General features: G+C 34.4%; 1 protein-coding gene across 1 annotated transcript; it reads right to left on the bottom strand.

Moving 5' to 3' along the window:
- Positions 1 to 10,011: 10,011 nt before the first annotated feature.
- Positions 10,012 to 73,473, bottom strand: LOC145294096 (tribbles homolog 2-like). Its single transcript, XM_080141163.1, has 3 exons — positions 71,387 to 73,473; positions 17,224 to 17,516; positions 10,012 to 11,246 (listed from the first exon to the last, which is right to left on the bottom strand). Exons 1-3 carry the CDS (start codon positions 71,660 to 71,662, stop codon positions 10,763 to 10,765), a joined length of 1,053 nt encoding a protein of 350 aa, XP_079997289.1. The 5' UTR covers positions 71,663 to 73,473; the 3' UTR covers positions 10,012 to 10,762.
- Positions 73,474 to 128,836: the final 55,363 nt, after the last annotated feature.

Raw genomic sequence — 128,836 nt, 5'->3', positions numbered from 1 at the left:
ACAAAGTGTTTCAGTTGATCCACGAGACGCAACTGAGTCGCACACACTTCAGATGTCACCATTCGCTGCGACAAACGTGCTTGACATGCAGGTTCAGGAAGGCATCTTATGGCATGTTGCCGGTACACAATTACTGGAGTACTGCCTTGTTGCCTTACTCGCCAGGTGAATTTATCCCGAGGGGTGGGGGGTGGGATGCATCTCCTCCAGTGAATTAACTCCCCCTACCCATACCAACCTGGAAATTTGTACGATTTGATGATATGAGACAAAATATATATTTGATCATGAAAGGGAATAAAAATCTGATGATATAGTTTTAAAAATAAAGGTGGAAAGACCTAGATCAATTTTTTGCCCATCTTATGCAGACTAAGAGTAAAAGTGGTCGATTGACCACTTGAAAAAGCCTGCATAAGACAGCCGAAACACAGAGCTTCTAGGTCTTTCCACCTCTATTTTTAAAACCATACACACATTATTTATATATATATATATATACACACACACACCTCATATACCACATAAAATGTTATAAGGAGATATAGATTTTCAGCAGTACTCAATATGTGAGTAGAGCTACGTAGTAAGTTATGAAAATGTATGGCAATTAAGCTATTCAGAATTTTCCAAATTTCATTCTTGTAAAGATTTGTTAGGCTAAGACATATTTTAGCTTGATGAGTCCTTATGGCGATGAAATGCAAAAATTCTTTTTAATAATGATTATACATGAGTGCAAATTCAAATCGAGCTGCTTTTTGTTTCATATATATCACACATGCACATATATGCATATATATATATATATATATATATATATATATATATATATGTTAGTTACCCACACTTTGTTTCATGATATATATAACACACGCACATATATTAGTTATCCACTTTTTCACTGTATCACAGCTCCCCAGTGTAGCAAGAGAGGCAAGTACTTCAAGTTGAGATCAAAATGCAAGTTCTTTTTTTGACAGAGCTATTACAACACAAACCACAAAAAAAAACAAAAAAAAAAAAACCCTATCTTTGCCCAGGTCTTCATTCATCCATCTTTCTCTCAAATCCATTCTCATCACTTTCTCCACGTTTTTCCTTGACCTCGTCATGACAATGACATATTCCACATCCAGGTTTGAAGTGGCTTTCAACAAACATTTAGATTGAATGTGGATGTAAATATTTTTTAATTGCATGGCTTGTTGCACTTTGCTAATTTTTGACAAATTTAAAAGATGAAGATTAACGATCCGTATTATTTGGATTACACTTCTCATCCTGAGCATTATTTGCACAACATTTTGCTTGCTATAACCTCCGACATTCTCCAGGTGTACATTATCAAACTCAGAAATCTTTCTGCTGAACTCTTGAATCTGCATGGAATTTTGAACAGGACCCTTTATATATTTAATCCATACCAAAATTCAGTTGTAAAGTTATACTCTTCTGGAGGTTGAAGGTTCGATTCTCAGTGCGGATGACACTCAAAATACAATTGCAAATTACTCGGGACTCCTACCCAGTTATGGCTGACAGATCAAGAACATACCATCCTTGATTATAAAAAGGCTCCATTTGAAATTTTGTGCTGATTGCCGTGTTCACCAAGGTACACTAAAGAAGGTCAAAGGTTACATGGAGTGAAATGGGATGCAAATAACATTCAAGATTTGTCTGAATAATCCAAATAATACAAAATTTGATTTTTTTCGATGCTTGTATTTTTCTTAAATATTATTTTAAGGAACCAATTTTCAGGGAAAACAAGCCAAGAATGCAAGGTTTCCCGCCACAAGTGAAAAATTTACTTTCACCACGACTAATGTTTGTGCAAAATTTTTTTTTAGAAATCCAAGGCGTGGTTATTAAGAAAGGTGTGTACAAATGAACAGATGAATGATTTGGGAGCAATTTTACCCTTATAATGGCCCCTGGAGGGTGGGGGCACCCAGAGTTATCCCGGAAAATCTGCTTTGATCGTGGGAAGTTTCCTTTTCAAGACTACTTTCCTTCAGCCTCAATCTCAAAAACCTGCATTGTTTTATTTACCAGTTTATTTATCACTTAAATTGTGATTTTTCTAGATTTTGTGATGATATTAGATTAATTTTTTTTTTTAATTCTGAACCAAAGGCTAGTAATTGTAGACGAGGAGGAGGGCTTAAGCTCTTTTTTTCTTTTTTTATCTCATAGCTGCTTAGAAGTATTTCTGCTTAAATAAAGACTACCCTGAAATTTGCGGAAATGGGTGGGCAGTAAGAATGTGAAGGAGAGGCAGTGGTCAGATTCAATGGTAAGAAGGAAGTTCAACAGGCAAAATAATAAAAAGAAAAATGAAAAAACAGGGAGACAAAGAGTAAAATGGAGTAGGGATGGGATAGAACAGACATTTTAAGAGGGAGATGGCAGAGAGAGAGAGAGAGAGAGAGAGGGAGATGAGCTTGAGGTGGAGAGAGGATTGTTTTAGAGAATGTAAAAACAGAGATACAAACAGAAAGGAGAGAGTTAAAAAAAAAAAAAAAAAAAAAAAAAAAATCAACAACAATAAAAAGCCTAGAAATATAACTAGGCTTTTTCAGATCATTATTTGATTAAAAATCTTTAAATTTGAAAAAGTAAAAAAAAAAAAATCAGTGATAAAGAGAAAAAAAAATGAGGACATCAAGAAAAGAAATGTAAAAAATTGTCAAATGAAAAGTAAAAAAAAAAAATGTATTTTTAGCTATTGTGATAATATGTCAGTATAAATCGTCTATCATTATTACAACAGTTAAAGAAAGCAGTTGACTTTATGTGGCAGTAACAATGCATGTTAACACAATAGTAAAAGTCTAATAAGTATTATCTTTAGTGTTGGGACGATTAATAAGAATTGGAAAAATCAGAACTTTTTGTGGTATTGGTGTCGAAAAAATGTGTGCCTATTTTCCAATGCCAAAAACGATTCCCTTCATTTTTGTTTTTAACACAATCTTCCACTGCTGGTAGTTATAATAAAATAAATATTATTTTAAACTACCAATAAAGCCAAAAGCTATAGATAACCCCCCCCACACACACACACAAGTGTGCTTTTGCATCTGAAGAAAAAATATGCACAATTAACGTGTTTACAGTAATCCAGAAAAAAAAAAAATAAATAAAAAATTAGAGTTAAATATTTAGAGATTTATAAAGAATCAGAATCGGTAATTGTATCGGAATCAAGAAAAATATTGGAATCGTCCCATCACTAATTGTTATACATTACAGCTGAATTGTTATTGAAAAATTATAACACCTTATATTTCGGTGCATTTTTACTAATATATATCTTTTAAAATTCTAATATGCTCTAAGTGGATAATTAATATTTATCTATGTAAATTTGAATAAATACGATGCCGACCCCCCCCCCCTCATTTTAATGTAAAATAAAAGGTTCTTATTGTTGTAGCGAAAATTGAAATTAAACTGAAATCAATTGTAACTACTGAATTGTCATGTCACAGTAACGAACATATCCAAAAAATTACAAAAAAAAACAAAAAGCGATAAGGTAGATAATTAATTATTAATAAAGTAGTTTTCATACACAATTAGTGAGAATTGATTTTTCCAAAGAAACTAGAGAGTTCCAATCGTAATAAAAGGGAGGTAAATATTTTCTGAAAACTTAAAATCTTTGGCAAGTTTAGCAAAACTTAATTTTCGCTAATGTCTTTGAAAACTGATTTCATTAATAATTAATTTTCTACCTGATTATTTTTGTAATTTTTGGATATGTTCATTACTGTGACATAACAATTCAGTAGATAACATTAGTTTCAATTGAAAGTCAATATTTCAGTTTTTTTTAATATGTACAAAAACAAAGAACCAAATAAAAAATTCTTTGTTATATGAAGCTCGACATTTCAGATTATAATTACTGAAAAAAGAAAACCAAAAGAAAATAAAAAGCCTCATTAATTTAACGTAAATGTGATTTTTTCAAATCTTTTAATCATATGGAAAGTAATTAAGTTAAGGTATAGTATTAGTATAGTATTATGTTTTTTTTTTGTGCTCCTATACAAAAAAGAATGCATTCATCTTTTCACACCATACAATTAGATATCGCAAACCAGCCTAGTTCAGAATGTGTGTATATAAAGGGGGGGGGGGAGAGGTAGAGATAATAAAATTACTTTCAACTTGCGATATCTTGCTTATTTTTGAGGATTATTTTGATGAACAAATTCAAATCTTTTCTCTAAAAAACAATGTAAAATTCTTTCTTTTTTTGGTATTAATAACTTTGTTTTCCAGGAGAATTACTTTAAATTTTTATGACAGTCGAGTTAGTTTTTAATTTTGATGGTTTTCAAATCTGCTGTGCATAAAAACAATTAATCCCATCTTCAAGAAACAGATCATTCATCAATATGGTGAGCTTTATAGAGTTTTTAGTTGTCTTTCACAATTTTTTTTTTTTTTTAAATTCAACTTAAAAAAACTTTAGTGAATTAAATTGTTGCCCAATGGTTAGTTTATTGATTTTCTGTTAACCCTTTATGACCTGGTTGAATTAATTCGTTCAATTGTAAATAAATGAATATAATGGCATAAATAAAGTGGGAATTGATTCAAGCACGCCTTGTATGTATTAGTTCCGTATTTGGGTAAATGCCAGATACCTCCAGATTGCAACTGTCAATTGCTTACATTCAGTATGCCACCATCTGTCTCTTAGAGTGGAGGATTTTGTTTGTCATAAACACACCATTTTCAAACACTATGGATAATAATCAAGGTTAGTTTATGAGATACAAACATTCTCCGTGGTAGTTTAACTATTGAACTTCATAATTTTTCCAGTTTGAAGACAATCATAGTATCATTACTTTTTAAACTAACTAAAACTAACAAATATTTTTTTAATCATCTACATCATAATTCAGGTCATAAAATTAACAATAAATATTTTTTTAATCATCTACATCATAATTCATGTCATAAAGCGTTAAAAGAATCATCTGACTTGATCTCTAATGTACTAGCAATCATTAAAAACATTGAAGCTGTTGAAATGGATTATATATGAAGTCTTGAGCGTTATTTTTGCATGTTTTTCAAGAGGTAATGAGATTTTGCTCAATATTTAGATAAGTTTGATCTAATAATTATTGCTTCCATTAAGATTAATTTTCATTTCCAACAAGATGACTTTACATTTGTAAGGATTTTTTTTTTCACTTGTTCAAAGCCAGCATTTTTAGTTATACACTTTTACCTTCTGAACCAATAAACACACAAAACTGAAAATTTTCTGATTTCTAACAGACTTTGAATGATCATAATTTGACGATTAATAGAACTACCAAAACAAAATTGGTACCATTGTTCTTTTTATGCACCAACATTTAACATTTTTTTTTTAGATTTAATGAAAGTAAAATTTTGGTTTGAGATACCAAATACAATGTTTTACCCAACATGTACCCCCATTTTGTGATTGGTTCATAATTTAGGGCTCGTTTTAAAAATAACTTTGTAGATTGCAAAGAAGGAGTGAGGAGTTATATTCATGTTAAATTAATGTGAAAACTTTCCCCGTCTACAAATAAAACAAATGCTAAAAACTTTTTATGATCAGCAAATTTGACAAACTAAATTTATCTTTTTAACTGGAGAGAGTAGGGAGGGTCGGTATTGTACACATCTGTCTTTAAATCCTATATTTTTATATTAAAATATATATAAAACAAGACACAAGAGAAACATTTGCACAAACTGCTGCACCATTACTGATATCAAACTTGCACAATTACAGACATGGCAGTGAAGTATTGAGAATCGCATATATGTATAAAGTACAGAAGTTAATGAATTTTTTAAATGTTCAAATGAAGAGCAAAATTTGAATAAAAACTTGGTTAACTAAATTTTTTTAAATGTCAACAGCACAAGATTGAACTCATAGAAACATGTATAATTATAGGTCATTTATAAGGACTAAAAATAAATTTAAAAAGTGGAAATAATAAAATAATTCTATCTCATTCATTTTTTTTTTTTTTTTTAAATACATAAATTTCATAGAAATATTACTGTTACAGCTTGAAAAAAAAAAAAAAAAAAAAAAAAAAAAACCTCTTAGTAATTCTTTACACCACCATGAAAAAACAGCCTTATAATTTCTTAGTTGAACCAGGCCAACATTGTCCAGGAGTCTTTACTTTCATTTTTGTTTTGCTGTATTTTTAACTATACATTTTTTGGATTTTGAAAGTTTGTTTATCAAATTATCAATTCAAAAAGAAAACTATTAATAATTTTGTAAAGATAATATTGTTTTAATCTCTATTTACTTTATAAATTATAGAAATAATAAGGAAATTTAAGTTTATAGGAGGCAATACCTATAAGCTTAAATTTCTTTTATATACACAGTACACAATGCTTCAAGCAAACTACATTAACCTTTTAGAAATAATATTGTTACATTTTTTAAATTACAAGAAATAAAAAACTGTTATAGTGATTCTTCACTCAACCATTAAAAAACAACCTGGTATTGCCTAGGATTTTTTTTTACATTTTTGTTTTACCGATTTATTTTTAGTTTCTTGAAATATGATTTTGAAAGGTAAAAATTAATAATTATGTTATTGTTTGATCATTAAATTATTAATTGAACCAAATTGTTAGAAAATTAAAACCAAATTTTTTAAGGTAATATTATTATAATTGATTTATAAAATTACTGGCTGTAAATAGTTTCTAACCTTTAATACATCAAAGTTTCGTGAGAATTATAAAGACAGTCTAACAACAATTCAACAGTTTAAATACTTCACATTTTCAAATTTCAAATGATCACAAAAAAAATTGTTTTATTAACAAAAGGTCAATATTACTTTACAAATGGTTAAGAAGGAACTAAAAGTGGTAGATTTTATTTCATAAAGTACTTTTTAATAGGATTTTTTAAAGATTTTTTTTAATAGGATTAAAAAAAAAATTTTTTAATAGGATTAAAAAAAAAAAAAATCTTTTTTAATAGGATTAAAAAAAAAAATCTTAATAGGATTAAAAAAAAATCTTTTTTAATAGGATTAAAAAAAAAAAATCTTTTTTAATAGGATTAAAAAAAAAAATCTTTTTTAATAGGATTAAAAAAAAAATCTTTTTTAATAGGATTAAAAAAAAAAATCGTTTTTAATAGGATTTAACAAAAAATCTTTTTTAATAGGATTTAAAAAATCTTTTTTAATAGGATTTAAAAAATCTTTTTTAATAGGATTAAAAAAAATCTTTTTTAATAAGATTAAAAAAATTTTTTTTACACTACTGATTTCAATAAATATTTAAATAAGAGTAAAAGAAAAAATTAAAAAATAAAATAAATTAATAAAGGGTACTTTTGCACTTCGTGCATCCAATTTTGTAAATGTTGGTCCAGGCTCGACCGGCAGTTGCCGTAAACCACCAGAAAATGCTGTGCGCTGATCAACCAATGAAAAAGCGATAACAAATGTGCTTAGCCAATAAATTTTGAAGAAGACGACTTAATAAATTTTTTCATTATAATTAATATCGGATAAATGTTATTATTTTCTACCACTATTAAATTTGATTGACGCTCTACATGTTCCAGCAGTGGCTGATCGAGCCCAAGCCAACATCATGGAAATTTGGTGTGAAAAGTGTAAAAAGCATCTAATAAAGTAATTATGAAGTTACACTGCTCCAAGAAAAGTCACCACAGTTTAATTGGTATAGAGGTTGAATTGCCCCATTTTTGACTCTGCTATTCTTAGAATCTTTGTGTGCCTTAATCAGAATCAATTACAAAATCTTTTTAAAAATAACTATTAACTTGCTGCCCAGTGTTAGACACAAGGTTGATTTTTAATGTGGGGAAAACAAAAAAGGGCATTCTGGATTGGTACAAAAAATTAAAATTGCCTTGATCTAGAAGGATTTTTAACTCACTGACCAAGTACAAAAAATATAAAGTGTTGTAGGAGAACAGTAGGCACCGCCAAAAATGGCCGAAAAATCAAGTTGTTGTTTTTTAAAACAAAATTACATTTATTAAAATCCATTATTTCTGAGTAACTTTTTTTTTTCCAGAAAGATAAAACCCTTAATTTTATCATAAAGAAAGCAGAATAATGTAAAACATTTTCTACTATTTTTAATTAAATTTGAAATGTTAAATTTTCCCCAAAAGTTAACAATTGGCGTTTTTTGTTTTGCACAAAAAACGTATATAAATAGTTAAAAAAAAGGTTTTTTGAAAGAATTAATTTTTTTATTTCTTGTCTAACTAAGATTTAGGGTGATTTTCTATGAGAATATGCAAAAATATTATAATATAAGTACCTAGATTTCAAATAATTCCACTTATTCATATAGGCAACCAGTTACTTCAAGTCGATTTGATTACTCTGTTTACAAACTTTACATTTGTTCTTGATAAAAAGCAAACTACGGAAGACCAAAAAAAAAAAAAAAAAGTGACGAAAATTTCAATGTATTATTAATGCTGAGGCTGGCCAGTACCAGATGGGTGACTATTTGTATGAGTTTGGTTTTTAATGTGTATGTGTGTGGGGGTCAGGATCTCCAAAATGGGGAGGGGGGGGGACAATTTAAAGCAGAATAAAAAAAATTTATTTCAGCGCGTTTGATCCACCGTAGTTGAAAGGCGGCAAACGTTTCCAAACTGGATCTAAAAAATGATATTTTTAACACAAAGGGCACAATATTTATTGAATTTTTTTTTGTATCGATTCTTCAAAGCATGCCCTGTTTAATAATGGTCATGCATTATTCGGTTCACTAAAAAGAAATTGTTAATTTATTTATCAAAGATTTTAAAATGGCTTTTTTCGTATAAATATTAAAAAAAATCTTTTTTTGTTTTGCTTAACTTAAATTAATTATTTTACTTAACATATTCACCGAATTTCACACTTCAAAACTCAAAAGCGGGATAATTAAACACAATCGAAGTTCTGATATTCAGACATCAAAATAAGGTATGCAAACAAGTTTTTTTTTTTTAATCTATAATCCCGTCCCTTACAACAACACAATATGTTTTGTTTAGTTTCAGATGATTATTTTAAGCATATTTGGAACCCCCTCAAAACAAGGAGGGGGGGGGGTTGTAAGCAAATATATATATATATATATAAATATTGTTTATGAAAAATAAGTACACTGTTATGAAGTTCATTCTTCTCTTAATAATCGCTGAAAATTTCGTATTGATTGGATAATTACCTGATTTTTAGATTTTTAAAAAGACGGTCCGTCAAAAAGTACTTGCCTGCCCCCCCAGTTTTGGCGGTGCCTAGAGAACAGATTCCTCACTTTGTTCCTAGTTAAAAACTAGGTTTGAAATAAGCATGGTTAAAGGTTTTGGCATTTTCTTAAATCACAGAATTTTGGAAATCAAATTGAATAATTAAATTTTAACAAAAATTGAGAAAAAACAAGTTGAATAAAAATCACGGACACACACAAATTTCATTTTTCTATTATAAAGCATTCTGTTTTAAACTATCAAATTATCCATGTCAAAAAACTTTCTTTCATGGTGGTGTTATTGTATTTAATTAGCCATTTTGTTTTTTTATTTTTACCTTAAGTAAAAAACTTTTGTAGAAAAAATAAATGGCTGCATTATTTTTAAAATCCTATATAAAAACTTACAATTCTAGATATGGAGAGGATCAATTAGGAATTAAAATCTTTAGAAAAAGACACACACTGCATAAAGGGGACTAAAGCAATATATTGTATATACGTATATGCACACAAGAGAAAATAAGCAAAAAAAAAAAAAAAAAAAAAAAATTATAGCTAGAATAAAAAACAAAACATATTCAATATTAAGAATTTAAATAATCTACAAATGTAGTTTGTAGATAGCCTAAGATATTGACTACATTATAGCAAAAAAGTTAGCACATTTATGTATTTAAAAAAAATTGTTTTACTAAATAAATAGCAAGAAAAAGGACATTTTTTTTTAATTTATCAATTTTATTAGAAAAAATAAACTAAACTTTATCTTCATTAAATAATTTTCTATTGTGTAAGCTGTACTCTTGTTTCAGAGTTTAACAACTCCTTGTAAGAAATACAAGGAGTATTTGGTTAAATATAAAAGTCTCTGATATTTCTGGGTTTTATTTTCCTGATTGTATTCCATTTTAGCGCCAGTCTATAATACTGGTGACATCAATAGACCATTACCACAGGATTTTGCAGGATGGCAAGCAGAAAAGGGAACCCCTGTGTTGAAAAAGTTAAGATGCAAGGTGCATGTACGTGTGTGTGTGTGTGTAGGGTGAAGGGCGGGTAGAAAGTAACGCTCCTTTCAAAGCTTAAGGGCTTACAGGATCGATACTTAACTCCGGTTTCATCGCGCTAAGCTGAACGGATTGTGTGATCCACCCTTGTGACAGGGCGCCAACCTGTTGTTGTTGGTTTTACTTCCAGCGAGGCTGGTACCCGACATCTGAGAGGGTGGGCCGTTCTGATTTGCTTACAGCACCTAGTATCCTCAAATGATCTCCCATCTAAGTTCTAACCAGGCTTGATGTTGCTTAACTTTGTTGATCTGACAGGAACCGGCGTGTCAACGTGATTTAGCCATCAACTGGAACGGGTGGGGGTAGGGCTAATGGCCATTCTTGAAAGGGAATAGTTTCTTGATTAATCTGTTTTTCTTTTCTTCTTCATTTTTTTTCAAAGTCTTGTGTGACGACATTTAATCAAAAATGTCGTCATCTAATTCTGTTAATTTTATATCTGGGACGGTCTGGTCTGTGGTTTGCCTCCGATCAACATACGTGGGAGTAGACATGACATCTGGCCAGCAGCCAGTTAACCAAGGATGCAAAAGACAGTCTTCGGCACCGAGCCGCTGTGCTGGATCACGCCGTAACATGTTACGTATAAGACATTTGGCACCTGAAGATAAAGCGTCCGGCAAGGAGTACTGGCCACGACGGATTTTGCCAAACAAAGCGCTGGGCTCCGTATCGTGAAAGGGATAGCGGCCGATTATCATGGTATATAACATTACACCAAGACTCCATACATCAGCTGCCTTTCCCGAATAACTTTCCGTGATAGTGCTCAGAATTTCCGGGCTCACGTAAGCTGGACAGCCATGTTTATCAGTAAGTTTATCGTTTGACTCATCTTCCAATAAGCAAGCATCCTCCAAGCCTTCCAACTGCAGATGAGTTCTGGAAGAAAAAATAAAAATCAGTCAATATCAGGAATAAAATAAGTATTTTTGTTCATTAAACTTTCATGGATTTCAGCAAATCTATTCAAACAAAAGGTCATCCCTATAAAACGCCAAGAGATCAACATTTGACTGGACGCAAAATTTCCAGTCAGTCAACAGATATCTTTTTAGTTGCTAACACTTCACGTTCCCTGGTGTTTCCTATCAGATCAGGTTGTCTGAAGATATTAGTTTCCTAACCTAAAATGCACTACACATTGATATTGTTTTTTTCCTTTCATTTTGCAAAACTATCATGTTCTGCTAAAATAAAAAAAAAACTAAAAAAAAACATTTTTTTCTACAAAACAAGCAAACCAAACACTATGAATAAATATTTGAAGCATAAAATCTTTTATCAACATGACCAGATCTATGTTAAAAATAACCCAGAAATGGTTGATCTGCTGTAAAGCAAAACCAAATGAAACACTAGACTCTTATTGACCGGATCAAATTTAATTCTGAAGGAGGATTATAACCAATCAAATTTATTTCAGGCAAGATTCTATGAGTATACCATAAAAAGTCAAAATAAAATTTTGTTTAAAATTATTATTTTTGTAATTATTAACAAAGAAATTACAACAGTTGTTTATAAATATTTTAATTTCTTAAACCAAATTTCCTAATTTAAGAAGTTTTGTAAAGGTGAGCTAAGGTTTTTTTCATATTGATAGTCTTTAGTTGGCATAATTACCTTGACATACCGGTTCTTGTTAGAGCAAAGTTAAGCAAGGGTGAGCCTGGTCAGTACCAGATGGGTGACCAATTTGGGCACTGTATGTAGGAGGATGTTGACACCTTAATGTCATCATCTCCTCTTATGGGGACATGCATGTGACTTAGGTACTCCGATGGAACTTCCTCCTTTGGAAGAAACCATTTAAACCCGCATAAGTTAGTGCCGTTTCTATTTTCCAAGAAATATGATCATTTACTTTTTGTGCGTTGAAGAAACATGTCATAAATTTAGTTTGTGTTTTGTTTTAGAACAATTTGATGCATTAAGAATAAATTTAAAGCTAAAAAGATATCTGCTGACAAACTGCAATTCTTACCTCTATTAGAAGACCACCAATGCTAGATTTATCTGCCTTCATCATGCAAATCCATCAGTTTTATGTAGAGAAACAATCTTAATGCATCTAAAACCAAGCTCCTATCTTTACATCATAAACCCTCTGATCCCCATCTGGCATCAATAAAAATGGATAGCTCTTGTCTAGGGGAGGCCCCATGTTTTAATAAGCTTCTGGGTTTGACCTTTACTCCCGATCTGAAATGGAACACATACATCAAGTCTATGGCCAAGGTCGCTCGGAAAATGGTGGGATCCTTCTACCGCTCCAGAAGATATCTCACTAATGATGCAATTCTCTATCTATATAAAAGCCAAGTACATCCAAGGATGGAGTACTGCTGCCAAATCTGGGCAGGAGCTGATAAAAACAGCCCATCCTGCCTTGACAGAGTACAAAATAGACTTCTTCCCACAGAAGAGACATTGTGAGCCTATCTTTGTTTTATTGTTATTTCTAGGGCAAGTGCTCATCTGAGCTCCACTCTCTGGTCTCCCCTCGCCAATCTTTCACGAAAAACACCCGTCTAGCTGAAACCACCGTCAATAATTTTCTCCACTCTTTATCTGTGCCCAAATCAAAACGTAGATTCCATGAAAAAAGCTTCTTTCTTAGAACTGCATGCCTGTGGCACTCTCTGCCGCTTGCCTGTTTCCCTTCCGACTTCAACTTGGATGTCTTCAAGTCCAACATAAACAAATTCCTGATGAATCGCCCCATTAAGTAATGACACTTTATCAAATCTCCAATACTATTACTACGATACTATCCCATTGATTACTGTACACACAATAACCTTTATCCCCGAGTGGCTTCTGGGTGGTGACCTCCATGTAAAAAAAAAAAAAAAAAAAAAAAAAAAAATCGAAAAGTGAATGAAAAAATTTTTTATCCCAAAAAACATCTTGCTCCATCAATATTCAAGGTCATGACCAAGAAACTAATAAAACAATTTTAGGGGAGAAAAAAAAAAAAAAAAAAAGACTAACAGATTAGCAGAAACATACTTTTTGATTATCAACAGCGAGCAAATAAATGTTTTATATTTAGTCAACTGAAAAGAGATTTTATTTATTTATTTTTTTTATCATTACTTGGGAGTCATCAGTTATCAAAGCCTGAAGGCCACTCAAGCGTAATGGTTGCGAGACATTTTCACAACGAATCCCAGAACCATTATTGCTATCAATGCTATGGAAAGTTTTTATTGAAGAATATGTTTGTCATCATTGCGTCATAAAAAACACAGAATGATCTTGAAGTTTTCAAATATTGCTTGCACTGACAGTTTTTGTTTTTAAATGAAAAAAGGCTTTGCACAAAAGCAATACAACTCTTTAAACGAGTATGACATGGATCCAAAAAGAGCAAGTCTACATCATTGGAAGCAATAGTCACGATTTCTATGCTTGACTGTTTATGAAGAAAGAAATTTAAAACTTGAATGCGGTGACAATGAATGCATCTCACATTAAAATTTTACCATAACTTGCTCAAGGTCACACTAAGTCAAAAGTGCATCTTTGATAGTTATTTCTTATAATATCCTTCATATAAAAACTAGAATACCCATCCCAGGACGAGTAAAATTAATTTCTCTAAATAGAACAGTTTTACACCACCTTTATGGCTTCTAACGAAAATCAAGGTAAAAATAGTATTATATTTTATGTCTGGAATTTTATTGCGACTATGATGAAAATCTATTACATGATTTTGACCCTAGAAAATGTCAAAAAATGTAAAAATTTAACGGGTCTTCAAATTGAAATTCAGGGAATTTTGCTTAATGACGATGAATAAAATTAAATGCAAATCTGAAATATTTGAATTTTCAACTGGGCGATTGTGTCCATGTTATGTCTCCTAAAAACTTTAAATAGAAACTGAAATTTGAGGAATATGTATTAACTGATGTCTAATAGTTGCTGTTAAAATCCCCCTCCTCCCCAAAAAGTCAGAGGTATCTGAATTTTTATAAAAGGCTGCCACCACTTTTCAACAACCACTACACCCAGTGGTGTGTGGGGTAGCAACAAATCCCCTCCACCTCCGCCTATCCTGAGCCAGCCTAGCCAGTGAGCCCCAAGAATGCTGCATAGCTTTCCTTTCCCACCATTCTTCTTCAAGTTGCTCTCGCTCCTTCCTCTCTTCCTTTATCCTGCTGTTAATGTCCTCTCAGCTTTGGCCACCAGCATTCATACAGTTTCACTGGACTCAGCCCCCCCCCACACGCTGAAGTAGGGGTTCTCTTTGTTGCCATTTCCGTAACATACTTGTTTTACGAGAAAGGGTCGTTAGCCCTATGCTCAACCCCCAACCTAGAGGACCGGGGATCACCCTTTGCCTGGTTTCTATCCGTTGACCTTTCTGGCAAGGGTGGCCCTGCCAAGAGCTTTTGCTCCCGCCAGCATAGCTCTAGGGATCATTGAAATGCTTTAGCTCCTTCACCGCGACAAGGTGGTAATCCAAGAAGGAGTCCATCACTTTTGCATTAAATATAGCTCACATTATTATTTGCTTAGAAGATGTGTTGCAAAATTCATAATAATCGGTTAAACAATCTAGGAGTGAATCCAGTGCATACCAATATATAAACATATAGGTATATCCAACTTTATATATGTACTAGCAGGCCACCCAGCATTGCCCGGTCATAAAATATGCTTAACTATTATATATTGTAATTAATGCAGATTTTATATTATTATACTAGCAGTTTCGCCCGGCTTTGCTTGGGCCCTATGTACCGTTCCTACATGTATATATTAAAAAGTGTGCATATGTACGGTAATGCCTTTCTATATAATAGGCTTCCTTAACTACCATAGAGAAAAGTTGGTAGAGACCACAGACGTCATTTTTTTTTTAATTTTTTTTTTTTTTTTTTTTTTTTTTTTACTTTGACCCCTTAGCATTTATTGTTTTTGGCTCAAATCAAATTATAAAGTTAGATCCCTGTTCAAGTAATCTATATCTAAAATTTCAAGTGTTTAGACCCAAAATTGGCGGAGGAGTTTGGTAGAGTTCTCAAAGGTCAAATCGTTGAATTTTGACCCCTTAATAGCAAAATTTTTGGCCAAAAATTGATTAAAAAGATTTTCCCAAATCTCAATACCCGTTATGCCAAATTTCGAGTATGTAGACCAAAAATTGACAGAGTTATTTGGTAGGAAAATGTACACAGACACTTTCACAGATATGTAGCTTATATTGGACTCAATATATAAGGATTTAAAAAGTTAAAAAAAAAAAGAAGACTCATGCGCCATCACTGGGAATCAAAACCATCACGATTTACTTTTTCCTTTGATATTAATATCCGAGCTATGAAGACATGTTTGATGCAAGGCTAAAAATTAATAATTCTATTTCACTATCTGTATGTTCAACCTTTTCTCAGAAACTACTTGGCTGATCTGTCTTAATTTTCTATGAACCTTTGTCATGATAGGATGCACTGAGATAAGTATTATAATATCCGTTTGATGTACAGTTAGAGATTAATCACTATAATACCACATTCACTCTTTTTCTCAGAAACTACCAAGCTAACCTGGCTGAATTTTTGTATTTCTTTTATAAGATGTGGTGAACTACGTATTATGGCATCTGTTTGATGCACGGTTATGGATTAGTTACCATAATAACACATTTACTTTAAAAGTTTGGCATAAAGTCATCATTCTAAAGCAATGGGCGATAACTTTTTACCCATTTTTAACAGATAAAAGTCTTGTCTTATAAATTTTCTTTCTTTATCTAACTTGATAGAAATAGAGATACACACAGGATTGAAGAGAATGAAGAAGAAATCAGTTTATTTAAATGGATTTTTTTTAAAAAGATGAAACAAACGTTTCACAGCATCTTATGAAAAGAAAAGGTTTTATTCTTTCTTTACTTGCCGGCCTCTACGGATAAATTTATCTTTAGTTGATCTTTGACAACTATTTGCATTTACCAGCCAAATAGAAAAGTTACCAGCCAAACCTATGTGATTTTTCGTTGGTTTGGTTAGTTGTTTTTGTTTTACGGCATATCAACCCGTTTCAGGTTATTTAATGCCGAATTCGGTTATTTTGAAGAAAATTTTTTTAATAGAATATATGTTTTTTTTTTCAAATCGGTTTCTATTCAACCCATAGTTGGGACCCTAACAGGTACTACCACTCCGGGTCAGAGTGATCTGAAAGCAATGGCAATTAAAGGGTGGCTCCACACTCCCCAAAACTCGCAAGCTGGGGCTTCACCAGCAGATATAGTTTAAGGTCATATCCAGGACTATGATTTTTGGAATATGACTTGTTCCATGATAAACATGTACATCATAAAGATTCTCTCTCTCTCTATATATATATATTTAAATAAATGTAATTCTAAATATACACCAAATTTTATGTTGAGATTTGAAGGTATAAACAATCAAATTTCTTCAGAGGTTTTCTTTTTAAATAGCCTTCGATAATAAAATTAAAAAAATGTATATTATTCTATTAAACTTTTGTTTAAATAATTTGATTTTGTTTATTTTATTAAAAAAAATTGAGTGAAAAGACATTTTTAACTCGGGAATGAGCTTTGAAAGATTGTCGGTAAAAAAAAAAAAAAAAAAAAAAAAAAAAAAACACAATTACCAAAAGACAAGCGTTTTATTATTTCTATACGCCACTTAAAAAAAAAAAAACAACTCACATTTGTGATTGTTTCACCCGCAACGTAAAGCCCTGTTATTCCTTGTCAAATAACCATTATAAACTAAGAAATTTCAGTTCTTTCTTTTGTATCTAAAACGTTGTTCCCACCAACAGGTGATATTACAAGCACATTGCATTATTTTCGAATACTTACTTTTCGGGGTCGATAAAGACAAACTTCCTGAGTTTGAGATCACGCAGAACGACACCATTGCAATGGCAATGGGACACTGCTTCCACAACCTGTTTGAATAAGTGGCAAGCTTCGGCTTCTTTCAACCGTTTTCTCTGCCGCACGTAGGAATGCAAATCTCCATAGTTACGCTTGAAGAAGAGGTAAACTTGTTGCGACTTGATGATGACCTCTTCAACCTTGGAAATATTTGGATGAGAGTCTACCTGCCAATAAGTACAGATCACCTCACGATAGCGTTCAACGGGGAAAACCTACAAAAGAAAAACAGAGGAACCATAAACACATTAATCACAATAACGAAAAGTACACACATGCATAATGTTATATACATATGTACATATGTATACACACATAAACTAGCTTTTACACAATATGTAATTTATACAAGGCAAGCCAAAAGTAGGCGGACAGTAAAAAACATTTAGAGATCACATATACATACAACTATATGTAATAAGACAATTATATTAATGAAAATTAAATGTTATTTATCAATGCAAGTGCTCAAACTGTTTTTCTTCTTGATTTATACAGCTGTGAAGTCTGCCTCTTATATGCCAACAAGCATTTTATACTTTGAGCTCACCCTGTGTGTATATATATATATATATATATATATACACACACACACACACACATATATATATACACACACACATACTAGCAGGCAACTCGGCGTTGCCCGGTCATAAAATACACGTAAATATTATATTTTAATTAATACAGAAACTGAGACGTGCATGCAAGTATTTTGTTTTTTTTTCTAAACCATTCACTTCTTGTAAGCAAAATAAAAAAGAAAAGAAAATACTCAAGCTGAGATCAAAACTAGTGAGTCAAGTACGATAACCATTGGACAAGTGTGGCATTTTTTTAAAAAAGTGTTTTAAAACTACTTACTCTTAACATAAATAATCTGTCATGCAAATGATTTACGCATGTGAATTCATGAAACAGTTGAAAAACAGATTAAAATATGATGACGCCCACGAACTAAGTTTTCAATTTTGACCCCCTTAACAGCGCTTTTTTTTCTGGATGAAAACGGATTTAAAAGTTTTCCGCATATCTGAATATCCTACACACCAAATTTCAAGTCTTTAGATCAAAAATTTGTTAAGTATATAGATTGAAATGTCCACACACATTCTCACTTTATATATATACATATATGATGATTGCAACGTCTTGTCAGACGAGTGCCACTCCCTCAGACACTTAAAGTCTATGAGCCCCAAAATGACTTCCATTGCCACAGGACCATTTTAATAGACAAATGCCTGAGAGAGTATCTATACCCCGATGATGTTACAGAGTCTTAGCTTTGTACGACAGCTAAGTCTTTCTCTCGGTTCAAAATGTTGAGATCCAGCAACAAGCAAGAGCAAGATAGCCAGCAACAAGTTAAACTGCAGACCAGCTTAATGCGGGTACTGGTCTCCCGCTTTATGGTTTTTTAAATCAGAGATTTGCTTCTCCTAGAAAGGTTGCCTTCACCACGGCTTAAGGGAGCCCTCTCCACCCCAAACACACACACACACACACACACACACACACACACACACACACACACACACACACACACACACACACACGGTGCAGGTTTCAGAATTTTTGAGATAAGGATTGATGATGTGTATTGTATGGATTGTTTGGACTACAATTCTCATCTTGGTTGTTATTTTCATGTTTCAGCAATATAAAGATGCACCAGAAGGTGGAATGTTACATTGTATGAAATAAAAAAAAAAAAAAAAATGATCTAAACACACTTATAGCATTAGGATAATACTGTCGTTACTAGAAATATGGAAGATAGGAGCGTTTCTATATTCTTAGCACTAAAGACTGTTTTTGTGGAAAGCTTCAAATAAGGGTTTTAAAAAAGTGCAGCATTAAGAATTGATTATAAAAAAATAATTGAATTAAAAAAAAAAAATATATATATTGCAGCATTAAGAATTGATTATAAAAAAAATAATTGAATTAAAAAAAAAATATATATTGCAGCATTAAGAATTGATTATAAAAAAAATAATTGAATTAAAAAAAAATATATATTGCAGCATTAAGAATTGATTATAAAAAAAATAATTGAATTAAAAAAAAATATATATATATTGCAGCATTAAGAATTGATTATAAAAAAAATAATCGAATTAAAAAAAAAAATATATATATTGCAGCATTAAGAATTGATTATAAAAAAAATAATCGAATTAAAAAAAAAAATATATATTGCAGCATTAAGAATTAAGTTATACATTTATTATATTTTTTACTAGAATATTTTGCCCTTTTCTTTTCCAGTTTTAACAACTAGTCCTTTACTTTTCCATGTTTAAGCTTAACCATATTAATTTTCATGCTTACATTTTTCTATTGTAATCTATGATTTTTCCAAGCTTCCAGTAAATTCACTTGTTCTTTGTTTAATTTCAGTCTTATTTCTTTTGCCCCCCCCCTCTAAACATAACATACACATATGTAATAACAATGTACAGCACTCGTCTGCTTTCAAACAAATCCCCCCAATTATCTCTTCATTATTTCTATTTCACTTGTTACTTCTCTTTTCACGAGAGCAGTTAATTGGTAGCAACAGTAGTTGCTGAAGCGACATGGTTGCTATGGAAACAAGTCATAAAAAACGTCGCTCACCTCCTTACGTTATTTTTTTAGGATTTTGAACACTAGAAAATTCATCATAACTTTTGTTTTACTGAACGAAAATTGAAAATTTTTTTCATAATATAGCTGAGAAGTGATCTATAAACTGTAATAATTGTTTGAAATTTGGTCGAAAAATGAGTGAGCGGTGAAGCTTTAAAGCAGTTCTAAATGACTAAAACTGCCACTTAACCATATATTCAAACACGGTAGTGTTTGAAAGGTTATATATATATATATATATATATATACACACACACACACAAACATATATACATATATGTATATCCATATGTATATATATGAGAATGCATATACATATTGTAAAACGTTGTTGTAGGAAACTGTCTCCATTCTATCATCTTCGACAATGAGAACAAAAACACTTGTTTGTTTGCAAGGTAGGTCATTGGAAAATAAAATTTATTTTAACAAAAAACTTTTCCAAATTTTTATATATAATTATTCTTTATACCTACAGACACTAGGGTTTCATGCTTTTGACATCATCAGTGCAGGAAATGCCAATTCCTTCTGATTGGGAGATTTGAACCCAGCCACGAAGTCACCTTTGATTCCACCTGCTAAGACGTTACCTCCAGGTCACTAACAATTGCCACAATTTAGGAAATTTTAACACCATATATAATGACAAATAAGTTACACAGAAGAGTTAGTATTTTGTCCCCATAGGGAATTGTCAGGCTAAGTGCACAGAATTTGTGTTAGGAATTAAGTGTGCTTAGCCTGACAATTCCCTACGGGTATGAAACACCGACGCCTCTATCTAGCTCTACTTATGTGTTGAGCACTGGTGAAGTAAATATTGAAAATTGCTACATAATATATTTTATCTCATGTATGTGAACACATGAAATAAATTATATATATATATATATATATATATATGTTAGTGCGTTAGAAGAAAAGAGTGAGCTCAATTCTATAAGAGGAGACTTATCTGGGCAATATAAAGCTCAACTTGACTTATCCAGATATGTTTAATAAGGAATACATCCCTCTCTCATCTAAGAATATCTCAACCCCATCCCGGAAATCTTACATCTCTGCATATAGAGTCCCTTCTATCCCCCAACTAATTGTTTGTATTCCCTTATTGAATAAATGAACCAATCTATATTTACCAATATATAGTTTTTGTGACTTCATTTCCCATTCTTATTGTTCTCCTAATTATATATATATATATATATATATGGTAGATTCCTTCAGTCTTGACAGACTATGCATACCCACAGTAAGGGTACCCGCACATAGAATTTTTATGGCAAGAGTTGCTCAATCTCCAACCACACCTTCTTTGAGTCAACATTGTTAAATACCAGTGGCAAGTGGAGGTTCAGGATGACTGAAAACAATGCTGAGATAAGCGGAGAACACATACAGCACATAGAATTCCCAAATTGTCACCCATCTGGTACTAGCCTCAATGTTGCTCAATTTTAGTCAGTTGATGAGAACTGGTGTGTCAACATGATCATGCCACACACACACGTCTTTTTATAATAATTAACAAATTAAGCATCAGAAAGTGATGTACATATGTAACACACACACGCACACACAGATGTGTAGTCAGTTCAGGTGAGTATAGACCCAAATTAAAATGGCTAATAATATTCATCCTCCATTCAGTAAGATCGCTTACTTCTCACCCTTCAGTTGGTGGAAAATGCTCAATCTAGTGACAAAAGCAACACATACATTTCCCGAACACACATGCTCCAACCCTTTCGTGAATTCATAATTTTGCTGCAACTTTTTAAGTCCTATGTACTTCGTCTAAACTGACAAAGGCACATCCATCCACACGCACAGGGCACCGTCTTTTTGTTTGGATATGTAAAAGAAGCTGAGTGAATGATGAGTCAACACTCGAATGGTCAGGCAAGCAGAACTGAAGAGGAGAGAGAAAAGAAGAAATCTAAAACAGGTCAATATTCTTTCAATCACGGCAAAGCATTTGAAATGCTAACTCAAACGGCAACAGTTGATTAAAATCACATTCCAATACACATGCATTTGATCTGGATGCATTTGGATAGTTTCTCATATGGCACATCAACTCTTTATATAACATAACGAGTCGTCTTAACGTGGAGAAAAGGTACAAAAATAAAAAATTGTCTCAGTCGTGAAGGACTGCTCCTCCACCAAAAGAGAACAAGAAATGGAAGTGCAGCATCTGAAGAACAGATGCTGCACTTTGAGATATTAAATTCTTTATTCATGTTAAAAATATATTGAAAATTAACAATGAACAAAAAAAAAAAAAATACACTTTGATCTTGTTTATATATTTTATTGCTTTTAAAATTTTGTAAAATACAATTAAGTAAAAAACAAAAGATTTTTAAGCAACAAAATTAGGCACAAGGCCCTACAAGAAATTGGAGAGGGGAAGGGTTCAGGGTCTTTGTAACTAAAGTGATTAAAAGTAATAAATGTAGACTTTGGAGTCTTACTCTTGACTGGCAACATTTACCAAAATACCTCATTCACTCTATGGATCTTAATCTAACTAATAAATCCCCAGCGTTTAAGAATCAAAACCATATTTACAATTAATAAACAGTTGTCTGTGTGTTTGTGTATGCATCTTTTTTTTTTTTTTTTTTTTTTTTTTTTTTTATATTAATTTTGTGTGTGTGTGTGTGCACGTGTGAAAAAATAAAGTTCAATTTCATTAGAAAATAAAAAGTTTTTGAATTAAGAGAAAGATTGTTCGTGGAGAGGGGAAAACTAAAAGTGTTCATATCGAAAGCAAAAAATAAATCCTACTCGGTTGTTAGTGAGACCCCCCTGTACTAATCTAGGTGACTAGACCCCCCCACTGTTTTCCGGGGAACCGAAAACAAGCAGGGCGATCCCTAATGGGGATTGGGGAAAATATCTTAATGGAAGTCGGAGAAAATAAAGCAACGGGTGGAGGGGGGGTTGGAAGGTGACCTCTGAGTAGGGGAGTGACCGGGGATGTTGAAAAAGCAAGGATGTGGCATAAAGGGGATGGGCAGACTCAGAGGTTCTCTAGTACCAAAAAATAAAATCAGGAACAGGATCTCATTTATACCACCAGTCAAGAGTCTTAAGTTTTTCTTAGCTAGAACCTAAGCGGGATGGGTTCCGAAGGCCCCAGCACCGCCCGTGCCATGCTTAAGGAGGGAACACGTATTGAAACTTATGCACAAACTAGTGCTGTGCACCCACCTCTTGTCAAATTCCACTCTAGGCAACCTCCTCCAATCGCATCTGATCTTTACTTTAAGCAAATGTTTAAAGTAAACGATCAGATCCCGATCCGGAACAGATGTCCCTTCGCGGACCAACTTGAGGAGCGTGATCCAAATCACCATGCGCGCTACTGCCAGGATCGCCAGGAAAACCATTCTTTCCTCCCTGGGGAATGGCGGCTCCATGTTGTACACAAAATAACCTTCGTCGAGATCGAACGGACATTCGGCATCGATGCGAGCCGTTACCCCCCCCCATCCCCGACGTACTCCAATAAGGGCTGGATCCGGCTGCAACTATGCGTGCCCGATCGTTTTGGGCTCGCGTTCGTCACAGCGCGGACAGAAGCCCCTCGTATGTTCTTTATACCGACAGAGTTCGTCGAGAAGGGGCAGCGCGTTACGGACCAGTCGCCAGGTGAGGGAAAATTCCGAGTTGTTCAGAATCTTCTGTCCCGGCGCTCAACTCCAAGAATGGACAACCTCCATCGACCATCCCATCCACCTACAAAGTGGATTCTTCGCGGTCCCCTCCACTAGCTCCCGATAAAGTTTCTTTCTTGGCTGATCGAGGACACTGGTCCCCGGCAAAGCTCTAAGAGCGGTCCGGCATTCGGAGAAGAACTTAGACTCCCCCCTCGGTCTACGACGACCTTCTACCGAGGGGTTGGGTTTGAGATTGGGAAACGAGTTCTCAACCACAGGGACCCAAGGAGCGTCTTCTTCAAGCGAACGACCAAGGAAAGCCAATCTCTCGGCATTTCTATGACACAAGAGACTGGGCTGACCCAGGCCTCCCTCGCTCAGACTCTGGACACAGACCTCTCTGCAGACATAATGCTTACCATCGTTCCACAATAGTGAATCGAGGCGCCCTTGCAAGCGGGTTAGTCGTTCTGCAGGGAGAGGAAGTACAGACAATCGGTAAAGGATGAGTGGAAAGACGTATGTAGCACACGCCTCCGCCCGACCCTTCAAGGACAATTTCCTTCCAATCCAAGTCATCACCGACGATTTGACCTTGCCATATACTTCCGACCAATTCTTTTCCAGCTGAAGTCCCGGTCCAAACCAGACACCGAGAATACGGACCGGTCCATCAGTCCAGCTGAAAATACCTGGAAGCGAGTTTACCCCGGTCCAGGCCCCAACCGCAGGCCGACAGACTTGCTGCGGTTGAAGATGGCCCCTGTGACTTCTTCGTATCGAGCGAGTGCCTCGACCACCGCTTGAACATCCGTGTGGCAAGACACGAACACGGTGACATCATCAGCGAACGCAGAAACCCTGGCTCGTGTGCCTCCAGGGAGAGCTATTCCGCGCAGGACTGGTGTAGACGCCTCGTCCCTGAACTTGCGAAGGAGGGGTTCCAATGCCAGTACGTACAACAGAGGCGACAGTGGACAACCCTGACGTACTGACCGAGAGACAGCGAATGACTCCGACAGCTTACCGTTGATCTGCACCGCTACCGTCGGCCTATCATACAGGACAAAGATCCACTTGCGGAAGTCCGGATTAAATCCGGCGGCCTCTAGCACAGCTCCCAGGAACCGATGGTCACCCCTATCGAATGCCTTGGACTGATCTAAACTGATCAGCGTGGCTTCGGCGTCGTCTTCTGTCCCCTCTATGATCGAGCGTATCAAATGCAAATTGTCTTGAATCGATCTCCCCTTCACAACATAAGTCTGGTCCGGTTTGATCAAGTCAGTGATGACAACCTGCAAACGATTCGCAAGAATCTTTGTCAAAATCTTTAACTCTGTGTTTAGCAGAGTCAAGGGCCTAAAATCGTCAAAATTTTCCACCTCACCATGCCGTTGACCTTTCCTCAGCAATGTGATCACTCCCTTGGTCACCTGTCCAGGGATGGAACCCTGAGCAAACCAATGGTTGAACATATCCTTCAGAATAGGGATTAACATGGGCGACAGCCTCAAGTAGAACTCGTAGGGTAAATATCAAGCCCCGGGGATTTGTTGTAGCCGACCTGCTTCAACGCAGTAATGACCTCATGTTCAGTAACAAGACCATCATAGCTAGCCGCCCGAGCCGCCGTGAGGCGGGGCGAGTCAGCCAAATAGCTGCCAAACTCCTCAACCCTGAGTCCGGGTAGTTCGGTGAAGCGCACCGATAGATGCTCCAGAAACCCCTCACAGATCTCCCGAGTCGAAACTAGGGCATGTCCTTCCAGGTTATGTATTTTACGAATGTACCTGTCCGAACCGCGCCTTAAAGCAGCCTTACGCTCAACAGCGTCAACATTCACAGCCTCGTTGGAAACTTTCATTAATCCAGCCCTAACTACTGGACCTTCATACAGCTCGCTAGCCAAGCGGCTGAGGTCTTGTTTAGCTAGTGCTACCTCCCCCCCGACCTTATCTATATTGGGATCAAGGATTGCATTCCAATCACCCATTAAAACTAACCGTCCCGTCGAAAAAAGGATGCCCTCTCTACAGCAGAATTGGGAGCATAAACAGCGACAATCCGAAAAACACTACTATTAACGGCAACATCAACAACAACTAGCCGCCCATCCTCGCCTGTGTGAACAACATTCACCGACGCTGACAGGGTGCAACTCACTAGCAAGGAGATTCCATGACTATAAGTATTGCCATATGCTGAGTAAACGTCGTAATCGTTCACCATCACCTGACAATCCTCGTCACAAATAAAGTGGGTCTCCTGGATAGCAGCAATATCTACCTTGAGGGACACCAAGTCTCTCACAACGCGCGAGGCCTTGCTTCGACACCTGATGCCCCTCACATTCAATGTAGCCAAGTTCAAAGCCATGTTCACTTACCTTATTCAGTGTCACAGATGGGTCTGAAATCCTTGGCAGTGAGGACGTGGCAGGCCTGGCCGAGGCTGCCGGTAAGTAGGTCTGATGAGGGTACTCCGTCCTTGGCCACACCCCCCACGTCCAGGGGAAAGGTTAGTTTAAGTGCCCTGTAGAAAGAGGGGTGGATGTACACAGGGACTCTGTCCTCACATTTGTAGAAAAAATTGTTCAATGAACGATGGTCCCTGTCCACCAGCTGCTGGCCTGGGATCGCATCCTTCGCTGCATCTATCATAGCCCAGAGGGCTTGAGTCCTTGTTGACTCTAACGAAAGTGGTCAACAAGGGAGCGTCTTTAAATTTGGTCAGGTCTGTGACGCTGTCCCCGCCGACATAGGCGAGACTCCTCAGCTTGTTATACCGGACCTTTTGTTGTCCTTTAAGGTCCGGTATTGTTTGGTGTGGGTCTAGTTCGCAGATCCTACCTCCTGGCAGGAATGGGAGTTTTTTCGTTCGCTCATTGCGAACCGCGGTTGTTGGGGGAGAGGGCTCTTTAGGTTGAGAGAGGGAGGAGGGGGTGGGGTAGGGGTAGCTTTCACAGTCTCTTGATGGGGTGATTTATCGCAGGATGGGGGGGGGGCATATAGAATTTTTGGGGGCCTTGGGGAGGGAGGGGGAGAGTTGTTCGGGCTGCTGGGGTGGTGGGATCAGCCTGTGTTTTGTTGGAAGTGTCTTCCTCAGTAGGGGTAGAGGGGTTAGCTCGCATCTTCCGGCTTTTCCTCCTCCTGGCCCTCCTGATCTCTGACGCGCTCAGTGTTGTTGTTGCTGGTGATTCCTCCTCTTCCTCTGATGCGACCTCCTCCTCAGACTCTTGTAACTTCCTCTTGTTTGAGGAGGAGGGTGCCTGCGTGTCCATGTTTTCCGTGCCTTCTTGCTTGTTTTCTGGCTGGTCTCTGGTCACTGTTCGAGGGGGTTGTTTTTTAGCTGTCTTCCCTTTTTTAGTGACCGTCGACCAACCTTCCTGTGCTTCTGGGAGGCTTGTGGCTGGCGCTGGCGTGGAGACTTGTGGTGTAGTTTTGACTGGCCCTGCAACTTTGCTTTGCGTTTTTGTTGAGTTCTTGTTCCCACTCTTTTTCGGGCAGTCTTTGGCCATGTGGCCTTGTAGCTGGCAATGCCAGAAATGGGGCTTCCTCCCCTCCACTATTAGGGAGAGCGTCCACTCCCCGAATTTCAAAGTGGCCGGAATGCCGTAGAATCCCGCTTTGTCCAAGACCATCTGGATTTTATAGTCCCCAGTCATGATGTTTCTTAGATCGCGGACTGGCATGACTTCCTCCACGTCCCCGTATTGACTGAGGATGGCCCCCACCTCTCTGCTAACTGCCGTTGTGGGAGTTGCTGGCTCGGGGGTCTGACCTTTACCAGTCAGAGTTGGCCAATCCGCGTTGGATATTGCGTGCTGGCTTTCTCTGCTTTCCGGGTCATTCCCCTTTCTCTTTCTTAACTGCTGGGTGGCCGTCTCTTGGGGAGTAGGTGGTGACTCCCCTCCTGGGGTTATATTCCCAGCTGCTGGCATTGGCGTAGCAGGTGCTGTGGTCCAGGGAGCCGTTCCCACCAGTGTAGTTTGGTTGCTACTGGTTGGTTTCTTGTCCCCTTCCCGGGCTTCCTTTTTCTCGTTCTTGCCCTCTTGGGGAGTACTGGAAGGCGGAACGCTGGTCTCTTCGTCAAAAAGTGATTGCAGAGAGGCTAGTGTGGCATTAAATAGCTCCTCGGTTTTGTCGTCGGAGCCTTTTTTCCACATCCTCTGCTGCAACTGGAGTGTTGCCCTTTTGGGGAGCAGGGGATTGATTTCCCGCCTTACTTCCCGTGGGATTGGTGTCCAGGAGTGCAGCTGGCGTAGCTCCTTCTGCATTTTCCTCGACTGCAGTTCTTGCGGCTGCATTTTCCGGCAGGTCGCCCTCGTGGGGAATAGTTGCAGGTGGTATGCCGGGGGTCGCCGCGGGCTGCGGCCCTACCCCTCCCTTCTTTCCCAAGGTCACCGCGGGCTGCGGCCCTACCTTGTTTGCAGGTTCCGTGTCGTCGGAAGGTGCACTTGCTCCCTCACATGGGGAGTCCTCTGCAGGGGTGATGTACCCCTCCTGCCTGGCATCGTGGAGGCAGCACTGGCCGCTGACACGGACCAAAGTGTAGCGGGGAGAAAAGAAAACCCAGGGGAATGGAGGGGGTGGAGGGGGCTCAGAAGAGATTAGTGTTTTTGACCTCCCCTCACGGGGAGGTCGGGTTAGCAGCTCGAATCCTCCCGCGAGGAGGGAGAGCAGAGAAGAAAGACGCAGTGGGTGCTAGCGGGTCAGAGTGCCGCGTCGCAATTAAGAGAGAGAGAGGGGATAGACATCTCTGCCCACAGAGGGGAGCAGAAACGAAGCACCCGCCCTACCCCCCCACGTCACCCTACCCACTAACTACCCAACGGAAGCGAGAAAGAGAACCTTGTTTGCTCAATCCAACGGGAGAGCAGCGAAAATAGACTCAGTTTTGGCCTGGCAGGTCAGAGTGCTGCTCAGGCAATTAAGTGGTGAGAAAGTAGACCATTCCTTGTCTCTAGAGGGAAGAGACTGGAACGAAGAAAAACATGCAAAAAACAACAAAGGCAGGTCTCAACTACCAGCTAGTGGTGTTGGTCCCGAGATTCCAGTCTCCCAAAAGAGGGGATCGGTTTTCGGGTCCAAGCTCCCACAAAGGAGGGGGTCAGTCCTTGCTAACAAAAGTTAGTATGAAAAAACACCTTAACCTAGCCCGAAAGCCCGGTGGTGGATCAAGTTTCATTCTATAATTGTCAGGCGGATGAAAAATTAAATATTAAATTAGAATAGAGAAGTGGTTAATTGAAATATTATAACTTCTGGATTGATCGTAAGATTTAGACATTTTAAATTTTAGTTTGCTAAGAATGTTAGTTTATGCACAGGAATGACAGATTTGTAATAATCATAATATTACAAATGTATTTATAGTATCAAGATCCCAAATATTAACCTAAACACCAACTTTATATAAGCCAAATGTGTTAATTGTTAGAATGGGTGTAAAAACAATAAGGTATATCTATTGAACATTAATTAAAGTAAACTATAATTATATATACTAACTATCGATTGAAATGATTTTAATACTAAAATTTTTAAATATGCACTTGATTAATCAAAATAATATTAAGCGAAAGACATTAGAACTGTATAAACATTACTTAATAGTGGAATTAAAGGATGGAAAGTGTTAAGAATGATAAACAAATTGAGTTAATATATCGATGGATTTGGTCAAAGGGCGATAACTATCATACTAAATTAAAATTAAACTAATTATAACTTTTTTCGCTTAAGGCAAACAAGTGACAGTAAAGGATTATTTAGTAAAATTATAAATCTCAACCAAACGTAATTATAGATTTAGAATTAACTAATACTAAGAATTATAATTGAAGTAATAATAAACTTGATTATAACAGTTAAGTGAGCTTAATAGTGCATAGTTTCAAATTAACCATAAACAGTTTTTTTTTGCTTCATATATGAAAACATGTGTAATGGATTATAATTATCGATTGATGTTATTTTCTTAAATATAGATACATTAATTATAATTTAATATTTACTAATTATTAAATAGAACATTTTTCGTAGAATATACATAAATTAGTAGAACTTGTTAGTACGAACAGATGGGTGGAGTGACTTTATTTCTAAATTCAAAATGGCGTAATGGAAACATAAGGTATTTACAGCTTCTCTTCCAATTTTCGGATTTCAATCATGTCAAAACGCACTTTATTTCCTTTTGACGGATTGATTGTTGCTATTTCTTCTGATGAGTTAAAGGCAAACTCTATTCACTAATTGATATAATAATTAAGTGATTGATTTTGTGCTACGAAACAGATACTGTCAAGAATTGTAAATGTCAACTGAATTAAAGGAATAAATAATAAGATGGTCAACATCATGAACTTTGGAATATAGTCTTTTGTCATTTAGTCACCACACACACACACGCATATATATAACCTATCAGAGAAACATTATCTTAAAACTGTTGCTTCGATCTAATTCACCATGAATTATTGACTGATCATACATATTTTCAATAACATGAAAAAGCAACTCAGAATAGAACCGGATCAAGACAGCAAATCTTGCACATATAAAGACTCGGAATCCTTTGAGATATATATATATATATATATATATATATATATATATATAAATAAACCACCAAAAAGGGGACTTAACACTATATTCCAGCTTTATGATAGATCTGATCGTCAAAATCCCAGTACGGTTTCTTAGGTCAGTATATTGAAATGCAAGATTAAACTCGCACTCAAATAAATACAGATGTATGGGGCAAAAATGTGCGCCTTAAGGTCAGGTGTACCGTGAAACTGCAGTAAGTGTTAAAATAATTTTTTTGGGAAAATTTACGTTCTTCCATCCTCATCCTGTCATCCTCGAGTTTATCAAAGACGGTATACCCTCCTTCGCCCCCTCAGCTGTTTGTGTACAAGACATTTAGCTCGATGATTTCTCGTGGAAATGAAACATGAACGTTTCTATGTAGCTTACTTGCTATAGATATATTTTTATGCTGTATGTGTGTGCGTATATATATAAATTATTGATCTATTAGTTGGTTGCAGTTCCTTTCATTCCGCTGAGTATGTTGTGAGTCACTGAAGCGAATGTAACCGTTAGTCATTATAGGTGCCCGTGGCAGTCGAACAAGGCAGGAGCAGTCGTGATGCAGCTGCAGATGAGGGAGGGGGAGGGGAAAAAAATAAAAAGGGCCACAGCTTAGATTATTTTCTTGGTAGCCAAACAGCAGCAGCATCTGCTTTTGCTACTTCGTGTGTGTGTGTGTGTGTGTGTGTGTACGGCTGTATGCGAGTGTGTTCGTGCGTGTTTGTGTGCGTATGTGTTACCATGACGCTATTGAGAGAATATGACTAATCACCTTAGCAACCATAATCATCATATACCCCCCCCCATCTTTGCACTAGCTCGGTACAACAGTTGTTCAGAAACGTATACACAAACAGCTGAGGGGTGGGAGCGAAGGAGAGGGGGTGGTCGTCTTTGATAAACTTGGGAGAAAGGGGAGGGCCGGGGATTGATGGGATGAGGATGGAAGGATCTAAATTGGAGTAGAAATCAATTTCAAAGACCACCTCCTTCTCTGGAGTCATAACAGCCACAATAAAGTTTGCAGTTCCCCTTTTTCTTTGCTTTCATCATCTGTTGAGTCAGTGTATTTTTTTATCAATGGGAATCGATGATGAAGATAAAAAAAAAAAAATAAATAAATAAAAAAATAAAAAATAATAAAAAATCGGGGTCTGGATGAAGGAGACTAATAGATATAGCTCCCCCTTCCCCACTTTACCAAAATGTGTGGGCGGACAGAATGGATAAAAAAAAAAAAAAATTATAGAATTAAAATAAACGGTTTTATGAGCAAATCAAATTATCTAATTTGAAGAAATTGGAAAATAAAACAAACAACTAAAGAAATAAAAAAAACAACTTTCTTTTGATACCCTCCCCCATAAACCTAAACAAAATATATAAAATTTATGAACAAGGAAGATTTCAAAAACTAAGTCAAATTAGTTTTTAATCTATATTAATAAAAAGATGTTGCGTTTCTCACATCTACGTGAACTACACACTATTGAATAAAATATTGAAATAAAAATGCACTAAAAAAAAGTACTAAAATGAACTTTAAAAAATAACAGCTTATATATTTTTAATCCACTGCGATGCATTTCGATTTAAAAAGTAAACCATTTTAATTTTTTGTTAAGTAGAACATCATAATTTACAGGGTAAAAAATTTTAAAAGCAAATGCTCATGTATTACGAGGGAAATTTATAAAGATTGCGGCCTTGGAAAAAATAGAGAAAAAATGTTTAGATATTAAAAATGTTTTTATCGTTAAATATAAATAAGGAATCCAATTACTATTATGCATCTACAATTGAGAAAAGGACGCTTGGAAAGTGTCAACATTGTCGTGAAAGAAACCGAGAAAAAAAAAGATCACCGAATTTTACCCAAGCATATTGGTTCAAACAATCATTTAATGGCCAATAAATGCCATAATGAAATTTAATATTCAAAATCCTTAAAAAAAAAAAAGTAAAAACACTCCTGGACAACGCCGGATGGCTAGGGTTAATATATTGTTTAACAAATTTACGCGAATCAAAACTAAAATTCGTGTAGATGATATAAAAATATAAAATGGTGAAATAATTTAGTGACATTTTTGGGGTCTATTTGATGCAACATTTAATAGAATTTATGTGAGATTATAGGTATTTTTGCTGCTTATTCAAAATCAAAATTTACGATTTTACTACTAAATTGTATTGAATATAAGGCTAGTTTTCACTTCGACACTTTGATTTGAGTTGTCTCCCCTTATTTAGTTCATCGGATTTCATCATGGCCGACGAAAACACTACGACTCGCTAAGTCGTAAAATTTGATTTTCTTGAATAAATAAACAAATTTGATGAAATTACGTAATTTTTGGAATATGACATATTCGTTCTGTAATGAGTACGTGCATCATACAGACTTTGTCTTAATTATCACCATAAGTGCCAATTTGAATAAACGCTGTATTTTTTTTTGTCATGTTTTAAAAGTTACCGACTTCTCCATTTTCGACTTGCAGAGTGACTGAAACATTTGTTCATCCTTTCCCCATTATGCAGTTTTCTTTTTGACCAAATTATTTTTTTAAAGATTTTTAAAGCTGAATTCAATTATATCGTTTGGTTATTAAATTATTAATTCAACCATTTTTCTTTTTATAAAACTATAACTATTTTTAAGGTAATGTTTTAATCTCTACTTATTAAATTATTGGATACAAAAGCTTTTAGAAATTTAAATCCTTTAATCCATGAAAATTTTTGCTAATAATTTTAAAACCTGTTTTAATGACTTTCTATTCGACCGTTTAAATGCTTCAAAAATTCCTTTCAAATTTCGGAGGATCACGGACTCAGGTACTTGTCCAGAATTCCTCGATAAAAATAAATAAAAATCTGTATGACGTGACGGAAAAAAATATACTATTTTAAAAATCACGTAAATAGATCAAGTAGTTTTATTTTTAAGAAAATCATTTTTGAGCGAATTTGAGTTTTCCCATGCCCCCACCCCAGTTAAGAATGGCTTTCTAAAACTTCGATTTGGAGTTATCTCCCACATTTCTTTAGACCCATTTGATGATGGCGTCGCAAGCTTAGTTTAGCCATAAAATTTGATTTTTTTTTTAATTTAAAAACAAAACTACTTCATTAGTTAACACGATTTTTGGTGGATGATATTTTCTTTTCGTCACGTACATCATATATAGATTTTTTTTTCGTGTAAGAATTTCTGGGCAAGCACCAGAATTCGTTATCTCTTCCCTTCCAACAATTAACAAAATATTAAAATGCTTGACCTATTTACAAATAAACAGAAATGCATAATGGTGGACTTAGTTTGATAATTAAGTTTTTTTTGGAAATTCTGTTTTTGATTAAGCAAAAAAAAAAAAAAATAAATAAAAATTAAAAAAAAATAAGACAAGAAAACGAATGGTAAACGCTAGGCAGGCCATTATTCTTAATGAGTTTTGTCTTTGAGTGCTTGATTTTAATGGCTGTATGCAACAAGAAAAAAAAACAAAAAACAAAAACAAAGGACAAAAAAAAATTGAAATGTAAATATTTCAATTGTGAATATGAATGGTTGATTTAGAAGTTAATTTAGAAATGTAACCAGAGGAAATGAGATTTTTAGAATATAAAGTAAAAAAGGACAAAGCAGAATTATTATTGGAATTGTTTTCAGTAAGAATCCACCATATTTAATTGATCTACAATAGGAAATCATCTTAATTATAAATAAAAATGTATATTTAAAAAACGAACAGAAACATCTCGTTATTCAACTATTTTGGAACCGTTCGATATTTTGAAACGCAAAAATCAGGTCAACTTAAAAAAAATGGATCAATTTTTAAAAGAATGTTAATATTTAATGGTAGCGGATATATAAAAAAAAAAATCTAAATTAAGAGAGAAATTGTAAAAAAAAAAAAAAAAAAAAAAAAAAAAAAAAAACCTTAAAAAATAGGATTTTAATTACAAATAATTAAAATCAAGTAAAATAAAAGCGGGAGAGGGGGAGACATTTAATATCTTACAATTGCTAAGAAAATAACATTTAAAAAGAAATTAAATTTAATAAAAATGGAAAATAGCAACAGCTGGCAGCAGTGAGAGAAGATTATATTGTTTTTTTTTTTTCAATACACACACACATACATATATAGTTACCGAAACCAATATAAGTTACTCTTCTACCTATCTAGATATTTTTTGTTTTAACTTATTTTAAAGCGCTTATTTACTTTGAAACAAAAATAGAATCAAATCTGTTAAGTTAGCGCAAAACAATGGGAGTTCTGTTACAGATATTTGGACTCGCGATAATAGCTAGCTACTAGTATTTTGTTTAAATTTGAATGGTTCAAATGTCTACAACAAAACTGCCCTTTTTGTGCTAACTTAACAGACTATTTTTATTTTAAAATAAATAAACGCTTTCAAATAAGTTGAAACAAAAATATCCAGATAGGTAGAAGAATAACTTATGTTTGCTTTGGTGTGTGTGTGATTATATATACCCACACACGCACATATCTGGATATTTTGTGTTTTAACTTATTTTCAAGCGTATATATATATATATATATATATATAAAAAGGTTATTATAAAAAGAAAAATGTCCCAAAACACAGTTTCCACGCAAAAATTGGCGCTTTCAGTTTTTCTTTTAACCGCCTTCTCGAGTGCTAACTATTCTGGATCTTGTTTAGAAGGATTATAGTCAAAAGATTTTACAAATTTAAAATACATTGTGATGTCATAGACTCCTCCTCTTTATTTTTACATCATTCCATTCCTCTCGCCATATCTTATTCTATCTGGTCCTAATTGAATTGTTTATATCTCTCGATTAAATATTCCGATTAATTATACCCCCCTTTTAAACCTGTGCCCTTACCCCTTTGTGACCTTTGTTCTCCGTTTTCCAACCAAAGAAACCTTCTAAATCTAAACTGCTGTAATAAAGTCGATGAGATAAAAATAAATTAACCCCGTTCTTCATTTTTATGTTCACCAAGGGAAATTTCTAATTAAATCTTTAAAAACTGATGCAAATAAAAATGTATATTTTTAACCTTCCGACTTTGAAGAAAGCCGTGTTGCTGTTATACCTGCATACCTGTTCTTACGGCGGCAATGCATGTAGTCCCCACCCTCCATGTATACTCTTTTTTTCCTGCTTTTCCTTCATATAAGTTGACTAATAAATAATTGTATAGATGAATAACGTGAACAGGTAAAATTACAGACTTCCCTTTACACACCTGCTCGCCCCCCCCCCCCATTTTTTTCACCAGCGAGTCTCACCCCCCCCTCTTGCAGCATAGGCAGTTTGAATGGGAGCCGCCATGTTTGATGACTCACTATCACTTGTTGTTCGCATAGTTGCAGGTTTCACCACCACAACCACCACCATCCTCTCATCGCTTTCATTCACACAAACTATTTAACCTCTCTCTCTCTCTCTCTCTCTATATATATATATATGTATATATATGCCATTAATTGTGCAATATTGCAATGCTCTACCAGTATTGTTTAATTTTCGAGTGATTATCGAAGATTCAAATGACTGTAACGAAACAGACATTTTTTCGTCATAATTCACCATGCTTGAGACTACTTTTGTTTCAAAGTAAATAAACGATTTAAAATAAGTTTCAACACAGAAAACTTATCCAGGTAGGTATAAGAGTAACTTATCCTACCTTTGGTAACATTTATTATATAAAAACAGGCCCCTTCAGTCTTTGACAGACTATGGATACTCACGAAGAAGGGGTGCCTGCACGTGAAATTTTTGTGGCAGGAGGTGCGCAATCCCAACCATATCTTTCCTGAGTCGACAATGTTAAATACTAATGGCAAGTGGAGTGTATGTACAAAACGACTGGAAACAAATGCCGAGATAAGCGGAGAGCACATACAGCGCCTAGGATTCCCAAATGGTCACCCATCTGGTACTAACTAACCAGGCTCAACGTTCCTTAACTCCGGTGATCTGACGAGAACCGGTGTGTCAACGCGATTATGCCGTGAGCGCGCGCACACACAAATATATTTTATTACATATTTTTTATCCCCTTTTCGTTTTGTTGACTATTGTTAAAAATTCCCGAGAATTTCATTTTAATGCGCGAGATATATATATGAAATACTGGCCGAACGGGTCAAGGATCTAGTTTGTTTCTGAACTTAGCAAGGTGAATGTCAAAACATGAAACTAAATGTGAATATGAAACAATGTTGTTATCGGTACAGTTTAAAATGACGACCAAAAACTGATATTCTGGAAATTTTCGTTTAGAAGCAAATATTTGACCAAACTTTTAATTCAAGTCAGAAATTATATTCTTATCGACAGCTCCCAAATCAAATTCGAAGGGTCACATAAATAGAACACAAGTCGGCCAATCTTATAGATTACTAGGAGATTAAAATAATCGCAGACACGTCTTTACTTTGTGACTCTTCGAAATTCGAAAGCGATTTTGTAATGTCGAATAAAAAATATTTTCCAGTTCGAATTAAAATTTAAAAAGTTGTGTTAAGCCTTATTTGATATTATGTATTTATTTTTCATTATTTGATTATATTATTTAATTATTTAATTTCATTATTTAATATTTTTCATTATTTGATTATATTATTTAATTATTTAATTTCATTATTTAATATTTTTCATCATTTGATTATATTATTTAATTTCATTATTTAATATTTTTCATTATTTGATTATATTATTTAATTATTTAATTTCATTATTTAATATTTTTCATTATTTGATTATATTATTTAATTATTTAATTTCATTATTTAATATTTTTCATTATTTTTTTATTTATTTATTTTATGTATTAATTTTTCGAATTAAAAATTAAAAGTTGTGTCAAGCCTTATTTGATGATTGAATACTAGCAGGACCCGTATACCGGCTTTGCCTGGTGAAAGTATGCCCCCCCTCCCACTTCACCTGTAAAAAAAAAAAAAAAAAAAAAAAAAACAAGCAAACAAAAAACAAATAAACTACGATTGTTTGTGGGAACCACTGCCGACCAGTAAAAATAGCGGGCGCTGGCGCCCGTGGACAAAATGAATGTACCGTGTCAAAGTAACAACGTTAGTATCTATGGATCCATTCTTAACATGGGGATTTGATTATGTGCTGTGATTAATTTGTGCTTTCACCTAACCCGTCAAATAAAAGTAGGGTAGTGTAGCCTATTAGGTAGCAGTTGTTACCGTCCGCCTGTAATGTGTGATGAAAACAAAAGAATGAACTAAAATGTTTCAACGCGACGCATTTCATATAATTTTAATAATCAAAAGTTTAGTTTTCAAATAATCGCATCTTTTTATTACGATTTTTCCCAAACAATTACAGAATTTTAATCAAATATGTTGCGGAAATGAAATTGTTCGCAAAAAGTAAAATAGTTTTAAGCCATGAAATAAACTTCCGTAATTTTTATTTCGGCATAATTTTTTTTAAAAATAAACGCAAATATTTGGGAGCTAACTTCTTCAAATTAGTGCAGAGTTAATATCTTCAATGGCTGGCTTCTCTATATAGCATTAATAAAGGTAATGGGTCAAACTGAAAAAAAAAAAAAAAAAAAAAAAAAAGAATGATCGTTTCTTACCGCCTTTCACATCAACCTTTATATTCGTTCAATAAACTTCCGTAATTTTTTTTTTTCAGCATAAAAAAAAACAAATATTTGGGAGTTCACCTATTCAAGTTAGTCCGGACGTAACATCTTCAATATAGCCGTAATACCTATATAGCATTACAACGTTCAAGGTTAAAAAGTTAAATTTGGAGTTTCTTACAGCATTTCACATTCACCTTAATCTGACGGCAGTTAAAGTTTTTCGAGTGATCTGTAAACGAATAACACATTTAAAATTGTCGCTGACAAATAGTCTTGCCAAAGGCCAAAAACGTGCGTTGTTTGGCTGGCTGTTGGAAAGCATAACCTTAATACGTACAAACTATTTGTCGGTGACAATTTGACCTGCGAAAGTCATTATCATGATATCAGAAACCCTATGTGTCATAAATATATATATATGTATATATATGTGTCATAAGTATATGTATGTGTCATAAATAAATAAATATATATATATGTCATAAATATGTGTTTCATAAATATATATATGTGTGTCAAATATATATGTGTCATAAAATCGCATTGAAAAGATAAGTAACACAAAGAAACTTCCATAATTTTTTTAATTTTTATTTTTTGGTAAATTGTTTTTATTTTTTGTTTGTTATTTTTGTCAGGAAAAATCTTAATATAAAAGACACAAATATTTGGGAGCTAAACTCTTCAATATATAATAGATACGTAATATGTCGATTTGTAGCATCAGCAATGTACACTTTGTGTGTAATGGTATAAAAATCGATTGAAAGGGCTGTAGTTAGTGTTGACGACGACGACGAGATTCTTATAGTGGAAAGTGTGTTGTAAACTTTGTAAAAGAAAGCAAGTAAACTGGATATTTAACGTTCGTTTGTTACGTCTTGTATTTTTCGATCTTTACACGACTGTAATGACCTATGGATTTAATGGACTTAATGGTGGGTGCATTAATATGTCTCTAAAGTACGCCATATTTTAATGGAAGTAAGCATTCGTTTATAAATCGAAAAATTGGATTCCGAAATATGAGAATTTAAGAACTTAGCCAATCAGAATGGACGGACTTTGACTAGGGAGCCTTTATTATTTGTGAATCGAAAATTGGAAAGATTATATTAGGTATATGTATATTAAGTGTTGATGCATTATGTTGAAAAAAGATGCCGGCAGTAAATCAAATCGGCAAAGAATCGATATAGTCTTTGAGTGTTAAGTAATTCCTAGTAACAAAGATGGCGGTGAATAATCAATGCAGTCCTGATCTTAAGTCGCTTCGAGACAGAGGCAACAGCGCACTGACTGAATCCAAAATTCGACATCTTTTAAAATAACTTTTGAAGCGTCTGATTGGTTGATTGTTATAACTGGTTATAAAAACGATCATCGAAATCATTGAAGTCATACCCACATTATGAGTCAAAAACATTTTAACACAATCCTTTTTTGATATAATGAAAAAGTCCTTTCGGATTCAATTTGGTTTGACTTGAGAACAGAACACAAATAAAATAAAAATAAATAAAATAAAAAAACAAATAAAATAAAACAAATAAAATAAAAAAATAAAAACAAATAAAATAAAAAAATAAAAAACAAATAAAACAAAAAAATAAAAAACAAATAAAATAAACAGATAGAATAACATTTTTTTTTCGTTTTTTTTTTGTTTGTTCATTTTTTTTTTGTTCCTTCATTTTGGGAATTTGTCTTTATTCTCATTGGTCAAAAAATATATATCAATATATTGGTATAATGCATGCAAAAAGAAGCCATTTTTTAATTACATTAAGTTTTTTTTTAATACATATACACACTTTTCAAATATACAGGGTGACCCCCCCCCCAAAAAAAAAACGGACCCAGCTCTAATTACGCCCCCGTTTCTTAATGTTTTGTCCGAATGAAATGAAACTTTGGTCATAACTAGTTTATTATATTCAAAACATCACATCAAAACACTAGGGTCTTTGGCTTTTTTTCTCCATTCTACAGCATATGATCTAGATGGCCTCCATTTAACTTTTTTTTTTTTTTGGGTCACCCTGTATATACAAACAAATACATACAGATATAATACTATAATATATACACACACATTTTTTTTTTTTTTTAAATAAAAACTGGAAGCATTCTATTAGGTCTTAGTTGGTTAATTTGGTTAGTAAGATAAAAACGGTCACAGTTTAACGTCGTGCCCGGGACAATTATTATTATTAATATTATTATTATTTATTCATTCATGTTTTCCCTTTTGTGTTGTTTCGACTTCTCATGCTTCTCTTTTTGGGTTTCTGAAAATAGATGCATTCATGATTAGATTCCAAAAAGTTTGGCTATAAAATGTTTTAATTTTATCCTTTTTATAGGTTTAGTGAACATGTCGACTATATTATTCTCAGATGTTACATAACTAAGAGTAACAGATTTTTTTACTTATTTCATCCCTTATGAAATGATATCTGATATCAATATGTTTCGGCTTTTGATGAATCATAAAATTATTTGCTAATAAGATACTGCTCTGATTGTTATAATGAATTACTATAGTTTTTTTTTTTTTTACTTAGATCTGACTTTAAAATAGATTTTAGAAGGGTGCTTAGAAAAATTTCCTCCTGTGTCGAATGAGTAAGGGCCACAAATTCTGCTTCACATGTAGAAAGGACAATTTGTTTTTTAGTTTTCCAGGAGATCATAGGTTCAGTCTGTTACAGTCTAAAACAGTATCCCATTATACTTTTTCTATCCTCAAATTTACCCCAATCCGAATCTGAAAACCCTTCTAAATTTAGAGGATATGTCAACTTTTAAGTAATAAAGATTGTTCCTTTTAGATAACGAAGGACTTTTTTTTGCACAAGTAAGGTCCTTAATTGTCAGTTTTTTTGATAAGTTTTGAGATAGCTTTGTTACAGTGTAATATATCAGGCCTAGTTCACGGTCATCAAATAGATTAGACTTCCAATGATTTCTCTGTATAATCGATCGGCTATCAATTTAGTTTTGATCTCTATATTCTTATTTATATCAATCTCAACGGGTGTTGTACGCGGTTTGCAATCTCACATTCCAAACTTCAGCAGGATTTATTTCGATGTACCGCGATTCGTTCATTGTTATAGTTTCATTTTCACAGGTCAAGGAACCATGACAACTGTCCAAGATCGGCCATTCTAAATTTTTTATTTAATTTATTTTTAACATCTTTTGAAGTGTTGTCACAATTTGAGACAAGCAATTTTCATTTTAAATCTCTCTGGAGGGTAAATATAGATTTCAGTCAATCGGAGCATTTAAATAAGCATTTTTTACATCCATTTGATGTATTTTTAAATTGTATTGAGCGGCAAATTGTAATAAAATTCTAATTGTTGTTAAATTTGCCGTTTGTGAAAATGTTGCAAAATATTCCACTCCAGAAATTAGTGAAAAACCTTTTACAACAAATCTTGCTTTAACAGTTTCCCTGCCAGAAACTATGATTTTTTTTGAGAAAACCCAGTGAGCAGAAATTATATTCTTATCCTTTGGTTTTGCCACCATTTCATATGTATTATTTTCAGATAAAGCTTTCAATTCGGATTTCATAGCTTGTTTCGATTCTTGGTGATTTTCTGAATTAATCACCTCATTATAACTTTCTGATGCGCTTTTCAACGAATAACAGTAAATACTGTGTAGTCTTGTATCTTTTCAAATTTTAAGAAGTCTAGCCTTTTTCACTCCCTTATCAGGTATCGACATGCAGGGTTAATATTTATGTCAGTAGTTTTACTGCAATTCTCGTCAGTATTATTTCCGTGTGATCGATTAAAATACTAGGTAATATTTCCTCACATTTTTCCTCCATTCGTTCGTCATTTTTTAAATTCAATGTATCATTGAATTTTACACATCTAACCTTTTTTAACGGCATTTTGGTCTGAAAAGTAGATTAAATATGCTGGACTGCTTTTATTGTAAAATATGAAAATACCTTTTTCGCTTTTAATATTCAGTTTACGGGTATTTTCTATAAATGCAAAGCAATTTGGACTAAATATATGCATTCGGTTCAATTTTGGTTTTACAGCGTAAAACGTTTCATACAGGGTTTTGCCCAATCTTCTATTGAATGATCTATTTCTGATGTATGATGCTGCCACTAAAGCGTACGTTCATAAATTATGCGCTAATTTTGATTCGATAAGTAGACATCTTGCCATCTTAAAAAGGGTCCATCACGCTCTTTCAGTAGTGCCATTTTGAAATGAGGAATACGGCGCTGATTTCTCATATTTAATATGATGATTAATAGAAGTTCAAAGTCTTTACTAGTAAATTCAGTCCCATTGTCCGGGTGAATACATTTTACCGAGCCGTACAAGGCGATATCAGCTAAATATTTCTTAGTGGCGAGGATAGTGCAAGATTTTTTTTATAGAAAATAAACTATAATTAAACCTGAATAATCGTCAACAAAGTTCAAAAGATAACTTAAATTGTTTCTCCCATCAGGCTTATCGGGACTGCCAAGTCACAGTTAACAAGTGAGAATTTTCGTGGTCTTTTTGTCTGGTGTTTTGCTTATTTGTCCATTTCCCCTGTGCACTCAATTTGGGTGATCGTCTGAAGGTATTTTCATGCCTTCGACTACATTTGGTAATTTTTTAATATCAGCTCTATTGCAGTGTCCTAGAATTTTATGTCAGGTTTCTAAGTCGTGACAGGCAGTTTTTGAGAGAACAATACTTTTTAAATAATATAGTAGGCCATTTTCTTTAATGTCAAATACAGTTCCATTAGGGTTTATCAATTTTAATTGTTTTGGCCAAACTTTATAATCGTGCTTTGTTTAATGGAAAATATGTCTTTCTTAAATGTATGTATGAAAAGAGCATTTTTTAGAATACAGTTACAAATTTTGTCTTTATTATTTTTTAGTGATATTTTAGCATTGCCTCTTTTCAAGACTATATCATTTATCTGATTTACCGCCGGCAAGTTCGACAAAATGACTGGATTAAAGTTTAAATCAAAATTAATAAAATCAGATTCCTTGGTGATAACGTGTGCTGTAGCACCACAGTCTACAAGGAGATTTTTACCGTTTGTTGTATTGTCAAAGTTGCATATGAATAGAAATGTATATTCTTCCTCAAAGTTCTCAACGTTTTTTACGGAGTCCATTTGGGAGCTTTTATATTGACATTGGAAACTTTTGTGTTTGGGTCGTCCACAATTATAGCAGATAATTTTATTCTTTTTCTTGGGAAAATTACTTTTGGGGAAAACACTGCGGTGAGATGTGCAATTTGATTGTGTCAGTTTTCGAGAAGCATTTTTGAACTCCATGATATTGCTAGAATTTATATTGTCCACGAGCATACGATTCATCTCTTCATAACTGTGCATGCCACTTTAGATGCACTGAAATTTATGGGTTTGTCTTTTTGCGTTATAACAGTTATAAATGGTCTAAAATCGGCTGTAAGTCCCTTGAGCGTCATTGATATTAACAGGTTATCGCTTATTATTTCACCAGAGAGTTTTAAGACATTGGCAGTTGTTTCTGCCTTTATAACGTAGTCTGTAATAGTTTCATCTTCGTTACATTTCAGAGACGTTAGTTCTGTATATAGTGATATAAGTTTCGGTTTCCCTTTTGATAAATAATGTTCTCTTAATATGTTCACTGCTTTCCGTCCATCATCCAAGGCATCTCTTATAATCAGAGATACACTTGTATTGTCTAAGCATTGAATCAGTCCCGCAAAAACAGTCGCGTCCTTTTCGAGAAATTCGGGTTCGTTAGGATTCTCTGTCGGAGATTGTATAACTTTGTGAACATTTTGTATCCTTAAATACCCCAGAAATTTCACCTGCCACAATTTGAATTTAGATTCCAAACCGTCAAAGAAAAGACGATGACTGGGCACATAACCTGTTAAGTGTTGATATGTTGAACAAAGATGGCGGCAGTAAATCAAATCGGGGAAGAATCAATGCAGTCCCAATCTTGAGTGTTAAGTAATTCCTAGTAACAAAGATGGCAGTGAAGAATCAATGCAGTCCCGATCTTGAGTCATTTTGAGACAGAGATGACGGCGAACTGATTGAATCCAAAATTCAACATTTTTTATAATAACTTTTGAAGCTTCTGATCGATTATTATAAGTGTGGTTATAATAAAGATCCTCGAAATCATTGGAAGTCTATCCACATTATGAGTCAAAAACATTTTAATCTATTAAGCCAGATACGGTCGGCATAATTGCAGATTCTGTGGAACATGTACGATTCATGCTGGTGACGACTGGTAGTAGAGGTAGGACTAAATAATTAGAAAGAAAAATAGGTACACCTTCTTCTAAAGATGTTGTGAATGTGATGGTGTTGCTCAAAGGATGCAATGTAGCATTTTAACATCACGGCTTAATGTGTATAACAGTGTTCGAAAGCTACATAAGATAGTGGCTATCAGGCTAGATGTATTGAATTTGTATGTGACAACCTACAATACTTTGGTGCAGAGGGGAATTTCTGCGGTCATTTTATGACAAAATCTTTTTCGTTTGTAAAATTTATCCAAACCAAAATTTTTAATGGAGTAAAATTCAAGTTTGTTTCCACTCCAACTAAAAGATAATGTTTTAAGATTTTAAGCGCCATTCGGTTCATTGTATCAAAGTTTATTTCAAGTAGCGGACGTTGTCCCTTTGTGATGTCATCCAATGTGCATGGAGACAAACAAAAATTATCCAAGATCCATACAGCATTGAAGTTGAGCCATGTCAGTATCTGATGGGTGTCCATTTGACAATACCAGGCGCTGTATACATATATAGGTGTGGCAATTCATACACATATCCAGACATTAGAAAAATCAAAAAACAAAGAGAAACATGGCACCAGCAGAGCTCAGAATTAGTCAACGTTTCACCTATGCCTACTACTGGCATAAAGTAGTTGAGCCAAGATTAGATATTAGTAATTGGATGATTCTGATTCTTTTTAAATCTCTCTCACACACACATATATGGACTCTCCCGTCAATTTGAATGTATGAGCTTTGCCACACCAACTAAGTTGTTCGGAATCCACACAAATGATTTGTTTTATAGAGGTGAAGGCTTTGTGTAGAACCAACCACACATTTTTGGTATTACTGATAATCTTTGTTGGTGCAAATGACTACCACAAGACAGACCATGTAGTAAACCACAGGTTTTTACATCAGAGTTTTCCTTCTCTTAAATGCACGTCTTAACGAAGACTGGAAGCGCATCTCTCTCAGTGAATTAATGCATCCCCAGATATCAACCTGGAAATTTCTAGTGCCGTACAGACAGCACCTAACCTTCCCAAATAGTCACCTATCTGATACTGGCCAGGTTCATCGTTGCTTAACTTTGGTGATCTTGCAAGAACCAAGAACCGGTGTATCACCATGATTGTGCCATATATATATATATATATATATATATATATATATAAGAAAGAGAGATAATGTATTTCCGCAAATACAAAGATACACTTTGTGTGTGAGGAGAAGAGGAGGGGGAATATATAGATTTAATTTTTACTGGTAGTTAAAATTCATAAATATTCATTATTTTATTAGTAGTACGAGCACAGGGAAATTTTTCTTTAATTGGAAAAATAAAATAAAAAAAAAAAAAAAATAAAAGACTCGTTTATTTTTTTGTTGGCATCAGGAAATATGCCACACACATTTCTGACTTGTCTATGCTAAAAGGTGTGGAGGAGGTGACGTCGAGATAATCGATTACAATTTTATTATTAAAAGTAATAAAGATTGGTGCATGACTGATCTAATGGATACTATTGTGGACTATGGAATCATCTATTAACAATTGAAATTAAATTAGCTTCATCAGGTGTTCAATCTACGTACTAAAACTGTCGAAAACCCTTAGCCCCAGGCAAACATAGTCGACCAATTGCATAAACAGACATAGAAGTAAAGAGACATCTTTATTGTCAATAACGAAAATGCCAGTCAGAGGATCCTGGTCGACCAAGACGAGATATTACTTTCTTTCTGATGAATTGGACAATCAGTCGGTTAACAGCGGAAAGTGGAACCCCGAGGTTTACATCGATTTGACACTGATTACCTACATTTTCAAACCGACTTAAATATAACTTCTTAGAAACTGACAATTTCAACCAAACTGATATATTGACATCTGGAAGAAAAAAAGAAAAAAAAAAAAGAAAAAAAAAAGAAAAAAAAAAGAAAAAAAAAAGAAAAGAAAAAGTCAAATACAAAATATCGTTTCAAACTTTTAACACTGCTTTGTATGGCTCCGAATATTTGCCATTAACAAAGGAAGCAAAAAAGACCATCAGTCACGAAGATGAATTATGTATGTGTGGGTGTGTTATTTACTTATTTTAATTCAGTTTATGATGAATAGGTAGTATTTTGGCATTAAATAACACAAAGAAGGTTGATATGCCCTAAAAGAGTAAAGTGCAAGTGATAGAAAATATTAAAATTTTAAGTGTAAAAAAAAAAACAAAAAAACTTGAAAAGGATATTGAGTTGATAAAAATTTTAAAGTAATAAATATAAAATATTACAGACATCTGTTTCACTGGGTTGGTTTACAAATTGCATTGTGAGAGGATGACCCACCGTCATTGTCCAATGTCAGACGTTGACTCCCCTACCCCCCCCTCTTCCCACCCTCACTTTTTGGGAGTGGTGATGGCTATGGGTTAAAGGTTACAGAAGAGGGGAGGAGTGATTGTTAGGTGTCCACAAATGCAATTGCAGGGAGACGAGTGGATGGGAGGGGGAGGGGATGTAGTGATGCGGCACATGAGCAGCAGCAGGAGGAGCACATGGTGCTAGCTGCATGGCGATATGACAACAATGGTCTTTGTCCCGGCCTACATCCATCTGCTATACACGATTAACAATGAGGTCATAATAACGTAGTCATCACTAGCGGCCAAGAATTATCGTCATTTCATTCCAACCTGAACCATAAACCACGATCGGCCATTCACAAAAGACGGCTTTAAAAAGACGCTCACAACTTAGAGCTAAAGTCGAAGATGAATGGTTAACTTTGGTTTCAAGGTTGATTATCTAACCGTTAAGATTTAGAGACAGGATTATATCGATGCATTAACTTCGTTACGTAAATCTTATTGGCTCGTTTCTGGAAGACATTTTGATGATGTGAAAATCAAGTAAAAAGGAAGCAAGGCGATGACCACAAAGAGTCTTTCTGAAAAACAAATGAACCAAAGTTTGATTGGAATTCTTGGTTAAGGAGAACAATGGCTTCTAAACTCCAAAGAAAATAAAGACAATCTCTGCTGAATTGGTTAACGGATCAAATATAGAATTAGTTCTAGAAAAAAAACTAATTGACAGGGAGATTTAAGTTTTAAATTTTCAAAAGAATGATTATGAGTAGCTTAATGGATACCGTGAGAGACTTTGGAAAATTAAAATCCTATTTGATCTTATGTTTCTGAATTTTTGAGGCATCCAAGTGTAGTATCTGTTCTGATGCTGCACTTGAGTTAATTTGTCCTTGGTCAGTGTAGGGGAAACCCTTCTATAATAAGACAGGTTATATTTTTGCTACTGCCAGAGTCCCCTTTTTACGGGAGCCCCCCCCCCCATATTAAAAACGACTGTGTCCTATTTTGCTTTTGTGGGAAGCAAATATATACATCATTTGTCTTACAGTAGAAACCCAGTAGTTTATGATGTGAAATACAATGTTTTTCCCGACCCCTGGTTACGGTATTTGCCCTGCCTTACGGTGTTCTTTATAATGTTATTTGATCATATACAGGTGCATTATATATAATGCATTATATATTATATACAATGCATCTGTATCTTGTTGCTAATTTTTTAATGCCATGGATTCTTCGGACTACTGACTATTCATCTTGGGCATTATTTTTACAATGTTTCGGTCAATGTAACTTCCGAACTTTTCAGGTGTATCTTGTTAAACTAAAATCTGCACGGAATTTTGAATGGAAACATTTAATCTATGGAATAGCATGCTCTCGTTCCATCAACCATGACCTGTGGCATAGTGGATATAGTATTTGGTAAAATTCATTATTAAAAGTTACACTCCTTGCAGGTTCAATCTTTAGTGCAGGTGACCTCAAAATACAATTGCAAATTACTTAGGACTTCTATCCAGTCATGCCTGATGGAATGAGAGCATTCTACACGTGTCGATTAAATCTACATATCTAGAAAAGTGAGAATCTGTGCGTGTGTGAGGACACTTCTTAACCTATATACTCATCGAACTTTTGATCTAAAGATTTGAAAGTTGGTACATAGGATCATCAAGCATGTAGAAAACTTTAATCGGTTTTCATCTATTAAAATTATTAAAAGTTGGTCAAAATTGAAAAATTGGTACTTGGGAGTCATCGGATTTTTATTTTTGTCAACTGTTTAACGAATGTGCATGCGCGATCATGAAACATGATCGCTTCTTTATGTTAAGAATAAGTAGGCTTGAAAACAATTTGTAAAGATCGTGTCAAGCTGGTCTAATGGTTATTGTACTTGTTTCACTATCTTTAGGTTTTGGTTTCGATCTCAGCTGAAGTATTGTTTTTTATTACAAGACATGAACTGTTTAGAAAAATAAAATTTGCATGCACGTCTTTTTTTTTTTTTTTTTTTTTTTTTTTAAAAAAAAAAAGGAATTTAACGTTATGTTTAATACATACGGTATTTCTGTTTATAATAAATAAGAATTTTACATTAATCAAAATATAATATTTATGAGTATTTTATAACCGGGCAACGTCAAGCGGCCTTTTAATAATTAGATAAAGACTTCCTTCTGTCTGGAATTCCAGAGTTTGACAAGATATACCTGAAGCTCTCAGGTATATCTTGTAGAAGGCTACATCAATTGAAACGTTGTGAAAATAACATTAAAAAAAAAGAGAACAATAATCCAAAGAATTCTAATACCTATTTGATTTATTGAGATTTATACCAACTATGGATAAAATCGCAACTTATGTTCAATCAATCGTATATAATTGTTTACAACGTTGTGCTTCAATATTTCAAGAAGAACACTCAGAAGTATTAAAATTTTCTATTTAAGCAATATTGTAAAAGTTCTCACTTTCGGAAGAACAATACTCCAAGAAATATCGGGTTTGTCTCTTCTCTTTAACTATAACTCTCGCAATGGCCGAATGGATAAGAATGCTGGCTTGGGTGGCGGTAAAGTTCGCCATACTGAGGATTGTTAGTGATTACATATTTATTAGAAATAAAGAAAATAAACTAATTTTTTCTTTCTATTCTAATTTTATTTTATTTCATTAACTATTTTTCTTTGAAACAACCACCTTTTGCTTCAAACTATGATCAAAATGCAGTATCTTCTCCCTCTTCTCTCTTAGTGGAGATAATTTTTAATATCCCTATTTATTAAATGTCAACTATATAGAGAGGAGTTTGATAGAAACTTTTCGCAGACACCGATGAAGTCACACACACGTGTGTGTGAGAGACCTCATCGGTGTGTGTGTATATATATATATATATATATATGTATATATATATATATATATATATATATACACACACCGATGATATATGTATATACACACACCGATGAGGTCTCTCACACACACGTGTGTGTGACTTCATCGGTGTCTGCGAAAAGTTTCTATCAAACTCCTCTCTATATAGTTGACATTTAATAAATAGGGATATTAAAAATTATCTCCACTAAGAGAGAAGAGGGAGAAGATACTGCATTTTGATCATAGTTTGAAGCAAAAGGTGGTTGTTTCAAAGAAAAATAGTTAATGAAATAAAATAAAATTAGAATAGAAAGAAAAAATTAGTTTATTTTCTTTATTTCTAATAAATATGTAATCACTAACAATCCTCAGTATGGCGAACTTTATATATATATATATATATATATATATATATATGTGTGTGTGTGTGACCTCATCGGTGTCTAATATTTTGGTGTGCTAAAAAGTTTTCATCTTACGCAATTACGCAAAATGTAGAAACTATGCATAAAATTCAGTGTAATAGTGAAATAGAACCAATTATCAAATATGAAACCATAAAATTGAATAAATAATTAACGCTCGTTTTTCAAAGGAATATGCAAATTAGTTAACCTTCATGTAGTCATTCTCATATTCATAACTGAGTATATTAAGAACTTTGTTCTAATAATTTTTAAATAAAAAAATAAGCTTTTAATATTAATATCAGAGCGACCCCCTCCTACCGCCCCCCCAAAAAAAACTCAACTTTAAACGAACATAATAGTTTTATTCTACTGCAGCGCTTGAAATGGTGAAACAGTGATTTTTGTTTTGTTGTAACTGACAGCTCTAAAGATTATTTGTGCAATCTAAATAGCATACATTAAATTGAAAGCAGACGGTAACTTTATACGCCAACACTTTCGATGTACTTTTAAAATCTTTAAATATTTATTATTTTTTGGGGTGGGTGGGTGGGTGTACAGAATTTAACTATGGCTACATAAAGACCAAATTTATTTTTCAACATGATGAAATTAAAAACAAGAAGCATGAAAAGAGCTAACTACCTCGCTGAACACACCTAAATCTTTTTATGATCACGTGATCAGTTAAGTGCACAAAATAGAAACATGAATTTAAGATGTACCAATGTTTACCTAACAACTCATTCGACATTAAAAAAATATTCAATTTTTTTTTTTACACAGGTATCACCACATTATAAAGGCCAAGAGGCCACTCAAGGATAAGGGTTAAAGAGTCTACAGTAGAAATTGGACAATATAGTAATCATTAATAATGAAAATTCGGTAAATTTGTTAACTTATATGGAACAGCTCATCAAGAACTTATTTACGTTGTAGATATTGAAAGATTCTCTACCTAAGTAAGGATGCTTAGAACCAGATATTTCGGAAGCTAAAACCAACAGTGTGGGCCATTTTTGAAATGATCTTTTCTCTATTGGCCGAAGTGGCAAAACATCCTGTCCAGTTCTAGGAGGTCCACCTTCCCAGGCTACTGCTCCCGTTTTTCAGGTGGAATAAGTTTATTACTTACTGTACGAGGTGTCCGCTACCAAGAAATGCAGACAGCGCTGCCCAAGCAATTTTTAAATGGCTAGAGTGGGCTTCCTTTTTGGGGACTGTGGGAGGGACTGGCTTGCCTTCTCCACCTTCCTAACCTTGTCACATCTCCCTGGGAAGAAAGTAAACATTTGACCCTCTTTAGGTCGCACTAGGAAACCTGTTCCTAAGTTAGAAAAGATTCAAAGATTAAATCAGCAGAAACGTGACTACACGAAAATAGAGGTACGATTAATCCAAATACAGAAACTGCCCACCTGTGAATAAGTCATTTCTACCACTAACTATTATTACGCTGTTGTCTCAGTGACTACCGTACTCTCATTAACTCTTATCGCAGAGTGGTCTTGTAAAAAAATAAAAAAAATAAAGAAAAAAGAAAAAAAAAAAGAAAAGAGAAAAAAAAAGAAAAGAGAAAAAAAAGAAAAGAGAAAAAAAAAGAAAAGAGAAAAAAAAGAAAAGAGAAAAAAAAAGAAAAGAGAAAAAAAAAGAAAAGAGAAAAAAAAAGAAAAGAGAAAAAAAAAGAAAAGAGAAAAAAAAAGAAAAGAGAAAAAAAAAGAAAAGAGAAAAAAAAGAAAAGAGAAAAAAAAGAAAAGAGAAAAAAAGAAAAGAGAAAAAAAGAAAAGAGAAAAAAGAAAAGAGAAAAAAAGAAAAGAGAAAAAAAGAAAAGAGAAAAAAAGAAGAGAAAAAAAAGAAAAGAGAAAAAAGAAAAAGAAAAAGAAAAAAAAGAAAAAAAATAATAATAAAAAAAATAAGAGTAAGGGGGATAATTTCTAATTTCTACACCTAGCTGTGAATAAGGATAAGTTAATTCCAACATATCAATTTCAGTTGTTAAACTAGGATTTTTTTAAAATCGTTCATCATTGGAGAGTTCTTTGAAATATTTTTTTTATGTCTGTAGATAAAAAAAAAATGCGTGATTAGAATTTGACAAGTTAAATAAAATGTTGAACACTATTTCAGCCTTGAATATTTTCAGCAACTTCGTACTGATTATATATAAAGACAGTTTGATTAAAGCCTAAAAAGGTGAAGATGTAGGATTTGCTTTTATAAAAAACTAGCATTTCAGCCCGGCGTTGCCTGAGTTTTGGAGGTGTATTTAAAACAAGCAAGGTCAATTTTTTAAAAACTTTGACCCCTATTATGAACCCTTAACATTTGTTTTGGGATCAAATCAAGTTATTAAGTTAGATCCATGTCCAAGGAACCTATATCTAAAATTTCAAGTGCATAGACCAAACATTGTTGGAGAATCGTTAAACTTTGACCCAATAACAGCTAAATTTCTGGTCAAAAACCGATCAAAGATTTTCCCAGATCTCAGTACCCTGTATATCAAATTTTGAGTATGTAGACTTAAAATTGACAGAGTTATTGCGTAGGAAAATGTACACACACGTTCACTTATATAGATAATTTATATATTAGGACACACCTGCATTGGTGTTTGAGACTGAATAATTTTTTTTTTTAATATTCATATTTAAAATAGAAATTGAAAATAAAAAAATTATACAATTTTATATAAAAATCATTTTTTATTATAATGAGCAGAAATGTATACGGCATAATCACGTTAACACACTGGTCCTCATTGGATCATTAGAGTTAAGCAACTTTGAGCCTGGTCAGTACCAGATGGGTCACCAATTTTGGAATACCAGGCGCTGTATGTAGGGGACATCGACACCTCCCTGCAAGAGTTGCAAAAACCTACTGTCATCATTTTCCCAAGAGGGATATACATGCGACTGGGGTCAGTTTGTGAATTGCATACTCCCATGAAACTTTCTCTGGAGAAAGCCGGTTCAACCCGCCTAGGGTAAGTGGTGCATTGGTGCAATTTCAGTTTAGCAGAGACTTAAAATTTTTAAATTTCTTCTGAGCAAGACCTTTTTGTATCTGACTTTGTAATCCGTGCAAAACATGAAAGTAAAAAATATTTAATAAGTGATCGTGTAGATTGACTTTCAAACCAACGCATTTCAGGTGTAAACATTACCTACTTATGCGGCATGTCGAAATTAGTACAATTTCTCAAAATTACAAAAAATGATCCAGTAGAAAACAATTGCAAGTAAAATTAAAATTCATCAAATTGAGTTTTATTGTGTGGAAGAGTTGTGCGACCAATTCAGTATGACAAAATAATCTATCTCCCTTGACTTAAATTAACGATTTCCTATTTTTTAAGCACAAAATCTCAGAACGTAATTGCGGATGATTTTTTTTTTTTTTTTTTTTTTTTTTAAATAAATCTAGCACATCTACTGGATTATCTTTTAGAATTTATACTAATTTTAACATGTCACAAGTCTGTAATAATGTTTTCACCTGAAATGCGTTGGTTTAAAAGACCACCGATCTACTCAAACACCATTTAATAATTTAGAACAAATACGGGTTCAACGGGCCACAATTTATTTAGTTCAAGTTGTCTTCGATAATAACGAGATTATTACCATCCGGCCAACCATAAACTACACAGAACTCTGTATGCAGTGTAAGATTCACTTTCATTTTGATGCGATTATATTTTAACTTAACGTTCGGCCATTTTTTCCATAAGGTTACCATGACACCATTTTCAATTGTGCTGTCGCTGGAAAAGCAAAAAATCCAAAGAAGGACATTAAGGAAATGGCCTTTTTTTTTTTTTTTTTTTTTTTTTTTAAATGTCTTCTCACAGAAGGAAAGGTTAAGCAAATTTAACGGTTTAAGTAACCTAACTAAAAGAAATAGGGCAACCAAATCAAGAGAAATCGTTAAATAAGCTAAACGGGTTGATTCTAATATATGTAACAGGGCATAACGCTCGAGACTCCACTTCCGCTGAAGATTAATAAAGAAAACGGTTAAAAGGCAAAAATCAGTTTCCTATGTATTTTAGGTAAACAAATATGAAAATCAAATTTTGTTTTTAATTGGAAATTTAGAAATTTTATTTTTATTAGAAATATTTCTCTCATAATTATGAGTATTTTCTTAATTATATTCACATTTGTTGCTTATGGTGAAGAAATTGTTGAACCAAGAACAAAACTATTTTTTTTATTAAAAAGATTCATCTGTTTAAACAAAATACAGATATTTTTTAAATATGTATTTTTAAAAAATTATTTAAGTAAAAAAGGAAAACATTTCATGACGTTTATTTTATATATAAAAAATAATTTTCACTTTTCAGATTTTCTTGTATTGATTTATTTTCGTATGTTTAAAATACAAAATACACAAAAGCCTGAATCACATTACACATCGCCGATTACACAACACTAAGCGGAGGGGGGAGGTAAATGTACATTTCAGGTGCGTAAATTATTTGACCTATATAAAACCACAGAGAGCTCTTTTTGGAGGAGGGTTGGTTGGTTGTTTTTGTTTTACGGCATATCAACCCTTTTCAGGTTATTTAATGCCGAATCCGGTGATTTTGAAGAAAATTTTTTTAATAGAATATATTTGTTTTTTGCAAGTCAGTTTCTTTTTAACCCATAGTTGGGACCTAACAGGTACTACCACTCCGAGTCAGAGTGGACCTGGAAGCAATGGCAATTAAAGGGTGGCTTCACTCCGCAGAGCCCGGAAGCTGGGGCCTCACCATCGGATATAGTTTAAGGTCATATCCAGGACTTGGAGGACGGAGGTACACATTTCACCCAACGACTTAAATAAAACCATAAAAAGCTTCATCATTATTAAATAAATAAATAAATAAATAAAAACACTATTAAAAATAGCATTTTAAAATCTAATAATTTACACACCTGCATATTTACCCAATTTTAAATATAGCCCACCCCCACCCCTCTTTTTAAAGAGTAATTTAACCAGGAGACGGGAGTGATTCTACCCTAACGCTGAATACTATTATTTAGTTTCGAAAATAAAATTCTTTAAATCCTCTTACCTTTTAAGAAAGGCCTTGTAATGATTATTTTTAAATTCTAAGAAATTACGAGCCTAGACTTAACTAAGTCGATAAGATGTTCATAGATCAGAAACAAGATTCACATTATACACTTCTAATCTGAGTTATTATATTCACAACGTTCTGGCCGATGAAACCTTCAACCTTCCTCAAATGCATCTTGGCATTTACAATTCTTTCCACAAAGAAGCACACATGTGAGTGGGGGCATTGTGAAAGATTACAAATCGATTGACTGTCTGCTCTAGCCGGGGGAGCCATCGTGGTGTATCTGAATAAACCGTCACATGCCTCCTCGCAGTGACATATTTACATTGCACTGTTGATTTTATAAAATCATTTTATATATAACAGCCGGAATTAAAGTTAAAATGCAAAAGTCAAGAATCATGGTTCAATTGTGCTTTACATCAAGTATATTTGTGAAATTTATACAGAAAAAAAAAAAATCGGCCAACCGTTTCGCAGTTCATAGGAAATGAATTCACACACTTGAGAGTATCGTGTACCTGTACAAGGTCACCATTCGCCCATGCATCGAATAATGTTGTCACATCTGGGCTGGTGCATCTACAACTAGCCTCTCCCTCTTGGACAGGGTTCAAAATAGTTTTCAATCTAATAGGCCCCACTTTGTCAACTAAGCTCCACCCTCTGCCCCATCGCCACAAATATTGCATCTCTATGTCTGTTTTACAAATATTTTAACAGAATCTGCTCTGATGAACTCGTTGCACTTGTGCCCTCTCGGACATATCCCCGACAAACCCATTTAGCAACAAAATCTAACCCCTTCACTGTTGAGATTCCTAAATGCCAGAAAGCTTTCTACTCTAAATAGTTTCTTCCCTCGAACAGCTAGACATTGGAACTCCCTTTCAGTTACCTGTTTCCCTGACTGTGCTGATATGCAGAAGTTTAAATGTAATGTAAACCAACATCTTGTTAATCTTTCCTAGGTATGGACCCAAATAGTAGTCGCTTACGTTCAAGTAGTGAATGCCCTGTTAGGGGTGAACGTGCGTAAAAAAATAAATAAAAATAAAATAAAAAGAAATAAAAAATATATAAACATTTTAGCTATAAGCTGGAATGACCGTGGGAGTGGTTGCAGATGGGCGTGAACGTTTTTGAGTTTTTCTCACAAGAGATGTTAGCAGTTAGCTTGACTAAAATGCAGAAAAATATATATCTACTAGCAGGCCATTCGGCATTACCAGGTCGTAAGATACGCGTTTAATATGATAAATATATATTTCGTATTTATTATATTGGACCCAATATATAGTAATGATTTAAAAAGTGAAGACTTGTGCGCCACTACCGAGAATCGTTTAGCTTACGATTTACTTTTTCCTTTGACGTTAATGCCTGAACTATGAAGACATGTTTGCTCAAGGGTAAAAATTAAAAAAAATGAATCAACAACTATTATGTTACGCATGCATATTCGTAATGCCGTCGTTCAACCTTTTTAATATGAATATCAATACACAAAAACCCATATATATATATATATATATATATATATATATATATATATATATATATATCTCAATCAACTTCAAAATGCATGATCAGGTCCAGGATGTTTTCCATTCTGTGTTGCTTTGCATTGGGCTCAATATATATAACACTCACTTTTATGTATCGATGTACTCCAACAGTGCTCAATACCGGAGTAAAGCTAGATAGCCTGACGAATCCTTACAAGAATAAAACGCAGAAAATTCTGTAGCTTAATTGCCATATAGATTTTCATAACTAATATATATATATATATATATATATATATCGTCCAAGGATGGAATACTGCTGCCATATCTTGGCAGGAGCTGCTAAAAACAGCCTATCCTGCCTTGACAGAGTACAAAATAGACTTCGTGGCTTAGTGGGGGATGCCCTTTTCTCTACCCTGCAACCTCTCTCCCACAGAAGAGACGTTGCGAGAATATCCTTGTTTTATCGTTATTTCCATGGCAGGTGCTCGTCTGAACTCCAATCTCCGCCCCCCCCCCGCCAATCTTTCACGATAAACACCAGTCTAGCTGAATCCACTGTGAAAAATTTCCTCCACTCTTTATATGTGCCTAAATCAAAACGTGGATTCCATGAACAAAGCTTCTTTCTTAGAACTGCACCCTGTGGAACTGTTCCGTCTGCCTGCTTCCTACCTGACTACAACTTGGATGTCTTCAAGTCCAATGTTAACAAATTCCTAATGAACCGCCCCCTTAAGTAAACACTTCATCAAATCTCCACACTAACGTAATGTACGTACTTGCAATGACCCTTATCAAGGCCCGGAAGCCACTCAGGGATAAGTGGTGACGGTGGTGACCACTGTGTAAGAAAAAAAAAAAAAAAATGAAGTGAGTTGTATTTATTTGCTTCCCCACAGAGCAAATTAGGCACAAGGCCTTTTTATAATGTGGAGGGAGAGGGGAGTGAGAAATTGGAGCAGGATAGTGACAATTTGCATGAAGGGTTTCCCCTACATTGACCAAGATCTGATATGTGGGGGTAACCCCACATAAGTGAGATAAAAAAAAAAATCGATATCCCTGAAACCTAATGGTATCAATAACTAATAGAATGATTGAATAGCGTCATATGGAATGCAAAACATTATGCACTCTAGTTTTATAAAATCAGCATATATATGTGTAGTGTGTATGTGTGTGTGCGCGCACGCACACGCATGTGGTTGAGAGCGAGAGATCGACCCCAATGCAACTCAGCACAGAATGGGGAAACATCCTTGACCTCATCATGCATTTTGAAGTTATAAATCAACCTAGTAATTCAATATCACCCTTTTCCTTTCATCAAGGTTGTAAAAAAAAAAAAAATTACGAACTATTAAAAAAAATATATATATTTAGGTAAAAACAGTTTTATTACGAACGTTTTCATTTTTTTTGTGGTTCGAGGTAATGATGTCATTTATGGTAACGGCTTGTCGAAGAAGAAGACGGGGGGGGGGGATGAAATGACATCAGGTAGAAAGAATAATTTTCCGATTTCTATGGGTAGAAAATGGCCGGAAATTGAACAGAAATTTATTCACTTTTTGTTTTAATTTATATAAAATACCACTTTCGTAAATAGATATTTCAGATGAGTTTCAATCTCAGTTAAAAAAAAACAAAAAAAAAAAAAACAACATTTAACCTTACTGGATGCGATTTAAAAAAAAAAAAAAAAACGCATCAAGGAATAAAAAAAGTTTTACAATTACTTATATGATAGTGGAATACCCGTTTGTTTTCAGTAGAGAACTTGACTTTTTGTAGGTCACTGCAAATTTTGCGATGTAATCTGACCCGAAGCTCGAGCTCGACCCCTCACGTTAAATAAACCTTCAATTACGTCCACTTTCCGTGATAGATAAATAAACATGATAAATGGTATTTATTAAATACGGACCGTGCCGAAATAAGAACCCCATTCTTAACACAGGAAAGATTTTTTTAAACTTCTGCATCAATTTAATAAAATAGAAGATACTATAACAATGGAATTTAATTTGAAAATTCTATCTAAAAAAAATAAATAAATAAAACAAAAACAAACAAAACATTTAGAGTTAAAATCTAGTTAGCATTACGCATGTAACATACCGAAACTCATTTGGAATATTATACTAGAATAATAGTTTTTTTTATTTTTATTTATTTAAAAATAAAAGGGGATATTATGAGAACAGAACATGGAGCTTTACTTTCTGTATCATTAAAGACGGGAGACGTATTAAAACGTCCTTTCTTTCCTATTATTACGTAATACTAAATTGATTTAGTCTCAGTTATGAAGGATTTCTCCTCTACTGACTGAGGACAGAAAAGGTGAAGTTTAACATCAGAACAGATACTACACTGTGATCTTAGCCAGATCACAATCATATTATTCAATGCGACAACGACAAAAAATATAGTATGAAATGATATATGGCAAGTAAGCTACTTGAGGTTTTATTCCTGGAGGATATCGTCAGGTTAAATACGTAATTGCTTGTATACTTAATAAAGTATATATAGTTTTTTATGTAACCATTCTTAGATGCTCATCCTCTTTTTTGATAAAGATGTTTAGCATCGTTGCCATACCGCAACATGATCTTTTAAGGTAATATTTACTCTTCTCTTATGGGGGGGGGGATGTAGGGGGGGGGGTGACCCGAGGGAGGTTTAATGTGAGAAAATCGAGCTCTCATCTTAAAAGAGTACATTCGTGATCGGCATCCCCGATTGGGGTGCCTCCTCAAGGGTTAATAACGAGAAGAATAGCCTCTTAGGATTGAACGGAACCCCTAACACCATTGGATATTATTTCTCACAGAAGTGACGTTGCGAGCCTGTCTCTACTTTATCGTTATTTCATGGCAAGCTATGCCCCCCCCCCTCTCGCCAAACTTTCACGAAAAACACTCGTCTAGCCAAAACCACTATCAATTTCTCACTCTTTATCGGTGCCTCTGTCTCGCCTCACCCTAAACGTAGATTCCATGAACAAAGTTTCTTTCTTAAAACTGCACGCCTAGCTGACTACAAATTGTCTTCAAGTTCAACATAAACAAGTTCTTGATGAACCGCCCCCTAAGTAATCCAATTTCCACTACTTATGATTACTACGCTATAATCCCATTGACTAATGTATACCTACTAACCCTTATCCTCGAGTAGTGGCCTCCGGGCCTTGATCAATGGTGATTCCTTTGTAAAAAATTAACCGCGAACCTTAACCCATGGCCATAATGTTTTCTTATTACAAAATAATGCATTCTGAAAAGCGCAATTACGTAATAATTATTTAAATTCGTGCTTACGCAATAAACATTTTTTCTTTGGTAAAATTTTTAGAAAAAGCGTGAACTCGAATTAGTAGAAAACAAAATATTTTTCTTGTAGATTTCGGTGTGCTGAAAAAGAATATGAAAACCGTACCCGTTGCAAATTAATAGTTTTGGACATATTAATATTTTTCTAAGGGATTATTTTCTCTGTATATTCAGCTATAATGGCGTAAGTCGCCTGATTACGCATGCCCACAGACTGACGAGAACTCACATTTATTAAAAAATTTTTTTTAACATTTTATTAGTTTCCTTAAGTAAAAAGTAAATATCACAAAACGCATCATTGTATTTGTTTACGAAATTTCGGTCTTTGCGTTCGCGTGCGCACGAGCGTAAAGTCACTTTACCAAAGTGACTTGTCACATTGCGGAGTAATTTTTAGCGGGCAGTTTTTTTTAATAAGAAAGTTTTTAAATGGGGTTCATTTTTTTTGTGTGTTACGTAGTTTTTAATGCTTTTTAATTGATCTAAAAATTAAGTTTTCATGAGCGGTTTACAAAAACAATTATCCGTTTTTCCGTAAGTAACGTGCCGACATTCATCGAGCGGAGTACTAGATAATTACGTTTTTGTAAACCGCTCATGAAAAGTACTCCGCTTGATGAATTTCGGCATTAAAAACTACGTAACACATAAATAATGAACCACATTTAAAAACGTTCTTATTAAAAAAAAGAAAAAAAAAAACTGCCCGCTAAATCAGTACTTCGCCGGAGTACTGATTAATATTTCACAAAAATTCTTTGTTTACATTGGCGGGGCGGGGCGGAAGGGATAAATGTCGGCACGTTATTTATGGAAAACCGGGTAATTAAACTGCAGAAGAAGCACCTAAGCTGTACAAGTAATTGAATACCTCCCACCACAAAAAAAAAAAAAAAAAAAAAAAAAAGAACGTAAAAAGAATTTTTGTAAATCGGTCGTGAAAACTTACTGACAGCATTATTTTTACAATTAAATGAAATGAAAACTTTATTTTTATTTTATGAGAATATTTCTTGTGATTTAAAATGTCCGCCATGTATTCATGTGCCTTGTGAAATGTCACGTGACTACGGCTTACGCGCAGTGTAAATGAAGTCAGTTAAATGGCGCCTGTGCGCATGCGCAATCAACCGACTTACGCCATTATAGCTGATTTTACAAAGAAAATAATCCCTTGGAAAAATATTAATATCTTCGAAACTATTAATTTGTGACGGATACGGTTTTCGGATTCTTTTTCAGCACATCGAAATTTACAAAAACAATATATTTTTTTTCTACGAGTTCGAGTTCACGCTTTTTCTAAAATGATACCTTTTCTTTTTACAAGAATTATTGGTACTTATTAAATTGACACTTCTGGCGGTATTTAAAACAAAAGAAAATACAGAAAAGTTTGTATGATGTACGAACTCGTTACAGAACGTAAACGTCAGATTCCAAAATACGTAAATCGATCACGTATTTTATTTAAAACTAAGAAAATAAAAATTTTGAATTTTTAGCGATTTTACTATTAAACTGCATTGAAAGTAAGGCCGATTTTTCACCTCAACACTTCCATTTGAATTACCTCCAATTTTTTATTTTAGATTTAATGATAGCCGACGTAATTTTTTGGAATATTTCATCTTCATTCCGTGACTGGTACGTTACAGACATTTCTGTATTTTCCTTTACTTTAATTGCCGCCATAGATGCAAGCATCGAATTACTTACTTTAGTGTTGAAATATTCTTGGCGGCATATACTCTTCATCCCTGTAAGATTATTGTTTTTGTTTTTTCGGAATATTATCGATTAAGCACTAAGACTCCGAGAAAAAAAAAAAAAAAAAAAAATGACGTTACGTTACGAAACGAACATGTCATATTCCAAAAAATACGCTCAACTATATTTTTTTAAACTAAGAAAATCAAATTTTATGACTAAAGGAGACATTGTTTTGATCCGCCATGTTTTATAAATAAGGGGAAGACAACTGCATTCACACTATCGAGATCTGTACATTAAGATCTTTATTATTGAATGTTATCCATTGTTTTCACTAGTGGCCATGTTTTCTCCCAACTGAAAAGTACGAATGCGCATGCGTGTTACAAAACACTCCCCCTTATATTAAGAATGGCGACCGCCATTGACATTAGGCAATACATTGGAAAAAATGTCTCAATATCTAGAAAACTACTGGTGTGCCCCAAATTTGAATGTGATATTTGTTTTCAGCATAAAACAAAAACAAGTCGTCAATTTAAAAAATGGGTTTTTCATATATTTTTATGTTTATTCGCTAAATAAATGTATACACATTCTTGTAAAAATAAAGTTTATTCAATTTTGTTCTTTAGAAAAATAATTCAGCAGTTCGCCACACAGATTTATCAAAAACATTAGGTTTTGTTTTACAATCGAAAACATCGACTTCAGCTCCGTTGTTGGATTGTAAAAATAAACGGTTGTTGGATTCTAAAAATAATAATGTGGTTTTTCATATGATTTTGTTTATTTGCTAGATAAAAATGTAAAAAAGAATTCCTGTAAGTTATTTTTTATGACGGAATGAAATTTGGCGTATGGCGTGCTGGCGTGTCAAAAAAAATTACAGATTCGAAAATTTGGTGCTAATGCAGAGAGTGATCCGCACTATGTTTTAAATCGTATTTCCACGTTTAATTAAAGTTAAAAATTTTTTTTTTTTTATTATTCAATAGTAAGGTTAAAATACAGAATAGGTACAAAACACCCTCCCCATGTTAAGAATGGCTTTTTAAATAACATTATTTCAGCAAGGATCACTCTCTGCATGAGTACCCAAAATTTATTAAAAAAAAAAATACTGTCAACTACAACTCCCCTTAAATGGAGATAAAGTTTAATGTTTTAATAAGTTCATTAAAATATTTGCATCTAAAAACTATACGCAAAATTAAAGTTAATTGTTTTATAATATTAAAGTCATTTCAGTAAAAAGTTTGCACAAATTCTTTAATATCTCCAAATTTAAGATAATTTTGATGGATTCTATAAATCAGATTCTATTTAATTCACAGACAGGTGGAAGTGAATCTGGGAGTAGTGGTAACAAAGGACTATCTTTCTCCTAATGGGGCATCATTGTCAAACTACATCAATTAACTAATTGTAGACAACAAAATGACATGTTTTTAAAATTGACAAAATTATGTTTCAAAATCAATTTCGAATTGTCAACTGTTGTAATCATTTTTTTTTTTTTTGTAAAGAAAAAAAATGTACGACACGACGTTTACGTTCATAGCTGGACATTCGAAAGTAATTTTGAGGTCTTTAAAGTAGCGAATAGTTAATAGTTATTACTGAAATTATTCAAAGTTTGCCGCCAAGTATTTTGGTTCACCTGTGCTACTTAAGGAAAAAATCCAGAATTTTAGTTGAATCCAGTTATCGTTCTTGGCTTAGTCTTTGACTAAAGCTAAACTGTTCAAATATAAAATAAATTATAACAAACGAAAATATATTTTCAAAACGATCGGACAATTGTTGTCGCCACATGCACTTATGTCACCGTGCTCTTTTTTAAAAAACAGTATTCAAGTTAAATTCAAGTTTACAATATCTTTTTTGTTTTACTAAATTGTTAGGTGAAAGTACAGAATAGTTACAATACACCCGCTAGTTCGGTAACGTAAGTGCACGCAACTGAAAATGATTTTTTTTATAATTACAAATTTAAATCATGAATTTAGTCAACCTGTCCTTTATCTCGCTAAATCAATCCTCTCCCATCTAAAAAATACATATAATAAAATGATTATATACATATAAATTTAAGTTTTACGATATCGTTTGTTTATGAATTTGTTAGGTGAAAGTACAGAATAGTTGCAATAGGTAACATAAGTATCAATAAAGTGATTTTTAATATCGTATTCAGCTAAATCCATAACAAGCGATACTTGAATGAATGGTTTTATTGTCGTTACACCGTAATCACGTGATTAAAATTTTAGCAGACCAAAAATTGTGAGACAAAAAGTCAGGAATTCCCGCTACACATTCATGGGTATGTTTGTTTCGGTCAACTAATTGTAATCAACTAAAAACTTCAGGGTATGTTACCTTCACAAAAAGTAAATTTCCTTATAAGTCTCAGGACGATAACTGAAGTTCATAATTTTCTAGTTAAAGGATAGGGAACCATTTTTTTTTTAAGCGTAATAGAAAAAGCTTTATAAAATGTGCTTGTACATAAAAATACACAGGTGAAAATCGTGCTTGATTTGATGAAACAGACTTATCTCCCCTGTTTTACATTTGCGTTTTTATCAATGACGAATCCTAAAAATACGATCGAACTTGATTTTTATTCTACGCGTTAATTTTTTCCCTATTTCGTTTTTTTTTTTTTTTTTTTTTTTTTTTTTTTTATGTGTAGATACCTATTTTTATCTAATATCAAAGAGTTTCCCCTGTTAATTCAGTTGGAACTGATTTTCGCCTATGTATTTTAAGGGCAAAAACCAAGCCGTTTTCTTTGGAGAAACAGGGATTTATTAAGAAAGTAATACCGAAATTCATCACACTTTATAGTTTTATAAGAATTTAATGACCAAGCAATATAATAATAATAATATATAATAACCAGATTATGGTTAAATAAGTGATTTAATTAGTGTTATAAAAACTAGAACTAATTTAAGCTAATATTTCAATGACGGCCATCTTAAAGCCGAAAAGTTCAAGCTAATCGCCCCCACCTTTTTTAATAGAAATCGAACGAAGTTAAACGGAAAACATAGGTATGCGAAAAATAGAAAAGTAAAATCTCGAAAAGGTTAAAAATCAAAAGAAACTGCGAACTTGGTAAAAGCGAATTTGTGTGCGTAGTAATTCATGTTGAGTGGAAAGCAAAAAACTATGTCATTCTTTTAAAGTGCATCGCCTCCCCCCTCCTCGGGGTAGGAGTAAAGGAAATAACTGTAGGAGGAGCACAAATGGACACGTAAGTATTTAGACAATCAGTAGCAGCAACCGAATGCGGGTGAGGGGAAGAGGAGGATATAAATATCGACGGTATCTTCTCACGAAAGCTGACAACGCGTGACGTCGTCAAAATAACATGAAATAAAAGGGTTCTTATTCAGAATTCAATCGATTTTTTAAATAAAAAAAAATACAGAAAAATCTTTTATGATACACGTATCCGTCACAGAAAGAAAATGTCATATTCCAAAATTGATTATATATACATGTTAAAAGTCCACGTATGCTTCTAGGAAAGTGACTTAAAGGTTATGAGGGTTTTTTGAAGCATGAAAAACAATGTTACTTTTTGTATTTAATATTTTTATATTTCAAGTGGACCTCCGCTCTTGGTCACAAAAAAAGTATCGAAAATATATAATTTGTTTACACTTTTTAGCGCTTTTAATGGTAAATTATATCCGTTACCAATAGGAGTTTGATTTCGGTAGTTTGAATTGATCAAGTGGCTTACTCATTAAATTTGATTAAACATTTCATAAATTGACTTTTTTTAAAAAATTTAGTTTTAAAAAAATAAGTCAATTTATGAAATATGTAATGACATTTTCATTTAGTAACTGATACGTACAAAAATTTGTGTATTTGTTTTTTCTTAATTAGGTTTAATTCTGGACAAGCACCAAATAAAGAAAAAAAATTTAAACGTTTCATTGCTTATTCGTTGATTTAGACTCCATGACTGCCTATGTTGATTCGGTAAAATTCTATCATAGTCGAAAGGAAACTACACCAAATTATTAAACACAGGTTCCTGAAAGAAAGGGGGGGTGGCATTATTGTTGAATTGACTTTTTCAGGTAAATTCAATCACGTGGACGTGAAACAAAGTGCAATATCTGCCAGTAAAAAACATTTTTTTTTTTTAAATTGTCTCAATCTAGAGTTGCCCCTTTTTGGAGAAACATTTTCTCCACGTCAGTGTTAGAGAACTTTTTTTTTTTTTTTTTTTAAATAAATTTTAAATTCACATATAGGTAGCCATGGGGGTCGATCTATACACGCACTAACAAAAATCAAAATATACGCACGAAACGCAACAATTTATATATATATATATATATATATATATATATATATATATATATATATAACAGCTAAATTATTTGGACAGTTGAAATAAATAAAATAACACCAGAAAACACTTTACAAAAGAATTAGTAAGAAAAAACAATTTAAATAAATCAGTAAATTGTTTTCAGTTTTAGGAACCAGCGTTGAATTTTGTGTAAGTTGCATTTCGGTCGCCGTAAGTCATTAACGGTTTTTCACAGAGCCAATCTATTTAAGCAGCAGAGCAGAGCACCATTTTCAAGCAAAAAAGTGATAAAATTGTTGTGTCATAAGAAAAGGAAAAGGAGTAAAAAAAAATAAATAAAATAAAATAAGGGGGGGGGGCACTCCTGTGTGTCATCAAGATTGATTTATGACGATTTCAAGCGAAAGAAACGAGCTAGCAAAAGAAAGCACAAATGGTTTTGTTATTAATCACGTCGAAAATGTTTCTTTGGACAGTCATAACTAGTAAGATTCGCAGTTTAGTATGTATATATATATATATATATATATATATATATAAATACACACACACAAAGTCGTAATTCTGTCTGTTCACTAAAAGTCAGAAACTACATAAGAACCACCTACAAAGCTAACATCACCGGGGTTCACTATGATACCGAACTGGCTAAATAAACACACTGAACATGTTCATTTAATGAAGTCATTTAAAAAAAAAAAAAAAAAAAAAAGAAAAGAAGAAAAAGAGTACTTCTGCAGTTTACGGATCGTGTTGAAATAGTTACGTTATTTAGAAAGTTATTCTTAACATGTGAATGAGGGCGGGGGAGCTTTAATCTGTACTTTAGACTAATGATTTAAAAAATATCGTAAAAATTGAATTTAATTTAAAGGTACTGGTCGCGATTAGAGTTCCCTGCCGAAACAGCGAAACACCCTAAAAAAAACAAAAACAAAAAGCACTGACTTCTCCCTACGCATGAGCAAAGAAAGGACATGTTTTAGTTGCCATAGTAACTAAACGATCATGAATTTTTATCGACTGTTTTACTGTTTATGAATATTGAAATAAAAGACATTACTACACATTTATTAATAATATCTCACTTTTAATCACTTTTATCGACTTTTTTAAATTTTTTTTTTTACTGTTTATGTCTCACTTTTATCGACTTTTTCTTTTCTTTTTTAAATAGCATTTTCTTAAAATGAATATTAAAATAATTTCCCAACTTTTTTCATTTCTATGTGTTTTTAGTTTTGTGTGTTGAATGAAACTTTTTTTTTTTCATTATAACAATAGTTATCGACCCCGGTTCTTTGGCTGACAAACGACATCTGTCGGCGGTTCTTGAAACTAAATTACACGCATTCGCTTCATGTTACTGACATGCAGAAGTGCCAATGGTGCATTATTGGTGCCATTGTAAATTAACACTCTTAGCCAATTCCGTAAAATGAGATTCTACTTTTTTAGGCGAATTTGCATAATATCTCACTTTTATCGCCTTTGTTTTTAATCACTTTTATCGACTTTTTTTTTTTTTTTACTGTTTATGTGTTACTTTTATCGACTTTTTCTTTTCTTTTTTAAATAGCATTTTCTTTTTAAATGACGACGTTTTTACTGTTTATGAATATTAAAAGAAAAATAATTACTAAACATTAATAAAAAAAATGGGTGCTAGTGCACTTATGATCCGCGCTATATTTTAAATCGTATTTCTAAGCTTAATTAAAGTTTAATGTTTTTTTATTCAATTGTAAGGTTAAAGTAGACAATAGGTACAAAACACTCCCCATGTTAAGAATGGCTTTTTAAGTAATAACGTTATTTCAGCACGGATCAATAAGTACACTGCACTAGTACAATATAAAAAAAAAGTGAGACATAAACAGTAAAAACGTAGTCATTTAAAAAGAAAATGCTATTTAAGAAAAGAAAAAGTCGATAAAAGTGACACATAAACAGTAAAAAAAAAAAAAAAGTCGATAAAAGTGATTAAAAGTGAGATATTAATAAATGTGTAGTAATGTCTTATTTCAATATTCATAAACAGTAAAACAAAGTCGATAAAAATTCATGATCGTTTAGTTACTATGGCAACTAAAACATGTCCTTTGGCAAAGGACTCCTTTGCTCATGCGTAGGGAGAAGGCAGTGTTTTTTTAGGGTGTTCGGCAGGGAACTCTAATCGCGACCAGTACCAATTTAAATTCTATAAAATATTAAAAATGCTGCTTATGCATTTATATTTTAAATAGTATTTCCAATTGAAATTCAATTTTTACGATATATTTGTTTATTAAGTTAACAAGTGAAAGTAAAGCCATGTTAAGAATGATTTTTTTTTAATAATAACGTTATTAATTTATTTATTGCGGACTATTATCCTCATCTTTCTAAGATGTTTAACAACGTTTCGGCTAACTATTACTCGTCAGGTGGTAAACCACGTGGGATCCTGATGAAGGCTAGGGGAATAGTTGGTCGGGGTTTGTATTACTGTACACAGATTCGAAAAAGTTTTCAAAAAACAAATATATAACAAATAAATGTTATCAAAGGCAATATAAGTTACTTTTCTACCAAACTGGATATAATTTTCGTGTTTTTATTCAATTTAACATGTTTATTCAGCTCGAAAAGCATACAGTGTTTACCGATGTATTGGAAAATTCAAAATGGCGGCCGACTCTCTCTTTAACACGGCAAGTTCGGGAAAAGGTGTTATAAATAAACTAGACAAAATACTATTAAAAACCACCGAATATATGTCAAGTTATGTCACGGTAACATATATTGAGTGAATTTCTAACAGTATTTTGTCTAGTTTATTATTTATTACACCTTTTTCCAAACTTACCGTGTTAAAGAGAGAGTCAGACGCCATTTTGAATTTTCCAATACATCGGTAAACACTGTATGCTTTACGAGCTGAATAAACATGTTAAATTGAATAAAAACACGAAAATTATATCCAGTTTGGTAGAAAAGTAATTTATCTTGCCTTTGATAACATTTATTTGTTTTTTGAAAACTTTTTCGAATCTATGTGTACAGTAATACAACCCCCCCTAAAATACAAATTAGAGCGGTCGGTGGTGTTGGTGGTGTTCTGTTGTAGCGTAAGGTAACATTTACCATTTTTTTTGTTGCAAAACTTTTCAAAATGTTCACACGTAATCACCGAAAATAAATATGGTTTTAGATCCCCACCCCTCCAATCGTGATTCTATTATGATTTTTATTTTTTAATATACATTTCCCAGGCAACATGAAGTAGCCATTCGAGTTATTTTTTTTTATGAGCGTGTATTTTAAGAAAGGAAAAAGTATGACGCAAGAAAAACATCCTGGAATTATTAAGTTTGGGGAAATCCATAAGTTCGTTTTTAGGAATTCATTTGTTTTCAAATTAAACTTAATACATTAAAAGCAACCAGGTGGCAACTGCAAAATTCAATTTCGATTTGTCATACAAAAAAGTAAAAAACAATGACCAACGGGGAGACAATAGAATTAGTCTTTTGTTTCTGAAAAACTTTTTTTTTTGTTTAAAGTAATTTAACGCATCCATTAGTTTCTTTACTTAAACTTGTTAAAACAGTTTTCTTTTATGAATTTATTTTTAAAACGTTACAAAACAAAATTCTGTCGAGTTAAATATTCTTTTACAAAAGAAAATGAATCATAGGTGAAAATACACACACAAGGACAAGGAAAAAAATTTAGTGAAAAAATTAATACCTCATTATTAAATTAACCTTTTTCCTGTAGTTAAAGTAAAAAGGATTTCGGTTAACAAAGAATTAAAACATGTCAAAAGGTTTCAAGTTCCATGATTAAACAAAGAAGTCATGTTCAATGAATTAAGAGAGAATCCCTTTATCATCACAAAGGAATACAAACCGAACACGTTTTAATTTTTTTTTTTTTTTTTTAAAGAAATTGAAATAATATATATATATATACATATATATAAACCATGATATTTAATAATAATATAAAAAAAAAATGTGAATCTTGAAATTATGTGAAACGCCTTAACCTCATGGTTAGCGCAAAAAAAAAAAAAAAATAAATAAATAAACAAACACGTAAAAGGTACTCGTGGGGAAATTTCTTATATACGACAGCATTTGAAGTAAAAACACACACAAAAAAGAACTTAATAATGTAAGTAGACAGTTTAAGCAAATAATTCAAAATAAAATAACTTTAAAAGAAAAGAATTTAACAATGTAAATACAGTTAATGTAAACAATTAAACCAGATTCAAACAGTTAACGGCAGAATTGTACAAACATACATCACTCCCCGCGTGATTTCTATACCGATAGGTTTTTGGAAATTTTTTCACTGGATTATTATTGATTAGACACTAAATAACCAGATTATGAAAAAAATTTTTTTTTTAAATCATTATTTCGACATTTGAAAGGAGGTGCTCACTTTTTAGTTAAAACGTTCTGGTAAATCGGTCACCCCTTTTTTTTTCTTTCTTTTTTCTTCTAAACACGGAAGATATGAAATGGTCCCATGGTGACAATGTATTGAGTATGATATGAAAATTAAAAAAAAAAAAAAAAAAAACATGCTACAAACTGCTACATTAAATAAAAACACTAAAAACATACCCAGTTAGATAGAAAAGTAACTTATATTGCTTTTGATAACATTTACTTGTTATATATTTGTTTTTTGACAACTTTTTCGGATCTATGTGTACAGTAATACAAACACCCAAAACTAAATAAGTTAAAAGAAACTCGAAACTTTATTTTCATAAAAAACAATGGTGCTGCAGTAATGCACTTACTGATCCGGCGGATCAGTGATCTATCTGACTGATCTGATCCGCCGCGCTATTTTTTTAAATCGTATTTCCAAGTTTAATTAAAGTTTTTTTTTTTGTTTTTTTTTTATTCAATTGTAAGGTTGAAGTATAGAATAGGTACAAAACACCCTCCCCATATTAAGAATGACTTTAATAAGGTTATTATTTACGTCCGGATCACTCTCTGCACTAGTACCTTAAAGTTTTATATGTTTTTTTATTCAATTGTAAGGTTGAAGTACAGAATAGGTACAAAACACTCTTCCCATGTTAAAAAGAATGGCTTTTTAAATAATAACGTTATTATTTCAGCACGGATCAATAAGTGCATGGAGTACTAAAACAATAAAAAAAAGTCATGTTTCATTCTATCTTTTTTGTTTTTTTTGAGAAACAAAATATTTCTGACTTGCAAATGCGGTAGACTTGTCATTTTTATTTTCTATGGTTTTGATATATCCGCATTTTTATTGGTTACAAAATGGGTGACCGATTTACCATAACGTTATAACTAAAAAGTGAGCACCTCCTTTCAAAAGTCGAAATGATTTTTTTTTTTTTCAATTTTTTTTCATAATCTGGTTATTTAGTGTCCAATCAATAATAATCCAGTGAAAAAAAAATTTCAAGAAACCTATCACCTATCAGTAATAGAAATTACGCAGGGAGGTAATGGTTGTATAATTCTGCCATAACTTTAAAAGGAAAAAAAGGGGGGCAAAAACTTACTTTACATATTGATTCCTCATTTGTAAGAATGTTTCGCGCATTGTAAATATCTTGTTCTTGTTCTCGTATTTCAGTAAGAATATATTTGTCTACGTACAGACTGCCACTGGATTTTGGAAACTCTGGTTGATAGGACAATAGTAAATCAGGACTTAAATTGCCCTGGTTTGTCGCGGGGTTATTGATTTCGTCCTCTGTTTTTTTCTCCTCCCCCGGGGGAGCATTGCAAAACGGTGGTCCCAGTCTTGTTGAAGAAATACTGGTTATAAAACTCATAAGTGAGCAGTTAAAAACTGCAAAACAGCTGAGAACGGGTAACGCACGAGGTAGCTCAAAAACACAATTATAATATATATTTTATATGAAAGTAGGTTTTTAATTGATAGCACTCGATTGTATGTATGTGATCGATACTGTGGAACTGTCGACAAGTGTTAAGTCAATTCTTTTATCTTTTATGAGATTAAATTGATTTTATTATTCCGTCTGCTTGATTAACAGACATCCAAGGTGACTATAATTTTTAATAAAATATTAGCTTGCACCTAATTCTTTGCTGAAATAAAGGTATTCTTGTTTATTTATTTTTATTTTATTTTGCAAAGGAAAAGAATGATTTAATAATTGTGCTATAATTGATTGCTTATAAACTAAGCTTTTATTTACCCAGTTTTTTTTTAAGCTTAAGTGTGGAATGTGTTAGAATTTCTTTCAATTATTTTTTTTTTTTACGCCTTTCTATTTCACAAGAATATAAAAAGGGGGTCGCACTTTCGTTGACGTCAAGTAAATTAGTAAATGGAGTCACAATTCTGGACGTTTTAAATACAAAATGACAAACATTAAATTCGTAATAAGTACCGACGTCGCAAATATATCACGAAAAAGAAAACATTTCTTTGGAACTATTAGGTTCTTTAAGAAATGATCAGTTCAGTTTAAGTGTGACCAAATAATGATCACAGAGACATTCTTACAGATATGAGTTTATTATAAACTTATCTGATTTAGGATGGGTAAGATTTTATAAGTAACAATGGTGAAATATTAATTTGCGGGTGTCATGTGATTGTGAAATGTGATGACGAAATTTGTGTGGTATAAGTTTTCTTGCGACTAGATTTCTGGCAGTGTAGGTAAATTCCAAGGTAGGGTTCGCGATCAAGGTCTGTGGAACTTCGTAGCAAACATTCCTGGATATGTAACTGAGGTCTTCATTATCACAATTTACATTTAATAATACTTTAAGCATTGCGTCAGCATTTAATAATCTTGCAGTTTCATAATAGCCATTTTCTTTTATTAAAAAACAACGATTATATTAGCAGGTCCATAAATGACGCAAAGCAGTTTTATAAAAGCGGAACAAATATTTTTTTTTTGTCCGGATTTAGGTTTTAAAATACTTTTTTTCTTCAATTTGACATATTTAATAAATAAATAAAAATTCTTAAAATGCGGTCAAACCGAAACATCTACAATGAAAGCCATTTTTTTACAATAATTGATTTAAAAAAATACGAATTTATAAAATTAAAAAAAAACAAACAAATGATTAAATGAAAGACTAGAGTCCATACATCAAAGATACAAGAATGTAATGGTTAAAATAAAAAAAAAAAAAATCAGAACTAAAAATCCATTTTTTCAATTGATTTCAGAATGACATCCATAACAAAAATTCCTTTTTCGAAAAAGGTTCAGTTGTATTTAAGGGAAGCCCTTTCTTTATACAAACTTTGTGTTGAAGATTTGGTAATTCGGTAAAATCCAGGCATATCAAAAGCAAATATATTTAAAAAATAGGCGTTTTTTTTTTTACCTCAACGTTATTTGCGCAAAAAAATTCCCTGCTGTCCTGTATTTTATGACGTTCCAGAAAAAAAATGGTATATATATTTTGGTAGTTTTTGTGTATTATTATTTCTTTTACAATTACTTTTACTGTTCAAAAGCAGTTTTATATATTAAAATATATTTCCAATGCAGAGAAGGGTGTGCAGCACACGGCACCCCCTTCACAGCTCTGCTCCACTCCAACATGCAGCCATGACTATTCTAAAATAGTAGCAGCGTTCTCGTTTTATATGACCAAACCACACCCATCATATTGTGAATCATATAAGAATGTTTAATAAAAAAAATTCAAGATTTAACAAAACAAAAACTTTATAAAATAAGTTTAGTTTACATTGCAAAATGTTTTCTTTTATTTTTTATGAATTCTAAATCATGATTTAAATGAAACTAAGAGAAAAATATTAGGAACTATTTTCTATTATCACAGCCGGCATGTTTTTGAATGACGTCTAGGAAAATTATTGTGGTTACCGATGACGTAAATGAAATGCGCGCTAAACTTGAATTGGTAATTGTAACTCCTTGTTAGCGAGAAGGAGGGGGGTGGAATCCTTTATTGCTGTTAAAAAAAGGGGCTTAATAAAATAAATAGATAAATAAATAATTAAAGTATACTTTAAATTAATTATATTGCTATGATAATTGCAACATCTTGTTCAGTCTCGCCAATCCCTATTCCCTCGGTCACTGAAAGCCTATGTGCCCGAAGATGACCTTTCAGTCCCATGAACAACTTACACACCCTCAAGCAGCAGAATGACACTGAAAACGGTCATTGGTACACACACACACACACACACACACACACACACACACACACACACACACACATACATATATGCACACATACAAATATATATGCACATACACGTACACACACATATACACATACATATATATACATACACACATATACATATGATGAAAATAATGGAAATAGTATTCCGACAAAATAGAGAAAATAAAAAAGGAGCAAACCGTATGACGTGTTCACCAACGTTTCGTCTTTATTTCGAGACTTCCTGGAAGTCTCGAAATAAAGACGAAACGTTGGTGAACACATAATACGGTTTGTTCCTTTTTTATTTTCTCTACATATACATATATACATGCATACATATATAAACATACATACATACAAATACACACATACATACATAAATACATACATACAGACAGACATACATACACACATATACATGCATACACATACATATACAAATACACATGTACATACACACGCACATGCATATATATAAATATACATACACATATGCACATACATATACATACAAATACATATATACACACATATACATACATACATACATACATGCACATATATGCATGCATACCGATACATATGCATATACCTATACACACAAACATATACATACATACACACATATACACACACATATATATATATATACACGCATATATATATACATACACATATGCATACATATATACATATTCACATACATATAAATATATAAATATACATACATATATACACCTATACATATACATATAAACACACATACACATATACATACATATATGCATATAATAATGGTAGATCCGCTATTACATGCTTCCAGCCTGTCAGGCCTGCACGCGTTACAACTTTTCCATCGCCACAGGACATTTTTTGTAGATAAATGTCTGAGGGAGGGTCTGTACAAACATGTTATTGCAGAGTTTTAGCTTTGTACGACAACTAAGTCTCTCTCTCTCTCGGTTCAAAATGTTGAGATGCAGCAACAAGCAAGAGCAAGATAGCCAGCAACAAGTCAAACTGCATACCAGCTTAATGCGGGTACTGGTCTTCCGCTTTATGTTTTTTTATAAAGAGACTAGAAAATGGCTGAACTAAATAGTTCGGAAATATTTTCCAATCTGATTATATTTGTTAATTTTACTAAACAAGAAAACTTCGGTTTCTTTATTTACATCACGTGACCCAAAACAGGCAATGAAAAGACCCCAAAAAGATCGTCTGCCGTATTCAAATAAACCGCCCAAAATTCATACATCTTGAAAAAATATTCAATCCAATTAAAAATAAATTTTACAAACTTTTTTTTTTTTTTTGCTAAGCCCTTTCTCCGGAGAAACATTTCTACCCTTTTTTAAAAATGTTTCTTCGTTAAAATCTTTATAAAAATGTTGTAACAAGTTGAAACGATTGATCTCAAAGTTGATTCATTTGAGCTTTGATATCCTTTCGTAAAGAAAAAAACTTTCTACCGGGAAATTGACCTGGGTAAAGAATTAAATATTTTGACAGAGTAAAAATATTAAGAAGAATTGCAATATTTGTTTTAAAATATTTTGGAAGAGATCCAAAATATTAAAAATATTTTCAGCAATCTTTGAATGGAAGTTCCCAGAGGGAACTATTCATCTTTCGATTAGAAATCCGAAAGTTTGTAGTCTGTGTGACTTTATTGTTAAAAGGAATATTAATTATTATAGTAAAGATAAATAGATAGATAGATAGATAAATACAACAACAACAACAACAAATATAAGCGAATGAAACAAGAAAATTGTTGCAGAGTATTCTCTGCAAAGAAAGTTAACAAAGGGTTTCTTGAGCTCAAATGATTTTTAATTCGTAATAAAAATTAAAGAAAGATTACTAAAAGCTATATTTAGCTATTTAGTTTTTCAGCATTTTTCCTTTTCAGATTTTTAACAAAATTTTCCCGAGAGGGCGCCCCTGAATTGTTTTTCATAAAATTTCCTCAGTCTGGCAAGATTTCCTAAAAGAAAATTAAAAAAAAAAGAACCCAAAAGAATTATTTTCAATACACTTTCCGTCAAATTTCAAATAATGATAATAATTAAAAAAAAAACCCAAAAGAACTTTTTTTTTGGTATTATTATACAAACACCGTGACAGCGTTAGGGTTAGGGTTAGGATTAGGGTTAGGGTTAGGGTTAGGGTTAGGGTTTAGGGTTAGGTTTAGGGTTAGGGTTAGGGTTAGGGGTTAGGGTTAGGGTTAGGGGTAGGGTTAATTCGCTGTCACGGTGTTTGTATAGTTTTACCTTTTTTTTTATAAAAGAAATTGTTTGCATCTTTTAATGTAAAGTTTTATTTTAAAGCCCACAAAGATCTTTATGCTAAAAAAGTCGTCTGCTTCTTAAAAAAAAAGAGAAAAGAACAAAGCAAAGAAAATACGAAAACGTTCGCTATTCATCCAGAACTGTTTGTTTTGTTTTTGTTTTTTTGTAAAAGGCTCAAATTGTGAGTAGTTTTTTGATGTTAAATACATTTTTTTTATTATCGCATACAGATCTGTATGCATTATCTTATTTATTTTTTATCTTATTTATTTTTTGTCTTTTAAAATAAATTTGTTGTTCAACTTATGCATGGATTATGTAATTATTCAAGCGATTAGTTTTTTTTTTTTTTAATTCTAATACGGAGAAACAATAAATGGACTTGTTTAATGCAGTAAAAAAAAAAAAAAAAAAGGTTTCTCAGGACCTGCGGCATGAGGTAAAGTACAGTTCCGAGTGACACTTTTTTTTTGGTCTGGGTTAGTGGAGGAGAAATCCTCAATGACTAATACATTTTTTATTTTTGCTACTAACCAGAGTACCTCTTTTGGAGGAGCTGGTCCTCCCCCATATTAAAAACCGACATTGTGTCTAACTCTGCCCTCGTGGGAAGGCAAGTAGACAAAACAAAACAAAAAAATACAAGGTTGAGAAACTAGCGCGGTCTATCCTTCTCTCGAGGGTAGATGGGCCTCTCTTAAGTCATGGTAGGCAACCCATTTAGTGATGACGTCACGATAAAAAATACCCTTGATAGCCCTGGTGAAGCATCAAGTATTCAACTACCGACAAGATTTGAATTAAGCTGCAAACTTGTGTAGTGAGTTCAATCTCGGCTGCGACCGCATGTTACGTATTTTTTTTTTCTTCTCAGTTCTTGCAGGAAGGTGTCGACATCCTCCTACATGCAGTAGTAGTACTTGGTATTCCCTACGGTTATCCATCTGATACTAACCAAGCTCAACGTTGCTTAACTTTGATGATCGAACGAGAACCTTTGTACCAACGTGGTTATACTGTATATTATATTCATATTTAAATACCAGGATTTCCTCGAAATTAAACGGGGAGTGGGAAAAAGAAAAGGTTAATAAGAGAAATCTATTTGAAATGAAAATGGTCGACCACGACCATAATCTGTTTAAATGGATACAGTCATTCCTACCTTATGTCATAAAAGATTTCCCGGTGTCGTATGAAACCTGTTAAGTAGAGGACGTCATCCCTTTATGACGCCAGTTCTTTGAGATGTCATCCAGTGTGCACCATGACAAACAAATAAGATCCACAGTTTTAGTAGCATCGAGATACACGTGGGGGCCTTTTGGCCAAGATTAAAGTGTAGTATCTGTTCCGGCAGATACTGCAAGCAAAGACCATATGTGGGGGCGACCCCACATATAAGACCTTGGTCAATGTAGGGGCAACCCTTCATACCAATTGTCAATATCCAGCTCCCTTACTCCCCGGGGAGTTGGTCCCCATTTCCCCTTCACTCCTCACATTAAAAATCGGCCTTGTGCCTAATTTGCTCGGTGGGGGAGCAAATAAATACCATCTGTTCTTCAGATGCGGCACTTCCATTTCTCGTTCTCTTTCAGTGGAGGAGAAATCCTTCACGACTGAGACAATTTTTATTTTTGTACCTTTTCTCCATGTTAAAAAACGACCCTGGTGTCTAACTCTGTCCCGTGGGGAGGCATTGTAAATAGGTACACGTGGGGGGATTGGCTGTACTTGTACAGTTTAATCAAGAGATTTAAACATGAAAATATCGAAAACAAAAAAGGTTATATTGTACGTATCCGTTTTGGACTGAAGATCCCAGAAAAAAAAATCATTTAATTTGATCAGTAGTTTATTTATTTATTTATTTTACAGCGGAAAAACACGTTTTTATGAGAACGCGTTGAAGTCAGCCATCTTTGAATTTTTGGAACACGCCACGGAAAGATAACTCAATTTAAAGCGCCGACACTCCCTCCCCATCTTTAATACTAGCTTTTCTTCCTAAAAATTGAACCTTTTGCTCGGTATCATAACAAACTGTTTATTGTCTGTAAAAAAAACAACAAAACTACTTGATGAAATTAAGTGAAATATTTTTTTTCAGAGAACTTCGTTCCATAACGGATGCGTACAATATAACCTTTGTTCTATATTGTAATTTTTTAATGTCTTGATTAAACTGTATAAGTACCAAAAATGCAGTAGTCCCCGAGATACAGTGGCCTTAGGATACGTTTTTAAAAGGTACCTATATAACATATGCTGATTTTCTGGCACCTGGTTACGGTATTTACCCCACCTTATGGTGTTATTTGATTACATGTGCATTATATATTATATACTATATATTATATACTATGTATTATATACTGTATTTTGTTACTAATTTTTAATGCCGTATCCCGAGCTTCTACTCTACAAGCTATTTTCTTGATCGTGAAACAAGCAACATGAGCGCGCTTCGCTTGGTACCTAGATAGGCGGAGCCGGAGCCGGAGCTAGGACATATTTTTGAATTCGCAGAAGGAAGTGGGTGTAACCGTGGAAGCTACGACCCCCCCCCACACTTTAACTAAGAGTTTAAACTTATCAAGGCCCAAAGTCCACTCGAGGATAAAGGTTAATAAGTATCAAGTGAACGGTTCTTTATTTGTTCCTATTTACTCCTCACGAGGACAGAGTTAGATACAATGTCGATTTTTAATGTGGGGAAAATCCAGCTCCCCAAAAGGGGGTACTCTGGTCGGTTATTTACTTGTTTATACACTTTCTGGCTTAGTTTTCATTTAAGCGTTTTACCTGTACAATGGAACTAGCTACGAGAGGCATTCAAAAAGTAAAGCCTCCTATTTTTTTTAGCTCTAAATGTTGAAGAACTGTGAAAATGGGAGTTGTACCATTAAAACTAGCAACTTTTTGTGGCTTCAGAATTTAGTCACCACCATTCTTAATGCACTTTTGCCAGCGATGAACGATGGCTGTGCATCATGGGCGTCCAGAGTGCGTTTTCTTTTTTTTTTATAAGGGTCGATCCAAAAAATAAAGCCCTTTTTTTTTTTAACTCAAAGAGTGGAAGAGCTATGAATACGGGAGTATTATCATTAAAACGAGCAACTATTTTTTTTTTACAGTCACCACCATTCTCAATGAACTTTTGCCAGCAATTCAGTGACGTATCTCTGCTTTTTATGCTTTCTTAGTCTTACACCGTCAACATCTGTAACAGACAGAGTAAACTTTCAGATTATGAATGCACACGTCCAGTCATCATAACAAGGTAGTTTGCAATCCCCTCTTATCCATTTGTGTGGGAAATAAAAATAGGAGGCATTACTTTTGGCACAATCTTCGCATAATTTATTGGTTTTTAATTTTCTTGTTCAACTAAAACCTGGTTTAAGTACAAATAAAATGGAATGGAATAAAAAAGAACAATGTGGAAAATTATTTGACTTTAAATAAATAAATTACGTGACTGATATAGGAATTAACTCGACAATAATCAACAGTTTTAATTATAAGTCAATAAACCTTAAAAATCACCTCTATCCTCTTTCTGGAAGCCGCACCTAAAAATGTATCACAAAAAAAAAAGAGGGAGAAAAAGAAACAAACTTTTCGGCCTTTATTTTTATTTTTATATTTTTTTTTATTTTATTTTTTTACTGGAATTCCACTGTGAAGCCACGCTAGAAAGAAAGAAAGGTCAAGATTCATCCAGAGGTTTCTCTGGGTCAGTGACGTTGAAGAGATTGTCAATCTTAATTGCTAGCAAGCGCGTGTACGAGAGAGAGGGAGAGAGAGAGGGAGAGGGAGAGGGAGAGAGAGAGAGAGAGGTAAACAAATAATAATAAAAAAAAGGTTATAGTGTACGGACGTATCCGTTTTGGATACGTACATGTAAAAAAATTATACAGGTAATTATGGCCTGGTAAACCAACAAAACCTACCTTAAAAACTTGCTTTCTTAGGGGTTTCGGGTGTGCTGAAGGCGAATGTCGCATTTAAAATTGAGCCGATACTGAAAATAATACTTTTCTGCATGTTTCATGTAGTCATAAACGCGACGGCCATATTTGTCCATATTTATAAAATTTTACTTGGTTTCCACCTTAATATTTTCCTTTAAACTGACTTCAAACGGTTTTCGGGTATGCTGAAAACGAGTATCGCAATTAAATTTACCGCAAATAAGTAGTCTTTCGGATATCAAGCAATGTAATTTTTGATGTTATAAGTAGTAGCCATTGTTGTATGCGCACGGGCGCACATATTTTTGCCGTGCGATATCCGAAAAACTACTTATTTATGGAAAATTTAAATTCAATATTTTATGGTATAAGTGCTGGCCATTGTTGTGAGCGCATATTGTTTTTGATGAAAAAAAAAAAAAAAAAGATTAACTCTTCATTATCTTGACAATTCATTACGTCGTTTCTGTTTTGAACAAATATGGCCGCCACATTACATTACTGTATAGAACATGTGGAAAAGTATCTTTTTAGTATCGTGAAAATTTGTTGCCAGCACCAATTTTAAATGCGGTATTTGTTTTCAACACACTCGAAAACATTAAAAAACAAATAAACAAGTTTTTAAAGGTAGGTTTTGTGTTGGTCTACCAGGCCACAATTACCAATAAATAAATATAAAAATAAAATCTTTTTTTTTTTTTTTTTTTACATGGGGGTCACCACTTATCAAGGCCCGGGGGCCACTCAGGGATAAGGGTTATTGCGTGTACAGTAATCAATGAGATAGTATTGTAGTAATCATTAGTATTGGAGATTTGATAGAGTGCCTTACGTAAGAGGCCGGTTTGTCAGGAATTTGTTTATGTTGGATTTGAAGACATCCAAGTTGTAGTCAGGTGGGAAACAGGCGAACGGAATAGAGTTCCACAATCGAGCACTTCTGAGAAAGAAGCTCTGCTCATGGAATCTACGTTTGGATTTAGGCACAGATAAAGAGTGAGAAAATTATTGACAGTAGTTTTAGCTAGACGAATGTTTCTTGTGAAAGATTGGCGAGGGGGGGGGCGAGAGATTGGAGCTCAGACGAGCACTTGCCATGGAAATAACGATAAAACAAAGACAGACTCGCAACGTCTCTTCTGTGGGAGAGAGGCTGCAGGGAAGAGAAAAGGGCATCCCCCACTAAACCACGAAGTCTATTTTGTACTCTGTCAAGGCAGGATAGGCTGTTTTTAGCAGCTCCTGCCCAGATATGGCAGCAGTACTGTATCCTTGGACGTACTTGGCTTTTATACAGATAGAGAATTGCATCATTAGTGAGATATCTTCTGGAGCGGTAGAAGGATCCCACCATTTTCCCGGCGTCCTTGGCAACAGATTTGATGTACGTGTTCCATTTTAGATCAGGAGTAAAGGTCAAATCCAGAAGCTTGTCAAAATATGAAGCCTCCCCAAGACGAGAGCCATCCATTTCAATTGATGCCAGATGAGGATCAGAGCGTTGACGTTTAAATGTATGTATGTATGTATGTATGTATGTATGTATGTCTGCCTAAAACCTTCGACAGAGGCGACAGATTTTCACGAGATTGGTATCGTTTTGAAGCTCGACATTCGGACAACAAATATCGAAAAATTGGCTAAAAACATTAATTCCTTCACCCTCAACGGGGCACTTTTGTACAAGGGAGAGCTCGCTTTTTTTCGCCGATATTTTCGATTGACTAGCCTTAATTTAAACCTCCGTCACTTCCGGTTTGGCGATAGACGCAACAGCAAAGACGTCACTTTTTTTTCACGTTCTTTTCCTTCTTTGCGGTACGAGTTCAAGCCTGCCTGCCAACTTCCACAATTTTTTTTTTTTGCTCAACACACACCTCTAAACATCCGGGCAACGCTGGCCACCCAGTCTAGTAGTATATAAAGAGAATACCCACGTTTCATCTGTGGGTCATTTCCTCGTCACCGACCCGATTCCAAGTTTTCAGCGACGGACAAAATGGAGGTGGATTCTAGGGTTTGTTTTGGCGGTATTACTCTTTAAAAATTTACATCAGGTGATTATCGATTAATAAGAAATTTTCGCCGATTATTAAGTACAAAATGAACTTCATAAAGGTGTAATTTTTCTCATAATCTCTCTCTCTTTCTGTCTTTCTCTCTCTCTCTCCCCCTCTCTCTCTCTCTCGAGCACTGTCGTAAATGACTTTTACCCATTACTTAAATGTCTATAAAGCGAGGCTCGCTGTTTGTTTATACTATAAAAGCACTATAAAAGCAGTGGGCGAATGTTAATTTAAAAATGAACATTTGTTGAGATCATTTATGAACGCCCTTCCCATGGGCCGATGGGTAGAACTACCGGCTATCAACGCGATGATTGTAGGTTCAATCGTCAGCTAATGAAGGTGATACAACGAAACAGTACTTACTTCATATATATATATATATATATATATATATATATAAATATATATATATATATATATATATATATATATATATATATATATATATATATATAGCCTACATAACTCCACCCCTTATTCATTTGTAATCACTCCTACCCTTAAAATAAAAAGGAAGAACCTATATTTCTGGTATAGGGGTGGTGGTGGTGAGGAGATGACGAAGATTATAGAAAAAAAAAACAAATCATTCTATTAGGATTTTATAGAAAAAATATATTATTCTGCTTTTAATATGATAAAATTCGTCGTTTTATCTCTGGAAAACTTGTTCAGAAATAACAGATTTTTATAGATTTTAATAAGTTTAAAAATAGTAACTGAGGTTTTCTCGATCTATTGGCCGTCGTTACTTTCAGCTTAACGATGCATAGACAATCTTCCTTCGTTGTTCGCATATTTATTTACTAATTTTAGTTAGATATGCATTAATGTGCATTTCAACGAATCAGCAGCCTTAAAAAGACAAAAAGACGTGGTTAGCACGAGAGATGAGACGTGGTTAGCACGAAAGGGATGAGACGTGGTGAAAAGACGTGTGCATGATATATATATATATATATATATATATATATATATATATATATATATATATATATAGGGTGTCCATAAAGTTCATGTGCACTTTAAAAAATTTATAACTTTATATTTGCGATGGAAATAATCTGTAAAAAAATGTTATAAAGTTTCATGTATCTATAGTTTTAAGTATAGTTATTGAATAATTTTTCACTACAAAGTTTGTAACAATTTTTTGATAAGTAAAAAATATTTTCTTTTGTTTTTCAGAATCAATTTGATCCCATGGCTTCAATTGAGGAAAAAGTAAACTGTGTCCTTTGGTTGGCTGAATTGAAATCTACTATTGCTGTACAAAGAAAGTTTAGAATTGAATACAATAAAAAAGCGCCTCATAGGAACACCATTGTTAAATGGATGAAAAAATTTAAAGAGAAAGGCTCTGTTCATGATAAAGCACGGTCTGGAAGGCCATGTGTCAGTGACGAAAGTGTTGCTTTCATAGAAGAATCTTTTACTGCAAGTCCAAGAAAGTCTGTAAGACGGGCATCATTGGAGCTCGGGCTGCCAAAGTCTACTGTGCATAAGATTCTGCGGGCAAAACTTCATATGAAAGCTTACAAAATTTAATTACATCAACAGTTGTTAGAAGAGGATTATTATGCACAGCTAACTTTCTGTCACCAGTTCAATAAAAACTTTGCAATGATGATGCATTTGTGAGTAATTTACTGTTTTCTGATGAAGCAACATTTCACATTAGTAGCAGGGTCAACAGGCATAATTGTTGAATTTGGGGAACTGAAAACCTAAATGAAACTGTTGAACATGAAAGGGACTCTCTTAAAGTTAATGTGTGGTGTGCTTTGGGAATAAATCGAATCATAGGGCCATATGTTTTTGAAGATTGTGTTATTAACAGTGACAGCTACTTAGATATGTTGCAGAATTACTTTATTCCGCAACTTGTACAATTAAACTTGAAAGATGATACAGTCTTTCAACAAGATAGAGCTCCTTGTCACTTTGCTCGGCGAGTTAGACAGTTTCTAAATCAGGAATTTCCTAACAGATGGATCGGAAGGGGTGGACCATTTCATTGGCCTCCACGTTCGCCAGATGTGACTCCATTAGATTTTTTTATGGGGACATGTGAAAACAATTGTGTATGCAACCAAACCTAGTTCATTGGAAGATTTGAAAGCTAGAATAACTAATGTGATTTCAGGCATTACTATAAATCATTTGGCAAATGTTTTTCGTGAACTGCAAAATCGTATTACCCTTTGTATTGCTAATGATGGAGGGCCGTGTAGTATGGCTAGCTGTGTCTCGCCGTGTAGTGTCACGGCCACCGAGATATAGAAGGCCTGTTAACTGAAAAATGCCTGTTGCAATGTAGGTAAGATTTGTCAAACTATCACTGTCGATACTATATGAAGGCATTTTTAAAAAGTGCTTTAAAACATGTTAAAAAAGAAAATAAAACGAGCCCAATTCGATTACTAATGAAACTGAACTTTATTCATTATAAAATATAAATATTATCTATGTAAAATATTAATTTTAAAGCAATATACAAGCTAATAATAAAACTGAATTATGAATTTACGGAACAGACAATTAAAGAAACATTAAACACAAATAATTCTTGGCCTTCAGGACAAGATCACAGTGTAGTATCTGTTCTGATGTTGCACTTCACCTTTTCTGTCCTCGGTCGGTGGAGGAGAAATCTTTCATGACTGAGATTATTTTTGTTCCTATCCAAAGTGCCCCTTATTGGGAAGCTGGATTTTCCCCACAAGATTACATGTTGAAATATTTAAATAACTATTACTTTAAATACAGAAATTATATTTAAAGTTTTGGTTTTCTGTTCTTCTATGTCCATTGTTTCCCATGCTTTTCATCAAAATGTGTAGCATATTTTCATCAGTTACATGGTTAAGAATCCTATACTCCGCTATAGTCTTCATCTTCATATCAGTGCAGAATACATGAATACGGAAATGAAGTTCACATAACTACTAAAAGACAATCATACCGTAATGTGAACATTGGTTAAAAACTAAGAAAATATAGTAAACATCTACGATATTAAATCAGGGTGGTAGTGAATTTGGGAAAGGACATTATTATTGGCTCACATGGAGCTTTCACACAAGTCAACAAACGATCTGATTGGAGACCTGTGGTGTTCTCTGGAAGCTGAGTGACAGCAAGTCTCCTCAGACGTCCAGCTCTCTCCACCCCCTTCGATAGCATTTGCAAATAAATTTGCGTCATTGCAACACCCTCATACCATTGATTTCTCACTGGTAGTGGCCATTGGTTTATACTGGAATTTGAGTGGCACTAAGCCTCCCCACGATCCTTCTCTTCGCGCTTGTCCAGCCAAGGTCTGGCCATCGCTCTTTCCTCAGTCTTTCCAATCTCCTTGACCCTTCTCAGCTCTTTGGTATCACTTTTCTATTGGGGGGGGGGGATGATGAAACAATGGGGGGATGCATGATGGTGGTGTACAACTTGTATATATGTAGCTTTGGTGTTCATCTTTTCCTGTAACGTTTCTTTGTTATATTGTCTTGTGTTATTCCCCACATTGTAGGGTTTTCCTTAATATTTCGGTCGTTTTCATTATCCTTAGTCGTCATACTTTTGCAGTTATTTCCCTGAATCCAATTTCTGACATTCTTTTTTCAAAGTTTTTCGGAATTGTTCCTAGTACTCCTACTATTATCGGTACTATTTGGACTTTCTTTATCATTCAATTCCCTTTTAACTCTCTGGCTAGCTCTGTGCATTTGCTTCATTTCTCCTTTTCTTTCATACTCACCCTGTGGTCAGCTGGGACAGCAAAGTCTACGATTTGACAGGGTTTTTCTTTCTTATTAATTATTACGACATCTGGTCTTCTTGCTTGGATGGGTTTGCCCGTCTATATGTCCATGTCCCATAGGATTTTGTGGTTCTCGTTTTCGAGTGCTGTTGCGGGTTTACGCTTGTACCATTTTTCTGTACGCTCAAAATGCAGTCGTTTGCACAATTCCCAGTGCACCGCCCTCCCCATTTGGTCATGCCTGTTTTTGTATTACTTTTGGGCCAGTTTGCTGCATTCACTTACTATATGGTTTATCGTTTATTATTATTATTATTATTATTATTTCATTCATTAGGAGTTGTCTTACAGGCCATCATCAGTGATCGCTCACTGGCAGTAACCTGTAGTGTTCCCTGGAGATCGAGTGACGACAAGTCTCCCTAGATTTCCAGTGTTCTGCACCTTTTGACCACTTGTGCAGATGATTATCGCAACAGCCGTTGTCATTGATTTCTTGTTAGCATCGGCCATTGGTGTTTCCTGGGGTTTGGGCGACAAAATACTTCCCCAAGGTACTAGATTTGAACTGCACACTTCCAGTGGAAATCTGGTTAGTACTCTCCCATCTCGGCTTTTCCATCCTTCCTGACCCTTCACAACTAGTTGGTGTGGCGCCAGTCAATATCATCTACACCAGTTTTTTTAAGTTATTATGATCATGATAATAATAATAATAATAATAATAATAATAATAATAATAATAATAATAAGGGTGCTTGTGCAGTGTACGCACGCGTATTTTAAATAGTATTTCCTAGTTAAATTAAACTTTTATGGTATCATTTTTTGGGTTTGTTTTACTATACACAGATTCGAAAGAGTTGTAAAAAAACAGATATATAACACATAAATGTTATCAAAGGCAAGATAAGTTACTTTTCTACCTAACTGAATAAGTTTTTAGTGTTTTTATTTAATGTAAAATGTTTATTCGGTTCGAAAATCATAATGTTTATCAATATGTCAACCTATGTTACGGTAACATATATTGAATGAGTTTCTAACAGTATTTTGTATAGTTTTTTAGTTTTAACTTATTTCCCCAAACTGAACGTATTCAACAGCGAGCTCGCCGCCATTTGTCTTTTTCAAATATATCGATAAACGCTGTGATTTTCGAACCGAATAAACATTTTACATTAAATAAAAACACTAAAACTTATCCAGTTAGGTAGAAAAGTAATTTATCTTGCCTTTGGTAACATTTATTTGTTATATATTTGTTTTTTGACAACTTTTTCGAATCTATGCGTATAGAAAAACAACTCTCTTTTTTTTTCATAAAATTGTTAGGTGAAAGTGCAGAATAGTTAGAAAGCCCCTCCCCGTTAAAAATGGCTTTCTAAATAATATTATTTCAGCACGATGCAAACAACATTTATTTGTAAGATTAAACACAAAGAAAATTTAATGCACTCTTTAGTTTTAGTTCATATCAAAACTTTAATTGAAACTAATTAGTTAATGAATTTTTAACTAATTTATGTTATTCGTATGTCTCGGGAGAGAATAGAAAATTTCTTATTTCATTCACCGAAAAGACATGCGCATGATGGCAATATATATATATATATATATATATATATATATATATATATATATATATATATATACTAGCAAAAGTACCCGTCGTTGACTGGGTTCAAAAACAGCCTACAGAAAATGGACTCTGATTTATGAAAGTATGATAGGTTATAAAAAGGAAGAGTTGTAAATTTGGGTTGAATTTGGGGGTATCAAAACCAAAGTAAAATATGATGAAAGTAAAAATAAAATAGATAAACTCCATAATTTATTATACCATACCTGTTCACACTGAAACACTTATCACAATATTCTGTGGATCTATATTAAAAAACTTTGTTAAACTTTGTCACATATTTCCATTCGATGGAGGTCAGGTGCGAACGAACACCCCATAATTTTATTATACCATATTTCTTCAAAGTGAAACATAATTATCAAAGTATACTTACGCAGATAGATATGAAAAGTCTTTATTAAAGTTTGTGCCTATTTCCATTCTATGGGGGCCAGGCGCAAAAGCAGACCCCACAATTTTATTATACCATCCCTATTTAAGTTGAAACATACTTATCAAAATATTCTTGTGTACATCTATATCAAAAACACTTGTAAACATTTGTTTTTTAATTTTAAAATTTTTTATTTCCATACTTTGTGGACCAGGCGCGAACGCAGACCTCACAATTTTAATGAACCACCGTTCTGCCAGATCAAACATACCCATTCCTGTGTCTCGATACATCTTCTATCATTATATGTAATCAGTTTTTTAAAATAGTCAACCATATAGGAGCCTATTCGTGACCACACACACACACGCACGCACACACACACGCACGCACACACACACACACACACACACACACACACACACACACACACACACACACACATTCAGCTTAAGTTTGTTTTTGAAATATCGTTAATTTCAATGTATACCGTTTTTGTTTAACGGGTCTAGATTGTTATTTTAAAAATCAGTCACCGTTAATTTTGAGTTAAGCTCAATGTATCTATTTAATAGGTACAGAGCATATATAGTGCAAAATTTCGTTGAAAATTCAAAGACTCACGTTTTCTTTTTTTTACAACCTTCGTTTATTTCCTGTTTTTACAGCTGTTTCTTTAGTGGAAGGCAATTTTACGATTTATGTGTCCATAAAAATATCCTGTCCCCACCAACTTCTTCAGATGTTTTTCCATTAGATTTTTACAATAAAAAGTATATTTTTAACATGCTGAACATGTATATATATATATATTCTTTTTTTTTTGGCACTCGTCTGACAAGACGTTGCAATCATCATATATATATATATATATATATATATATATATATATATATATATATATATGATGATTGCAATATATATATATATGATGATTGCAACGTCTTGTCAGACGAGTGCCACTCCTTCAGACACTTAAAGTCCATGAGCCCAAAAATGACTTTTTTTAAAAGTCCTACTGGTGAATTCACACGCTCAAGCAGGCATGACACTGAAGACGGTCATTGCGATCAATTATTATATGCTTCCAGCATTCAAGCCTCTACGCGTCACAAATTTTCCATCGCCACAGGACCACTTTTATAGACAAATGCCTGAAGGGATATCTATACACAGATGATGTTACAGAGTCTTAGCTTTGTACGACAGCTAAGTCTCTCTCTCAGTTCAAAATGTTGAAATCCAGCAACAAGCAAGAGCAAGATAGCTAGCAACAAGTTAAACTGCAGACCAGCTTAATGCTCCTGGTCTATTCTTTTCATTTTTTTGACTTTCGAGTATATATCCAATACAGTTAGACACAGTTAATCAATTGAGAACCACATCACTCTATCTAAAAACACATAGGATATTAACTGATATATACTCGAGAGTCAAAATAATGAAAAGAATATTTTCTCGTCATAGCCCTTACTACGAATATTAAATTAGCGTATCTATATACTCATTTTATGTTCGTAGAATGTTATTTCCTTTTTAATAAATAGGATCTTCCGATCGAATAATTTATAATCTGGGAATAATTTAATATCTGGAAACCGTGACACACGTACGTACGTACGTTTAAGGTACTACGGTATTGATATATAGATTAAAAAAAAAAAAAAAACAGTTTTATTCATAATACGTTTTATTTGTTAATATTTAGAGATGGACAAAAAATTTTAAAATATATAATTTCATTAAAACTTTATTCAAGCATATGCATAAACGAACGTAAAATAATAAAAAGAAAAACTAAAATAAATTAAATAGAAAGATTTTGTGCAGAGACGGTGTCACACAATTTGAAAAAAGGTATTCTCAAAAGTCAGTTACACACATACCACTAGGTGGCGTCAAACTCGATTTATCTCCCTTTGTCATGACGCCAGGGTGCGCCCTTATCTGCCTTATAAAAAGGCATGCACAGGCTCGTTCGTTCCCTTTTTGTTCTCTCTCACGGCCGGCGAAAGAATGGCAACAATGACTGTGTCTCTCTATTTTCATGATGACAGCTACTATAACACGGTGTCCGGAGATGGACACGAGGATTTTAATCTGGTAGGTAAGATCGGTTCTCACGCTTGCTGTTTTTACTCTTTTTTTTTTTTTTATTACTCTTTCACTCTTTTTTTTTTATTTTATTTTATTTTATTTTTTCTCGCTCACATACCCTATTCCGGACTCGTAGCAGTGGGCCGGCATAAATGGACTTTTTTTTTTTTTTTTTTTTTTTTTACTAAAACCGGTATTAACGATCTTACTTTCTTTCTTTAAAGTTTAACCTATTTCAAACTGATATAAATTATTGCACAGTAGAAAAAATGGTAAATATCCAGATACGCTACTACAGAACACCGACCACTCTAATTTGTTTTTTGTTTTTTATAGGTAATTGAGGTCGCTGACAACGAATCTGAAAACTTGGGGCAAATTTACCGTTTGCATGGTATTTACCCCTGAACCCACGAACTACTTTCCACCATTTTGCAGCTTCCGTTTATGCGCGTGCCCCAACATCACATCCCCCCCCCCGCTCGTGCCCCCAATGTACACAGTAAAATCTTCGGAAAATGTTAAATGGTGTTCTAATTGGTAAATGTCGGTGCGTTACTTACGGAAAAACGTTTAACTAAACTGCAAAAGCACCTATAAAGCCACATAAGTTCTATAATAGAATCCCCCTCCCGCAAAAAAAGAATGAAAAACATAAAGATGTTTGGTGCTTATGTTTTTGTAAACCACATCAAAAACTACGCGAGACAAAAAAAAAAAAAAAAAAAAGAAAAAAAAAAAAAGTTCCCCAATTTGTTGTACTTTTCTTTAACTGTAAGTCATTAAAAAAATGTCAGTCCGTAATTTTTTGATTGGTACGCCATGTGAGAAGGCTGTTTGCTAGGTGAAGCAAGCCGTCGTTCGTGTTGCAGCGCACGCGCGTAGCATAAACGGAAGCTGCAAAATGGAAGGTTATTCGTGGGTTCAGGGATTAATACCATGCAAACGGTAAATTTGCCCCAAGTTTGACTATCAGATTCGTTGTCAGCGACCTCAATTACCTACAAAAAAACAAATTAGAGTGGTCAGTGTTCTGTAGTAGCGTATCTGGATATTTACCGTCATAGTATTTTCAAGTTTTTCTTATTTCGATTGGAGTCCACTACTACAAATTCAGAATAGGGACAGGCGAGCGAGAAAAACGAGAGTAGAAACAAGGAAACAATGAGTACATGAGAACCGAACCGTAAAATATTTTCTCCCATTCACATGCATGCGTACACAATATTCTCTAACAATTATTTTCAATGGACTCTTCGTCTCTACTCACACCTATACATACGTACACATACAAACCATTCTCCTTATACTCAATTTGTATGTTTTAATGAACGCTATTTCATGGTCTGTTCTGCCTATAATAAGCGATTTATTGAATCTTATTTTGTTTAATTTGTATTGTGAACGCACGAATATCAGATATTCGGCACTACTGTGCTAGCATCCACGTGAGAATCTCGTCAGTGGTAACTCCCGACTCAACAAACTGTGCTTCATGATGTAGAGTTAACAATTTCGAAAGAAAAAAGAAAAAAAAAAAATTAACACGGAAAGGGCAAAGGCACGTCCATTTTATCCCCTTTACTGGGTACACGTGCATTAAGACAAAAAAAAAAAAAAAAAAAAAAAAAGCTATATGACATCCTTTCTTTCTTTGGAACATATATACATACTCATGGATATGCATCCTTTGGGACAAGATCAAAGTGTAGTATCTGTTCTTCAAATACTGCACTTCATTTTCTTCTCTTTCGGTGGAGGAGAAATCCTTCACGACTGAGACAATTTTTATTTTTGTACCTTTTCTCCACGTTAAAAAACGACCCTGGTGTCTAACTCTGTCCCGTGGGGAGGCATAGTAAATAGGTACAATCAAACAAATGACACCAGCATCCATAGTCTGGCATTTTACTAATGAGCTACGTCGATGACTGGCCATTTTAATGCAATGTTTGTATTCGCTTTTAAATTGAAGATCTGTTTTTTTTTTGTTTTTGTTTTTTTTTGGGGGGGGGGGTTGTACACATAGATTCGAAAAAGTTGTCAAAACAAATATATAACAAATAAATGTTATCAAAGGCAAGATAAGTTACTTTTCTACCAAACTGGATATATTTTTCGTGTTTTTATTCAATGTAACATGTTTATTCAGCTCGAAAAACTGTTTACCGATGTATTCGAAAATTCAAGATGGCGCCTCACTCCCTCTTTAACACGGTAAGTTTGGGAAAAGGTGTTATAAATAAAAAACTAGAAAAAATACTATTAAAAACCAGCCGAATATGTCAAGCTATGTCACGGTAACATATATTGAGCGAGTGTACAGTAATACAAACTTTTTTTTTTTTTAGCGAAATTAACAACTTTGAAACTCATTTATTTCCGTTACCTTAGCGTTTTTTTTTTTTTTTTTTTTTTTTTTTTTTTACATGGGGTTCACCACTTATCAAGGTCCGAAGGCCACTCAGGGATAAGGGTTATTGCGTGTACTGTACAGTAATGAGATAGTATTGTAGTAATCATTAGTAATTGGTGTTTAGCTAGGTGTGTCAGAAATTTCGTGAAAATGGTGAATAATTCCGCCCCATCTTTCCAAGCTTATAACTCCTCGAAAAATGTAATTCAAGCCCTAATTTTTTCAATTAAAGGAGCAAGGACCAAGATTTCATAAAAAAAGTGTTTTTTTTTTTTTTTTTTTTTTTTTTTTTTTTAAAAGGTTTTAAACTTCGGACTTTACAGGTAAATTTCTAAAAAAAACAAAACAAAAAAACAAACTTTTTTTGTTTTAAATTTGAATATATTATTTATTGACCTTTTCTCTTCAATTTGTGATATATAAGACTTCGGTACATAAATTAATTACTTTTTAATAGATATTTCAAAGTGGGAGGCGTGAATTATTCGACCCCCTGTCTTTCTAAGCTTATAACTTTTTGAAAAATGTAATTCAAGCCCTAATTTTTTTTTTTTCGATTAAAGGAGCAAGGACCGAGGTTTCATTAAAAAAAAAATAAAACAAATAACGTGGTTTAAAAAAAAGGTTTTAAACTTCAAACTTTACAGGTAAAATTCTAAAAAAACACTACGTTTTTTTGTTTTAAATTTGAATATATTATTTGACCTTTTCTCTTCAATTTGTGAGTAAATTATTTACTTTTCGGTGAGTAAATTAATTATTTACTTTTTAATAGAAACTTGAAAATGGGGGAGGACGTGAATTAAAAAAAACAAACGTTTGTCTAAAATATTATATTCGGTTTATTGGAAAGAACATAAAATTTCACATTGACCCTGAAAATATTATAAAAATAGAATCAATATAAAAATTTTGATACATTTTTAAAGTTTAAAAATTGAAAAATATTGAGTCCGGAAAATTCATTACTGTTTAAAAAAAAAAAAAAATTCTATTACTTTTAAAACAACTTTAATAGTTTATTTTGGAAGTATAATCCATAAAGAAAATAACACACTTTTAACAGAAATTACGAGATTTTTATATTTTATTCGCCGTGTATTAGGGGTGCCAAATTCCTACAAAAATTCTGATACACCTAGTGTTTAGCTAGAGTGTCTTACTTAAGGGGCGGTTTGTCAGGAGTTTGTTTATGTTGGACTTGAAAACGTCCAAGTTGTAGTCAGGTGGGAAACAGGCAAGCGGCAGAGAGTTTCACCATAAACATAGATTCGAAAAAGTTGTCAAAAAAGAAGCACATAGCACATAAATGTTATCAAAGGCAAGATAAGTTACGTTTCTATCTAACCGGATAAATTTTTAGTGTTTTTATTTAATGTAAAATGTTTATGGTTCGAAATACGGATAATGTTGAAGAGTGCCAGCGAACAAGAAAAGATGGCCGCGATGTCTTTGAAGACTCGATATTCACTTCAAATAACAGCGTATCGAAGCTGTTGATATCGCTAAAAACAGCAAGTTAAAAAAAATCTTTTATTACTTCATATTATCGTGTATTCTTGCTTTTTATCAACTATTTTGAACCATCCGGTCACAATATTACACACACACACACACACACACACACACACACATATATTGACCACGTGGTTCAAAATAATTTAAAAACGTAGGGACGTGAAAAATGAATCGCCGAATCCCAAAATGTTTTACTTACAAAATTTTATTTAACAATTTAAAATTGAGGGAATCAATCATGTTTAATGGAATTTTCAGTATTTATTAATTAACGAGCACAGAATATAAGAAACTCATATTTTAATCTTAGTAAACATTTATTATGTAAATAAAAACCTTTATTTAGTTTTAAGTACAAAAAAAAAACGCATCATAGATATTAACAATTATGTGTGTGTATATATATATATATATATATAGTGAAGTGGCAGTTTTAGTCATTTAGAAAAGAAAAAAAATTTTTAGAACTGCTTTAAAGCTTCACCGCTCACTCATTTTTCGACCGCATTTCAAACAATTATTACAGTTTATAGATCACTTTCTCATCTACAGGGTGGTCAAACAGTCAGGTAATATTTTAAAGAAAAACGATATTAGCAATAATCTGTTCCTGATGAAGGTCGGAGATTACATCAGCCAAATTGTGAGATAAGCATGCAAGGCGAGTACAATAGTAAAAATATTACAAATAATACAATTTAGTTGAATGGTTGAAAATTTATTTTTCTTACTAATTTATTTTTATTTTCTTTAATACAAAAATTATTTAAAAGAATTTGTGGAATAAAAAACAGAATAATCTCTCTCCTCTGATCTCGAGTGTGTAGTTCAGTGGGGGAAGACGTGGCTGGCTACCTTTAATGCATCTAAAACCAAGCTCCTATCTTTACACCATCAACGCTCTGATCCTCATCTGGCATCAATTGTAATGGATGGCTTTCGCCTAGAAACTCGATGTTTTGACAAGCTTCTGGGCTTGACGTTTACTCCTGATATGAAATGGAACACGGACATCAAGTCTGTTGCCAGGGTCGCTGGAAAGATGGTGGGTTCCTTCTACCGCTCCAGAAGATATCTCACTACTGATGCAATTCTCTATCTATATAAAAGCCAAGTACGTCCAAGGATGGAATACTGCTGCCATATCTGGGCAGGAGCTGCTAAAAACAGCCTATCCTGCCTTGACAGAGTACAAAATAGATTTTGTGGCTTAGTGAGGGATGACCTTTTCTCTTCCCTGCAACCTCTCTCCCACAGAAGAGACGTTGCGAGCCTGTCTTTGTTTTACCGTTATTTCCATAGCAAGTGCTCGTCTGAGCTCCAATTTCTAGTCCCCCCCTCGCCAATCTTTCACGAAAAACACCTGTCTAGCTGAATCCACTGTCAAAAATTTTCCACACTCTCTATCTGTGCCTAAATCAAAACGTAGATTCCATTAACACAGCTTCTTTCTTAAAACAGCACGCCAGTGGAACTCTGTTCTGTCTGCCTGTTTCCCACCTGACTACAACTTGAATGTCTTCAAATCTAATGTAAACAAATTCCTAATGAACCGCCCCCTTAAGTAGACACTTTATGAAATCTCAACACTAACGTACAACGTACTGTACATGCAATAACCCTTATCCCTGAGTGGCTTCCGGGCCTTGATAAGTGGTGACCTCCTTGTAAAAAAAAATAACCTGCTAAGTATATAATAACAGGAAGTACTTCTGTAGACAGAAATATCATTCTCTGTTACATCTATGTTAAATCTATAAACATCTAACTGTTGCTCTGTTGTCATTTCATCCCAGTTAGCTTCTTGTAAATCTTTCAAATCAATAGTTTGGTTATTAAGTGGCAGGCTCAGTTTTAATACTGACAACATTGAGTTTTTTCTCACATTCAAGCACTTGACGTATAGAGAAATTGTATTGATCCCCCAACTAAGTTGCCGGTACTAGCCAAACCTTGCTTCAAGGTTATGTTTGAAATTCACCAGGTTATATATATATATATATATATATATATATATATATATATAGCATGTTCAATTCTTTTATGCAATACTTAGTTCTAACATTGCATAAGTTGTATGGTGTAGAGCAGTGTGTTTTTTTTTTTTTCGTTAATTTACTAGTTCTTCCAGGAATGCTATTCCAAGTTTCTAACCAGTCACAGAATATATGGAGAAATCTATAATTTTCATGTAATTTAAGTAGATAAGCATATTTATGAAGCCGGCAACCTTTATATGGTGTTTTTACATTCATTATTGTCCACCAAATATGAAATAGCTATGTATTCTGTAATTTCTGCATAGTTAAGCAAATATTTCTGTTTTCCTAAGGTCAGCAATCCTTGGATAGTATATTCATTGAAAATTTGCAGAACTAAATTAACATTTTGCCTTTCAAAATTTGTGGAAGAAAGGGCTTTTGAAGTCAATTTGTAAGAATATTTCAAAAGTGCTTGAGATTCCAGGACGTAAAGTTTATGTAAGCTAGAAAAGGGGACACTTTGGATGTTATCTAATTCATGATTAGCATCATAACTACACTTTAGGAACATCATGCATTTAGTTTCGTCTTTTTGACCAAGCCAGTTGTTTCTAATGCATTTTAATATATGTACTGAGTTGAATAAAAAGAAAAGGGACTTTATAACTGGATGTAGACAATTGAAAGCTTTGCTGGGCTATAAAAGAAAGACATAGCTTTTTTATTTATTGCATTATTATGTTATAATTCTCTCTCCTCTGATCTTGAGCACATAGTACAATGGGGAAAGGAGTGGCTGGTTACTTTTAATGCATCTAAAACCAAGCTTCTCTCTTTACATCATCAACATTCTAATCCACATTTGTCATCAATTGAAATGAATGGCTCTCGTCTTCAGGAGGCCTCAAGTTTTGACAAGCTTCTGGGCTTGACCATTACTCCTGATCTTAAATGGAACACGTATATCAAATCTGTTGCCAAGGCCGCTGGAAAAATGGTGGGATCTTTCTATCGATCCGGTAGATATCTCACTGCTGATGCTATTCTCTATCTATATAAGAGCCAGGTACGCCCAAGGATGGAATACTGTTGCCACATCTGGGCAGGAGCTGCTAGAAAGGACTTGTCCTGCCTTGATAGAGTTCAAAATAGACTTCGTAGCCTCGTAGGAGATGTCCTTTTCTCCTCCTTGCAACCTCTATCTCACAGAAGAGATGTTGCGAGTTTGTCTCTGATGTATCGTTATTTTCATGGAAAGTGTTCAACTGAGCTTCAATCTATGGTCCCCCCTCGCCAAACTTTCACAAGAAACACTCGTCTAGCTGTAAACACTATCAATAATTTCCCCCACTCTTTATCTGTGCCTAAACCTAAACGTAGATTCCATGAACAAAGCTTCTTTCTTAGAACTGCACGCCTGTGGAATTGTCTTCCGTTTTCCTGCTTTCCGGCTGACTACAATATGGTTGTGTTCAAGTCTAAAGTAAATAAGTTCTTGATGAGCCGTTCCATATAAGTTATCAAATTTACCAAATTTTCATTACTAATGATTACTATATTGACCAATTTCTACTGTACACTCTTTAACCCTTATCTTTGAGTGGCCTCTGGGCCTTGATAATGTGGTGATGCCTTTGTAAAAAAAAAAAAAAAAAAAAAAAAAGCCTATCTCCTAAGCCAATTATTAAACGTTTGGTTATGTCAAATAAGTTCTCAGCTAGAAGACATTTAGTTGGCATAACATGTACAACATTCTTATAATGTGAGAATACACTGCTAAGCATAAAAGCAAATGCACTCATTGCAGCTTCATTGCTGTTATTAGCAAAGCCAACAATGTAAGGTTTCAGATGTATTTCATCAACAAGTAAAGATACTGTGATGTCTTTCTGTACCAGTAACTTGAACTGCAGAAGACATGCACTGATAAATCAGATTCAATTATAAGGGACAGACTGATTCTTGGAGCTGGAGATTTAATGATTTCGCATATAAGAAGTATATCTTCCTGTCTCTAGTATTTAAGAAAATTCAATTTTTCTAGTAAATTTTCAATGTTGTGGAATGTTATTTGCTCTTTGTTAATTTCATCAATTATGCTTTTTTTTTTAAAATATAGCATGCTTAGTAGCAGCATTCTTTATTCGAATTCTCTTCGAGTTTAGTGACTCTCTGGGCGTTGTTACCGTTGTTAAATACGAGGGACAATTTGAGGGAATTGGCGGAATAGCACCATTCCAAAGACATGGTTTTTTTAGTTTCACTGTAATAGTACGACCCGTTTTATCATCAAATCTTGACTTCTCCTTTATTACATCCTCAGGCCGAAAATGATGTTCCCATACCTAAAAACAAAGAAAATATTCATACTATAATGTAAACTATTGTTAAAATCTAAGAAAAAATAGTAAACATTTACAATATTAAATCAGGGTGGCGGGAGGGAGGGGGGTGAATGTGCGTGCTTGCGCGTACAACAATGGCCACCACTTATAACGAAGAATGACATTGCTAATTATCTGGAAAACTACTTATTTGCGGAAAATTTAAATGCGATATTCGTTTTCAGCACACCCGAAAACCTCTAGAAAACAATTTTTTTAAGGTAGATTTTTTTGTTGGTCTATCAAGCCATAATTATCCATTTTACGTTGACCAACTCCAACATTCAATAAGTGCTTATTTTATGTTAAATTGATATAGAAGAGTGATCCCCCACTTTGTGAAACTATAATTTTATTCATATTTGGGAAAGTACTTGTTTCCTGGAATTTTAAACCCCAAAAATCTGTGATGGTAATTTTAAAGGATTTTTTGGGTGGAAAGATACTGCCAGAAAAAGCCCCCCCCCCACCCCCACCAAAGGGAGCCATGGTGATCCCCCACATTTTAAAACTAACATTTCTTCATTTTCTTTAATTTTGAACTTTTGAGCGATTATCTAGGCTCTACATGACCGTAAGGAGATCGCCATTTTTTTTTCATTCTAATATACTTGACACCACTTTTGTTTTGAAGTAAAGAAAAACGTAAGTAAGAACACAGCTGGAAGATTAGTAACTTATCTTGCCTTTGGTAACATTTATCTTCGCCGCAGGATCAGTATAGTATCTGTCCTCGGTAAATGGAGGAGAAATCCTTCATGACTGAGACAATTTATATTTTATTTTTCTTATTATCCAGAGTGCCCTTTTTGGGGAGCTAGATTTTCCCAACTATCTACATCTAGCCGACACCAGTTTTCCTCCACCTCAAGCTTCCTTTTTTTCCAATGGGATGGTGCTGGATCAATTCGCTGACACTCTTCACAAGAGTTTATTACTGCCTTGATCGATGCCTTCATAGTTGCAGGGCACACTCTTCAAACAAAATATGTGGATCAACGAATTCCAGGATGTCCATTCTTCTAATATATTTCACGGATCTGATCCGGTGTTAATTGATCCGTTAAGCCTGTGCATGTCAGTTGTGAAGAATTAGATCCCTGTCTCATATCAATCCATCTCTTTGGCACTCAAGTCAGCTTATCAGCCAAATTTTGCTCCGATGGTAATGTCAACCTGCAAACTGTATTCATCAACTAGACGCTTTATTATCGCTATTCTCCTTCGTATCATTTCACTTGTCTTTAGTCCTAACTCATGCCTTTCCAGTTAAGGTGTCAATCAACCAGTGGTAAACACAATGATTCAATGTGGAGGTGTACGACCTGTGCCTGTCACTGCAGCGCAAGATTAAGTCCTTTCAGCGTGGCATGTGGCATCAAGTTCAACCAAATTAATATGCTGGGCATCATTTTTCGGACAAAACCAGCACGCATCTTCTACAACATTACCCAATCGTTCCAATATTACACCTGCAGCCAAAGAACGCTCATCAACCCATGCCCGGATACATGCCACTCTCCCTGGACAGGGTCATTTCTACATACTTTAGTCAACGTTTCAGCCATCATTTGCTGGAGAGAATCGTCATCGACTATGTCGTCCCATCCTTTTGTAACCGCAGTTGCTAGTCTTTTAGTACTCCTGTTGCCACTCTAAGCCATCCAGAGACAGGTAAATGTCCTAATTTACCACAAATAGAAAACGTGATGCGCCGTGTTAACATGCTAAGTAACTCTAGGATTGGGATCTCTCGCTTCCATTGTAAAGTATTACATTCTTCCCGGACCTCAAGGCCCACCATGGGTGCCTCATCCTTTAAGCGCTTAGGGTCCTTGCTTATTAAACCGAAAAATTCCAGTTTCGTTTGAACCGCATCTGCAGACATTATCTTTTATTAACGTAGATGTCATCAATGTAAGCTGAGATAGCTTTCACTGTGGTCTCATCTTGCATCAAAACAGTTTTAATGATATTAATGTCATTATTAAGGGTGCTACGTTCAGGCCAAAACCTAAGCATGTCAAACAGTATCGTTTTGTGTGCTCGTGGATAAACATTCATTGTACCATTTCGACTCCGGCACTCCTTAGCTCAATTGGTAGAGCGCTCGTTTGGCATGTGAGAGATACCGGGATTGATGCTCGGATTCTCTTTTTTTCTTTTCTTTCAAGTCACTTGAAAATAAAATAAAATAAAAACGCGGAAATAGCTTAAAAATGGAAAGGGGGGGGGCTATTTTTTTAAATTACATTTTCACTCCAAACAAGACACATTGCCACTTTGGTGTAGGGGGCTTCTATCAGGGGTAACATCTACTGGGGTACTATGTGGGGATTTGGGCAGCAAGATGTCTGTTCACGTTATACTTGAACTTCTGCATGTCAGTACAGTTGGGGAAGCAGGGACCTGGAATGGAATTCCAAAGTCTAGCGGTTCTGGGGAAGAAACTACTGGAGTAGAAATATCTTTTACATCTAGGGATCTCTACTGTGTGGGGGTGAGATTTAGCTGCCTGTCGGGTTTGTCGAGGGTATTTACGTTGTGGGGGCGCAAGTGCTTGCAGTTCGTCAGAGCATTCTCCATTAAAGTACTTGTAGAACAGGCAGAGGGATGCAATTGTTAAACCGCCTTATCAAGACTGAACTCAGTCCTCATGTTTTAGAATTCGTCCCTTTTAACAGTTACCAATTATGTACATATGCAAATTAATGGCATGTGTTCACCAATGAGCGACCTACAAAATTATGCTTGTCTTTTCTACATTTTCTACTGTCATTTTACAGGCTAAGCAAAGATGAGCTCGTTATTACACTTAACAATTTAATAAATAATAAAAAAAGATATAAACTTTTCATTAAACTTGAAAATGCTATTAAAAACAGCACTGTTCAATAAGTGCACTAGCACCAACATTTTACAAATGTTTTACTTTAAAAATGGCCATACGAGCTTTTAGAGGTTGATTATCTAACATGGTCGACTAATGTTGACGTCACGTGGTAATTTAAAATTGCAAAATGTGGATTTAGGAACGAAATGAATTTTAATAGTTTTTGATGCAAAAAAAAAAAAAAGTCTAAGTTTTTCTCTTCATATCTGCAGGAATTTATGTGGCGAGGATAATAAATTTGGCGAAATGCTATGTTGCATAGCATTCAGTAATTCTGATTTGTTAATAAAATCATTATTTTGAAATAATTACACTTTGTAGCCGCCGCTACAAACAAGCAGACCTACTTCTCATAACTCCGAGGTTTGAAATCTATTTCCTCCTGGCTTATCCAATCACAAGCCAACTCTCTATCACGTGACAGAGTATATAAAACGCGAAACCTGAGACCATTAACACTCTTTCACTGTGCTCTGCCCAGAACCACACATCGCCTGGGGCTTCAGCTCCAGGCCCAACGTGAGTATTACAAACTAACTATATCTCTCTTCAAACTTACATTTATTTCCACGTGCATTCTTTGTCACGCTAAAGAACTGTCCTTGTTGATACGGCTCGCACACACTCATGGCAACACGGCAACGCACTGAAGTCTTTGTCTTTTCTTTCTCTTTTAACCGGTTTCCTTTGTTCCAGCAACTACTAGCTATGAACACGTGCGCGCCGAACACTGAACTATCGTCTCCCTCAACACGCCGGCAAATATATTAATTCTATCTTTAAATATATGGAACACTTTTCTCTATCAACGAACTCTTCACGACTTCTATAAATACACGTGCGTGTACAAGCAATGAACTCTTACATGTTTCTCTCTTGTACTCTCCTGATAAAGCAACTAACGAAAGTAACATATAAAGTCTGTTTATATAAAATGTTAAAATGAAACTTCCTTTCGTTGTCTTCATTATTAACTAAAACTTTCGTTTGTCATTTTGTGGGAATGGAAATTCCCAGGCCAGTTCGATTGTCGCTCATTAACACGAGCCACGTAACTTCCTGTTTCTTATATTTCTCTCTCTTTCGCACTTTCTGAAAAAAAAAAAAAAAATGAATAAACCTTATCAATAATTTTCTTGAATAAAAGTCTTCTACCAAGTTAAATATAAAACAATTTTAAAGAAAAATAAAGAAATTCTGGTAAATTTATGCAAACACCGTGACAGCGAATTAACCCTAACCCTAACCCTAACGCTGTCACGGTGTTTGTATAATAATACCGAAATTCTTGCGTACATTAAAAGTCTAATTAAATAAGGATTTCCTATTTTATTACAACAAAATTAAATTAAACGAGATTATTACTTACTGTGGTTCAGTTTGTGAAAATCAACGTGATTTGTGTTTACAAATGATTGCCGACGTTTTTTTTTTCTTTGAACTAACCCACATTTTTGGTTTATTATGGAATTTTTAGTTTAAAAATGTCTGTACATTTTCTCTTGTACGAGCCTTTCCTAGTCTCACACAAAGACACGTTCACATTTCAATCATATCAACGAGGACAGTTCTTTAGCGTGACAAAGAATGCACGTGGAAATAAGCTATATTACTTGCCGCATACATACGCGCCCACGCCCACACACGTACATATATTCACGTTCACGTACATACACTCAAATTCACGTGTATATACACACACGCGCACACGTACGCACACAGATGGACGACGTCACTTCCTTTCAATGGAAATCCACACATGCGCAAAAGACCACCAGAAACACGTATAAAAGAAAGAGCAATAAGCGGCTTCTCTCTTTTCTGCCCAGCTTTCAAGCTGGTCGGTCTACGGACCGACCGCGTGCCTCACACCACTTGCTACTATGTGGGGGAAAAAAGCTAACAGACCGTACGTACACATTCTCACTCTTTCTCTCTCTACATATACAACTTGTCCCTGAGAATACCTTCGCGTAGCTGACTAACTGACGTCAACCCTCTATCCTTTTCTTTGTCTACACGATGGACTGCCATTTCTCGTTCTATTACATTACTCACTTCTCTTCCCACGCGCAAACAAACGATAGTGACCCGAAATTAAGATGAACACACATTTCATTTTCTTTCTACAACACCAGTCCCGCAACGAACGATGGTTACACCCGCGCGGACATGAACACATGTTATATCTAAAACATTCATTCTTTCAACAGTAAATAAACGACACGTTTATCTTATCCATCAATTGAGTTTTTGTTTCCTTCAATTCCATTCGTTTCATTTTCTTGTGGCGAGTTAGGGTATTATTATATCCTGGTCCGCAACACTCTCAATTCGGTATCTTAAGAGTTTAATTTACTAATTATCGTTAGAATAGTTTCAGTAAAGTGATAATTATTTTTCCAGAGATTTTTAAATATTTATTCGGACTGAAATTCGAACAAATGTTTTTTTCCACATTTTTCACTGTATTTATTTATTTTTATTTTTTAAAAAAAATATTTCTGTATGGATATATCTTAAATATTAAAAAAAAAATATTTACAGAGATTTAAAAAAAATAAAAGTTTCTTTTTATTGTTTCATGATAAAACAAGTGTTTCCATATGGTTTCGCATTTCGTTCCATGCTTACTGACATCTGCTCTATATTTAGCTAAATCAAGTCCACTTCTGGCGTCTTAACTTTGTACTGAATTTTTGGATTTCTCTCCCAAACTTATTTTCAGCCCACCTTCTCGACGTTTACTACTACTACTACTACTACTACTACGAATCGTCTAATTACATCGAGCTGCAAGAATAAAAGATTTCCAAACTCAAAGCAGGGAACCAAAAGGTCGTTCAGTTTCGAGGAAGACACCGAAAAAGTGATAAAAAAATATGAGGCTGTCACCTTTGGAGTCGAGAAAAAAATGTCACTGTAATATTTATTTGTTGGATTACTACCAGTCTTTATTTTCGAATTGTGAGCGATTCTCGATGCGAGATCCTCATGTCGGCCATCTTTGTTGTCGTTTTACCATAATTGCTCAGTAGTACTCAAACTTAATATCCGCTTAAAAAGATGTTATAATATCAATAACTATTTAGGTAGGTAGAAGAGTAACTTAGCTTGCCTTTGGTAGCATTTACTTGTTATATATTTGATTATTGACCACTTTTTCGGTTTGTTGTCTATAGTAAAACATGCCCTAATGTATGTTTGTTATGGAAATGAACGGTGTATTAATCATTCTTTTTATTTTGTTTTTATTTTAATAAATTCTTAGGAATTAAGCAGCCCCTTTTCTGGAACCAATATTTGACCTTTAAATGAGAAGGTTCAGTCATGATTATCGTTTACCTCTCAAACTTTGACCTTGTGAAGAACACTAATTTTCCTTTTGTTTTTCAATCCTTTGGGGCTTCATAATTTATATTCATTTTATTACGGACTATTATTCTCATCTTCATAGTTGTTGTTTAACCACGTTTCAGCCAACTCCTAATTTTTGACCCGTGGTGCAGTGGATAGCATTGTCTGAAGATAGTGGTTTCAATCCTACCCAAGGCAGTATAAAATTCTGAGGATGGAGTATAACTCCGAAATATTAAACAGATAAATATTTCTTTTTCATAATATTGTGCTGTAATTTGGCTTTCAAACATATCTCATACGTATTTTATTTTAAAATTCAATCAACACTTCTATCAGGAAATTCACAACCCTGATTTTATATATATATATATATATATATATATATATATATATATATATAAACTACTTCATTTACTCACATAAAATTAATATACGAAAGTATAGATTTATGCATAGACTTTAAGTATTTACTTCAAAAGTGCTCAATACGTAGGTAGAGCTAGTTAGTAATTTATAAAATATATATGGCGATTAAGCTACACTGAATATTCGGCATTTCATCCACTCTAGGATTCCTCAGGCTATATATATATATATATATATATATATATATATATATATATATCGTTATTTATCATTCCAAAATTAAATGATGTATTTATTTCACACTCCTAGTATTTAATTCATATGTTTACATAGTACATCTTACATGTGTTTCGTTGAATAGCAGAAGTCCACCGAACAACTCATCAGAAACAAATATGATCCCTGAAAAAAATCAGTTGGAGATATTTTTTTCCTTGGAATAAAAAGGATCTGATGAAGGGGGAAAAAAGTTGATACAAGGAAACTGAGATCTTTTAAAGTTCACAAAATCATAAGAATAAACTCTTAAGTTATTATAGTGTATATAGGCACTAATACTGGGACGGTTCCAATATTTTCTCTATTCCGATACGATTTTCGATTCTTTATGAATCTAAATATTTAACTATGAAGTAGTTATTTTTCCCAATTATCATAAAAACACATTAAATGCACAGATATTTTCTTGATCGTGAAAATACATTTGTGGGGGCAATCTAAAGATTTGTTTTAGTGGTATCTTAAAATCAATAAATATTTTATCACTACCAGCAGTGAAAGATTTTTATTTAAAAAATATCAAATTAAATTAAAATACAATTAAAAGAATCGTTTTTGGTATTGGAAAGTAAGTACATATTTTTCCGATTAATCACTCCAACACCAATAGGCACCCTTTAAAAGACAAAAAAAAAAAAAACAAAAAAAACAATTGAACTCAGAGCACACAAGGAGACGTCATTTTATGACGCCGTATTTGATTTATCAGATTTCAGGCATATTTCTCGGATTTCGTTTTTAGGTTCTAATTAAAAGCAAAAAGTTATTCACAAACTCTAGGATAGTGGTTCCCAACCATTGTATCGTGGAATAATCACTGGTGTGCAACGAAGAGATGATGGCTAGAAGCCATTTTATTTCATTTTGTTTAATAGACATTTAATTTCCTAATTATGATGATATCGCTCAATTCCAACTCTAAATAATAAAAAAAGCCTTCAAAATCTTACTGCCTACGTACTATGTGAACTGAGATTTTCTTACCTAAACAGCATCTATATATATATAAAAGCGAAAATGTGTATGTGTGTTTGTATGTCTCACAAAAACTTTCGACACAGGTCACGGATTTTCACAAGATTGGTATCATTTTAAAGTTCCAACCTTCGCCGACAAATATCGAAAAATTTGGCCAAAAACCTTAATTCCTTCACTCTAAAATCAGTTTTCTACAGGGGGGGGGGTCAGCGTTCGCTTGCCTTACGTTAGTTTTTTTTTTTTTGTGTGTGTGTGTGTGTGTGTTTTTTTAAATATTTACTTCGCTTATTATGTTTTGATTAACCTCCCCCGTCCGAGCACACACACACACACTGAAACACCCGGAACAACGCCGGGTACCCCCCGCTAGTTAAAAATAAAAATAAAACTTCAAAATATTACTTCTTTAATAAGTCTCTGAGATAAGTATATTTACTAACGCCACCATGCTCTATAATAGGCACAAGGGGAAAACGATCGAACACATATCCAAAGCAATGGTGGAAGCTCTCCAGTCTGTAGTGGAATGGGGTCAAAAGTCGATGAAAATGTTTAATGCTGCCAAGACTAAGCTCGTTTCCTTTAATAATTACAAGAAACCTTCTCAGCCACTAATAGCAATGGCTAAAGATACATTACCTGAAAGTAGTTCATTGGCTTAACTGGAACAGATACATCGTGAGCATTGCCAAAGCTGCTGCAAAGAAAGCAAGTTCTCTCTACCGTGTTATGAAGTTACTTACACCTGAAAGTATCCTGTATTTCCACAAGACCACCATTCGCCCATATATGGAGTATTGCTGTCACATTTGGGCCAGTGCATCTGCTACTAGTTTCTCACCCCTGGATAGGGTTCAAAAGAGTCACCAACCTGACGTGCAGAAATTCAAGTGTAATGTGAACAGACATCTTGCTGCTCAACTCCCTACATAATATCCCTTCAGCTTATGTCATAGATAGTAGCCCCTTATATCAAAGTGGTACTGAGCCTTGTTTGAGGCGAAAATGTAATTTAAAAAGTGTTTCTCTCACATTCGTCCACATATTGCAGCACTAGTTACGAAAACACCAGGCACACCTGTCCCACTGACATTCAATTCACCATTATTATTCTATACCAGATATTGAATACATGCTGTATTATGCGAATAAAACTTATATAAATATAATTTTTGTTTTCTATTATTTTGTTGCAAATGAGTAGAAAATACTTATTTTTTTTTATGATGGGTGTGTTGTGAAAATTTTTATAAACTCAGTCGTGTGCCACCATGTAAAAAAAGGTTAGGAACCATTACTCTGGGAGATGCTATTCACAAAATATTAATTAAAAAAAAAAAACAACAACAACAAAAAACACCTTAAATTTAATCAGAATCATTAGCCCATGAAAAGTTTTTAACTTAATTTACGAAACTAAAATTACCTACATAACAATAATTGCTGTTCAAACCAGTTTGTGTGTGAAGTTTCCTATAAAAGATAGAATGTGCGCATGCGCGATTTTCTTTTTACTAGCCAGTATAATTTAATATACAAAACTCGTACAAAGTCACGATGTGTATGTGTGTAAAATTCATGTGGATGTATAAATACAGTCCATTGTGATGGTGAATGCCTTTGGAAAAGATGGGGGGGGGGGCAGATTTTCTGTCGAGGTATGCGTTAGTCTGTCCTTTGGTTACTATTTTTTATGGTGTCGTCTCTATTCTGTTTATATTTAAAATGACTGGCTCCAAATTTTTTTTTTTTACTTGGAAGCCACCATTTATCAAGGCCTGAAGGCCACTTGAGGATAAGGGTCAATGAATGTAAGCTGGTAGTTTAATAACAATTAATCATGTAAATTGGGTAGAATTTGATTATTTATAGATATGGCTCAACAAGAACTTATTTATATTGGATTTGAAGATTACTATCTTGTATTCAACTGGGAAGCAGGCCAGCGGAACAGTATTCCATAGGTGGGCAGTTATGAGGAATAAGCTTTGTTCATGGAATCTGTTTAGAGTTAGGCACAGAAAGAGTGAGGGAAAGTGTATATAGTAGTTGTAGATAGAACTTTCAGAAAAACTCGACTATTTTAAGGCAGGAAAGAGTTGATGATTCAAAAGCATGATCTATTTCATGGTTATTCAAAGGTCAACCATGTAGACCTAGTAGAGAAGACTAAACGTGACCCATTTTCTTGAATTCTGCTTTCTTTTCCTTATTTACACAAGAATGTAATAGTCATTTTAGTGGATCTGTACAAGAGTGCCAACCCCCTAAAAATGCATGTTTTGAGTTTTTTTCGACGATTATCAGAGACTTAAGTATCATGTTATCAGAAAAATCTAACTTTTAAGAAGGGGGTTCACTTTCTCGTTATAACGTTCTACTTCATTGATACCTGACTTACTGTCCATTTCTTTACTGACGTGTCACGTGATTAGAACATTATAATGAGAAAGTGAACAAGTCATTACATTTTTTTTTTTTTTTTTTTTTGCTAATAAGATACTTAAGTCTATAATCTATGATAATTGTCGGAAAAAAAATAAGGTGAAAAAACGCATTTGAGGGGGGGGGGGCTCTCCCATAGGTTCGCCGGGTTTTTTTTTTTTTTTTTTTTTTTTTTTCGTATTTATACGTTTATTGTTTTCTATTTTCTTTAATCAGATTTAAATGCTTTTAAAGATTTGAGGTGATGACTGAAACATGTTTAAACGTATAATAATTTAAGGTTTATTTTACTTTAAAGTAATTCCATCTCCGATCAAGCAGTGGCTACAGATGACCCTTTACAGGAGTTTATCATATTTATAGTGGAATCAAATTATTATAAATTAGCATCATTAACAGTTTTGAAATATATATATATATATATATATATATATATATATATATATATATATATATATATATAAATAAAAAACAGATTATGTGTGTCTTTCTATAAATATTTAGCCGATAGACTCTTAAACTACTGGTCACATAACACTGAAATTAACAGGAAATAGTAATCATGCACCAAGGATGGTTTGTAACAAGTAAAATCTTTGTTTGGATGGATGAATGAATAACGCGTACAGACATATATCGGCAAATTTAAATGCAAAATGTTCATTTCAACTTGCCGACATATTTTTACTTCTTTTTGTGCATGCTCAACTTCAATTAATTTCTTTAAGTTGCTTAATATTAAATCTTTCCTACCTAACTATCGCTAACTACATCGTTAGGAGACGCGGCTGGAGCGCTAAATGCTTTGGCTTCGATTCTAACTCATGGCATTCAAGTTATTGTTTTAACTTTTGAAATCACTACAATATATTCTGTACAGTATAATATTCAATATAGAATTGGCTCTGTAATAATAAATACGAAATATCTGTGAATTAAAATATATTGAAGCGTATTTTACGACCCGGCAGACCCCACCTGCTCCCGTTAGTTAAAAATGCATTTTCTATTTCGACAAAAATGACTTAAAAAAAAATTGTAACTTTCGGGGAATGTGACTTTCAACAAAATAAAACATTCAATAAAATTAGGCTTTCGTCAAAATGTGACTTTTTGTTAAATGAAGTCTTTGGCAAAATCAGTTTCGGCACAATGAGACTTTTGCAAAATAATACTTTCACAAAATTTTGACTTTACAAAATATGACTCTCGCAGAATTGTGACTTTGCAAAATATGATTCTCGCAGAATTGTGACTTTCAGCAAACTTCAGACATTCATAACTATATAAATATCACGTATACACAGACATAACAATAGTTAATGTTTTATGTAAATAAAGAAACTATACCCAAACTGGGTGTGTCCTATGCACTTTGTCTTTTAATTGTAACTGGAAGTGGCTAAAAATCCGAAACGCAAAAACCCAACGCCCATTTTAGGAACCCCTCATTCAAGAACTATGCCAGCAAAAGCAATCAAATGAAATTTCCTGTCATTTACATTCTAATAAATTATGTCGCGCCAGTTTTCATATTAATTCCTGCAATGGAAAGGACGAAATTTTCATTTGAAACTTGCCTGATTTTTTGGAACATTATTAAGATAGAATACTTGCATAAGTGGCCTGTTCAATTATTGCATGTTGTACAGGGGCAGGGGTACTTGGTGTTGTCCGGGAATTAAACTTATCTATTAAAAGACAAAAACAAAATACAGGAACGATAAGGGTTGCCCTAAAAAAAAACACAGCTTTATTTTTAAACTTTTATTGAAAAAAATCAATTCAGGTTATTTGATTATGTATTAGAGCTGATATCTATTTAAGGTATCTGCTTTCAGTCTTAATCACCGCCTCGATACGAGTCCGGAACTAGAAGCATGACTTTTCCACAAGCGCCAGCAGGAGCTCAGCGAATACTCAGCAGATGGCAGCGATCAGGCTGGCTATGGTGTTATAAGAGGTCATGTTGATGTTCTCAACGTATGACCAAACAGTAGTCCAGCGGGTTCAGGTTGGAGGAGGGGGGCAGTTAAAGAAGGGTACAAAGTCATAGCACTCATTCTGAAGCCAAGCCTGGGTCTCTTTGGACTTGAGGGCCAGCATCGAGTCCTGTTGTCACACCCAGGGTCTGCCAGCAGCTACCTGATTGCACCAGGGGATCACCACACTTCTAGTACATCCAGGTACAATTTGGTGTTGACTTTCAAGCCGACTTCAAAGATATGAGGTGGCATGATATAACCCTCACTTGAAACCACACCAAAAACCATAACTGTATCCAGAAACGGTTTCATCACCCTGGGCACGTTCCTGTTATTTATGGCAATCCAGCGATGCATTTCGAGGATGCTGGCAATGGTCCTGTTGTCATAACTTAGATCGGTAGAGAGTATGAGTTGTACACTGGCGCATCTCTGATTTCACTCATTTAACATTGTGTCACTTTCAGACATAATAGAAAGCTCCAATCGCTCTAAGGATTTGTACACAATTGGCCAACTAGTATCTACTAAAAGAAAACTGTTTTTTATCAAACGGAAATGAAATCATGTCGCCTTTTCCAGATTGCCATAAAAACTCATGCAATATGTCCATATATATTTACAAATGCAAGAATACACTTGTGGGGGTGGGATATATAGATTTTAGTTTTACTGGTGGTTTATCAATAAATATATCATATATATATATATCATTTTATCGTCTGTATTAAACAGTGGAAAATTAAATTTTAAACAAAAAAAAAATCACTTTTGGCATTTGAAGATAGGCACATTTTTTTCTGACTCTGATACCTCAAAAAAATCCGATTCTGATTAATCATTCCAACGCTAGCAACTATAACATAGTTAAACAGTCAATTAAGGAAAGAACAATTATTTTTCATCATTTTAATTATTCAAAGTTTGAAATGTAGAGGAAGACCTTAAATAATTTATTCAGATATCTATATGCACAAAAGAAATCAAGTGTTAAACCCAAAAAGCAGCTACTTGATTTATAAGTTAATCTTGTTATAGGGCTTTGTTATAAATAAAATAAAGAATAATATCACCGTTTTTGTATATAAATGAACAAAGAGTAGAAAATGGATCTTGGGTTTACTTTCGACAGCCTGACAACTCTCGCTTCCTTTACTTTGTCATTTAGTCCTCACATTCCATGAGCAATTTCTGACAAAGGGGAGAGAATTGTTGCCAGTTAGATCAGAATCTATCCAACACTTATCGTTGGCTGTGTTTTTGATCTTGAAGAACTATATTTTTTTAGCTCTTTAAATCAAGTGACTTCATGCCTTGTCTGGAGTGATTTCCATAAAAATGTTCAACAATTAATGTAAGGCTTTTTTTTTTTTTTTTTTTTTGTTGTATTTAAGAGTTTTCATGTGTTAGAGTTAGCGCTATCATTAGGGTTTAGCTTAGTTTTGTTTGTATTATAGACACTTATTTTCCTAATTTAATAAATTAATAAAATGTACCTTTTGTAGTCGTGATGGGACGATTCCAAAATTTTCTCTGTTCTGATTCATAGCTCAACACTATTACGAGTGGCTTTAAATAAGTTTCCAGATTTTTTTTCACATGGACACTTTTATTGATAGTACACGCATGAAATTCCAGTCCCCTTTGAATTAATCTCCTCCGGTTGCAATGCACTTGTTGTACCATCCAAAAACTTCTGAAAAGCCCCATGAAAGTCTTCTTGAGTGAGTATGTCAATGTGTTGTAACTTCTTGCCAATGACCCTTGCCAAAGCCACTTTTATTTCCTCAATTGTCTCATGACGACAGTCTCTAAGGTTTTCTTTGAGCTTAGGAATAACCAAAAGTCACAGAGCAAGGTCTGGACTACAAGGATGGATGGTGAAGAACTGCCCTGATCAAATAGTCTGTGACAATGGTGGTATTGTGGACTTGTATATTGTCATGGTGGAAATGCCACTGAACAATTTAAAGAGTGCTGGCTTCGTCCGATGGAATCTCTTCCTGAACTCCTTTAAAACCTCAACAAGCATTTCAACAAATGTCTGCCCAGTGGGAACCTAATGCATGTAAATCATGCCCGTCCGGTCAAAAAAGATCAAGAGTTTCTGGGTAGATTTCTGTCTGGCCTTCTTGGATCTACGAGAGCTAGTAAGCTTCCATTAGGAACTCTCTTGGTCCCTGGGTCATAGCGATAAATCCAGCTTTCATCGCAAGTCACCAGAGCATCAAGAACTGTGAGATCTAAATTGATCAGCTCGACCATCTCCCTACCGTCATGATAATGGCTTTCTTTCTGGTCTTCTCTGAGCACCCTTATAATAAATTTCATGCAAATCTCTCGCACCTTCAGTTCCTTGCAAATAATTGTGTGTATAGATCCCATACTGTCATCAAACTGTGCACTTATTGTCTCTATAGACACACAACGGTCCTTACCCATGAAATTCTTTATTTGGCCAATCAACTCTGGTGTTCTGACTTCCTTACTCCTTCCACACCTCTCATCTTTCACAGACTCCCTGCCTTACTTGAATCTTTTATGCCACTCAAAAACTGATGCTCGATTCATGCAAGATGATCCAAAAGCAGTCTGAAGCATTCCATACACTTCTGTGGCATTTTTTTTTCCAAGTTTAAAACAGAATTTTATTGCATACCGTTCTTATAAAGTGTCATCAGTTCTAGATTGCACTTTTGAAATTCATCAGCTGTGACAATCGGGCTTTAGTAGGGTGTATTCCAGTTGCTGCTGCAGCTGTTCATTTGAACCTGAAAGCATAAAAATTGGTCAGTCATCTTAATAACAATACATACTGAATTTTTAAGAGTCTATGACAATTTTAAAAGCCTCTATAAAAAAAGTCTGGAAATTTATTGAAGGCACCTCGTATATTGATATATTTTTTGGGTTATATACTTTCAGAATTAACTTTCATTTAATTTTTTCAAAAGTGATAAAATATTAGAGAAACATGTATTACTTAGTCATGGAAATGTAACGAATTTTAACTCTGTCATACATAATGACCTGATAAAATCCTTATCAGTTGAGGTTTCATTTTAATACTAAAATCAAACGTCGCTAAGTATTTCGAAATAACTTTGTTCTGTTATAGATATCACCAGGATTGATCACTTTTTTTTTTTTTTTACCCTTACGATATGCTGATATGGTATGATTATATTGAAACACCAATTTTGGTTAGATCAGCAAAGTTAAGCAATATACAGCCTGGCCAGTATCAGATGGATGCCCATTTGGGAATTCTAGGTGCTGTATGTCATTTTCTCATAATTGGGATATATATGCATCTGGAGACCGTCTGTAAACTTGCTCCTTTGGGGCTGGACCTACTGAGCTCTGATAGCACACCAAGTGTTACCGTTTTTTTTGTTTTGTTTTTTTTTTAATCTCTCATTATGCCTCCAGGGACAATGGATAAACTTGCTCTGTGTACAAGTCACTGTGTTTGTGTGTGCAGTTCATGTGGAGGTATGGATGCAGTCCATAGTGATGGTGAATGCTTTTACAAACGGCTAAAGACTGGGGGAGGGACAAATATTTTGTCGAGGTATGTGTTTGTTTTTCCTTTGGTCAGCGACGTACAGAGAAGTTTCTCAGAGCAGGTGGCCAAGAGAAAAAAACAAAACAAAAAAAAAAAACTGCGAAAATATAGTAATGGTGGGGCATTCTTCTTCGAAAAAAAAAAAAAAAAACACTTTTAAAACAGGAGTAAAAGAGGCAGGTGGCTCTGCACGTCCCTGCCTTTGGTTACTCCTTTTTGTTTCCTATTCTGTTTGTATTAAGTCACTGGCTCCAAATTGATTCTATTTTAAGACTGGAAAGAGTTGATAATTCAAAAGCATGATTTATTTCGTGGTTATTCAAAAGTCAACCTAGTAGAGAGCACCAGAGACAACAAAGCACTATCAAGTATACATCTCACGGGAAAGCGTGCGATGTATACTTGATAGTGAAACGAGATTCAAAATCCGAGGGAGTCAGCATAACGAAACCATCCCATCAAGTATTACCGGTTTGTTTGATATGTTGCAATCACTGGTGGTGCAGTTGAATGTTTATGCATTACAGTGCAGTGGATTGTCGAATAAAGACCAAGAGTTTGATCAAAGTGTAACATCTGTTTTGTCCTTGGTCAGACGGGATGGAATTATTTCTGTTATATATTGGACCTTGCAGTGGTAGGTAGAGATTATGTTGGCTAGTATGAATTTCAAGTGTTACATTATGTACATGTCGGGATCACCTGGCAGTGAATGCGGATGAACTTAGTACATCCGGCGTGATTGATGCAGGGAGAAGTCATAAGTCAACTACTTACAACAAAACACATTAAATGCAGGTGGCGATTACATATGAAATTATCATTTTCATTTTACAAGGCAGTCACCACTATCAAGGCCCGAAGACCACTCGAGGATAAGGGTTAATAAATGTAAGGTGATAGTATAGTAATCGTTACTGGTGTAGATTGGGTAGAATTTGGGTTATCTAAGTGGACGGTTCAACAAGAACTTGTTTACATTGTTCAAGAATTGGAACGGCGAGGAAACGGCTGATCCAGACCTACTCACAATGTAGGGATCTAAGTACATTTCGTTGAGGTTGTCCGTTTGTTGACCAATTTTGAATTAAAGAAATTAAATAAGAAATTGTATTTGATAAGGAAGAAATTCTTGGTCTCTACCCTTGTGGATGAATCTCTCTCCAATAAAACCTTTAAAAGCCGCTAACAAGTCTCCTTGTGTTTCAATGCATGACTATTGTTCATTCTAAGTTAAACAGCCAATCGACAGTGACGAAATGATATGAGAAACGGCCACATAGGGAAAAACAACAATCAAGAATAAAGACCAGCCTATACACGTATGTAAAATAAAGATTTTATTAACTAGCAGGGAGTGTCCGGTGTTGCCTGGTCGTAAAATACGCTTAAATATATTTTAATTCATGTAGATTTCGTATTTATTATTACAGAGCCAACTCTCTATTGAATATTATATCACACTTAATATATAGTACTGATTCTAAAAATTTAAAAAAATGGACTTGAGTGCCATCATCTAAAATCGAAACCAAAACATTTAGCACTCCAGTCGTGTTCCCTACTGTTTCAGCTATCGACAGATAGATGAAAAATATTTATAATTAAACCACTTCAAACTACGAATGAATTTGTGCATGCGTAAAAGTAATAGAAATATGCCAACAAGTTGAAATGATCATTTTTGCATTTCAACTTGCCGAGATATATATATATATATATATATATATATATATATATATATATATATATATATATATATAAATTTTAAATTCAATTTTCACCCCAAACAAGGCACAGTGCCACTTTGAAGCAGGGAGCTACTATCAGGGACTTAATTAGCGGGGTCATTATGAAGGGAGATGAGTAGAAAGATGTTTGTTAACATTACACTTGAACTTCTGCCTATCAGTGCAGTTGGGAAAGCAGAATTCCGGAAGGGAGTTCCAAAGACCCGCAGTTCTGGGGAAGAAACTATTGGAGTAAAAGGCTTTCTTGCACCTAGGGATCTCCACTGTAAAGGGATGAGACTTAGTAGCTTGTCGGGTTTGTCGGGGAGGTACAAGTGTTTGCAGTTCGTCAGAGCATTCACCATTAAAGTATTTGTAGAACAGGCAGAGGGATGCAACATCTCGTCGATAGGACAGAGGCTGAAGCCTAGATGACAGTTCAGGACCTATCAGGTGGGCGACTCTCTTTTGAACCCTGTCCATGAGCGAGAGACAAGTAGCAGATGCACCAGCCCAGATATGACAACAGTACTCCATACATGGGCGAATGGTGGCCTTATAGAGGTATAGGATACTGTCGGGCATAAGTAGTTTTCTAGCACGGTAGAGGGAGCCAACCTTCCTTGCAACAGCCTTGGCAATGCTCTCAATGTATCTATTCCAGTTCATATTCCCTGAGGAGTTTAAAAAGTACTTTCAGGCAATGTGTTCTTGGCCATTGCTATTGGTGGTAGAGAAGGTTTCTTGTAGTTATTGAAGGAAACAAGCTTAGTCTTAGCAGCATTGAATGTGACCATCCATTTTTGTCCCCATTCCACTACAGATTGGAGGTCGTCCTCTAGTGTTTCTGCCATTTCCTTGGATATGTGTTCATTTGTTTTCCCCTCATATCTGTTATAGAGAGTGGTGTCATCGGCAAATATACCCATCTCCGAAACAATTTTATCAGGGAGGTCATTTATGAATATCAGGAATAATAGAGGTCCAAGGATAGACCCCTGAGGTACTCCCGCATTTATGTCATATTATTTAGATGTACGACCGTCGAGGACAACTTTGATTTTTCTATTACTTAAGAAGGATTTAATTACATTATGAATTCTTCCAGTGATTCCATATGATCTAATTTTCCTTAGAAGACCATCGTGCCATACCCTGTCAAAAGCCTTAGATATATCAAGGGCTACCGCTCTACCCTCCCCTGTTTTGTCCAATGAACGGTATATGCGTTCAGAAACCACAGTTAAGATATCTGCTGTTGAACGGGCTTGCCTGAATCCATATTGTTTGTTAGTCAGGAGTTTAGCAGCTGTTAGGTGCTGGACTAGGGCTTGATTAACTAAGGACTCAAATATTTTGGTGAAAAGCAGGAGGAGGCTAATGGGGCGATAATTTAGTGGGTCAGTTCTTTCACTAGAATTCTTGAAGACTGGTACCACAGAGACGGTTTTCCAGCAGTCGGGAAAGCAAGATTCGTTAAGGCATTTATTGTAAAGTTTGGAGAGAACTGGAGCAACCTCGGCAGAGCATTTTTTTAAGAGCACAGCCGGGATGAGATCTGGTCCACATGCTTTTGAGGTGTCTAGGTTTTTTATAATAGCATGTACCTGAGAAGGGGTGATTTTCAAATCGTCTAGTGTGGCGTCTGTTCGCAGAGGAAAATCAAAGAGGGAGTGGTGTACCGAGTTCAGTGTGGAGTTTGAGGCAAACTGACTGGCAAGCAGATTAGCCTTGTCAGTTGCCGTGCAAGCAACCTTATGATTGTTTCATAGTGGAGGAATAGTTGACTGTCCATTATTTACTACGCTGTTGTAGATTTTCCAAAAATCCCGGGTTCCTAATTTCTGTGCTTTGATGCGTTTTCTGGTGGTGTCAGAGTAATCTATCTCTATCACTCTCTTACAATTATTTCTAGCTTCTATAAACTTCTGTTTATTTGAGCTGGACTTATGTTGGTTGAATCTGCGGGACACATGCTGCCTTTGACAGATGGCAGCTGCACAAGCAGAAGTAAACCATTGGGGAGAGTGGGGCTTGCTATAGAATTTCCGTGCGGGAACATGTGCTTCAATTGCAGTTTTGAACCATTCAGTGGTCTCATTTGCACACTGTTCAGATATTTTGCCATGGGGCATCTCTGAGTTCCCTGATGGCTTCCCAATCAGCCTTTTTGTAATACCTCGTTGTTTTGAGTAGTGGCTGTTCAGTTTCACTCTTTACAACCCATGCTTGGTGTATGATCATTAGAGCTGTGACAACAGCATATTCTGTTCATTGTTTTGACTCTTGAGTATTTATCCGTTAATATCTTATATTTTCATATAGACGGATGTGATATGTGGTTGATTTTAAGTGTGCCTAACTGTGTCGGATATATACCCAAGAGTCAAAAGAATGAAAAGAATATTCTGTTGTCACAGCCGTAATGAGTACTATTTCTTGTTAATTTCAGTGTTATGTGATCAATAGTTTATCAGTTAAATATTTGCGAACATACATTCATCTACTGTTTTATTTATATAGATCCGTGTTTCATGATCGCTCAGCAGCAATAACACACGGGCACGTAAGTACATGGTTAATTGTAAAACGAATTTGATTCTCATATGGGTGTCCCCTTCGTGTGACTTCGTTTGTTTGTTTTAACTGTTTTGTTAATGAACTTTTCATTCTTGTCCATTCCAGGATGCTCCTTTCCCGGGAGATAGATACGTCCCCTATGCAAAAACGAATCAATGTTGTGCTTGACTTTACCGGCGTGGAGAGGGTGGACATATTTAGGATGTTAATGAATACAGTATGGACAGTCGCCAGATTGAATAAGCGTCCTAATAGAGGGAGAAATGAGAAAGTTGCTCCAAATCCCTTTCTTACACACTGTGTGCATCGTTTTTAATTTGTCTAGCATCCATTTAAACACGCTTTCTTTCTGCCGTTTTCACAAAAATAAAAATGTAACAGCGCGAATGCACATATGCAAATGCATGTGCAATGACGTCACTGGATGGGAAAAATAAAGAGTTGCAGTTAAATGGTCTTGTAAACAGCAAAACAAAATAAAATAAATAAAATAAGCAAAAGTTCAGCTAGAATTCGTCACTGTCAACTTTTCCTCCCAACTTCCAGCACGTGTTCTCACCACCACCTCTGCCAACCAACATTTTATTAGAAAACTGACCCCATTCCGTTTGCATGCGTGTGCAGTGGAAGATGAGATCTCGTGAGATTCCACGAGACTACACCTTATAAATCCATGGCTGCCATCTTTAATTTCTCTTTCTCTCAGACCCCATTCGAAGGTAAGTTGTATAGCCGCATAATACACACACACGCGGGCGCTTTCTTCTTTGATTATTACATTCAGCTCTACAAGATTTTAAAAAGGAGATTACGTGAGAGACGGGGAGGGGGGAAACGTCCGATATCATGTTAGAGACGTCACATGTGAGGGACGTCACAGCGATACTGAAAGAATGAGGAAATAAATGTTGTACAACAAAAAAATAAATTGAATTTCTTTTCTATTCTTTGTCTACTTTGTGACTGAGGTCACAACGTGTTGGTTCCGGACAATGTTACAAAGTGTTTTATGTAAATTTCGTGAGGTCTGTATTTGCGCTGGGGAAACCCTAAGCAGCAAATAATTCAATGTTCTTGAGTTAATATAATTTCTCAGTCAACGCCAAGATATGGGTGCCCCTACGGTCAAATAATTTACTACTACGACTACTGCAACAACAATTTAACATTGTTTATTGGCCATAACCACCCAAATAAATAGCTGTAACTGTTCTGATGAAAAAGTTCCCCGTGTACAAACAAACATACATACAAACTTCATATCTAATCTATATATAGATATTTAAATAAAAACCTTACAGTCCTACGCAGGAGCTAAACTCGGGTTGGTTATCTCTTTTGGTTAGCAAAAAGGAAAAAAGCAAACGCAATTGTTGTAGGCAGGCCCGGTACATAGTAAGAAAATACTTTTCTTCTGATGCAATACAAGGAATTCTCTCATCATTTGTATCTCTCTTCAAACTTATTAATACACGCTATCCTAATCATTTGCGGTCCAAGATGGCGCACAAAATGTTTTAGGCTAATGAAGTGGATATACACTTTTATTTGTTTTTGAGAAGTTAAGTGTTTTTAGCAAAACGCTTTTATCGGTGGTGTATTTGTGGTACTTTCGGATTGGAATAAGTTATTGCATTTTCGTTGATGCCGTATATGAGAAGGTGCAACAATCTAAGCAGCTTAAATGGTGGTGTTTATCACTTTTTAAAAAGTGTGTGGGAGGGGGGCAATTGTGAGCCGGGATTGGAAAGTTTCTGTGTGTGTGAGATGTACTTGAAAGTTAAGATTGGAAATTGTATGTGTGCGTGTATGGAGTATTTGGCAGCTGGGATTGGAAGGTGTGTACGTGTCTGTGTTTGAAGTATTTGGGATTGTGTATGTGTTTGGAGCACTTGGGCCCGAGATTGAACTGTATGTGTGTTTGTGTGTGAAGTATTTGGGAGCCGGGATCGGAAAATGTGCATGCATGCATAAAATAGAGATGCTGTTCTTGAATTTTTTAGTTTTGGATTGAAAACTTGTCTTATTTGGATTCTTCGAGCTACTATCCTCATTATGGATGCAATTCCTGCAACGTTTCAGCTGATGTAATTTGTTGAACTCCGAATGATAGTCTTTTGAAGGTTCAAATCCCCAGGGCAGGCGATACTAAGAATGCAATAAAGAATTACATAAGATTTCTACTCGGGTATGGCTGACCGAACTGTTATATTGTCAGGTGAGAGATATATATTATAAAACGTGTTGTATGTAAATATATTCTATAACGACAGACATGTTGAATTGTTGGGTTTTATATTTATCTGTATATTCATGTACATGTAAATGCGTGTATGCATATACGTCGTATCATTTAGTTGGTCGTCTAGTGTGTATATTTTAACATTTATGCAACATTTCTAACTGGAACCGATTAACGTGGACGTATCGAAACAGTTGTTAGACAACAGTTCTTTTTTAACAGATGTAAATAACACAACACATACCTGAATTTTTTATGAACATTTATTCTCATGAATTCCAGAATTCAGCATAAAGACCCTCGAGTTTGATGAGACATACATGAGAAGGTCGAAGGTTAGATCGGCCGAAACGTTGTAAGAATAACACCCAAGATAAGCACAGTAATCTAAATAATTCAAAGAATCTAACAGATTCAGTATTTCATGTTGCAATATAACGGATAAACTTTTTTTTTTCTTTTTTTTTTTTTTTTTTTACAGCACAATTTTTTTTTCCTTGAAAATTAAAAAAAAAAAAAACTTTAAAAAGCGTTTGTTCGTATTAATTGTATTCTTCTGACTACATCTTGAATGTTATTTTCACAACGTTTCGGTCGATGTAACCTCCGGCCTTCTTCAGGTGTATCTTGTTGAACTTGTGAATCTTTCTGAAAGGACCTGTGGCATAGTGAATAAAGTACTTGGTAAAATACAGTTGTAAGTTACACTCTTCTGGAGGTTGAAGGTTCAATCTTCAATGGGAGTAACACTCAAAATACAATTCTGATTTACTTAGGAATTCTACCTAGTCATGGCTGATGGAACGAGAGCATGCCACCCTCGTATTTTGTTCGAAATATATGCAGATGAGTTCAACAAGATACACTTAAAGAAAGTCGGAGGTTACATCGACCGAAACGCTGTGAAAATAACACTCAAGACGAGAACCGTATTTCAAAGCACCCAAAATAATATGAACACTGGCCAACAATTTTTACTTTTTGAACGTTGTCTAGTACAAATGATTTAGAGTATTCATGGCATCCGTTTCTTGCCATTGGGTCACGTGTTTTTGCTAAACTGATTAAAATAAATAAATAAAACCTCAGATCTTGTGACAAGAATCAAAGTGTAGAAATGAGTTTGCTACATTTTTAGCTAATATGAAAGTGTAAAACAGCTAAGTTCCCGACTTTTAAGCTTGGAACAAAATGCAAAATAGATGTGATCTCGACCTTAGCAAAAGGGTCAAGGCATAGAAGTCATTAGTTTCTGACCTTTAAGCTAGGATCAAAGTGAAGAACATGTCTTTCCGATTTTTGAGCAAGGACCAAAACGTAGAAGTGACCAGTTCTTGATCTTTGAGCAAGGATTATAGCACAGAAACCTGCATTTCCGACTTTTGGGCTAGGAGTAAAGTATGAACTTCCCGACTTTTTTTTGCAATAATAAAAACGTAGAAAAAATTAGTTCCTTACCTTTGAGCTAGGATGAAAGTGCAGAAGAGACGAACTGACGATTATCAAAACGCAAGAAAGATATTTTTTAGGAGTTCTATAGCATAGGAAAGAGGAGTTCTTTACTATTTAGCTAGGATCAAAACATAGAAAAATTTCTGACTTTTGAGCAAAGATCAAGTTTGTTTTTTTTCAAAAGAAATTAATTCTCGAAGTTTGGGCAAAGGCTAAACTATAAAAGAGATGAGTTCCTGACTTTCGAGCTAGGATGAGAGTGCAGCAGAGATGACTTGTACAAAAGCGTATTGCTTTATCGTTATTTTCATGGAAAGTGTTCAACTGAGCTTCAATCTATGGTCCTCCCTTGCCAAACTTTCACAAAAAACACTAGACTAGCTGAAAACATTATCAATAATTTTCCCCACTCTTTATCTGTACCTAAACCTAAACATAGATTCCATGATCAAAGCTTCTTTCTTAGAACTGCACACCTGTGGAATTGTCTTCCGTTTTCCTGCTTTCCAGCTTTCTATAATATGGTTGTCTTCAAGTGAACAAGTTTCTAATGAGCCGTTCCACTTAAGTTAACAAATTTACTGAACTTCCATTACTATCGATTACTATATTGTCCTTTTGACTACTCTACACTCTTTAACCCTTATCCTTGAGTGGCCTATCGGCCTTGATAAGTGGTGACGTTTATGCAAAAAAAAAAACACAAAAAGTGTAAATAAGTTTATCAGCAGAACAAAGATATAGAAAGTAGTTCACGAAGGTACACAAAAGGCATATGAAATATTGTTAACCAAGGTGTGGCAGTAATAGGGACTAATATACTTAGTTATTTTACAGGCAATTTTAGGAATAGCAATGAGTTTTGTGACCGCTTACAACAGTTGGGTGCAGTTTACAGACAGTCTTGGGTTGACAACATTTGAGGACATGTTTGGATTGAGGGCGGTTTTCAGTTTGACACAAAGAAAGGCAGGTCGTAACTTGAACCAGATCGAGAAAACTAGGAGTTCAAGATGAGAAAATGAATTGATCAACCTTTTAGTGCTTACAAGTTGTTGTTTCCCACGATAGCTTTGCATATGCACTCAGATATCAACTGATACATACAAGATGTGACAGAATTTGTTTTCTGTTAGTTTTCTCGCGTTTTGTATTTTTATACTTGTGAGAGACAACGACACTGACAGAAGATGAAATAGAAAAATACCATGGAAACAGCATTGGGGTTGGAGTTTGTTGCCAAACAAGGGAGCAAACATGATTGCAGACTTTGCACTATTATCAAAGCGTAGAAATGATACATTTCTGATCATTGGGATAGGATCAAAGAGTAGAAGAGATGAGTTTCCGACCTTTAGACTAGAATCAAAGCATAGAAGAGTTGAGTTCTCGGCGTTTTGACTTGGATCCAAGCAGAGAATAAATTACTTTCTGAACTTCCAACTAGCATCAGGGAGAAAAGAAATGAATTCCCAGCTTTTAAGTTAGGATCAAAGCATAAAAGAAATTAGTTTCTGAATGTTGCGCTATGCTAAAAGGGTTGAGCTAAGATCAAAACACAGAAGGTATCTAAGTAGGATCAAAACCTTGAAGACGAGTTCCGTATCTTTAGGCTAGGATCAAAGCATAGAAAAGATTGGTTTCCGACCTTTTGGATGTGACCAAAGCGAAGAATATATCAAATTCTAACCTTTGAGCTAGGATAAAAGTGTGAGTTTCCAAGCTTTGCACTAGGATCAAAGTGTGAAAGAGATGCGTTCTCAATCTAGGATCAAAGTGTAGAAAAGATGAGTTCTCGACCTTTGAGCTAGGATCAGAGGACATAACAGATGTGTTCTTGACATTTGTACTTGGATCAAAGCCTAGAAGAGATGTTTTCCCAGACAAAACATAAACGAGATTTTTTCCTGACCATTAATCTAAAATTAAAGCGCAGAAGAGATGAGTTACTGACTTTTGGATCAAAAGCCCCAAAAGTGTAGAAGAGACGAGTTTTACAGTTGTTGGTTAGGATCAATGAGAAAAAGAGCTTTTTTGAGGGAAAACCTAGAAGATATGCGTTCCTGATTTTTGGGCTAGAATCCAAGCATACACAGAGAGGAGTTCTGGACATTTGTGCTGGAATCAAACATAGAATGGATTAATCTCACGTTTTTTGGGTGAGAATGAAAATGTAAAAGAGATAAGTTCATGAAATTTGGGCTACAATCAAGATGTAGAAAGATGAGTTCCTGAATTTTGGGCTAGGATCTAAGCATAGAAGAGATGTGTTCCCAACCTTTGGCCTAATATAGTACAGGGAATACGCATCCCTGATCTTTGAGCTAGAATCAAAGGGTAGAAGGAATAAATTCATATTTTTGAGCTAGAGTGAAAGCAAACAAGAGATGTGCCCGACCGTTGAGCTAGAATGAAAGCATAGAAGAGATAATTCCTATCTTTAGGCTAAAATCAAAACATAAGAGATACGTTCTTGACATTTGTGCTCGGATCAAAGCGTAGAATTGATGGGTTCCCAAACTTTGAGCTAGGATTAAAGCTGAGAAACAACGAGTCTCCAATGTTGAGACCAGGAAAATCCTTTGAGATTGAGGTCATTTTTATTTGTATGACCATTCAGAAATCTTCTTGTGTTTGGGGGAGGGGGTAGATGAATTATCTTTGCACTAAAAAAATGACCATGTGTCTTATTTTGTCTTCGCGTTGATATAAGTAAATAAGTGTTTGAGCAACCTCGTCAGCATTCCTCAGTAAGAATGCCTCAGGCAATTAGCAGTAAACCACTTCCCTCTCAAAGAGAGAAAGTAAAATTTTTTTTTTTTTTTTACAGTGATCACCACTTATCAAGGCCCGGAAGCCACTCATGGATAAGGGTTATTGCAAGTACATTACGTTAGTGTGGAGATTTGATGAAGTGTTTACTTAAGGGGGAGGTTCATTAGGAATTTGTTAACATTGGACTTGAAGACATCCAAGTTGTAGTCAGGAGGGAAGCAGGCAGACGGAACAGTTCCACAGGCGTGCAGTTCTAAGAAAGAAGCTTTGTTCATGGAATCCGCGTTTTGATTTAGGCACAGATATAGAGTGGGGGAAATTTTTCACAGTGAATTCAGCTAGACGGGTATTTTTCGTGAAAGATTGGCGAGGGGGGACCAGAGATTGGAGTTCAGACGAGCACCTGCCATGAAAATAACGATAAAACAAGGATAGGCTCGCAACGTCTCTTCTGTGGGAGAGAGGTTGCAGAGTAGAGAAAAGGGCATCCCCCACTAAACCACGAAGTCTATTTTGTACTCTGTCAAGGCATGATAGGCTGTTTTTGGCAGCTCCTGCCCAGATATGGCAACAGTATTCCATCCTTGGAAGTAAAATTTCCTGAACATTTAGAGAACCACATTTCAGCACAATAAACCATTTAAAAAAATAACTTCAATTTTATCAAACGGATTATCGAGGACGTATCATCAATTGTCGTGAGCACCACAACTCAGGTTGGCATGAGTTCTGCCCTTGGTTTATTTAAAAAATTTAAGAATATTAAATAAGTAGGAAAAGAGAAAGAAAATAATTTTTTTCGAAATTGTCAAAAGGTTACTGAAAATGTGTCTGTGTGAGACTTCTGACAGTGAATATCCTTGCTTCTCTGGTTAGCTGAAAGAATCTGCTGATTGGACATTTTATCTCCTAGCAGGTTGATACGTAGAAACAACATTTACTGCAGCTGCTACTTCTAACAGATCCCTGGTTGAGTTTAATCTTGTATTCTGGTCGACTGAATTAGAAAGGAGTGTTGGACTTTCAGAATTGTTTGCGCTCTACTGATAACCATTCAAGTCAATCCCTTTATTTGTTTTTATTATTAGTTTGTATTTTGTTAATAAAAGGAACTCTCTTGGTGGGTACGGAGAAAGAGCATGTTTATTTTCTTTAAATGGTGCTTGTGTCCATGTATAGATGTGTTTGTGTGTGCGTGCGAGGTTGGGGGATACCTTTGTTTATTTTACAAAGATCTTGTTTCCTTTTCCCATCTTATATCTGGATCTTCTGAAATGTTCCCATCTAAAAACAAATTGAACACCTGTCGCGTTACCACGTCACCAGGTTAACCGGATGTGACCGATGTTGGGCATTGGAGCGAATAATAATGGAGACGCTATTGTTGTGGGAACCTTGTGTGAGGAGTGAGGCCCCAGGTTAGCCTTTGTTAATTATAAACGAATTCTCTTTCTTATATATATACTAGCTGCCAGAGCTACCCGGAGTTGCCCGGGTCAAAAATGTAACATGTTTTTATTAACTTTTATATATCTTCTCCCCTTGCATCTATTTCCTTTTCCTCTTCGCATTCCGTCTGTCTTTTTCACACAGCTCATTCGTCTAGCTAGAAAACGGTCTCTTTTCTTGTAACTGTATGAGCATTAGTCAATGAGAAAGCCGTATTTAAAGTGGGTGCCGCGTTTTCTCACAGTCAAGCAAAAAATAACAATACATCGACTATCCAGAGCATAAATGAAATATGGACCATTCTGGAGTCAAATTGATAATACGCTAAGTCGACAGCAAATGAAATCCGTCTAGAGCGATCAAAGATGCAAACATCAGCAGAAAAGGTTTTGGTCGCACTTTGGAATGCGCAAATAATTTGTTCATCGATTACCTTGAGAAAGAGAAAATCATCAATAGCAAATATTGTATAGCATTATTGGTGCGTTTGCAGGAAAATTAAAAAAAATAAAACGACCGTAAATAAACTGGAAAGGAAATCCTTGAACAAGACAATAAAACGTGTTACAACTCTATCACAATGATGCCAATGAATCTATCTCTGAACCTTGCTTACAAAGTTCGAATCTCGGTCTATCCTAATCCACTTATCCTTTCCACTTATCTAATGTTCTACTTACTTACAAGTAAAGGGGACCCTTTTTCTGGTAACACGATGAGGAGGATTAGATCTTTTAGGGGACAGTTTATCCGCCAGATATGGCAGCAGCCAGCCATTATCGATCCATATTTTCAGTTCCTGATCATATTCCTCTCAAATGTGTGCTGGGGCTGGATATTCCATAAGTTTATATTTCAACGTAATTGGAGGTTGTTCATTAGCATATTTCCAGCATGCGGTCTACTTCCGAATGTTCTTTTCATACTCTGCGGTCAAATAAGGTTTGGTAATGGTGATGGTAGCACAATTTGGTTTAATGAATCCTTGAAATGTTACCTCGTCGGCACTAGTCACAGCTACTCCTCCCAGCTGCTTGATTGAGTCCAGCCCAAACAACAAATCAAATCCAAGTAGGTCTGCCTGAGTTATGAAGACATGTTTGCTCTGAAGCTAAAGATTAAAAAATGAACCAATAGCTATTACGTCACGCATGCATATTCGTAATGCTGTTATTCGACCTTCACCTGGTAAATTTCATTTTTTTAATTTTCAAATTTTGCACCAATTTTCCCCGTTGAGTGTTCGCCAGAAGAGAAAAAAAAATACATTCGAAGCGTTTTTCAAATTACAACAGTTAGGGCCGAATCATGAAAGGCGGAAGGATAAATTATGATAGTCCAGGTTCATTTTCGTCGTTCCGCTGAGTCTGTATGATTCAATGCTATCGGTATTTACTTTATAAAAATAGCCAAGAACAAAACCGTCGGAATTTGTCAACTGGGGAGCCCAGGTGATGGGTACTAAACCAAACCTCGTCCCCCCCCCCAAAGAAGGAAGCTAAATGATCATACACCCAACTAACAATAAATGCATTTGCTGTGCAAATGTGTTATGGCGTAATGTTTATCTACCCGATTTCAGGATAAATGAACTCTTCTAGATACTGAACAGAGTTACGACTAAATGTCGAGGCAGTCATTAGTGGCAGTCATACTAACAGTATCGGACGCAGACTTTCTGTGTATAATATTTCTGTACTTCTGTAAATGTACTATCGTTGTTGTCTTAATTGTGATCGGTTCTGCAAGTTTACAACAAAATGAACAAAAGTTTTTATTATGGAACGTTTTCATTATCTTCGTTTGTTAACCCCCACCCCATCTTACCCTAAGCCCAGGACTTCTGTACATTCGACCAACTTCGGCAAGTCACAACGTGAGAACCACAGTTGCCTCGCCAGTGAAATTCTCCAAGAACAATTCAAAACAAGTTACAATCAATGACATTTTTTGTTCTAACGACAGAACGGCAATGCCATCTTCCTACGATTATTTTATAATAACCTAGTATTGTTAGACACTGCCCACGTATTATATAAAAACTAGCAGGGAGACCCGATGTTGCCCAGGATTGAATGATGATCAACGAATGTTCCACCCTCCCATATTTTTTATTGTTGTTAAAATCTGTGAAATCGCTCATTTTTCAATGAAATCGATTGATTGCCTGCTCTAGTTAGTGACCT

This window comes from Euprymna scolopes, chromosome 15 (assembly GCF_053919585.1).
Source record: "Euprymna scolopes isolate OS-2025 chromosome 15, ASM5391958v1, whole genome shotgun sequence".
NCBI lineage: Eukaryota > Metazoa > Mollusca > Cephalopoda > Sepiida > Sepiolidae > Euprymna > Euprymna scolopes.
The sequence above is the reverse complement of the archived record's forward strand: the minus strand, read 5'-3'. Positions and strand labels throughout refer to the sequence as shown.

Bases quoted from the DNA above. Each gene is read 5' to 3' on its own strand.
- LOC145294096 (XM_080141163.1), bottom strand. From the start codon at position 71,662: ATGAGTTTTATAACCAGTATTTCTTCAACAAGACTGGGACCACCGTTT. The intron at 17,517-71,386 runs GTAAGTTTTTGC...TTTCTTTTGTAG, and splicing joins ATGAGGAATCAATATGTAAA to GTTTTCCCCGTTGAACGCTA. The intron at 11,247-17,223 runs GTAAGTATTCGA...TTTTTCTTCCAG, and splicing joins GTCTTTATCGACCCCGAAAA to AACTCATCTGCAGTTGGAAG.